This window comes from Galendromus occidentalis, unplaced genomic scaffold (genome assembly GCF_000255335.2).
Source record: "Galendromus occidentalis unplaced genomic scaffold, Mocc_1.1 scf7180000077437, whole genome shotgun sequence".
Taxonomy (NCBI): Eukaryota; Metazoa; Arthropoda; class Arachnida; order Mesostigmata; family Phytoseiidae; genus Galendromus; species Galendromus occidentalis.
This window is the reverse complement of record NW_003805425.1, coordinates 257802-401408: the sequence shown is the minus strand read 5'-3', so window position 1 is coordinate 401408 and position 143607 is coordinate 257802. Positions and strand designations below refer to the sequence as shown.

Sequence of the window (143607 nt, the reverse complement as noted above, 5' to 3'; positions counted from 1 at the left end):
CCTCAAGTCGGATTGAAGATCGGAAACGCATTCTCCGAAGGCTTGTGCGTGTATTCTCCAAACAAAACGCAGAGCCGCAATTCAATCGACCCCGAAAAGTTATAGCGGAGCCCACAGTAGCGTTCGAGGGATTAGACGGCAGAGCAGAGGGGAAGACTTGGAACAAATGCGTGAGTTGCGTACGAACCTCGCGAGAATGAGATGGATGCTATGCCCATCACGAGAGTCTTCCGATCGACGTCGACCTCATAATCGGCATGGAGTCGCACGTATGGCCCACACGTCGGCGGCCTTAGGCACTCTCCTCTCCCTTTCACTATGGTACTCTCATTCCATGGCCGTCTTCTGCCGCCGCACCGCAGGCCGACCGGATGAGTCTTCTGACAAATGGCACCGTACAAACAAGCAGAAACGATGTTGATACTCAGAGCCCCGAAAGAGAAATATGAGACCAGTGGATTTGCGGAGCTAGAAACTGGTCACATGCATGCAAAGCATGCGAGAAGCGACAAAAAAGGCCCATTCCATCCTCGGAGGGGCTCTGACGGCTCGGTCGCTGTAGCTGCTGGCCTGGTAATCATGTAGAGGCTCCCTGCGGCACTCGTTCACGGATAGGGCTTTCGCAGGAGTACACACCGCGATTCGTCGAAACACCTAGGACCCACGAAGGGTACGAGACCGGGAAAGAAAACTTCTCAAGTCTTATTAGCGCGAGCGGAAGCTTGGAGCTGGAGAAGCGACGGAGCACTATCGTCGTTCTTGTACGATGCATCTCGAAGAGTTTCTACACCATGTGTTCTCTAGCAATTACCGTTAAGTGTCGAGCGCTGGGCTCGGAACGTTCAGTTTGTGTCGCATTCGAGTGCATGTTGTGCAAGTACAAAGTAGTTCGTTCTTCCGTACGGCCACAGATTCCTCCCGGAAGACCCTCCGAAGTATCGCCACACGCCGATAAAATGATAATCCCAGAGGAAGAGCTGGGGAATCGAGGTTAGCCTCGAGGGCGAACTCTGAGAAGGAGAGAATTATTGACCGGATTGATCCGTGGCTCGGTTCTCTTCTTAAGGGAGTTCATTCATGACTGTCTGCTATCTATCCGCTCAAATCCGGCTGAACGCCCGAGTTCCTCATCGGTCCGACACCCATGGGCTTCCGATGTCAATCAGGAGTCCGGTCAGTGAGGATTGCCGATGAGGAAAGCGAAACCTACGAGTGCCAACGAAAAATAAATACATGAGAGGTTTTAGTGGGTAGTGTCTGCGAGGACGAGCCCCGCAGTACTCAACCGTGAGTCTGCGTAAACGCATTTTCCCTCTCCAAAAAAAAAGAAAAATAAATAATTTTCAAATATTTCGGGTCGAGTCGTATGCGGGGAAATCTCACAACTCGGGAGCGGATCACGCAGCCTTCGCCCCTCTCGTGGACCTGAAGTCGCACCGATTGGGCCCTGTCGGCTAGGGATCCCAACCGGATGTCCGGGATCATTTGGTCACAGCTGATCTGGTGAGCGCGCCTCGGAAGGGACGTCAAAGGAGCAAATCATGATCGGTATCCCACAGAAAATGAAGGTGGATGTATATAGAGCACAGACGTCGCAGTCGTCGTGGTCTATGGTCTACGCGATGGCGAAAGCTCTAAAATTTTCCGTGAGGATGTCGGTAAACCGTTCTCGGAAGCTAGTCCCGATATATGTCTATGGAACAACTTTCTAATGCTCGCATTGTTGCGTACACTGATCGCGAATGCGTTTTGAAATTTGGATAGATCGGGGTCGAAGATCGATACCGGTCATTTGATGAGGCGCAAAGGACACCGGCCGCAAGGGGCCTGCATTATCGGTGCAACCCATCACCTCCGTTTTCCTCTCCCTGGAACCCTCCCATCTCGGTGCCGAACGCACATGCACGGATGAACCACTCCGTAGTGAGGAGCTCAGCAGTCGGCGACGTCATTGCATCGGAGGAGCCCACTTGGAACTTTACAATGTATTTTATTATTGGGCAGCAGCCATATAAGAAGGTCACAGCGACCGAGCACGGTTCCCGATGATCTAGCGTCGGTATCAACGAGCGGGCCGAGGCAGGACTCACTTGGCTGCTGGTAGCCGGCAAACAAACGATCTGGCGAATGCGATTCTGTGGGTGAAATCAACAATTGCGTCACCAGTGAGCGAGTTGGTGCAACTGATACATGATAGCGCGAAAGGAAAGGTCAAACGTGCCGGCGAGTCCCTTTGCGTTGGGGGTTCCCTGCAGAAATTGCGAATACGAATCCCGGCAAGACTTATCCGTTACCTGTCTCGAGCACGGAGGGCTCAGCGCTGTTGGGCTTGAACTCGTCTGTGAAGTTAAGACGAGACGTGATCAGGACTTATATTTATCTGGTGAGAGAATAACTATTGCTCTGGCCTGATGAAAGCTAGTGTACCTACATACTCCATATGAAGTGCCGTCCTCGACGCATGCCGAGTGAGAGCTGGTCTTCCATCTGTGGCATCTGTGGCACGGTAATGGCCCCACTATCGCCTCCGATCTAGAGGGCCGCGTACGCCTCGAGTCCTTGCCGGGAAAATATATACTTTCTGACGGTCACCACATGCCGAGAGATTCCCGGGATATCGATCCCACTTCGTAAAACCTCACTCACTTCTTAGCCCATCCACGAATAAGTCTGGGTGAATCAATAATTTTTCATTTTGTAAATACCTCCTCCGAACCTTGATACCGTGATCCGGATTCTTCTCTCAGCCCCCGTGGAGCTCGCGCGTATCTTCAATAATGAACTCTTTGACCTATTCCGGATAGCGAATTAGCGAGAGCCTGGCGAGGAGTTCAGCTGTCCCTCTGACACGACGACGATCCCTCCGCGATGTTTCTCCTGTTCCCCGTCGTTCGAGGATGTCTCTATGGTCATGTCGGGCGAAGGCCCTCGGACGCAACCTCGAGATGCTTTAATCCCTGACTTTATTCATCAACGAGGTATCGGGCTGTCGACAGAACAACCGGGATGCGTCACGAGAGGGCCCTCAGCGACATGAGATTCTCGCGTGGCGTTACGATTGAGCCGTCGATCTCTTGCCTTGTGAGCTCGGGACCCTCGCTAAGAGTCGACATCCTGCCCTGCAGACGAAAAGGAATAAATCCAAAAGGAGGGAGAGGATTGAGAATCCGGCGAAGGTCACGCGAATCGAGGACTTCCGGGCTACTCAGCATCCGCTGCACTCTGAATTTAGGCGGATCCTGATCAAGGGAAGCCTTACTCTGGCTTGGAGACCTTCCAAGGAATTCAAGGTCGGCGAGTAGCTCCCTCGCTCTAATTGGATCATGCTCGCTTGCTCGCGCTGTTCTTTGAGTGAATCGCTTTAGAATGGGTTCCGTAGAGCCCGACTCGGAACAAATCAAGTTGTTCCGCGTCGTAAAGTGCAATCCGCTTTACATAGAAGAGTATTTCGAAGGGTCGCGGGCTGCGCCTCAGCGTTCTGATTTATTTTTACGCCGACATTGTGCGGGGCTTACGACCTCTGAAGATGTCAGAACTTGATCTTGGACTGGTAAGCCGAGCTGGGTGGAGCCCTCCTCGAGTCCAGCCGCGTCTCGAACGTCAACAAGTATTTTATTCTCGGGCTAGAAACAATAATTCTGCTGAATCTATTTTCGAAAGTCCGCCCATTCGCTCGAGAATCGAAGCGCAGTGTATTTATATCGTCTTTGGATGCAAGACGCCACGCGGACGAGTTTACAGGGATTCTCCACGGCGGCTTTTCCCTTCCAGGGAGTTCTCCCCCGTCCTCGAGCGGTGGCGACTCCTCAAGCCTCATCTGCGTTGCTCGGACGGTCGAAATGGTGATTTGGAACTGGACGCGCTCGTTCATCGCCGAAATCCTTCTCCGCATATACTCTCTCTGTCGCCTACGTACGGAGTGGGTCCGGCAGAAAGAATTCCGGAAGGCGTCGTGGCAAAGCCAATCGTGCTTCGGAAAACTTGGCAGTTCCGATCCATTCTGCATGGATCTTGAAGGTCACAGTTTCGAGACACTTTGCACTCTCCTCTCTCCAAGTTCCATCTCAGACGTTGGGACCCGGGACCCGCTCCGACTTGGTCGCAGGTCATTTCCGACAACTGAAGAAGTAGAGATGGCTGCGGCGCGTCCTCATTGCCGATGAGAGGTTTGAAGGAAAGCTCCGGCAATGAGCAGAAATTGTGATCCATTGGTTCTCAGCATCTACATTCTGATCAGATATCGATGAAAGGACATGAGACTCTCATTTTCCGATACCGATCCTCGCGAGTGGGATTTGCCCCGCTGAGCCTTCCGAACGCCTGCATCGGGCGAACGACATCGATATTGATGTGTTAGGGACTGTTGATGTATCCTGTCGACCTCCAGGGTATGTTCCGCGAGGTGTCCGGTCATATGATTCATACACCGTGCGTGACTAGACCCCTCCCAGATTGAGAGTTCGTAATACTAATAAGGTATAGGAGCGGGTGGCCATGTTGGAAATAAGCTCCATGCAAGGACCCAATCTAGCCTCCCCCCAGAAGAGTCCTGTGGACGCCACTGCCTACAACCAGATCAAAACCTCAAACCCAGATGAGGTTGAGTGACCGTTGAAAATACCAGGGAGCATCTAACTCGGTTTACCTTTCGTCCTGGGTCAATGTTCTGTATCGAAGAGCCTTTTTTGTCCCGCGAAGCTCTGAGTCGCACATCAGTTTCTGCTAATCACGGTCGCCATCCTTTCATCCATACCCGAAGTCTCCCACACTGTTTCACGAGCAATTACTACATCATTCTTTGTTTTGGTCCGACGGACGGTCAATCACCTTCTTGCATGATTGCCGATCGACGTTCCCGTCCATGACGCCGCCGACCGATGAGCACGAAGCTGGTGTTGTCTGTCGTTCTCGGACGGTAACGCCGCATTGCCTTAACTCAGGTTTCTGCTACCGCTGCATTTCATCCTAGGAGAACGTGCAAGGGTTTCGAAATGTGGCAAGGAGGCGAGTACTTCTCGCCCGAAGGAAGCATTGATTCGCTACAATCTGACGGTACGAAAGCTCAGAGTCTTTGTCACCCGAGAGCAATCGGAGCGCGGCTCGCGGAGGACCGCAAAGCGCCGGAGTGCTTCTCCAGGACGCGAACGTGAATCGGATTCCATCGTTAGAAGATAGAACGTGGCCGCTTGCATCAAACTGTATCTTTTCTGTTGTATCGCATCCGTTGCCGACCTGCCTTCAGCAACGAGCGCAGGAGGGGAGGCTGACATCTTCACCATCGCATGTGCGTAGACATGAACCCGGGATTCGTATCCGATTCCATGAACAGCAAATGTCTACTTTTCGCTGGGGAAATCGAGAGGTCCCAGGAGCCCTCACTGAGAATCAGGTAGGGATTTCATTTGGATTTTGTTTCATGAACATCCATCCATTCATTCAAATTAAAATAATTGGTGTTCTTTTCTACGAAAGATGAGAGAAACCCGACATTTGGTCCTGACCCGGTCCGACCGGAGCCTCTGGGGCTCTGCCACCCACATCCTCTGCGGATCGAGGCAAGGATTGAAATCACCAATTCGGTCCTGTCGGAATCGGGGAAGCTGCTCATGGATTTGTAGGATGGAGTTGCTTCCAGGAAGCCCTCATCGGAAGTCGGTGGTGATTTCCATGAAATGAGAGTATTATTTGGCTGTGGTGTTCGGAACGCCCCATAAGAGACCCCTTCTGCCGTTCGAGCCGGCTTCCCGAAATTCTCAATAAGGCAGCCGCATGTGTTGTCGAATCGACCATCGCTTCGAATGAGCGTGAGCTGATACGCTCTCATTTCCCAGGCATTTGGATATTTTATTGAGCTCCAGCTCTGTCGACGACTGCATTATTTCGAAAAAGAAGTCATCGATCACGTATCGCAATCCGGATCGCGTATCGTCCAACGCGTCTCTCGCTCCTGACGAACCTGTCCGTGAGCTTTCCCTCTCATAGTGGAATCTCGCTATTTATTCCGCCTTGCGGCTCCCGAGTGGCAACCACGACGCTTTATGGCCCTCTGTAATGATGGCGATAATGGAAAGGGAGAATCCACCCCCGAATAATCCACAAAACCGCAAGAATCAGCGAGGAGAGGGCGGTGGAGAACGCTGACGATAGAGCGGAGCCGCGTCTTTCGACGCAGAGGTATCAAATTGGTAGAGACGTATGGCTGAATCGAATCTCCTCGAGCTCCAGAACGGTTCACGTATTTTTAGAGGCGAATCAATGGATCAATCAAGAATGTTTCGGGACAGTGGGGTCCCGGAGTCGAGACCGATGTCTGAGGCAGCAGTGGCCTACCACTACGGATGAAGTCTCAATGCTTTTGAAAAACTCTTCGGAAGAGCGATTTATTTTTAGTTTCTAGACTCTTTCAGACTTCGAGTCGTCTGCGTCATTTGCGCAAATAGCGTTCGGCTTTATGATCCGTTCACTGAGAGCTCTGCTACATCCGCCCATCGATTCGGCTTAAATGGGAGCGAATGAAGCAGACAACAAAGGAACGATCTCAGAGAGTTCCTGATATTTCCAAAACTAGGCCACAGACCGGGTCGGGAAAGCTCCCGTCGATCTACTCCGATCGAGTCGGAGCTTGACTCGAGTTCTGCCGCGTTAACTGGATCGAACGGACGATGGACTTTCCCTCGAATTTATTCCATAAGGTTTGCGTCCCCGCCCTGTCGGCTTTTCCGTATCCCCGATCCGGGAATCTCGACTATCGATTCCGAAATTCAAGCGGTCCCTGGGGTCATCGCCTCGGAAGTTCAGCTCTAATGAGTTCAAATCCGATACGGATGGGTGGAGTTTCAGCGCCAAGAACGCGCGGTGGAGCCGTGGGGACGGAATGGGAAGCCCGCCGAGGCGCTTACGGGACTGTGGTGGCTTAGTTCGATCTGATACAATCTACGAGCTCAGCCGGTAGACATGTCTGTCTCATACACACCCGCTCAGTGGACAGTAGCGGATATTATTGGACGAGCCACTATCGTGTGATGACGTTGTTTATCGAGCGCTAGCTGTATATAACAATGTCAAGGTCGTCATGCTCGTCGAGTTGTCCTCGACGCGCCAACGGATCTTGGGTCTCGGCAGTCCGAATCGGGAGCCGGGTCGGTGTCATCTCGGCTCTGATAGAGAGCTGGAATCGGGTCGAAAGGGACAAGGACGAAGAACGGCGCTGTGTACGTATTCTCATCACGTATTCAGGTGCACTTTCGCGGAGCTAGGGAGTTCCAGTCTCGAAACAGGATGGATACGCCAGGAACGTTTTCTGAACGTTTTCTGATTATATTCCTCTCGAGCAACAGTCCGCGAGGGACCCGAGTTTTCCCGTACTCAGGAAAAGGGTCGAACTTTCGCCGAAGTCGATGGCCGCAGCATCGATCTGCTCGTGGACGATCCCGGCCTGTCGACCGAAAGATCTCCCGCGGAACGCTCCCGGTTGAATCTCTGAATCATGACCGTAGAGCAGGTCGCAAGGAATTAACTCAATTCTGTTCGAGAGAAGCCGAACAGATAGAACTAGTTTCACCATCTAGGGAGACCGAGCATCTGATGGGATCCCGGTGGAACGGGCTTGGATTGAGAACTCATCGAGAAAATGGCATGGGACTGCAATTATTTGTTCCTCACAAAGACGGTGTAGATGAGAAATTTCCATGGAGCGCCTCCTTCAAGCCCTGTGCCAATTAATTACTACTTTGGAAACTCGACGGTAGCGACCGGAACCGAGTATCACAACAATGACCCGGGGACGAGGAGAACTGAAGGAACAGAGCGATCCGCTGCCTAGGCCTAGAGAGCTCTGTTTGTCGTGTCTGTCCCCGCGTCCCTCGCACACACTGACCTCGATTCGGAACGATTCGAAAAACAAGGACATGGACGACTTTTCTTGGTTCATGCTCTAGGAATCGACGTGAGTGCGGAGCTACCCGAGAGCTTCACATCTGCTGCCTCACAATTGTTGACTTGATGTTGATCGAGCGTTCGGGTCGATGGAGCTCGATCATTAAGGGAAAACCATCGAAGTGGATACGTATAAGAATTGAAAGCTCCGAGTCACTGAATCAACTCATGAGCCGCACGATATCGAAAGACGGTCAGGGAGTCCGTCCGAACAGTGAGCCCGCGATGCGTTCTCGGGCTGCAGCTCCGATGTCCTTGGCGAGCAGACGGCGCGTCGCTTCACCCCAAGGATTTGCAGAACGATCGTTCCTCGATAATCTATGACTTTTCAATCAGCACAACTCGACGCCACTCGCACTTGGTGCCAACGCAGGCGAGATGAGTTCGTGGCCTCGTTCGCAGCACCCTTGCCTAAAACGGCAGAAGAGTCATGCGTCAGTGCATAAAACACGACCGGGAACTAATTGGAGTCGTCTTCGACCCAAGCGAATACCAAATCGTACTCGTATGAAAATATAACTGTGCCGCGCAAGAGGAAGGATATCCTTTTCGGGGCAGTTCCAGGAAGAAAGTCATCGTCATGATTCCGTATGTCGGAATCTCGAGCTTGGGTGGGCGATGCAAGGGATCACCGAGGCATTGAGAGGGAGCTCCCGGAGCGATCGCGAGATGGAATCGAAAGTTTCCACAGCTCCTGAATCCCTTCCTCCTTTCACTGAAGCTTCGCACCGTTGCGCCTTTCGATCATTCCTCCACCTGGCGCAATTGTTCCCCATAACATCAAGAATCCAGACCAGTGCCGCTGCTGCTGCTGCCGCCGCCGCCGCCGCTGCAGTTGCTGAGCGAAGCTCGAGGAGAAAAACAGAAATCGGCTTCGGAAACGATCGTTTCCTAAGTGATATGTCTACTGCGATTTGCATATGCAAATCTATCAGCTCCAAACTCACTAGACCGCAAGCAGAAGACCGAGAGAATCGAGATAGAGAAAAACTCCGGGATATTAGAAGGAAAAAATGGCTATAATGACCCGTCGTAGACATCGCGCTCCGCTCGGCCGTATTCTTCCTCCGAACACACCCCTTTGTTCCGGGAACGCCTCGTTCGATCCCATCGATCCAGGACGATAGCGGACATCGTGTCCGGAAGAAGAGGGAAAAAATCAACACCCCGGCCCTGAGACTACCGATGGATGCTCCCCCAGGGAGTTCCGTCATCTACTTTCCAGAACCCCAGGCACAACGCCCGGCGACTCGAAGATGATATCGTGAACTCAGCACAGACTTCTTCCGATGAAGCTGAACCTAAAGGTTGCGCCGGCCTTGAGGTGAACCTGGGACGGGCGCAGATAAACGCCGAACGATGGCGGATGTATGGGCCGGCTAGTAGTCTCCGCCGTCTCAGAGAGGGGGGGGGCTGCTAGCTTGATAATAAGCTGATGTCGTTGATGTTGGAAGTTGTGGCGGTCGTGCTGATGGTGTTCGTCGTCGCGACGATCAATGCGGTGGCCGGCGGTGGTAGCGGCAGCGGTAAGAGCGGCAGCAGCGGCGGCAACATCAGCAGCAGTAGCGGCCGTGGTGGCGGCAGCGATGGCGGCGGCAGCAGCAGCGGCGGCACAGAGAGCGCCTCATAGAGAATTCAGCTCTCTGCGGTGTTTGTGCTGCGAGTGTGTCTGTCGAGCTGTGCCGAGTTGAGTTGAGCTTTAGTCGGCTGTGCGAAGGGCCGAACCCTCCACCCGCCTCCCTCGCGCTCCTGAAGGGACCGCGTGGCTGGCAGAGAGCCTGCGGATTCTAACATTGCGGGTCGGAGGGCTCAGAGGTGTCCTCTGAGGAAAGCCGAGCCGATTCAGTTCACAGGCCAGTTTCAGCCAGACAACACGGCCCTACTCCATTCTGGTTCTATTCCGAGTTGATCCGGAACAGCCGCGAGCCGTTGGGCTCGGCTCAGGCTGTGAAAACGGCCGAGGAGCTCGCTCCGGGCCAGAGACGTCAACTGTTAGTTGTTGTTGTCGCACACGAATGAGCACCGATCGTAGCTGACGCCAGCTACCGAAGGATACAATAAGTCGCGCTCGGTGAACATCAAACTGTGTCTTTCGTCCTCCGCCCGGATCTACCTCAGGCTCGGTAAGTAGGGATCAAAGTATCCTGTCAGTATGACTCAGTCGGTCACTACTCGGAGAAGTCCGCACAAGGCCATCGGTGGATATCGATCTTGTTTCTAGCGAATGTTCAGATTGACTTCGTAGCGAAGGGAATTCGATTCACTCGGATTGGCTCTCAGAGTCCATGTCGGGTCGGATGTAAGCTTTTTCGGGCATTGAGAGCCTCCATTCTACGTCCTGGTCGTAGAGGTCGCTGCTCTAAGCCAATGCCGCGGGAAATAGCTCCGGAACGGAATAGTCGTTGAAAATTCCCTCCCACCCATTCACGCGATGGGCGCCGCGAGACGGCTTATAGCGATTACCATGAAGCTGCGTCAGAGAGTGACATACGTATGGCGGCAGGCTCGACGTCTATCGAAGGACATCTAGGATGTCCATCTTTCCTCTTTTTTTCGGTGAATTCGCACGTCGTCGGTCGTCATGAAACACGGAGCCTCTCCCTCTCTCTCTCTCTTGATTCATCCCAATATGTTCTTCCTGAACAGCTCGACGGATAACCTTCAGGGAACGGCACAGCAAATATCTCGAAAAAGGCTCTCGTTGAATGACATAGAATCTCCTTTGTGTCTGGGCTCAAGGTCTTGAAGTTCTCCGTTCGAGCGATTGACGGCAGAACTTCCCGCTTATCGCTCTCAAGCAGGAAATTATGGCCGTAGTTGAATTTCAAAAGCCTCAAGGGGTACTCGAGTTTGCTGACACATCTCAACAGCACCGTCGACGGAGCTCCAGACGCGAAACCGATCCTCCTCGACAGCTCATTCAGATTATCTTGTGAGGAAATTCGATTCGCGCACAAATCGCTACTCAACGATAACTACAAGTTTTGTGATTCTACGACGTCTTCCGAAAGTTGCGTCTGCAGCTCATCGATGCGAATCGAAATTCCGATGGAGTATCCTGGCTCCGAAGTGGAACCTGGCTTCGAACCGAGGCAGACGTTCTACCGAGGAGTTTCGACACGCCTGTCGGTCTCTCGATATCAATTCCTTCCTCACGCGGAGCATCGTGTGAAATACGTCCCCGGGGCTAGCATGCCGAGCTAAGCGCTAAGCTTCTTGAGGGTCTTCCCTGCATGCTCCTCGGCCCACTCAAATACAAATATGTTTACTCCCTCGCATCGGTAGAGAATCACGGGAGGTTCATCTGCTGATCATTTCGGATTGAACGACGACGTAGAGCCCCCGGAGCTGTTTTCCAAGATAGAATCCCAACGGGACCATTCCGTCTGAGCCGATAGGGACTTCGGCGTCGTGCTCGGAAGCGCTGCAGGCGCGATTCTCTACATTCAAAGCAAACCTAACATTCTACTGATTGATATCTCTATCTGTCCTGTGAGACTTGTCGCGGTGAGAGCCTCGGGGAAAGAAAGTTTTTTCCTCGATCACGCCAGCGGGCTCGGTATCCTGACGGGTTTTGGGCGATAGCTCTCTTTGATGCTCCGCTTGTTACCATGTTAAGTCGTGTGAAAAGTAATCTTTTGCTTGATCTCACAAGCAATCCCACATGCTATACCGGCTCACTTTCTCCTCGCTATTTCCGTTCGCTTGTCGTCTCCTGTCTTTGCTCAAGAACCCCGCCGTAGCCCTTCGATCAACTGACCGGAGACTTTCGGAGTACGGGTCGGGGGTCAATGTTGAATTCTCTCTCCCTCCGATGAAACCTTCGATGCAGATTAAAAGGACGAGCAAACGCGCCACATGCCAGGGACCTCCTACCTGCAAACCAGTCAATCGAGCGAGGTGTAAAACCGCTGAGGCAGGAGGTCGAAGGCATACATACATAGCTAACAAAGCACTCTCCTGACCAGCAGAATCGGCGATTACTCACCACTTCGCACAAAATATGCGAATGCGCACCAGAGGCGGAACCATAGGCAGAGAGCTTCACTCATTTCGCCAGGCTCGCTCATGCTCGTGATTTCTTCCAGTGCTGAAGCTCGGGTTCACGGAAATTATCTTTGAGTTTCTGTTCAAGAGTCCAGATACCTTCTGTCTCCCCCTTCCCCCTTCTTCAGCTCCCACGGGGAATGGGGGAGGGGAGGCATCTTGCCCTCGTTTCTCGCTCGAATGGAGATCGCAGGCTTGTCCACGTGTCGTTCTTCTCTGCCCTGACGAAGCCTCCTATCGGGATCGGTGAAGTGAGTGTCTGTGTGCGTTCATACGTACCAAGTGTAAATGAGTGCTTTGGCATCTAAGATCTTCTGAGAACGAGGAGTGCTCCGTCACCGGCTAATGAGGTTTTCCACTGCTTTGACGAATGGTTTTGTCCCCTTTCATCAACGTAGTAGGAACTTCGCGCCTGCTGGAGGGGGCAGCACTCGCATGAGCCGTCGTTGTGTCGATGCAAGGCACATGACGTCCTTCTTTACACGCGAGTCGACGGCATCTATAGCGTCTTAGGGAAGATGCATTCGCTCGAGATGCTGTGCCGAACCGTCGCAGCCGCTACTGGAGGAATGAGAGCGAACGACCGACCGACTGACTGACTGACTGACTGACTGACTGACTGACTGACTGACTGTGGAACGAACAGACAGACGAACGGACGGATCGGTCGAACGACCGACCGACCGGCCAGCCAGCCAGCCAGCCAGCGAGGCAATGGAGAGTCAGACGTCGTCGAACGTTGTTCACAGAGACAGACGGCTGTGTCATCAGACTAGTCAGTGTGTCGCAAGGTTAATCGGTGTCTTCATGATAGTTCGGACAGTGCTTGTAACATAGAGGAGACGTCGCGCTCGGAGTGCTGCGAAAAAAGAATCCGAAAGGTCATCACAGTATTTTCTGCCGCGCTGTGCGTCAAATGTGCGGGAAGTGCTACGATTCCGACCGGTCCTTCCCCCAGGATCGACTCGCAGTGTATCCGTCGGCAGTGTTCGGACTGCGACGTTGCTGCTCGCAGAGTCTTGCGCGGAGGATCCAGGGGCGAGCTGGTCGGCTCGGGGGTTACGTATATTCGTCCCGTCAAGTCTGCCGTCATCAATCATTCCCATGTCAGCCAGTCATTCAGTGAGTCGGTCTTGCGTTACCCGACGTGTCGTGCCAAATTTCATGGTTGCACTCCGTGCGAAAAATGATTCCCGGTTTATCTGCGGTGTTCCGCATGAAATGTTTTCTTGGGGTCTATCTGTGTCCCCGATGCCCGAATCAATGTGACATTTGGCTCTCTGGCATGTTGCGATCCGACGCAGTTGTTCCCATATGTGTGTCATCTCGATAGGAAATTACTTATCCGGAGAAATACGGAACACGGTTCCAGAAGCCGTCAAAATCTGCGAGAAACAATTCCCATTAGCTCGACTGATTGCGTCCCGACGCAATGACACCATAAAAACGGTTCCGGCGGATGATGAATTTTCCGACGAGTCGTCGAACAAATTTAAAAGGCTCTCAGGTCACGTGTCGCGTTCCGTGACTGTCTGATCACAGGAGCTCCGCTGTCTGAGTTTCAGCCGCGAATGCAGCGGTCCTCGGTCGGCTTTGACGCCACAAGCGGTCTTGATTCATTTTTCGATTTCTCTTTGTTTGACTCTGCGTGCGTTTCCGGGCCGGCCGTGCCGCGGGATCCCCCGGAACGAGTTTGACTCGACCTCGCTCGTCCCCTGCCTGATTATGAATCATTGACGCCGGGATGAAAGTGCAACAGAATTTGCTTGACAATCAAAACAGACCGATGATAATTTGCGATCGGCCCCAGAGCAGCAAGCTGATTGAGCGGGAGTCGAACCTTTCCCTACCGATGCGAAATCTGCCTTGGGGAAAAATCTACGGTCGGTTCAGAACGGTTTAGAGCCTAAGCGCAATATTGATCTTGAGCAGCTTATCCCTGGACCGAGGGAAAGTTTGAATATTTGATATCCGCTTGACACTAGACGAGGGCGCTCGAGTGGTCAGGGTGAAGGCTATCTCGCATCTCGGAGTGGAAGCGTGAAGATGCGCTTCCAAAAACTCGTGCACTCACTTGACAGAAGACAAGCTCAGAAAAACAAGACGTGGGGCTAGCGAGTAGTATCAAACGAAGCGCGAAAGTGTATTAAATAAGCTCGCGGATGAACGTCAGAGAGGGCGCGCAAGAGCGAGCAAGCATGTACCCGCTCGAAGTCTAAAACTTAATGAGCATCGAGCCTAGCAACCTGACGGTATTCCTAAAACTCCCACGAAAACTCACAAGCCGAATCGGTTTAATTGGACCTTCGGGGGCCCTGAAGCACAGCGGCAATCAGAGTCAGGAAAACTACACATGGTAGACAAGTCGGCTTGACAATCGTCGAACAAAGAGAAACTGCGATTTTTGGGGAACTCAGCCTCCGGGATCCTTGTACCGGACGGAATCGGCTTGCCCGAGTCGTTGTATTCGCAAATCGGGCGAAGGTCCTCATTGAGGAGATTGGAGACGTCTTTTGAGCTGTTCCCGATCGCCTTTGACTCCGCGGTAACAATCGCTCACTTTCGGAGACTCTGATCTCCGTACTGCCAATTTTTGTCTCTCGCTGCTGCTGTTGCCATCCTAAGCCCCCTTTGGCGCTCTCTGTGACCTTCTGCCTTGGCTGCTCCGTCGTTCTGTCTCCCAGACGGCAGACTCTTACGACTCGACTTCGGAGATTGCTTCCATATCCACTGTGCATTGTCAACTGTTCAATCATTCGACTTCTCTTTTCTCTCCGTGCTCCGGCTCATCTTCGGCCTTTCGAGTTCCAAACAGTCGATTTCGGAACTCAGGACTACGAGGTCATTTCAACACCGCGGCCGAACGGGCAATTGCCGGCACTTCTCTCTTCCTTGTTTCGTCTATTTTTATTCTGATCCTGCAAGAGTGTAAGAAGCTTGCCTCAGCCTTACCGAGAAAGTGGGTCAAGCATTTGCAAAACCTTCGATAGCCTAAGAAATGAGCGTCCGCTGATCCGCTTAGCCATGAATTAGTTTGTTAGCTCGTCCGCAGAGGGATACCTCTGTTAGGCCGCCGAATACACGGCGGTGTAAGGCGAACTCGCCCTTCTGAATTCGCGATATCCCGTCGAAAACAACGTCTTCAGCGTCCTCGCGTCGGCACGCATTCCAGGGTTGAGCCCTTCCCCGCAATGGAGGACTGAATCTCCTTTAAAACACTCGATGGGGACGTGGGGAGAAGGTTGGGACCATTTCAGGACGGACCCCTTCATAACGTATCAGTTCCTCTGGGATGAAAAGCAGGCAATCCGAGAATAAGGTGGGTTTGCCCCTCTCGCAAGCAGTGAAACAACATTGTCGACGATTGCCTGACGACGATCGCCCTTTCCAAAGTTCGCTGCCAATCGCACGTGAGGGACACTACGAGTCACGCACAGTGTTCCTCTCTGTGTTGTTTTCATCGACTTGCATCTCAACGTTCGATTCGAAATCGTTCGACGACTTCGTCTCATCCGCTGGAGACCTTCTGGTTTTGTGGGTAGTTCTTATTGCCCCCCAACACTGCGATTACGGGGTGAAGAGGAGGATTATTTCGGTGTTTTTGAAACGTGAGTTAAATGTATGCGTGCATACGAATTCCCTCAAACTCGTCGTTTGTCCGATATTTGCTCCCGTGCCTGACGTCGACGAGCTGGTGGGCCATGAACGAAGTGAGTGGAGAGTCCCTGCTATGAACCGCGTTCAGCTGAGTTACGCTTCAAACATACACGAACTGGGTCGCGGGCCCTCGCGAAAACACATGAGAGCTCTCAACTTCGAACTCAAGTTTATACCCCGGAGAATTGAGGGGGGAATCGCTCCTCACATTCGCGCATCATTGGTCTACGCAGGCTTCGGTCTCCTAGGATACTTCCAGACTCGTTTCATCTGTACATCAGAGCCCGCGAGGCGAAAACATGTCTGTGTTCTTTTGCTACGTGTCTAATCGATATGTAGATCGTTCCGCGGAGCGCAAGCGAGAAACGCGACTCCGGGGCTTATATGTATTCAGCAAGCTGCTCCGCTCGATGCATATTTCGCGACAGAAAAAGACTGCTCCCTTCCTTCTGATTCTACATAGTGTCGACACATTCGCGTCGACGCCTCGAATTCGCGCAGTAATAAATCTCCGAGCGTGCACCCGAGTACTCATCAGACGAGGACTTCTCGGATCTCCTTATTCTAAAAGCTTGTGGGCTAATCGATAATCGGTCTGGGAATACTTCGCAATAATTGTAGCCGGAATTTTCGCTGCCCTGTTCCTCCGAAGATGCAGAATTCGCGATTCCGCAAGATTCCGATTTCTGCTTGAGTATCGTGCGGGTCGTGTTTCTCTCCGGGAACTAGATGTTATTTTTTCCGCTCTCTCGATTCCAATTCCCGGTCGTCAACTAGTAGTTCTGGTGAGCAGAAAAACGAACAAGATCGCGCCTGTTGCTCGGCTCATAGCTTCCACGTAGGCGTGAACAAATAGATTTTCCCATCTCCGAGATTCCCCCCGCATCGCGCCACTGATATGGGAAATGTCCCTCCCGGAGAGAAAGTCTCTCCCGTTTTGCTCAAGGTCATGGAGGACGACGTTGTAATAACAGCGAGTCTTAGAGCCACGTTAGGTATATAAAACAGAAGATCGGTGCGGATCCTCCAAGGTCCCTGAGCGAGCAAATCAGCAATTCCACTTTGTTCCGCTGATTGGCGCTCTCCAGGAAGTTCCGTTCATGAAAATTAGTCTCGTGCGTCAGTCAACTCGCTTTATGAGAGTGGTTTATGCGGCGCGATCGGACTGGAGCTGGAGGTTTTCATTGCTCGAGCCACTTCATTCAACTGCGGGCGTCGGTTCACGCATTGGCTGCTGTTGGTGATGACCGAAATGACAGCGACGACTACGTCGAGGAGAAAGACGACGACACCACCACCACCTCCCTCGCAGAATCACGCGAGGCGTACCGCTGACATTCCCCGTAGGCGTGTCCAGCTGCGTTAGGATGCAATAGACGATCGAGCATGGCAGGCGGAGGGTGGGTTGGACGGACCGACGGACGGGCGGCGTTTCCTCAAAGGTGGTGCATCACGTTCATCATCACCCTGGAAATCCCTTCGTACTCCGGGCCTAGGATCGGGTGCTCGTGACTCGTAAACAGGAACGCTGTGTTGGTGTCGGTCATTCCAAGCACTATCATTCCTCGAGTCGGTTTCCCCCCGGGTTATGAGTTGAGTGGTAATTTTTGTCTCAGCCCGAGCCGTCGCAAAACCCGGCTGTATGAGCCTAAAATGTGCTTGTCGTCTGTGTGCGTCGCATCCGGCTGTGTATGTGAGCGGGCAGCCAGCGGAAACGGTCCGCTAGCACTACATACATCCAGCGGCTTATCTCAGCTGCCAGCTTCCGGATAACAACATGATGCTGCTCCCCATGGCGCCGCTGGCCTTGTTGTTGCAAACTAGGACGGACCAGCTTCTGTGCTCGGAGTTAACCCGTGTGTTTCGACTTGGAGTCCACGTATTTCGTGAAACTGTGAAGCTATATCCGCTATGTGGCCATTCCGTCGGAGTGCGCGCAGCTTCTTCCACGAATGGCCGTCGAGAGCCTCCCGACGTCGACGACGTCATCGAGACATGATAGCCAGTCGCGGCGGATCGAAGGGGAGAAGCCAAAAAGAGAAACTAGGTGGAGTCTGTCTAGCTGTAATGGCAGTCAGCGGGCCCGCCAGGAAGTCAGCGAACCCATCCGTGAGGCTCGAGCGAAAAGCTTCGAAAAGGTCATCGACAAGCTTTACTTTCCACCCTTGGAGTGGCTGCGGTAGAATTCGCTCCAGGAGCCTCTCTTGCCGGAGAGACGCGATCTGCTTATTCATCTACAGCCCCCGTGGCGAGTCCACCTCACGAGGTTTCGAGGTGCGATCCCGCCCCGCTGTTCCGTAGACTTCTCCCAAACGTAGACTTCGAGGGGACGCGTTTCCTGAACTCCTCCGGAGTACGTGTGCGACTCTGCGTGAAACTCGGGATGGGTTCTCGGCTTTGGGGTCAGAGCTGCTCTGAACTGGGAACGATCGCGGTTTCCCGCCGGAGTATTCGTGCTCGGGGAACGTAGATTTTCCATCGGGTCGGACGAGGAAGCTCTTATTTCACGTCGATTTCTACGACTCGATGTACTTTCGCTTCGATGCACTTGTGTTCACCTTTGGGCCGCCAGCAGGCTGATTGTAAATCGTTGAGTGCCGTCCACACTCCCATCGGTCAGTCGGTCGTCGGTCTGTCAGTCAGTCAGACCGCTCTTCCGCCTCTGCCGAGTTTGCCGCCCATTCCGGCCGGGAATAATCCCTCGTCCCCTGACGCGGAATGCTTTGTCTAGCCGTCAGGGCTTGAAGAGTCGTACGTTTGTATGGCCCGGTGGAACTTGAACGGGCTAGGCATGGAATTTTCTTCCGGATCGGGTTCACTCATATCGGAATCTCCGAAATTAGATTCCTGCACCGCTCTCAGAGCCCTGGAATGAATCACTGGAGCGTCAGCGGTGCGGTTTTCCATTGAAAATATTGATCGTGTCTGGCTTTCGCGAGGTAAATCAGTCGGGTTGACATTCAAGCTGAATTCGTCGAGAGGTCGTTTCCCTAGAACAATACGACCCGAATCCACGATATCAACCCGCGCTGAGGTTACCCGGGCGTCGCGGAGTACACGGAAATTCCAAATCCAGAAGCCAGGGGAAGAAAGGATAAACATCGAGATTCGAGGATACCCCATTCCATCGGGAAAAGTGGTCTTCTCTTGAAGCGCTTGACTCAGATGTTAGGCCGAACCCCAGGAAAGCGTGGTACTCGAGGACACGGAGCTCTTTCGACTGCAGTTCTCAAGAAATGAAAGTCAACGCTACGGTTTCGAACAGCGGAAGCCAAGTATTCGGGTTTAATGACTTCAAGCCGACCTAGAAGCTCCGACTTGCTGCAGTTGACCCTAGCTCATGATACGGTCGAGCGAACAATCGGGGTCAGAAGCCATTTGAGTCGACCTTGAGATTTCCGTTCCTGGGAGACTTCCGCGGAGTTTCAGCTCCAAGAGCCCTCGTCCAAGGTATCTGACACCAAATCCACGTCCGGGCTCCTTCGAGGCGGTTTTCCACCCAGTGGAACCGGGAAGATGGACATCGGCTTTCCGAGTGTGATATTCCGACTCTTGTACTCCGAATTTTTCGATCTCTGATACAGTGATTTCTGACCCGTCGATTCGGACTGCTGCTCCAGTTAGCAAGCTATACCTGATCCAATTATCCGAAGAATACTGATTTCAGATTCGTCATTAAAGGCTTAAGCCATAAATCGCACTTTACAGGTGGTGATCTGACAGGGCAGCTGCCATCATACGATCAAAATGAGCACACGAGGGCGTCCTGTGGATTTCCGTTCGGAGTGCATTCTGACACCGAGTTCCAAGAGGCGCGAATCTAATCGCAAGCTCAGCGTTCTATCGCGTCTTTCGATGTTGCAGTCAAAGCGGCAGGTGGCCAAAGCGGTCGTCTGCTTGGGTCTTGCATTTCTGATGCTGTACATAATGCAGGTGAGTGCTGAAGTCTGAAGGAATATCACATCCATATGGAATCGTCTCTTCCCCACAACATGAGGTCACGTTCTCCGTGCGACCGTTCTCCCTTACGTCGGTTCGTCCGTCCGACTTGGACTTGACGACGCAGTCCCATCTGGAGATGATAATCAAATTGTATCGCAACTCCCTCGCTCACGTTTTCATTGAAGACATTCTTTTTCTTCTATCGTATCGGCGGGAAATTGAAAGCCGCGGAGCTGATGATTGGCTACAATCGCCGCGATCTGAGACTGATCGAACGCTCGGCGTTTTCCCTTATCGGTCTTCATTTGAATCTCCTCTAACTTTCAATCGTGAGGAGCGCGGTTCTTCCGGGAGTATAACCTACGTTTCATAGACTCCCCTGTGACGCGTCTCCTGGCGTGGAATCAGGGCAATCAGGAGCATCGTGGCTCGCGTCGTCTGGCCTTGCTTCTGGGGTTAAGAAGAAGCGCCTCTCTTTGGAATGATGCATTCCAAAGCGGCGCAAGAGCAGCATATCTCCCCTCTCCAGCATCTCAGTCCCAGGTGGCAGCAAATGCGGGTTACGTGACCATGTCTGCTGGTTCCGGGGACGAAGCCTCCACTCCGATTCCTTGATGGAAGACGTCCTGTCGAAATCGACTAGGCCGAGATTCGTTTCTCTGTTTCCCTCCCTGCTCCGACCTCTTCCCCTCTCCCGAGGAATCGATATTTCCATCCTGATCCTCGAGCTCGATATATGTACATAATATATACCCGTCTAGACGTCCACCATACGGACGCCGGCTGAAGACACACTGAAAAACGTATTTGTCCTCTCGATTTTGCAGGTGACAATCTCGTTCCTGAAGCATTCAAGCGGACTGGGAGCAGCAGTTTTCCTTAGCACGGTGATCGCTTCGTTAGTATTCCTGCCAGCGGATCCCTTCTATCCAGCGTTCAAATACGGCTGGCGTCTCTTCACCGGCATGATGATTTTCTGCATTCTATGCAATATCTATGCTCTCTTGTTCATCCATGACGTGGACACGTACACAAAGGAGATCCATAGACTGTTCCCTCAGAGCAAGCAGATCGTCAACTCGCGAACCGAGTACGGCGTCGACTGCGACCCACTGACGTGGCAGAAAATCTACGCCCATTTGGACATTTTCGCCGTCGCTCACTTGGTAGGATGCGCGTTCAAAGCGGTCATATTCCGTCAGTACGAAATTCTCTGGATCTACAGCATCATCTGGGAGATCACCGAGTACTGTTTCGTACATCTCTTGCCAAACTTCGCCGAATGCTGGTGGGACCGCGTGCTGCTCGACGTGCTCATATGCAACGGACTCGGCTATTACATCGGAATCCAGTTCTGCAAGATGAACGGCATCCAGATGTACGACTGGCATTCGCGAGAGGTCACCAACAAAATCCGAAGCGTCCTTGGCCTGAGCGTCGAGGACGGTCACGGCTCTCCTCCGGCAACGATCAAGCAGCCGCAGGTCGTCGGCTCCACGCCGCCTCCGCCGATGGGCGCGACGACTTCAATACAGCCCGAGTCGAAAGCATCGCGGATATCGTCCGACGGTCGACTGTCGTTATTTTCGGCGATATCATTGGGTTTCTTCGTGGGCCAAACGTCGGAACTCAATACGTTTCTGTACAAACATTACTTCGGCATACCCCCGCACACTCATCTCATGGCGGCCCGGACGACGTTCAGCGCAGTTCTGCCGATCCCGTTCATTGCCAACCTATACGCCATGACACAGAACGCCCAACAGCCATTCACGTTACACTCGAAACTCGTGCTGCTGATCACATTTACCGACACGTTGTTCTCGGCTAAATTCGGCATGTTCACCTTCGCCTACCTCGATCTATCGATGGTGGCACTGTGGATCGTTTCGATTGTTTGTTTGAGTTACGTCTGCATAGCGGCCAGGAGTGTCCGCGCCGTAGTCGTCACGTGTCTACCGGCGGGATCGGGTCAGCCGGCCGGCTCGCCGCCGGTCCCCTCGACGACCTCGCACTGTGAAGATCCGGCCCGTTTCCGGCCTTGCCTCACTTGAGCTCGATCAATGAGTTCGCTACTCATAATGCTTAGGAGTGAATGAGAGAGCCGGACAGACGAATCGAGGCGCTCGCCGGACGGAATTCAGACGTCGACGAACATCGACGGAGACGGGTTGCGAGAGCGGTGAGCCGAGTTTCTCCCGCAGGTCAGACGCTCGCTCGGGCATCGACCGGGATTTTCGTCGTCGCGTCGGCACTCCTCAGCAGGCGGGAGAGTTCTCCCTATAAAAATTCGTCGATGAGGAGCTCAGGCGGCCGGACAGACGGACGAACGGAGGACTAGTTCGTAGATTCGCTCGAGAAGCGGTTCGGTAGATAGCGCAATAGTGAGAGAAATTCGGGGAAGATGAAAAGCGAAAGAGTTCGGAGCGTGGAAAAGGAAGGGAAACCGGAAGAGTCATCCCGCCATCGAGAGAAAATGATCCTTTCCATCGAATGCAATTTTATCAACTCCTTTTGGTGCATATAAAACTGTACATAGAATCTGTCGCCTCAATATCAACAACCCTACCGAAGTACCAACGCCTGCAACAACAAACCAAAAGAACCAAGCCAATAGGAAAGCTGACAAAGTCGCCACATGCAATCACTCAACTCACTCACACATCTTGACAGATCGGCGGAGGGCATCAACGCGACGGTCTCCCCCGAAATGAGCTATTTTTCTCCCTAGTTCTTCGGACATTTGCCGACTTCTACTGTTATTTATCTCAATGGAAATGAAATGAATATAGATTACTTACGGTGAACGAGAACTGTCCCAATACGATATTCAGCGTCGCTTCAAACGACGGCTTCCTTGACGAGGATCGATCAATGGCGCCCACGGCCGAAAACTTCATCGACCGACGGATCGTTCTCGAAGGTTCCGTCATCAATTAGAATCTGAGAGAGCTTTGTCCCGATGTTGCCCATAGCGGGGTCTGATGTACATTTTGCGTCGAATTTTCCCACTCTTCCCCTCTTTAACTTAATCTCAGTTGGTTTTTCTGCCTCGGGTCCCTCGCTTCTCGACTCGACCGGATGCTCCGTTCGGGACTCATAGAATTCTATCCGGATCGGACTCCCTGTGTATATAATAGCGCTGGGAAATGTCTAAACCATCGGTAGAATCTCTCGCAATCTTCGAGCTCTTGACAGTCAGATGTCCCTGATGTATTGAAGAAAAATTCGAGAGCTACCGACGATAGTGAGTTTCACTGGCGGGATCCAGAACCCTAAGGGAATTGAGAAATCGATGAGGCTTTGCACTCGATGCATCCCTGATAAGGAAGGCCTGCAATTATTCTAGTCGGAGACAAAGTTTATCCACTTGTGATCAGTATATGCCGCGATTATTTGGTCAATGGGAAATGCATAGAGAGCGGCGCTATCATCAGCTAGGGTAAGGAGAAAGACGAAACCATCGTCGAGTCTGACTCCTCCAGCAGACATCCAACGGGGAACAAATAAATTGGGATTTTCAAGAACTGAAAGAGCTTGTCTTCAATATGTCTCGGTCGCATGGCGCGTGCTGTACCTTCCCCCAGGTTGTGGACGTGGAGCTCAATAAAGGTGAATTCAATTTGTGCAGAATGACTCGCTGGCGGAGGGATGGGGGAAGTATTCAACGTCCCAGGCTCCAGAAGTCTCGGATGGACTGTGCGGAAGTCTCGAGTGAACCACGCGGGGATTCCGAATCGGAGCTGATTTTTGTAATCCGCGATATTGCGTCGTGGAAGACCGTTAGCTCGAAGCGAATTTTCTAGACATTATATTTCATTCCGAAGGCAACCTCAGTCTGCCGTAGTCATCAAAGGCTCCGACGGGTCCCGAGTCGTGGGTGATATATGGAACCATTATCGAATCGGGTTTCGGGCATATCGGGTGAGTGTCGCAGCAAGAGGTCGTCATACTTCATCTTTCGGGTGACATGATTGATTCGCCTTCAATAATTGAAAAAAATAACCTCTTCGAGAGGCATACGCCGCCCCGACTCATAAAAATATCCCTCGCCTGGCTTTTCGAGCCCCGACCCACTTCCTGAGAGTAGATGTTTCCATCGTCCGAAAAACGATTTCCAGCATTCGCCATGATGTAGCTCACAGTCAGCGCCCTCCGTGTCGCAAAACCCTGGGCGACCGTACAGCTCGGTCGCCCGAATTTTTCGTCGAGATCAGGACCGAGTCTTCTCTAGATTGCACTTCTCGCAACACTGCATTCGGAAGAGGGATTCCATATGGAGAAGATTGGCGTTGTTGGCGGGGATGGGACCTATTGCGTAGTGGCCTTAAGTGTCCTCGTCGATTCGATTTCCGAATAGAGCTCATGCAGCAAGGAAAGAGGAGAGAAAAGAAACATCATCCGACGTCGGATCCCGTCCGGATGAGCGAGAGGCTGTCAGCCTTCGGCTCGCTCGGTCCAAGTTGTCGCAAGTCAGCGCCTTGATAGAGGATCACATTTGTCATAGGTGTCCATCTCTACGGGGTGTATGAAGGTCATCTGCAACTCTCTGCCGTCGGTCCGCCAGCTAGAGCTCTGTTGGACTATGATCCGGTGGCATTTTTCAAAAGACGAGCCCATGGAAGAACAATGGCTTCGATCGCACACAGAGACCTCTGTGAAAATCGAAACGTCGACGAACGGGTTAATAGAGAAGTCTGAATGCACACTTAACAGGCGTGAAAGCGTCGAACCCTTTCAAATCAGGTCGGTTTCACGCTCTCTCGCTGACCCCGACGGCCGACATGAATCAACAACGAGCAAGCCACATCTTTAGAAGTCTTCCGATGACTTCTCGCTGCGTCGATGATGAGCCGATCGAGTGGTCCGTTGAGACTTTGACTCGATTGAGGTGGAAGAGAATCCCTCATTAAACTATCTATGTATCACCTGACACAATACTGTCTGAGTCGAATGATTAGCTCGGGACCCGCTCGCTGGGCTAGAGCGTGTGTACTCGCTGATGACTGTCTGTGTGGAGGCGGACGGACGGGAGGACGAGTTAGAAGGTGTTTGGTGGGTGCTACGAGTCGTCCGCGTCGCCTAGGAGGACAACCCTTGCTCAGCCAGAAGTTTTGTTTGTCGCTAGCGACAAAGACGGAGAAAAAAACTATGACTAGATACCATCTGCCTGGTTTTGTAAGCGATCTGAATGCTTCTTCCGTTCTATTGAAACCAAAAGATAGACATAGCCTTGGGCGTTGGGACATCGGTGGGACGTCAGACGGCGATTGAACGACAGCCGGGAACTCGTCCTTCTACCAGACTGTGCGCCTCACTGTTTTGATTGGATATGCCGAACGGGCGGGTCAATACCGTGGGTTCGATTAGGTTCTAGGCTCGGGCTTCCGAAATCTTGACGAGAGGAACAATGAATTGCCGTGTTGCCGGACGCGGACGTCGATTAGTCAAAAAGCGGTATCATCTACCTCGAGAATTTGACAAGCATCCCTCCTCTCGGAAGACACATCATGCTTTTCAGGAATCAGGAATCGTGCGTCGCCGGCACCCGGACTTGGAATTAGATGGAAATCGGCAAGAGAAATATCAGTGGAACAGTACAGGAATAGATTGGTGGATAGGAGATGCAAAAGTGAAAAAATTAACGATACTTGACGGTTGAAAGACCACTTTATAACGATAGCAGCTCTAGGTTCACAACGACGAAATATATTAAAAGGAGATGCATCCTGCATTCGCAGAATAGATGTCGACGTTTGTGAGGTGTTTCAAAGGACACCTACTCCCTTTTTTCGCCATGGCTCACTTATTTTCTCATGAGGAGCATCAACGGGAATAGGTACTAGTTCGATAAATTACAGTGCGACGTCAAAAGTATGGTCTGGCTCTAGTTGGTGAGCTCCGTTTATCTGTTTTCTACTTGGGAACACGATGAGTACATGTATGTACATCTTCTCCGCTGCTCGTACCTCTGCACATCATCTTCCGGACGTCTGGTAGATGGTCGCTCCGCTCGTTTTATCACTTGTTCACTCACTCTTGGCGTATGCACTTCATTCTCCTGGCGAAACGTCACAACGAACTCAATCCGCTCGTGATGCAACCGTCCCGAATATCAAAACCGTGCCACGCGTACCAGTGTGGGCAGCTAGAGCTGAATAATTGTCAGGCGCCCGTTGGTCGAACACGAATTCCGGCGGAACGTAGATGGGCAGGTCAGGGTGACAACCGTTCAGGACACATTCTCGACATCCGAGAGCAGCTGAGCCAGAGCTTGAATGTAACTCTGAGCTATTTGTAAAGTTTCGTACTTGGAAAGCTTCCGGTCGCTCACCGACGGCACGACTTCGCGGAGTTTATCGAAAGCAACATTCAGCTTGTGCATTCTCCGACGTTCTCGGGCGTTCGCAGCCATCCTCCCGTATTGAGTCATCGGAGACTTCTTCTTCTTCTTGCGTTTCTTTCGTCCGCCGATCTCCGGGACCGTGTGCTCGTCCGACCAGGACAGATCCATCCGTCGGCTCAGGATGTCTTGGAGTTGGAGGTCTTTGAGGGGCGAAAGTCGGTCGTCGTCCACGAAATCCCCGCAGTTTTCAAAGTCATCGGAACTCTCGTCGTCGTCGTCATCATCGATGCTGTCCATGAAGTCCAGTCGCGAAGGAGTCAACGACTTCTTCGGCGTCGACGTCAAGGCTTCAAAGTCCTCCATGGTGAGACGATTCCGTTGCAGGCGAAATGTCTATTGCGATGCTGAGCGGGACTGTCCGAAGCGTTCGGCCCGACCGACGTCCACGTCTCGCCGGGTCTGACGTTGAACTCGAGGCGGATTCGACGGCGACGCCGAAAATCAGAAACGGGCGGTCAAATGGGCCGGCGGGCGGGCTGATGATGAGTTGACGCTCCACGGTCGTTGGTCAGGCGTTCTGCTCCTCGAACTTAAGAAGTTTGCATTGTAGGCGAGTCGACGTCGGAATGAAGAAAATCTCGCCAGAAGATCCAGTAGAACAAGAAGGTGGACCTGGTCAGAACCAATAGAAACGTCCGCCTCCGCAGTGCCGCCTTCCTCCGTAGGTGAGAGAGTCACGCTTCATGACGGTGACAACGGCACGTCATGTGGTCAACGGGGGAGTCTTCACCGGCAAAAGGATAGTTCGGATTTTCTTTGCTTGCTCCGCTGTCTCGTACTGGCTGTGAACCGAAGCGCGTGGCTCGTTGAAGATCATCGCCATCTCCGCTGCTGCTGCCGCCGTCGTCGCCAACAACGTCTGTTCACTAATTTTGGGCCCCAGCATTAGTGGGGGAGTTGTTGCGCTCGCCTCGCTCAGGCCTTAAGCGCAGTCCACGACCTTTTTTGATTAGCGCACTCATGTGCATGGCTACGTGTGCATGCAAACACATACCTACGTACGCATTTGCGTTGCTGGTTATCTCGTAGAATTTGACTGAACAAACTGACACTTCCATAGAAATAAAAGCTTTTCAGAATGGAAGAATTCTGTCGCCTGTCTGGAAGATTGGAGCGGGGCGGGATGACGTTTCATCCTCGCACAAGGAGCTCGTTCGAACCATGAGGGGAAAAGTGGTTCATGGTGAGGAGAATTGGCTCTGGACCATTCTCGTTAGCCTCGCATATCTGAGGCACTCACGAGTCATGATCTAGCCGTGACGTTATGGCATAAGTCCTCCAAATTGTCCGCGCGCGCCTAATATTCCTCCAAGTGATCTGGACTACACTGGATTGGACGGTCGAGTCCGACGACGTCGAACTGCTGTTGTCTCTTCTTCTAGTATCTGGAGAGAGTGTGTAAGGAAAGACAAAAAAAAACGTAAGGCCAACGAGCAGCCTAGTCACGTGGAGCACACGCGCGCGCGCGCGTATTCAACAGATGGCACTGTACGATGACAGGTGTATAGCGTTTGAAAGGACGTGCATCCCTGGTCCTGCACAGAAAGCTAACAGCTTTCGGGTTTCGGACTTCAGCGTCGATTGATGAAAACTCGGGAGACGTAAAACTTACGAATCTCTCCGTACAAAGATCGCTGTGCTGTCTCCGAACTGAAGTTCTTTCCACAAGATCGACCCCCTTCGGGGGAACTCCATGTTTCCGTAATTATTCCGCATGGTCTATTTCGAAACCTGAAAAGGGACTTCGGCTCTCCATCTTCAGCTTCGCTTCCGCGAGCGACTTCCTAACGACTCAAAGTTCTAAAACGGAGGGCGCCGGATGTCTCCCTGGGATTTGAGGAGCTACCTAGGGTCCGCCGAGATTCCGTCATTCGACCTTGCCCCTGAAGAGTTGGGAAATCGTATCCCCACATAGAAGAATCATCCCTGGAGCTTAAGCTCCGGCGCGCTTACTCCTGCTGTCGCCGAGGTTAAGAAGTCGGACTGGCGATGGCGTAGATGTCGCGTGGCTTCGGAAGCCATCTGTCGACGTAAAACACAAAACAGGTGACTAGCTCACCGACTGTACTTCCCGTCGTTGGCTCGGCAGCAGTCTACTGCTCGGTTTCAGACTCACCGGCCTCTCAGGCCGTCGAATGAGCTCAGAATCTCCCTAGGTTCTATTTGTCTAAACGTACGTCGTAGCTCTCTTTGGTCCTCATTTGTGTCTATGAGCCGGAGCTTCAACGGTCGGAAGCGTTCTACCGCTGGATGAACTTCAGGATATTCTCAGACTTGGGAGCAAATTCGAACGAGACCCGGGTCGACGAGACCGTGGAAGGGAAGGGCTGAGGGGGATGCAGCGAGAAAAGTGATCAACTGCGGGCCTAACACGGTACTGCAGAGCGGAACAGACAGATGCCTATCTGACGCTTCTCTGTCGACGATGATCGGTTGATGAGCATCGGATGCACAACATATGAGCAATTCATGAGAGCAGCGTCATTCGATACGATGCACTCGATGGTACGCTTCAGCTCAGATAGAATCTCGTCGAGGGCTCCATCGGATGCGAAGCCTTTCACGAAAATCACTCAATCGACCAAGAAGACGCTCCTCGAGAAGAATAGGAAGACTTCGATCGGAACAGATTATCCAAGGACGAGCCGCCACCGCCGCCGCCGCGCCGCCGTCAGCTGCGGGCTGTTCGCTAGCAGTTGAGCATCACTGACGCCAATGTTCGGAGAGAAGAGGAAGAAAAAGACGAACACTGCCACGCTCAATAGAAGTATCGTTTCTTACTTCCGATTCGGCTCATTGAAGAGCAACTTTGAAATCTCATTCATGTCGGCCGCGGCTGCCGCCAAACCACCACCGTCGTCTTCCCACACTTTCGAATTCACATGCATGGACAACAAACACACAGGAACACATTGACATCGTACTCAGCTCTTTCTTTTTTGAGTGCCGCCGCCGGTCATCCTATCCGGTCGGACTCTTGTCCGTCGGACCCGAAGTTACCTCAAGAAAACCACCGACAGGAACTCAAAAACTCGATACTGGAGGTCCGTCCGAATTCGCGTGAAACAGAATTCCGCGTGGTGCGGTCTGCACACATAGGACTCCCGCGCTATTAGTCTGTTGGCCAGCGAGCTAGCATGTCTCGCATAAACTAAAAACTTGGAATGCTCAAACCAGTCGAAACGAGAAAGAATCTGTGGCGCTTAACAGAGCGAGTCCACCGGTGGACCGGGGTCAATTCGCTGCTAGACTCGATCTTCTGGAATCCTTCTCTCATACTCGATTCACGAGTTTTTCACCTTATTCTCCCCTCCGTTCATCTATCATTCCCCTTGATTGCCGTGTGGGATGATATCCGAGTTCGCTAGGCAGTCGAATCTGACCCACGTGCTCGATATTAAGTGATCGAGATCATAATTATACCGACTCCTTTTCGTGGACCCGAGAGACGTCTCGATGTGCACAATCGACGAGACCGCAATGGAGGTTGGCAGGCTGCTCATTGAATGCATTTCACAAAAATCTTCCTGATATAAAAAAACGTCTCTCAACTGCAGCTCAGCAAGCGCCAGCAAATCATTTTTCGTCCACGTTCAGAGTCGGCTCCGGTCTCGCCGGGAAGGCACAACACAATGGACCGCGGAGCGAGTGTGCGCTCGCCACAAAGGTCTTTTCGAGGAAGAAGTCCGAATGTCGAACCGGTGAATTAGACGGAATCGCCACCCCAGTCTTATGTAAACGTTCCGATTTCGGTCACAGGACACCGGGCGCTGGTGCGGATCGTGTCCAGGATGTAGGCTGCCGAAAAATCGAGCGCGAGTCAACGGTCAAGGAAAAAACTGGGCTGTCTCGAGCAACGGATTGAAGAATCCGCCACCGCCGATTATTATTGTCCCATTATCGCACGTCATTTTTCATCTTTGGGACCTGTTTCTGTTTGACCGAATAGGTTGTAACAGGAGCGAGCTACCTGTTTTTACGAAGACAGAGCGGCCCATGCGACGATGACGAAGGTCCGCGAGCCCTGGTCAGAACGTGGGTCGGCGAAAATCGCGCGTAGCGGATTCTCCGCTATGCAACAACCATTAAGTGCAATTTCAGTTTTTACTCAAACTTCACTTATTAGACGACGAACGAACTTGTACGTCAAGATTTGCTTGAATAGAATCTGACAATTATTAATGGTTCTCGGCCAAGGGGCTACGCAAACCTAGCGAGTCTAGCGTCTCGCTTCTCGGCCCGGGTCGGCTCGGGCTCCGAGACGTTTTTCCGGTCGGCGAGGTGCTGCTGTCCCACTGCTGTCTGGACGGGGTGGCTACCGGGTGTTCTGAAGGGTGCATTAAATAAATTGGTCTCGAGTCTACGACCAGTAGATTCCTAATGAAGTTAAGAGTGTTTGTATCGAACACACCTGACTCACTTTCACTCGCTCGCTCGATCGTTTGCTCACATATCTCGCATGATCCCAAGTTCAATTAATGCATGACTCGCGCCGATGCGCCGTTGTCGAGCACTCGCATAACTCCGTTCCGTAATCGAACAAGGGCGGCTCTTCCGAGAATTCCCTTTCGTGGCGAACTTTGACAAATGTTAGATGACTGCGAACCTCGATTCCTAATCCTGCGACATGGGCGCCAGTATTCCCGTTCCCTAAGTATTCGTTGAGATTCGGTCAGAAAACTTCGCCCACAGGGTGCTCAGAGCCGACTCATTAGAGGATAGAGATCACAGGCTAGGGAGGGGATCCCGAAGGGACCTGAAGAAAAAAAAACATTCTCCCCTCATTTTCTGCCTGATTCTGCGAGAGCCGCTTCTGGTGAGTCGTACGGCGACGACGAGAACGCTGCCCAGCTCCCGCAGCTGAGAGAGTCATCGACCAAGAACTGTGACCGGAATCGTTGAAGCTGACGATAACACCGCCGGAGTTTTAATAGATTTCTTCGAGCTAACGATGTCTAACGTTTTGCCAACGCTACCCTCGTCGGTAGCTTTCGGACGGGTCGCTCCGTACACCATAAAGTCCATCCGGCGTGAAGGAGTCGTCGGTTTCCGTTTTCTGCTCGTTCGTAACCAGCCATTAGATCGGTCGCCGTCATCGGGTCCCGGTCGGCGCCGTGCCGTAAGTGAGATACATGCAAACACGAACGCACAGAAATTTTCAGACAGTGGGGAAAAAATCAATGTCGAAGAGGACAACAAGAACAGCCGCCGCGATGACGACGATGACCGCCGCAGACAACATGGATGAGGCTGGCGTGGGAGTTGACACGAATAGGAAGTTGCCGTCAAGTTTTCGACCTTAGTGCCAAGTCCCGTGGGAGACCAACCCGCAGACCCTCAATGATATGCCGAAGGAGAGCCGGTGGAGGCCCGTGCCGAGGACATAGGTCCATAGATTTTCCTCTTCGTACTTTTATCAACAGCTGATTCCCGATATCTAAAGCTATCATTCAGACCGCCACCGTTCTGGAGGGGGCTTGGGTTGTTTGTGGGCTCACTGAGGATAATCCTCAAGATCGGATTAGGTATTCTTACGCGGTTCCCTGGAGGATGGAAATCCCCACAGGGAAGTACCCAAATCTTGAGATGAGACTCGAGAGCTGCCATTTTTTGTCTTGCCGTTCGTCAAACCGCGTTGAGGATAAAATGGTTTTCAGGCCTTCAAATCTCTACGTTCTCGTGTTCGGAGAGCTCGGGCTGGAGGATCCGGTCGGGGAGACCGAGTTGTTGAGCATCGGGAGGAATGTTCGGACGTTTTCGAAACTTTTAAACTTATATCCAACTCCCGAATTCAATCGGGCGTTGTCCCCGTGTCAATGATCCCAAATTGTTCACAGGCCATAGGGAAAGCGTACAAAGTGCCTCTACCGTGGAAACTGAAACGTATGTGCGTGCTCACTAATGGTCGTCAGAGCGTCACACGGTAGCCCGACACGGGCGTTTAGAGTTCGGCCGGTGTATCTGTCTGTGGCTTGCCTTCTCGCTCGTCTCTCCCTGTTGGCTGCTCGCTACCGGCATAATTTGGACAATTGTTTTTCGATATGTTGGGCGTATCTCTTTGTCTCAGGTCACCTCAGTGCGGCCGCTCACTCGCTCCAGCGCTCGCTTGCGGGGAAGCTCTCACACCGAGCCGGTCACTCGTTCTCACTCATTCGGCCAATGGCTCGAAAGAACAGACACATCGTAGGTTTCCGTGACAGAATGCGTCGGCTCCTTCAAAGCCACCTTCTTGCTCTCTCTCGTTCTGTTTCAACCACAATTATTGGATTGAACGAAAAAGCGCCGGCTGGTCGAATTTCTACGCGATTATTCATGTAGAAACAGACGCAGTGGATGCACTTCACCCGGCACACAGAAGCATTTTCGGGAAACGCGTCTGAGCACATTAGGGTGCACATACATATGTACTATGTACTTAGGCACCTCCGTCTCAAACCACTGATTCGGAGCTGAGCCTGGTCTTGAGCAGGAATGGGAGCTTGCTACGAAAACCCAATATCGTGACCCTGTGCCGGGGCTGGGGAACTGAGGACAGTCTTTCAATTGAGTCAAATAATTGAGGAACCTCGAAATTATCTTGGAGTACAATCCAAATGCGCAGAATTCCGCTCGAAACATCTCGAAACCGTCTGGGAAGTTATCCAGTACAGCTCTCAGGAGCGCCTCAGCATCGACGTCAAGAAGGGTACTTCGCTGTCTGGTGCGCCTCTTCGTCCATGATGGGGGTGGACACAAAGTCCGTGTACGTTTATCGGATATGCGTTCAGACTCTCGTTTCTCTCCCGAGGGTTTCCTCTTTTTCTTCGGTCTGGTTTCTCTCACCCACTCAATTCGGTACTCTCGCTGACTAGCCCACTGACTGCGTTCACGAACGCTTCTTCTCGGAAAACCGTCCAAAGCCTAGGCCACTCAGTTTGGTGAAGCGGAGAGACTACCTCAAAGCTCAAGCAGCACGAACCATGCGGAATGTTCTTTCCCATCTTTAGGGTCGGGCCCATAGAGACTGACGTAACCGCAACAATGGCCGTGATGCAAGCGTCACATATCCATCGAGGAGTATTTTCGAGCATGCATTGAGGTCTAAAAAAAAATCTCGTTTCAAACTCTGATCCTTGATAATGAGCTATGTAGGTTACAGACCCGGTTTCCGACGATTTTCGAGCCATCGGATCATTGAAGCATCGGGATTCGAGATGTGGACCCGTCATATCGGGTGGAATGATGTACCGCTCGGACCTGAATTTTAGATTCCCCGGACCAAGGCGTACTTCCAACGGGTGATTGGAATTTTCGAGCGACATGCAGACTCTTGACTGCATTCATTTCTGGACGTACCCCTCGGAACGCGATTTCCTGAATGGATATGTTGTTCTGCTAAGCGGAGGCTCCAAGAATTCATACGAAGACTTCTACGTGCGCAGAGTAGGAGTTCCGAGCGTCCGGAACGCGGACGTGCCGATGAGTGCTCAGTGGTGCTCTCTATCGCGCAAGAACAGCCGTGCTGGGGCATTTGTTTTCCCGACAGGTACGTTGGATTCGTTCGAATCGAAGCTTCGGTCGAAACCTCTCTTTACTTCCCCTACGGACACGAGAGAGCTACCGCGAGTAATCGAGAGCCTCGTCCTGCGGCGGTGTACCTGATCAGCGACATCTTCGTCAGTGAGCTTTTCTACATTCCGTCCAAGTTCAACTTCGGGCTCGAAGGGTTTCGAGAAAATTCACTGCAAGACAAGTCTGCACCGCTTCTTGAACGATCAACACCGAGGCTGTACCTGCAAATGAGCTCTTTCGCATATAGAGAGTCGCTTCGACAGGGGGGTACGTGAATGAACAATCAATTGATCAAAGGTTAAGCTTGCGCTCCTGTTCGACGGTTGGGGAGATGCGTCGCGAGCTTTACTGAGAGGAAAGCTTGCAAGTTAGATGAGTCGTATAACTCTCGCAGAACAGAGAAAGTTCCTAAAAATGTGGATCCGGAGAAATGAATGTTCCCGTTTTAATGAAATTCCTTTTGCCCCGGGCCCCTGGAACGCTGAACAAGACAATGACAAAGCCTCGCCCGTACCCGAGCGCTTGTGAGTTTTTCTGCTCCCTGCCGGCCAGTGTCATACGAAGACAAGAGAAACAGGGACAGGATCCTCGGATACTTCTGAGAATGACCTCGGACTCGCTTCTCAAGGCGAGATCCCTCTACTCCCTCTAGATGTCAATGAATCCCATGTCCCAGAAATATATGCAAATGGCAATGACAGCCTGTAGGAGAATCGGTCAGAGGTTGAGCGCTCTGAGAACTAAACTCAAGCCAGGTTCAATCGAAAATTACAGGCGAATCTTGCGCTCTCGAATCCATGAGTCGTGTCCTTCGCTGAAGTCCTGCTCGAGAATCCGGGACATAGGCAGGAGTCTGAGGTCATGGCTCATAGGTGTGGCACGAGTATCTTCTATCCATGAGCGCATGGTCACCTCATTGAAGCCGTGGATCTGCAGCAAAGGGAACGAATTGTGAACCTCTCGCTCGAGGACGTCACGGCTCACAATCAAGCGAGGTATCCACGGTGTCTCGGTAGCGGATGCTCGTAGTAATGAGCGGATTCTTAGATAGCACCCGAAGCCGAGCGACTTTCAACAAGACTTCAGTAATTAGGTTCGACGGGACGTCGGCGAGCGAGACGCGTCTTCAGGAATCGAAGTACGTCCATAGATCATAACTTGTTGCTTTTGGATAGAGGGCAGTCATTTTGACGTTTCTATTCTCAAATGGAATCCGAGCACTGACAGCAACTACTGGGTAGTTTTTCGCTTTCGTTTTGGGTTAAAGGTGAATGTTCGGCTGATGAAACTCGAATCTGAGCGTGAATGATATCGTTCGTTCGGAGAATTACAAACACGGGAAATATGAGAAAACAAATCACAAGACGAAGGGCTGAATTTGTTTCTCGTCATGGATGGGAGCGCCTGGCAAGGAATTCATTTTGAAGGGATGCGCGGACGAGAATTTCCTTTGTTCCGTATGGTGATGGGTCACTATGTCCTCAATATCCAGCCTTGCTCCGTGGACTATGTTCAAGGCCGACGCAGGAATCGCGGCTCGATCATCGTCTGTTCCTGGAGAGTCGAGTCGAGAAATCAAGCGCGATTTTTGGGAAAACCGCATTCCGCGATCTTCTTTCAGTCTCATGCGTGGCTTTCGGGGCAGTGGTGGCATCGAGGAAGGAGACCGAAGAAAGACTGCGGAGCTCTGCTAGGCTGAATTCTCGCCCTCTCACAGGTGGTCCGAGGGCAGTATTTACATAATAATTAAGCGAGCGGGTGACGCACACGAGGAACAAGCAGTCCCGGAGCCGTGAGTTAAATAAATTAGTTCATTTACAAACAAACCCACGGTCTCACTCGCATTCGCGTACGCAAACATGCACAAACGTTGGGACCACCGGGTCGGCATCACGCACTGAACCCCAGGCTGGGATCCGTCAGCGAAAAAATGATTGACGACGCTACCCCTTGGCGGACGGAAGAATATCGAGACCTCAGAGGATCGCGTGCCGCATCCAGACCGGACGGAGCAGCCACGGAACGGATTCTTTATGTGAAATAGGGAAAACTCATCGTTGAGATCCAATTCCGAGCCGAGAATCCTCAAGCTCTCCTACCGAGCACATATTTCCTGGAGACCAATGTTCGGTATGCGGTTCGCGAGCACAGCATAATTGGGATGAGGTGCGCACATCTCTGAATTCTGAACGTTAAACTTCTCGCTAACTCCCTGAGATTCCGTTTGAGATCAGGATGAGAGAAGTACGAATACTACAAGCCCACCTCGTTCCCGTGCCACGTTTGAGACATCCGGCAGAAGCTGGGAATGGGTTTTCGAGAGCTCTCTTCAAAATCGTTAGACGGCATTATAGTCACGATCGGAAACTCTCTTCTAAAGAGCAGCTCCAACGGAGTTTTGGTCGCGAGTGCTGACTTCCAAGACGTCAGACGCGGACCGTAGCTCATGGACATCTGAGGGGGAATCTAGCTGTCAGAGGCGGAATCCCCCGAAACTGGAAGGTTTGTTTTCCGTGAACATTGAAGCTCGTGAACCGGCAGCTTTTTGCTGTATTGGATGAGATGCTTTCGGCTCCCCAAAGTGAGATGATCAGCCCAGATAGGAACCACATGTCGGCTAGTGCTTTTTCTCGCGTTGAATCCGGATCGAAGGGGAAATTCGAGAAACGCCGAGCAAAATCGATGAGATGATGGGAGAATGCAGAAGAAAATGACAATCGGGGTAAATATGCGACCGCTTGATTTAGAGCTAGGTAGTATCTAATATCATAAAAGAGCCATCGTGGCCGTCGTTCGCGGACGAAGACGTGATCAATTCCCTTAAGGAGTCCATCTAATTGCCGCCCAAATTGTTCGGGAGGTGACGGGAAGGAGGCAGCCGGCGAAAATCAAGAAATTATTCTGTTGTCAATCGAATCTTGGCGACTGCCGGCCCGAGCGGCTTATACGAATGCTTGAATTCAACGATCTCCATGAAGAGCATGTCCAATGCTCGATCAAATTTCTGAGAGCGATTGACGTCGGCCTGGATGATTCTCGTCAATTCTCCTCTGTTTGGAAAGATAAAGACATCAAGCGAAGCCTCAGAAACACTGCAAGCTGCTCTTCTGTGGAATTGGAGGAGCGATTTGTCACCCAACGCGACATCGGAAGGTGCCCGGGAAGGACCGATCTATGGAAAGTCGGCCAGACACCCGGATTTCCAATCAAAGATTGCCAACGGCATATCACGACTCATTCTCCTCGATCGCATTAAAATGATCATTTAGATGCGTCCTGGGTCTCCTCGATTCGATGATCAAGCCCCGGACCATGGCAGGTCTATCCAAAGTCTTGCTATCCCCCTCCCCTCAAAAATAATACATTGTCAGATGAGCTTTGTTTCTCGCGTGAATTTTACGGAGGCAAGAACACGAGTCGATTTTCCGTGATTTCTTGCCAGGCAGGTGATGTTATCGATTCGCGAGCTACTCAAGAAATAAATCCGATGAGCAGCTCCACGGTCGCGTGCTCGCTGTTAGAATGCCTCGAGAGGAGAAATATCTGGTGTTGAGACAAAAACGTTTCGGTTTAGCCGAGCTTCGAACGGTTCCCGCGGCTCCTCCAGAAGTTGTTTTGTTATCGGTGATTTACCCCTCCAACGGTCGTCGGCTCGCCTACCTGCCGGCCTTGTTCAATCGTAGGAAACTTTCCCCCCGGCTTCCCCAATCGAATTGATCATACCCTCCATGCTTGAGATTCGTTCCCCGATCGTTTCATCGAAAGCTTTCGCTCACCTCTGAAATCTAAACTCTGACCGTACATGTTCGTGGATATATTCAAGTCTCGTCCTTGGTTGCTTCTCTCGATCATCCGGTATGTCTGTCCGAAGCGATCCAGTTCGAAAAGCGTGAAATTCGCGCGCACGACCTCACATCTTGCATGACACCCTGCGTCAAACGGATCTGACGTATCGAGAGCGGCTAGACTTCAAATGGTCGAATATCGGTGAGGCTGTATGTTACGTGGATGTGACCATTATGCGCTTCGGCTTCAACTTTGAAAGAAAATCCAGATCACACGGATGGCATCTCTATATGAGCAGGTCGAGCAGGAGAAATGAAAATGCGAGCTCGGAGTTTCCCCGAGCCTTCGGAAAGTCGATGCGAAGAGCATATTTGGAGATTCGGTGCCCAGTTAAGTTAGCGGGCGAAATCATGTGGCCTTCCTTTGAGGATCCCGAACTAATTGGGTCACGTGATGGGTTCTGCTCGGATTGATTTTAGATCAACGTGACGAATTTTTGAGGGCTGCGTTGCGAGTTACGAGGTGTTTTTAGATTCTGAATGGTGTCTAGTTATCAGGGACACGACAAGCTGCGGAATCAAATGGGATGCTTTGATCGTTGTTTGGACGGATCTATCGAGCCGACGGACCTCGTAAGTTCTGGTTACCCGCGACAAGAATACGACTCGTTGGACCACCGGGATCCCGCGCTGTCGATTCGGCTCGAATTTTCTGATCTGCGCGAAGATTTCCTCAAGTTGTGAAGACGTGCCGCCGCCTGCTCGATCGTCACTCACTCAACCAGCTACTCAGCCAGTTCGTTGGTCGTTCGGCCGGTCGGTCGGCCGATCATCCGTCTGACTGTCACAAGTGATTGGCTATTAAGACACCTTCCTCTCTATCGCGAATCCTTCTTTTATCTGCTCTCTATTTCGAGGCTCGCGCTGAATCCTTTATTAAATGCTGGGACTCAAACAGCTAAAAGTCCAATAAATCGAGCGGCTGTCGGTCGTTCGAATTGCCTGAACGTTTTGGGCATTCGGTGCGGAGCGACGCGAACCGAGTCGCAAGCTTGTCCGACGTATCAATAAAATTGAGTCAGCGCTGGAAAGTTCGATCCGATTAAATAATTATCGAGACCATAATTCGCGATTCGTGCCGCCGGCGATAATGGGTGCGCCAATCGATCGATTGTCTCCAGTAAGGATCCAGTGTCGTCGCTTGGGAGCCGGCTTTCGCTTCTAATTTCGCAGAAAAGAAATCATCGATCACACAATTTTCGGTGGTCGATGATTTCAGCGGGGCTCTTGTGGCACTGGAGGAGCCTCATTTCAGAAAACATCGGTTCCAGGATTCCTCGTCAAGGCGCCATGCTGAAGTGATCAGCTCTGGATAACTTCATTCGCCTCGTACCGCGAGAAGAACACGAGCATCTTTAGAACGACTCCGAAAGACACGACAGTTTCGACAGGCGAAACATCATCCCAAGGGAGGCGAATAATATGAAGATCCTGGAGAGCCGGGCGGATACATGGAGTAAGCGAGACATGGAGTCAAACCAATCGCCGCCCTGAAAACCAGAACTCTGAATTCATGTCACATGGTGATGGGATCACTGAGGAGAGTGATGGGCTATACTAGCACTACGTCAATGATTCTAGAATGACGCATATGAAGAACGTGGATCCATCTGGACAAAGGCTGCTTCGGAGTGTGGTAAGCTCAGTAGCCCTCAGTAGTCCTCTCTTCGCATAACTCATTCGCGAGAAAGCTCGGCAATTTCGAATTGATTCTGAAACGATATGTATAGATGGAAAAATTCTCGACTTCAAGTTGATTTAGACTTTTGAATCTACGCTACTGGGGAGGAGTATCCTCAATAACTCTGATTCTGGGAGAGCGTCTTGATGTATCATCATCCGGGTAACATAAGTCCTGTTAGCGCCCTCAGCGGCACTTATGGAACCGACTTTTGAGTAGTTACGACCTCAGCCACCAGAGGTCGCGACTGGCGATGCTCTACGTCTAACAGCATATGGTCGTATGATATGAAGGACCACACGATAATCTGCATTCACACATTGATGACAGCGATCACCGGATACACTGCGAGCAGCCGCTGCAATGTTGATGAAGGTCTCAACACCAGTCACTGGAACCCCGATGTCCGTCTGAGCGGATCCTCGAATGGTGTGAACATCAGTCTCCTCGCCGGAGCTGCTGTCCCCATATTCCGCCCCAGGAGAAGCCCAGGTTTCTAGATTTCCGATCGCTCCACGGAATCGATCCCTGAAGATCTGGGACCTCAATAACGCGGATCACGGGAAGATAATTCTTCCAAAATCGAAAAGCATTCGCAGATTCTGCATAAATTCTTCTCAATTTTCGAATCTTGATGTCGTTCTTCAATGCGCGTGTGCCACCGAGATACGCAGTGGTGATGGGGTTTCGGAAATCGGCATTGGGTCTGGGAATCCCGCTAGAGCATCCGGCTGGATCAGATGCGGACACCGTCCAATCAATCTCGACGTTCGGTCATATATTCTGAGTTCTCGGTTTTGGTCACACAATCGAAAGTCTACGGAAGCATCATACCTCCAATCGTAGACGGCTCCAATCGAAGAATATCTGTCGGTCGTCGAGTATCATCGCGCCGACAACAGGTTCAAAAGGAGGCTTATTCAAGTCTGGCGATCAACACCTCATTCTTAACAAGCGTGCCTACCGCCCACAAAGCCGGCGGAGGTGGTGGAGCTTCGATGATTTTTTTTATTACACAATACCTCACACAAAACCCCCAGCAGCATCAACAGCACATACCGGCGGCTACCGCGTCAACGACGACGGTAACAACAACAAGTAGTCAGTATCTAGAGAGCATGAGGATCGTTGAACGGAGCCGCACAGAAGAAGCCGCATCGGGGTGGTCTGAGGGGTAAATAACGTCTTTGAATCTTCAACGACTCCGGCGTCGCCATCTCTACCCTGTCGACTTCATCGCCATTGAGTTTTCACTTTCGAAACGTTCACACATCTCTGGATCGAGTGACTTTAATGATGCATTCATCCGAGCCCCTGACCTGTCCGCAGGTTTATATATACGGTACTTCAATCCGAAACATGCTCTGATTGAAAATAATGGGTCAGATCGACGAGAAATTCCACTGTGACCAGGAGTCGCATGAAGACGGTCCTTGCGGGTTCCCCATTTTGGGACTTCGGAGTCCTTGGCAGAACTCGTGAAATTCCGCTCCCTCGAAGTGAGGAGAGCCGAGGGCCCGAACAGAGGACCGGTTTCCAGTGCTTACCCGCTGAACCTGATGGAGTTGAGATGCACGAGGCGTAATCGAGACGTGAATGGACCGTGTGCACGTTTATCGACTCGAGCCGGAGTCAGTCGAACGTGCCTCGTTCTGGGGCTAACGATGATTCGCTTGCTCCCGTAAAGATCAACAAGTGATGTTTCCGAATACAGGAAGGAGCTCGATGTCCTCACACTCGCAAAATCTCGCATAATTTCGCGCGAAGCGTCCCGAACAATAGATCTTTAGGGATGAAGGGCCCGGACCCCGCGCGGAGCCTTCCCCGGGTCACACTTCTCATGACCGTTCAGCCTAGGCCCGGGGGAAGAAAGGGGGGGGGGAGACACACGAGACAGCTTTGTGTGGGTCTTCTCCGGCTGTTCCTCAAAGCTTCCCGATACTTTATGCGAAGCCGACTAGTTCGCGCTTGGCCCTAGAGACGGAGGAGCAAATGTACCGTATTCAGGGGAGGTTCCGGCGCAATTTCTCTACGAAAACTCATCGCATCTGTCAGCTCTGTCTCTTCTCGGGGAGGGAATTTCTCCCGCTGAATCTAGAAGACCTTCGCTATGGATCAAGCGGTGGAGCTTTTCCGGGGATCCACGGGACGCCCGACTTTCGCAATCGACGGTACTCCGACTCCTAATCTTTCCTTCTGAAGGTTCATCCTGAGAGGGAGCTCATTTTAGTCAAATCGTTAGACACGCGCCGAACCCGTCGTACCTGAGCATCCGAGTCCGATCCGCTCCGGGACAGAACGACAGAAAACATGAATGACGATCTCACTCAGAGGAATCCGAGCTTCGCTTCAGAAACTGCCCGGAAACTGCATGCGCCTGATCCCGTGGTATTCGATCGTCGAAGTCCCGACGGAGTCGATTCGAGTGAAGGACAGTGGACCGCGGAGCGATTGGAACCATATGTTGTGGCTGCTCCGGTGGCAGCCGTTGCTTTGAATTATCTCGCTTCCAGACAAGCAACGGATGAGAAAGAGACCGATAGGGTGAGTCGGTGAGAGAGTTGCGAGACGGCGACCGCTAGAATAGCACGAAGCACGCGCCAACACTGTGAGCTCGCCGGTTTCATAAAAACAGCGATTATGCTGCTGCTTCGTCCGGCGACGGGAACAACAGCAGCGACCGCGGTAGTAGCAGCAGCCGGGAAGAACAACGGCTGGGTCATCAACGAGTTCATGATCATGAATGGTTTCAAGGCCATATGGCTGATGGATCCAAACCCTGCGCCGCGCCGTCGTACAGCCAGCCAGTCGTCCCGGTATCCCTTCGGCCACGAGGCGGGCCTAAAGCGAGATGGAGAACAGCTTTGGAGCCGCGGAGTGCATTTCGAGACGTCCGAAGAAATCATCACAAATTCCCGTCTATAAGAATACAATCGCTTCTCTGGGAAGCCTCGTTCTCCGGGGGTTCACTCAAAATTTTATCATTCAATTCTCGGGCCTGAAGACTCATGAGTGTCTCTTTCGATCTGTGCGGTCCACCGCAGTCGTCAGGGGAAAATACAGTGTATCCCGAACCGAGATTCGCCTCTTCTTCTCGATTGTTACGTCGGCGTTTTACTTTTCTCCTCTGCCTACCGTTCACTCGATCGAAAGTGGGCGATTGGCGGTGGTAGACGAGCAACCGAAGAGCTTCTCGTATCCGCATGAGTGCGTCGCTGCCGCGCGCGCGCCCACCCGTCTGCTAGGCAGTCAGTCAGTAAAACCGACGGCGGACCGTAGCCGACGCCAGAAGACACGCGACTGGCGCGTACCAGCAGCACCGTACGCGGCATACATCGAAAAACGTCAGTCGCAGTGACGTCATCGTTGTTTTTTTCCGACCGACGACACCGCGTACGCACCTGACGGCTTGTCATTGGCCTGTCGGTCCACCGAACAGTTCGCCGAGACATGGCCTCACTATATTCCGCAGCGAGACGGAATCCTCCGAGATGAACTTCTTGAACTTTCAATCGAACTCCCCTCTGGTCCACCGTCCATCCAGAAGAGTCGCTTTCACTGCTCCTGGATTCGACCAATAGTGTGGTTTGCAATCTAGGAGGTGGTTAGCCGCTCGGTGGATTCGCCCTCGTCGGACTGCGAACAAAAGACGCAGCTCCTCCGTCACGTCGTTTGCGAGGGAGCTTCGTTCGGTCGGTTCCGAAACCGCTCCTCTAGTCCGGTGTTCTTTGTTCTCCTGAGCGACCTGTTCGATTGGCTCCTTTGAGCCAAGCTGTTAGGTGGTGAGCCAGCTCATCAACGGACCAAGCTCCAAACTAACCGCGAAAGAGTATCCGTTTCGTCAGTTGTCCCAAGCCTCAAGCTACACGTACGCCCGGGGGAAATTCCGATCCGAAAGGCGATTCCTATGAGAAACCGAACCGACAGAACAACTAAATAGCGAGGGTCTGTACCTGAGCCGGCCCGAACAGACCCTGCGAGACGGGAGAGCGCGAGGCACAAAACAACAAGCCGCTTTCGGGACTTTACCGTCGAGTCAGCATTGCTTGGAAGAGTCCCGAAAATTGAGCTCCGGATCAAGCGGCAAAGGGGAACATTCCAATGAGTCTGTTGCCTCCATTTCTTTCCGTGGGAATCTGTTCCCGGCCTTCGGGTGTTTCCCCGATTCGGACTACCTCCAGCGAATATGCCTCTAGGCTGCATTGGAAATAGTAAGAACATACGCAGGCGTATGCTAATCATTGCCTGATGGCGAGCCCGAGCACATCGGTGAGCTTCCGCGGAGAACGTTCGGGATTTCCGTCCCCCTCTCGATCATGCCTACTTTCTCGAGAATTTCCTCCTCCGGAAATACGTGTCGTCTCCTCCTCGAGGTCTACGCTCCTCGGGTTCTCGAGTCATTTACAAAGTTCTCGACGATCAACCGCTCCCGCTGTGTGCCCCCGGGAAAATAAATAACCGTTTCCATCTTCGGGGAAGTTGGGATGCGGGGGACAAGTCGTTCCGAATCATTTTTTTCTCGATGGCACTCAGCGTTCATGCATGAGATACTGCTCTAAGCACGAGACTGTCGAGACCTGTCGTATTGACGCACGGTTCCGATAGCTCGACATAGTTCAGCAATTCTCTGATGGGTAGCCTAGGAGGTGATTAGGGTACACCTGCGTATGTTCTGACTACTACTTCCACAGGAGTAAACCGGGGTGGGTACCCTCTAGGCCAACAAGCGGAGCTTGCGTTCCGAGTACATGCTCCCACCAATCCATCGAGCGCTGACGATTTATGTACATCTGTATGTAGGTAGGTACTGCGTGGAATACCGGGACTCGAGCTGTTGTTGGCGAGTAAGTGTGCAGACAGTGCAGTGAATCCTCACTCTAAAGGAAGCTTATTCGTTCGTCGTGTAATTGGAGGCTCTTCAAATGATCGCTGTCATGTTCATTTCAGGCACGCGCTCCGGTCCGGGCGTTGGGGAGGGGTTTCGTCGTCGATGGTGAGGGTCGGAGCTCGAGTACCACATGGCCTGGCTGGTTGGTTGGCTGGCTGGCTGCACATCACACACATGACTTCAGTCCAACGTCGAACGCCGAGCGTCACAGAGAGCTCCGAGCGAGCGAACGGCTACGACAACGACGACGACGACTATTCGCTAGCGGTCTACGGCGACCGCGGGCTCCGATGATTTCAGGCATGGATTTGAAGCCGCAGTTCGAATGCCAAGTGTTCTTCGATTATTCCGAACAGTTCCAAACGACGGACGTTGCAGCATCCGAGTTCAATACGGCTGGCACCACCTGTTACGATTTTCGAGATTTGCCATCGTCACCAATAAGTGAGTCCACCGATCCGAACACCTCCCCGGGGGCCAGCAGCCCCATCAAGAAGAAGCAGATGCTCGTGATGAAAAATTTCCAACCTGGATCGGCACCCGTTGTCAAGAAGAGAAGGTTGGCAGCTAACGCCCGCGAACGTCGACGCATGCACGGACTCAACGTGGCCTTCGATCGACTTCGGGAGGTCGTTCCGGGCATCAGCTCAGACAGGAAACTTTCGAAGTACGAGACCCTGCAGATGGCCCAGAGTTACATCAACGCTCTGTCGGAACTCCTCCACTGAGACCAGACTGTCGACTTCTACGATGTGCCTGGGAATTTCTGATGTCTCCCGATGACTATCAATCTTGAAACGCTGTGATCATGAGAACCGTAAATGATAATTGTGTACATAAATATTTTCAATAAATGTTTTCCGCATGCATTTGAACATTCCTTGAGGCTCCTCTCCCAATTATTTTGATTTTCCTCGCTCAATCCTCCCGACTCCCGTCACTATCACTGCCATGCCTTCGGATGGCGTCGATCTCTCACTTTCTCCTTCTCTCCCCGAATCTCCAGCCTTGATAAAGTCGTGATCAAGAGCGTTCGATAACGAAAACGGCTCTGAGAATAGTATTCAAGTGGATGTTATTGAGTCGGCTCTTGTGAGAATAGCGTCTCTGTCAGATCCAGCGAAGCTTGATGGGTATCTCGCCCGCCTTACGTGTTAGAATACGAGAGCCATGCGTGCATGTAAGCGTAATGAAAGTTCGTAATTGTTGCTCAACTCAAGCATCCAGTTGCGGTGTGTAAAGCGAGCCGTCGTTCAGCAATATGACGAGACATCACTACCAAAATGCAATAATATAAGCGAGCAGACGCACTCATTCTGACACGGTGTGAATTTTTTCCGACGGAAGTACGAATGAAACAAAATTAATTCAAGCGTGCCACGAGCGACGCCGTGCATCCGCTTGATGGACTCCGAATTAGACAAATGAAGGCGCTACGGTCGAAGAGCGAAGTCGTCCCAGATTGCATTCATGTTCGAAGCTGATCCCTCCAAGAGAAATTATCTTTTCGCGAGATATTGTCAAGCTCTGGTCCATTTGATAATGAAACTTCGTTCAACGATGCAGCTCAATTCTCTGGTTTCCAAAGGAACAGTTAGTACATCCAGCTCGAACACCAAGAGGACCTTAAGCTTCGACAACTAACAGCGGCGGCCGCTACCGACGATGTGAGGGCACGCGATGCTGAATTGTATGAATTGCGAGCTCTGCGTCGTTCGCAATGCAGCATATCAAGTGAGTCACGCCGCGAGTAACGCGAGACAGCACCTCCGACGAAAAGATCGCTATGAACCCTCTTGTCTCATGCGGATCAGTATGCGTATCCATGGTGCATACCTACGTATCTTTGTGCGGCCGGTTCGGAGCAGCTATGCCTAGTTGTTGTCGTCTGCTTCCTCGTCGTTTGCCGAGAGGTTATCGTCGCCGTAGCTGCCGACGACTGTTGTCGAGCAGATAACGATGAAAAATGCAGTTCTCTCTACGTTTGCGTGGAACGTATGTTTGTACGCTTTATACAATCTTAGTGTAGACTCGCTGGCCGCATTCTGTCTGACCAACCAAGCAGCGAGTCAGCCCTCCACCCATGTCGTCAGGCTGACCTCGAATCAAGGTCCGCGGAGAAGACCCCGCGTTCGAAGATGAAGATTCGTCAAACCTTTCCACATTGGGGAATCTCATTGATACATTTGGTCTTCGGAGGAATAATTATCGGGGAACAAATGGGAGAGCGGACTCTCTACCGACCTGGCGGAGGAACGGAATTCTCTCAGCCGGATACGTTGAGAGCTGGGACCTGGTCAAATGGTTATCTCATCTGCGATTCATGGCGCTATCCTCGTCGACGGACTCGACGGAAAAAATTTAAGCGGGGAATGTAATTGCTGTTATCCCGTTGCCACCATTCGATAGAATCGGACGCCGTATCCGCAATGGGTGATATATGTCTTAGAATTTTCGCTTTGCGTACCGAGGAGCTTGGCGGTGCAGGATTTCTGTCGAACACTCTATACCATCGGAGAAGGAGCGAAAACAGCAGAGTATATCTCTTTTTGGAGGATCATATTTCAAGCGCATATCAAGTTCGATGGCCTCGAAGAAGAACTCGAAGCTGCATCGCCCATTCCTGAGCGAGACAATTGGGTGCTTTTGGGAGTGAGTGACGTAGAGCTCCGACGGCGGAGCCGGACGCCACGCCGCCCCGTAATTCCACGAGAAGAACTGGCAATTCAGGAGTTGCTGGCACGGACACTCGGATGGCGCAGGAGAAATATAGATAACCGAATACGCCGAAGCGTACCGAAGTCCAGATTCAGTAACTCGATACGCTGAAGCTGTGTTTATAGCGAGTAGATGTTCTCGCAGTAGACCGGCGCAGCAAAAAGCTGGGAAAGCATTGTTTTCGTATTTTTTCCCCTGCTAGTCCCAGTTCCCCGCAGGCGAATCTTGAGGAACTTCCAAGACGGAACATGTTCTCATTTTTCGTAATCAGCGAGACGTGCCATGACAGTGAAAAGTTTCTCTCCATTGTTTTTCCGAGTTGTTGCTTCTGCTCCTACAGACTGCCCGCCACGGTTGGCTCTCGCCTCAGTGTTTTCGCCCGTTGTCTCCCGCAAACTCGGTTACTAGTGTCCCGGCATCATAATGACACAATGGCGATGGAACAAGTTGCGGTGTCGCCGCCAGTGATAAACATGGGTTGTTGTGCGGTCGCTCGAGCGACCGGTTCCCACACGGAAGTCGAGACGTTGTTTCTCCTCTCGAGGAAGGAGCACGGCGGGAGCTGAACCACCTATTTGCTCGCTATCTTATATTCGTGCCGTGGTCGCGCCTTGATTTCTGGTCGAGTCGTCGAGGACGGAGACGACCCTCCCTTTTTTGCACAGCAACCACAGGCGACACGGCCCGAAACGGCCGCGTCTAATGCAGTGTTCGCATGTCATCGCCTCCGAGCGGCGGATTGACGGACTCGGAGAGCGGAGGCTCGATTGTGCGGCCGTACATCGTAGAGAGTGGTGATCGCCGCCGTAGAATAGAGAGACATGCCGCTGTCGCGTCAGCGGTCAGGTAGTGAGCTGCTCGTTTGCTCACGCATGGATGACGAGAAAGACAGAGAAGCGGACCGAGCTCAAAGCGATCGAGAAAGGAGGAAGAACACGTCCCCGGATCGATCGGTCTACGGCGCACTTCCCTTCGGCTCCATCTTGCTCACTTGCATTTCTGACTGACAATGACTCCTCTAACGAGATTACTCTTTACTGGAGGAGTGATGCGAGAAGACGCATCAGCGGCGCGGTTTGAAGGCGCTCGGGGCGTTTTGAGGACAAGCTCCGACTACTGAGCGCTGAGTTCACTTTTCGCGCTCCCGAGCAGCGTCTCCGCCCTGTTTTCCAGATGCTCTATCGAATAGCAGCTCGCCTGCTCGCCTCGCCGTTGTGAGTGATTGACTTACCGGGAAGATATCTGCTAGTGCTGCTTTTAAAGCTCTGTCATCCATTCTTGTCCCTCGACATCAGCACCCGATCTGGCAGGTTCTCCTGCCTCTCCTGGTCGGTACTGTGATGTTATCGATTCAGGAGGATCACCGGATACGTTCTTTGACAGAACGTTCGGAGAGAAAAAAACTGATCCAGGCGCCTCCGGCCATGGCATCACCGAGCGCACTGAAGTAGCATTCGGCACAGTCCGAGTTTGTTTTGATCTCCCGGGAAGATCACAGGGAACGTCGGAACTCTCTCGGCGCTGACCGTTCTGGGAAGGAGAATCAACGATCGGACGCTCGAGGAATATGCGGCAAGGATTGTTCTGACGCAAAATGACGCGATGAGACGTTTCGTAGCCTCTTTGGGAGCTCCGGGAAAGCCAGGCTGGTCGTTTGGGGTTGTTGCCATAGATGATGTCCTATCCAGGCCTGGCGGCGAAGCCACCGCGGAGAGTTGATCCCATCTCTCTGAGTTTCTCAGGCCGCTGAATAGTGAACTCCAGAGTCTATCTGGCTCCGTAGTCGGGCACGATGACAGAGTCGAAGAAACAAGGCTTCGTTCGTGCGTTCGTCGCTTGGACTGTCAACGTCTTTGAAGCTCCGGACCTGGGGCCAATAACAATGTCATCAGAACGAGCAGCCTTCGGCGGCGGCAGCGAGAGAAAGTTGTGATGTTCGGTGTGCACTCTTCCCTGAATGTAGTCGCTCGTTCGCTCGGTTGATCCATCCCGCCTCCTTTTGCTTGTTGTTATCATTGTTGTATTGTGTCATTCTGTGGTTAGATGTTCACTTGTGTTGCTCATGAGCACAGCATCCAGTGCAGGTAGGTACTATGTACAAGAAGTACCGGCCACTGCACAAAAGGCCGTGTGACTACTAGATTTGTTGTGGCTGAGTGAGCGATCGACCAACACACTCACTCACTGACTCAGTTCAAGACGGAATAGGGAAGAGAATCGAATGGATTTAGAAGGGTCCGAAAATGAGATGTCGACGACTGATGTCACGTTGGCCACGCCCTTCGGCAGATCTTAACAGTCGCACAATGAGCATATCCGAAAATAGCTCAAAGGAGAATCGAATCGCTATGTCTGATCTGAGCAGGAATACGAATGGTCTTCGAGCTGCTCAAATGACGAACTCCATCGGAATCGGGTCCGGAAGTGGGCCGAAAAGCATCATGTAAGAAGAACTCATCACTTCAGTGTCTCCAAACTTAGAGACAGAGGTTCTCCACACTCCTCATATATAGTTGAATGAAGTGGTGTGGGAAATACTAATAGCTCATACATATGATCTAATGGATATTTTCGGGACTTCGATATTATTTGCCATTCAAGCGGAAATGAGGGAATGGTTTTCCCTGGAATAGTCTTTCATAATCCTCCCTCGCGAAGCCTCTCGCGAGGAGACATGTGAATGGGCACATTGTGTGAAAGGCCCAGGACAGGAGCCGCAGTCCTATCGGCACGGCTCTGGAAAACGAGTCGACGGATCCGCGCAGAGAATTGTTGGCGTCAGAAATGCGCGATCCCGACACGTTGAGATCACCGCCAACCTCGGTGGACGAGGCCGAGAGAGAATGGTTCAGAGCTCGTGGAGAGAGTGAATTGAAACCATTCAAAGAGCTTAGTGCGGACGGCAGTGGCGGTGCATTGAGGATCGGTAGAATGGGTGGAGTTGGAGGCGTTTTCAACATTTCAACACATTTGACTGACAGCTCTCGGGGAGCATCGGCGCCAGCGTAGCAGTTACAGTGCTGACAGCGCCATCAACTTCAATGCGTCCTCCGGACTTCATGCTTCTTTACACTCACCGATGGTCACTTGTCCGTTGAACCGTATTCCGTCGTCCATTCCCTCTGAGTAGGTACTCCAGAGTGGAACTCCCGGCTTCTGGTACCGGAAATATCCAAGACTGTGAGGATGGCGACGCCATCGGTAGTAGATTTCCTTAACAGCAAACAAGGATCGACGACGGATTTCTCGATCGAAAGATTCGATAGAGGAATATTCGTCACTCGATGTTGATGAAAATATCCTCGACTTAATGCTCCAGTTGATGACCTCTATCGGGATCGATCCATCATGAACGATCATGGAGAAGACAGGCAGGAGGCAGGACGAATGTGGAGTGTGAAAAAGTGTTCAAAGAGCCAATCGAGCTGGCTCAACAGCGAAAATTCGATTCAGATGATGTTGAGGATGCGATTCCATCGACGGATCATATGCCTGGATCCGGCGGGCTCTCAGATCAGTCATCTCCACCCGATGTGCCTCTCTATCCGTGAGCGAATGCCAAACCGGCACAAACCTGAATCGGCCCTTCTACTGTCAAGAATCTTTTCTCTGATCTTTTCTCCGGGGACGTCGCACGAATTCGCTCCTAGGACAGCCCACCAAGGGCCAAAACCGGTCCTGACCTAGAGCTCCGTGCTGGCAGCGAAGAGCGGCCGAATCAGAGATCGAGTGCCTCATCGACTATTTCCTGGGCGCTGGTCAGGATGACTGAGCTGATGTTGTGGGGAGGCAAGAAGAAGGAATCATTTTTCAAGGAATGTCATCTTTATAATGTGGACCGACTTCTGATCATCGGGTGGAAGAGAAAAAACCAAGTTTCCATCCTCGAGCATTCGCAGGAGGTGGGAACGGATTTTCGAGCTCAACAGGAACGCCCTCTCCGTCGATCCATCCATCAGCCACCCGCTCGTCCAGAATCGCCGTACGGATTGATCTCTACCGAGAATCGCTCGGTGTCCCAGGATCGCGCTGCTGCCTCGGCGGCTCAGGTTTCAAGCTAAGGCTATCGTAGACGACGCCAGACCTTATAAGTCCAACGCAGTCCTCTCGGAGGTGAAATTTCAGACGATGCCGGGGTCAGGAGTCAGGACCCGTGAGCCCGCGATGGCTGTGGCCCAGCTAGTCGATAATCTTTGCAAGGCAGTTCGCCGGTGCTTCGGGAATGCAGTTCGCGCCCGCTCGTTCCAGCTTCGATTGACGGCAAGATATCAATTCTCGGTCTGATTCAGGACCTCAAGTGGCGTGTTCAAGAGGCCCCGCCGTGATATACGAACGCTTGGCGAACTGCTCAACTCACTCCAATACGTCTCTCCTCGTAATTCTGGAGGGGGAGTCGGATCCTGGGTACGTCATCTCGGACTACTTCTTGAAAGTTGCTCCTTCCTCTATCGACGGAACCGCCAGGGAATGATTGCCAAGCTAGCCTTCCGGGTGAGTAGATTGTGAGGGAATTGCGCGAAACCGCATAATCGAGATTGGGTTCGCGGGGGATCCGATCGCTGAATCACTGCGGGAACGAACAGGCACACACGAACGGAAAATGCACAGCATTCCGCGCTCGCATTGCCTACCACGAAAAAGGTCGGCTTTACCTCGCTCTCCACGACTTATCAAGCCTCGCAGCAGCTCGGCGGAGGCGATGCCGCCGTCACCGAAGCGACAGGCATTTCAGTGAGCAACTCCGAAAGCAGAGATTCAACCTCCGTTCGCGAGTTCAGGCTCGGAGCCCACACATTCCGCAAACAAACGGACGGATGGAAGCGGGGAAGTTATTCGGAACTCTTACGATGCCTACGAAGCCTCGCGCCCATAGTCATATGCTGAAGCGTTTGGTCGGTGGAACTGTCTGTGGGACTGGGCTCGACAGAGATCTGCACTGCGCCGCAATTTCGATCCCGAATGTGGTTCCGCTTCCGAAGCCCGGTGCACGATGAGGATTGTGAGAAATAAGCGTAAGACGATTCGGATTGCCCTTTCTCGAGGTCCCGAGAAATCTTCGAGAGTGATGCTTCCCAGTGGATTCCCGGGCGAAGGCAGGCGAACAACCTGCCCGTTTGGGCGAAGCAGTTTCGGAAGCTCGAGAGAGGGTTGCTCTGACAAGGACATAGACAAAGACGACGCTGAGCGCACCAGCTTCCGTTCCGTCCTTCGAACTGCTATCCGGTCATAAGGGGGAGAACGAATTTCCCGCCTCCGGCCAAACTTCCGTTCCTCATGTTTCAGGGGAGGAAACTCCTGAAAAATCGGAGATCATCTGCAAGGAGCAGTGGAGAAGAGAAAAGGAAGTGTCGTCGTCCTAAGACTCGCCGAGACTGCGTAGTCCTCACTCCGAAATCGAGCGGGGCTCAATCTCGGGTCCCTCACCAGGCCTCTTGTCATTAGGCGCGGGGAGTAGTACAGGCCACGAGAGGAATATCGCCACTCACTAGCTGGGAGGCGGCGCCGGCGGAGCTCGCATTCTGAATCTCCTCTCCTTAGATGTTTCTCCCGCACGGTCAAATCTTCCACAGCGTGGACGGCGATGCCTCAATCTCGGTGGAAATTTCGGGAGGACGCAGTCGAGCATGTTGGAGCAATAAACCAAATCTCAATATCGGGTACCTTCCCTGTATCCGAAGGTTGAGCTCATTCGCAGAGAGTTCAGAATCGATAGGTCCGAAAATGGCTCACTTCGCCCAGGGAGGAAGCCGAGCCCCGAACTCGCCATCGGACTTGAAGGTTGGATCAACCCTGTCAACAGACAGGATGGAGGCAATGGAGTCATCGAGTCTGATCGAGCTCACATATCGATCCGCGCTGTTTTTTTTTAAACTCATTCTGTTTTTCTAATAAATGTTCACTTTGCCGGAACGTCGCCGTCGTGAATCGGAAGCTCTCAGCGGAGGAAGGGGCCGCCTTTCACAGGAGACTACCGTCTGAAATCGATGGTGCGTCACCCGAAACAACACCATCACGTGAGAGAAGAAGTGGGAAAAGAGCGCGGAGACTGGGAATATCACCCAAAAAAGTATAGCTCACGATAGAGGAGGTGAACGCGATCGCGAACGCTCCAAACTCACACTTCCAGCGTACTCTATGGCGTTCATTGATAGGAAGCTCGAACAAATTGAAATGTGAATGCTCGGCATTGAACATTCGTGACTCGACGCGTTTTCAATGAGCGCCACTGTAGCGCTCCAGCGGAAGCAATGAGCCACCTGAAGCGGAGCCGATGGAGTTCGGTCTAACATTTTTGCTTGCGTGCTGTGCCTTTGATCGCGCGCTCTCTCGCAATTAGAGGAACACGTTCATCTCGGTCGAAACGACAAGTTGTTATTAAAAGTTGAACTCGACTCCTCTCAGACGTCGCTCTTTCGGCTGGAGCCGCTGCAATGTCCGTCATTGGTGGGTGGTTTGGTCGGTTGGTTGGCTGGTTGGCTGGTTTGACGGTCGGTCACTCATTCGATCGGCCAATCTGCAATGATTCTGCTCAACGAGCAGAGCACTAATTAAGGCAAAATGGAGCGTGACTACCATCCTCAGAGTTCAGGATTGGATACCGTCCCTGGCTATTCCTCTCGTTCTTGACGCCGCAGCCCGCAACAAACGGTTCTCTCGAGCTCGACGGCTCGATAGGCTCTGAGGCTCGAGTCCGGAGTGCTCATCTTGGGGCTCGACGAAGGGCCCAAATCGGCAGTACCTTGGGCTGCATGTCTCGTCGCTAGATGGTCGGACGCAAAAGCTGCCCCTCGACGAAGCGATTCGACTCCCGGATAGTTTTGATTGTGCTCTCGGCTTCGGATGTTATATGGAGCTGGTCCGAGATCTTAATAGCGGAATTGTACCAACGAATGCTGGGACTGACTCCTCGTTTCTACCCATAGGGAGCTCTCACCCGTTCGGGGAGCTCTCACGTGTACTCCGACGTATCTGGAAGGCTGAGCTTAGACCGGAGCGCTCCGAAAAAGCCACGATGCTCGTTGAACTCGACCCCGGCAGTGCCCTCCGCTGGGAGATCTGCCTTGTGTGTCGAGTTATTCAAATCAGAACTCGATGGTAGGCAGCCAATTAGGAGTTCACGTTGGCGGTTCGTCAGCAAGTTTGACGGAGAGCTGAGATCCGTCACCTACTCTCTGACTTTCAGCCAATTCCATCGGTGCTGCGTAACTTCGATCTCCGAGGCGCTTCCGCAGCACTAAAAAGGAAGGCTTTCTCCCGAAGATAGGAAATCAGTTTCTTAGGCGGAAAGTTTGTTCTAGGAGACTTCCCCATGGATATCCTGGAGTCGCTCTCGTCGGAGGGGTCCTTCACGTAACAGGAAAATGTCATAGCGAGGCAGAGAATCCTATTTTTCGATTCTATGCGATTCAAGCTGACAAATAGCAGAAATCCAACGCAGCAGCGACTAATATTTGCTCTTCCCGAAAAGTGACGCTATCGAGACAGGAATAGCTGTTCATGAGGGGGACACCATCGTAACAAAAGCGGCAGGTGGAAGCGTCGGTGACCGAAGAACGGTGACAGGGAAGTAGGTACCTCGTCGGAATTAACGGTGTTCGTAGGCCGTGAAGGGACGCGTGCCGACTCGAGGGCAGATGCATCCGTCGACCCGGCAGATGAATTCATTGTCCGTTACTGATTTACTTATGATGCGACCACCTAAGCCAAGCAACGCCAACTTCGTCTGTATACAGAATTCAAGCAATCCAGCGACCGACCGCCGAAATTTTCGCCATTCCACAGCCGGACTGTATAGGAGACCTAGGAAGCGACCAAGAGGCTTCCGTGGCTGACTGTCGAAGGTCGCAATCTGACTCCTCCGAGTACTCGGCTAACGGCCGGTCTAACGGAACGCCCAGAAGGCACGTCGGCGTCGGCCTGATTTCTCGTCGGGTGCCATTCGTGCAGAATTCGAGTGTCGACTCTCTCTCCGGCATGGATTCACCCACATCAGTTTGGGGGTGGGGAAACCAATCGGAGGGATGGAGTTTCCGATTCATCCTCCAGATTCCGAACTGACCCGACGGATTGCGAATATGCAACAATGATGATCCGTTTTAGATCCAGGGTTCCGCTGCCTGGAGTTCCAGAGTCGCAGCTCTACGCTTGAGAGAGTATTGGCCGGAGATTTTCCTTCCACCCTTGGAGCATAATCTGCGGATATTTGAAACCGTATATCTCGAAGACGATAGAACTCCAGATACGCTTTCGTCGCGTCGTTTCTGTTCCAGAGGGCAGCTCTTCAATTTAAGGGCACAGCAGTCGTTCGAGCGAGTTCGAGAGACACAGGATGCTGGAACGGAGTGGGGGCTAGCGGCTAGCATGCGTTCTTGTTTCTACTTGATTAGCCAGCATCGAGATCAGAGAGCGGGGAGCAGCTGACTCACTCAGTTGACCTCACATCCCGGAAGGAAGTCTGTGGGAAGAATCGAGGTTACCTCACATTGCTCCGCAGGTATTGCCCAAGTAAGGTCCGCACCCCGGCTCATCCGTGGACAATCAGCGGAGTATCGAGAGCGATTAGAAAGCACGTCCCGGTTGGGAGCGCTGAACACAGCGCCTTATTTACCGACCTCCGCAATTCAGTGGACTCCGTCGGCCCAGGGCTGGTAACCTCGGCAGGCACAAACCCGTCAACAAATCGGGAGCTGACTGTCGCTCGAGCGGGCAGCTATTATGCTCACGTCGATGCTCTTGACGCTTTCAAGTGACTTCAGCTTCGTTCTTGCCGACAAAGTCAATCGGTGCCAGACATTGAGATCTCGAGGAGCGTTTTGGAATACGCGACATCGGTGATTAGGCCCCCATATTGGGAAACATACATGTCTCCCGTGTATCTAGATGCATACGTTTCTAGCGATGTTTCTTATCGAGGTGAGCTTCCGATCGCTCTCCGGAGACGAGTTCTTCCGGCAGACCAATTATCTTACGTGGAGAAATTTTTCGGATGATTCCCCGGTCGGAGTTGATCATAGCCGTTACTCTCCTCCACGTGGCAGATGCGGAGCGTGCGATTGAATACGGAGCATTGGGATAGATCCAGCAGTCTGACCTCGTGGTTCTGTTGGAAGGTCAAGATGAGGAATAACTCCGATGATGATGGAGATGGAACTCGTCCCTCCTAGGCTGAGCTTAATCAAATGAGCAGCTCATGTCAACAACTCGGTCGGTTCGTCGGTCGAATGGTAGGATGGCCTTGACGTCTCAGTCAGACGTCTTCGAACAAGACGGAGTCCTCCGATCGCGAGCAATGAATTAACCTGAAATCTCTTTCGTTCGGAATCCTCGACGTTTCTGTATTGTCCTGCGCCCGATTTATTTCTATTCTCGGATTGAAGTTCAGTACCACACGTCAACATCTGACCACCGGTGAATCGAAACTTCCTCAGGCTCCGAGTAGCTCTAAACTCAGGGTCACATATTCCTCTCATTCTCATCATTCTTGTTCCCCAGACGATCTTCTCTGCGATGAATTCCCCCCTTCCATCATGTGCATTGTGTGGAAACAGGATCCGTACGTGTCGCCGTCAAAGGGAGGACGTGGTGTTGGCGTGAACTTCGGCTTTATATCCAAAAGCAGCTTCCTCGTTTTCGCTTGGTGTTTCCGTCGTTTCCCACTGAGTTACGAGAGTTCCCTCCTCTCGGTTGAATGTGCAGTACACGGCTACAACGATGTCGGCAGCACTTCGGTTCCCTCGGTTGAAGTCGTGCTTGAGTAGAGTCTGAAAGTGACAATTTCTCGGCGCTCTATCCGAAACAGTGAACAAGGTGCGAGGAACTGCACGCCATCCTGAGATCAACGCGGTCGCTTAACTCCGTCGTACTTTTCTCCGGATCTCATCACCGAATACCGACGATCCCAACATTCGTGGGACCGACGGTTCTAACCAACAAGTATCGATACTTCCCGGAAGAGCTAAAAAAACACCTCACATCATGGGAAACAAGCTTGGACAAGGCCCACACTTGACTGAACAATTGTGATCGTTGAATTGTCGGATGTGAGCCGTCGCCTAAAAGAATTCGTTTTCCATTGTCGCTGACCATTGGGCCACGAGCTCCGCGAGCCGTAACAATGCACCAATCCCTCTACGTGGTTCGTTTCGGTCAGATTGAAAGTTTTCACGAACAGGAGGAGAAGGAGGCTCGAGACAAGCTCCGTGAGGTCCGCAGCAAGCCGCCGGGGGACTGCTCGTGATCGATAACCGGGCAGGAACGCTTTTTCCAGTAATTTTCGAAGTTTCACCATGCTCTTGAACCCAAACTGACGTACTTGTTTCCGCCATCGTCCGAATATTTTTCAAGCAGTCGACAGCAAACTTGGAGTAGGCGGTCTAAGGAGAGAGAAATCCGACGGACAATTTAAGCGTGGTCGATGACAAGAGAGATCCGCCACGGTGAGGTGTGAATACTCAGAAATTGCTTGCTGTACGAAATTCAGGAAACTCCGACGGAGACATTCTCATTTGGAGATCTCGCTGATATTGGGCGGTCTGGCCCACGATGAGCGGCGATGGATGTTATCGAACAGTGTGCACGAATTAATTTTCTCACCTTCGAGAACCCGAACCCCTCGTCGAAAAGGTGTGAACCTGGGGTCGAGAGGTCAATGAGGTGAAGACGGATCCTTGCGTAATGAGAACACCCTGATAACGTGCGAGTTCAACGTGCATTAAATACGCTAATGAAGAGTTCCTGCGCGCTTAGTCTAAGAAGTCCGATTCATCACCTCGCCGGTTGGCGGAATGGTGGTGACACATCCCGACGCAGTATCATTCTGATTTATTCTGTATAAGCCCACGGCATTTCTGAGAGGAGGGGAAGGCTTTCGCGCAGTCTCTAGTGAAGAGAAATATCCTGGATAGTATCTGCGGTCAGAGGAATATCCCGGATAGTATCCGCGAAGGCGTAATTTGTAGTCGGTGGCTCTCTTGGATACTTTTTGAAACTACCGGGACAGCAATGAACAAATTCGGGGCATTCAGAGATTCCGAACAAGACTGATAATACGATGATAGAGCCACATGCCGAGTTTCCTTCGTGAAATTTCTAACGAGCATATTTCTGCGCGGAACCGGAGCTTCAGTAAGTCAGAACTTTAGGTCTTCTAGTCTGTTTCCGAGACAGCACGTGCATTTCCATGTCTTACGCTCCACAAATCAGTCCTTTCCTTCTTTGCCGAATAACGTCGGCCTGGATGCCGCAGCCCGGATGTTGAGCCCGCCGTGATATTCCGATGAGAATTTCTCGAATCGTCAACCAAGCCTCAAGAGGAGAGAAATCGGAACTCTTTGACCGAGAGTTTCCATGTTTCTGTACGAGCTTCAAGATGCGGTTCGGGATCTCGAGGTGCCGACAGGGGTCAGAGGTTTTCTAGGGCGGGAATCGCTCCGTCAAAAGTGATGTGATGATGACCGATAGCTTTTTCTAATCGACGTCTCCAGGACCACCGCGTGTCGGCCGCGCATCGGGAATTTTCCTCCCCGACAGTGGTTTTTCAACCCGCTGTGAAGCATCGTCTCGGCCTTCTGGAGCATGATCCCAGAGCTTGAAGAAATCAGAGCTACTCGCGAGTTCCCTTGGACGAGGGAACGCGCCTAGCGTCCCCTCCTCACTTGGCTGAAAGTTCCCGAAGGAAGAGGTGCTTTGTTTTCATAACTTGTCTCGTATTCGGAAAGAGGCCGCCAGAATTTCATGTTCATTTCTTACGAAGCGCGTATCGGGAACTTCAAGAAACGAAGAAACTCTGTATCGTCATATTCTCGGGCGGTATTCTAGAAACTTTGGGAGAAATCACGATCGAGAGAGGGATGATCCACCAAATTCCCTCACTGGAGAGATTGCTGGAACTTCACTCCGATTCGGCTTTGGGGCGGACACGCGGCATGGCCTCAGACCTGAGAGAAAACCGTAGAGGCCAAGATAACGGCACGTGCGGCCACAGTGGGCGGAGTGAACTTGGGGTGGGGATGGGATTCAAAAACGACGACGACGATGAGCACCACGGCGATTGTAACACAACGACGGCCGCCGCAGCAGCAACGGCGACCGCGGGGAGGGCACCGGTGGCGTTCCACAGCATCTGGCAGGCGGCACTGATCAAGTCTGCGCACATTAAAAAACAAGAGAAGTCCTCCGAGTCACCGCGCTGAGCATGACACGAAACAGTTTAACACAGTACTGGCTAGTGAGATAGAGTTCCATCAAATGGGAACGATGGATCGCAGTATCCGTCCGTCACCGATGATCACCCTATCAGGGATCTCTTTTCCCGGAATAGCACTAATTATCACGCTTATCTTTCCATTAATGCCGTGAGGTCTGAACTGATTACGAGGGAAGGTTTCGTAGAGAGCCGGCTGCTCTGCGTCGTCAGCCTGCACATTCACTCTGAAAAGTCCCGAGAAGACAATGAGCACTCGAGATTTCAAATAGATCGAAAGAAACACACATTTATTATCGGTAAGGATATCGTTGACAATCTTGTAGTGTCAATGATAAAATCAGTCGATCGATCGGTAACCGTTGACAATGATCGCGGTATCATCGTTCATAGTAGCATGTTATTTATTGAGATTAATAATGGTAATAGTATTAGTGGTATTCATAGTATTCCAATCATCAATATCGAGACTTACATCTCCATACCAACTCCATAGAAAACAACAGTTTGATTCGATGATAATATCGAGCCTTGAGGGTGAGGGCATCGAGTCCGATAAGTTCTATTCTCGCACAAAGATCGATCTCCCCTTTCGTTCCAGCTCTTACTAGGCAACGTTGATATAAGAGTAGTTTTGGAGACTTATCTAGTTCATTTCATAAGTATGTGTTGTAGTTATGTATCCACCATTTTTCGAGGTGATCACCTGAATTGAGGAGTATCAGCCCGGTGTTCTAATGTGACGTTCGGCGCAAGAGCTCAACAAGCGGAACCGAGGAATCGTATCTACACACGCAATCAAACTCTCACTTCAAATGAGCAATCGAAGCTACGCGCACGCGAAATTCCCCACGAAAAGTCGCCGCAGGTTATGTCCAGGAAAGTGACGTCGTAGACTTGACTTGAGTGCCCCTACAAGTTCAGACTCCTCCCGAGGCTCGCAGACCTTCTCCTAAGACGAAGATCGCCTCGGAAATCTAAGCCTCGAGGTGTTGAATCGAGACGGATGGGACGAGTCGCGGAGAATCTGCGGATCTTTCTCGCAGTCCCACCTTACGCTCTCGCTCATACGCTTCAGTGGCTCTCCCCTAGGTGGCGTCGCGGATTCAGAAAACAACGAAAATCGCCTAACGGCAGATTCTGCTGTATCGATGATGTCTCTGCCTGGAAGAATGGTATCTGCCTTTCGCTCTCGCAGAACGCGTTGACTGATCGACAGCTCTCGAACGGAACGTAGAGCGATGGGAGGGGACTCGCGATTCTTGGCACTCCTTCTGACCTCTCGCTCAGAATACCATATCGACTACCATGCTGACAATGAAGTTTTCGGAAAATGAGACGCTTCCTTTCGGCGTTTAACCCGACCGAAGACATGAGTTCGGTGAAGTCCATTCTCGCGCATGAATCGAGGGCAGGTGGAAGCAGCGCGTATGATGAGCGGGGCATCTTCGAGGGCTCAATGAAATGATCCCGCAACACTCCTGTCAAGCCGTAGAGTCTACCTAATATGAAACAAACATCAGCATAACTTCAAAACATTGCCACGAAAGCCTCCCTTGTGGTTCGTTGCTTTACTGGCGAAGCCGCAGAAAACCAGGAATCATCGCGGAGCAAACAGCAGTGTCTGTTTCGCCCTCAGGCGGTTCCTTGGTGCTCACCGCGTACGCGAGTTGCCGTACGCTGGGGAACGCTGGCTACTCTCTCCTCACAAGACGACGCCTAAACGGAAGCTTCAACCAAGTCTCACCCCGATCAGTACGAGAAAGGCAGTGCTTTAAATGTTGATTCGGTACTCCGTCCTCTGCTCATCCTAAAATGTCATTTCGACTAAATTCGACATCTCCCTATTGATCTCTCGGGGTAACTGTGAGTTATCCTTTCTCTTCTATGTAGGGCGCATGCATGTTGTGTGTTGTGGGTACTGTTCCGAAACTCTCCCCGAACATTAGAGGATATGCAGGATTGTGAGAATGAAGATTTCGTGGTCTGGCTACCCCAAGCATCATCATCGGTCATTCGTAATATCAATAATCATCATCATCGTAAGGTAACAATCGTCAGTGGAGAGCCCCCTGATATTCTTTGAATGAACCGCATAATACTAAGCCTCGGACTCCGAATCTGCATGACGCATCAAACCCAACAACCTTGTGAGAGATGGTTGATTCTCCAATTTCCCGCCAGGATTTCCGCTATCAGTTTTCCCGTTTAGTTCCAGAGGTATCAAGTCAAGACGATAGGCTCTGAATCCGCCGGGATTTTCTCCGCACGTATTCTCCCGGCAGCTCCGAAGATGTCTTTGCAGTCTGAGCCGTTTGCAGAATTTCAAGCGAGCCGTCGCACGGCGTCCATTAGCCAGTCTTTCATTTTTCCGTCAGGTAATGTCACAGAGGCGAAGGAGCCAATTTAATACCCTGCGAGGGCAGCCAGGTTCGGCGGGCGCTGATGGAACAGAGCTCCCTCTCGTCTTTAGCGAATCGTGGACTCTCGAGCCATTCCTTCAAGTCGAACTCTTGGACTGCTCTATCTCGGTCGTCGTTGCCGCCAGAAAGAATACACGATTGATGAAGCCGAATACGAAGGGGTTGAAGTCTGTTGTGAGTTCGTCGTCTATACATCATATATCACACTGCGCTTAATCGAGGCTGTTAGTTCCATTTTGATGAAACTGCTGACAGCAAGCTCCAAATTTTTGACTAATCGTCAAAGAACCCATCAGAACTATAACTCAACGATCATCGTCCAACAAGAATCGGTGTCACCCTAAAGCAAAAGTCTCTTGCGGGAGCAAAATTTGGCTTTACGCATGCATCGTGGCAGCTCACCTCTGCTCACAACGAAGGGTCCCTCAGTGCTTGTTGTGGGTCTCATCACCCGGGATGTTGAGGTATATCTCGAAGCTCACCTAAATCGAGCCGAATGGACTACGGTCCATCTAAAGGTCGCCTGCGTTTTGCTTCAAGAGGCACAAAACGCTTTTCTGTCTGAGTCGCACGATCATTTACCGTGCACGAAGCACGCGCATTCCTCCGCTCCAGGAGCTTGGAGCTCCTCTATCCGGAGGCATGGCTACTCCCGCCAAGAGCTAACCGACGAGCAGAACCGAAGGAACGAGTCAGCTCTGATTGCTTAGGGCCGAGTCCCTCGCCCTTCCTTGGGTTCGGATTCGGTTCCAGAGCGTGGCTCACTGCAGCCGAACCCTGCTGAACTTTGGAGAAATGTAGCACGAATTCTCCGTTTCTCAATGCCTGTTTGTTTGTCTATCTGACTTCATGTTTGTTGTTGTTGTTGTATTCGTTGTCGAGTCCGGCGTCGAGCTCCTCCGCTCCGGAAGCTAACTGAATGAAACAAGAAATGTTTGTATGTAATGTAAGGAGTAAGTCTCGTGAAGTCGTGTGATCCGTACGGATGCTATTATCTCGTATGTACACAAAATGTTTGGCTGTCTGCACCCGTAGAAAGCCTAGAATCAGTTCCTTTCGATATCACAAAGTGGGCCAGTGGAGCTTGACCCGCTGAATTCAAGCTCTACGTGACGGGGAATGTAGCCCGGATTTTTCGTGCTGCAGGCGCTGTCATCTTCGTAGGAAATCAACCACCCAACGGGATACTCAGTCTGAATGCTAAATAGTTGGAGTCGCAAGGACACGAGCCCGCTAGAGCCTCTCGATTGAACAATTAATTCTCTCCTTTTCAATTGTTCGTTCCTCCCGGGGGAAAGAATTATAAGAGGATCGGGAAGGATTCAAGCGATGCTAGGTATGTCCGTAAGTCGCGTCTATGCTCACAACCGCGATCTTCAAGGTCCCTTCAGGGCCTCCCACGGATGAGACTCATAGAAATACATTGCCCTTAGTCTGGGTCTCAACTCCGCCCAGGAGTCGCGACATCGCCAAGACGTCGCTCTCGACCCTCCTGTTTCGGCGTCGGTAAGCTGGTTCTCGAATCACCCTTTTCCTTGACTGGGAGACTTCGCCTATGTGGTACAAGAGATACGCGACGCTAACCAATGCGGCTGTTTCCGGTTACGCGGGATCATGAACCGCCCTCTTCTTACGCAGTCGGTCAGCGGCTGCTCGTTGGATGACGCAAACCAATTTGTGAGAAGTTCATCGTCCACGAACGTTCCTCGAGGAAATTCGTTTGAGACTCGACCTATTCGCAGCGACGCGTCACGATTTCACTCGATCTCTTATCGGAGCATCCGAAGTCGAATGTGGCACTCTCATCGACTTCAGTTCCGACTTGAGTAGAGAACAGAGTCCGGTACAACGGCCAATCGCAGACAGGTATCCATCCTGCCGCTAAGCGAATCGTCTGAGAATCCCTCCAAAATTTTAGATAGGCTCGCTCCAGAAACTTCCTTCTCTTGTCAGTCTCGTCATTCCAATCGGTAGATCCCTTTTCGGCGGTGAGAACTTGGTGAAATTCCCTTTGAGTTATCCCAAAAGTTGTGAAGTCTCCACCTGATTCTCCTAACCCCGAGATCCTCCGGGCTAGGAGTCATTCGATGAGGTCCGAACGCTCACATGATACTGTGAGCCCTAGATCCACGTGTTCGTCAACCTGAGCGCTTCTTTACTCTCGTCCCCTGCCAGTTTTTTGTCGGAACGACATGAATGGATGCCCTCACATCCTCCATCCGGGGTGAGTTTTTGTACAAGTTTGCTGTTCATGTATGCCATCGCCGCGTTCGTCAAGCGCTTGAGACGTGATCCCGTGTCTCGCTTCCTCGTCTACGAGTACACCGGTGTTACTGTCTATGTAATCTTCACCCCCTTCCGTTTGGCGACTGGTCATCCCGAACCCGCCTATTTCATTTTGCTTTCCCCTCGTTGGCGTTGTGGGTTGACCAAGACACATCTACATAATCAGTGTAAAACGCTGTAGCGCTGGAGTCATTCGATAACCCTCATAAGGCCGCAGCGTTTCTGCACCTTTTTTGGGCGAATAGTGACCCGAGAGGACCATCCTTAAGTTCCTCTCGACTGCAATAGAGAATGGAGAGAAAATAAAAACACTCGGAGCTGCCTCCACGGGGTTCAGCGGCTCTCAGCTCTAGACCTGTGTAATTCTCGCAAAGGAGTAGGAACTATCGTGCTTTTGAATTTCGAGCTTGATCTCGACTAAATCCTACTTCGAAGTCTTCCCGGGTGGGATCAACATTGGTTTGTATGCACTGCATTCCTGCCGTCCACTCAAATTGTTCGTTCCTTTTCAGATATCATCTGTCGACGCATTCGCAAATGTAGTACAGAAATTCGCGTCATATTCATTGGTTCTCCTGATCGAGACAGTGAGTATATGAACAGTAGCTATCGGGAGTTTCTTCCCGGCTTCCTAACAGTGGGAGCATTCGTTTGTGTGAACTTCGTCTCTGGTTCGCCATCTACGCGGAGTTTGTTCTACACTACACCTGCACCCAAGCGGCGTGTTCGACGGGGGGAGTTTCCTGGAATGTTCTTACACCTTCCCTTCAACTCCGATCTCCTATCTCTGAACTAGCAGCTCTCAGCTGATAGGGGGCTAAGCATCGCTTTCAGGCTCCTCTTAACTTCCTGAGAGGCCATACGGCTGGTTGAGGTTAATTCAATTTTCGAAATTCGGATATGTTCGAATCATCCCAGGGATTCCGCAAGGTATTCGGATTCTTCGCTAATCGATGGAGCGTCTGGCATATTCCTCGGTAATTAGTTCCGATCTAAAGTAGGTCACCGGGTATATGGATTCGGCAAGTCTGTCATCAATAAGTCTATACCGTTCGACCGTTTTTGAGACTTATCAGTGAGAGATGTGAGACAAGTGTTCGGTGTAAATACGCGTGGTGTATTTTCTGAATATATTTGTTCCAGACAAACCGTCCTCGACTGAAGTCGTTCGGACGGTACACTAACCTTTTTCCTAAGGCTTCGTTTCCCGGAATGTTTCGTGGGAGACCAAATCGTGAGCAGCAGGTGTGGAGGTTCAAGTGGAGATAGAGGATTACGGGTCAGGTCAGACAGTCCCCGACCCTCAGAGCAGGGCAGCTCGTGTCGAGCCCGCTAAATTCATTGAGGTTCTCCGCAAGGATGGCCTCTTTCTCTGCTCGGGAATTTCTTTAGCTTTCTATTCTAAGAAAATTTCCGGACCATCATTCCGATTCTCTCTGAATAGAGCCCGATATATTCGCAATTTCCGCCTCTTGGCATCGAACTCGGCGATTTCCTCGAAATTGAATGATCGTCGTGTTTTACAGACACTCATCATTCCCATTCGAATCTGTCTCTAGCATTCATCCCAGAATTGTCCTCACTGATTGCCTTTGTTCCGGCTTGTGAATCGGCTCGGTTTCCACTCGCTCTCAGGATTTTCCTGAGATCAAGCTCAATTTGTCTCCAATCCTATTCTCGCATCAACTACCCTTGCTTCCGCGCTCCCTCGCACGGTCTTGCTCGCATTCTCTCTCTTTTTGAGACCTCTTCGTATATCTGTAAAGATCAACTCTTATTCTTCGGACCTCCTCCGAACTTTCTCCCTCTCTCTCACATTCCACGCCTGCTGATCCCATTCTCTCTGTTCTACTCATCGCTAGTCTCTTCTACGATTTGTATGAATATTTTTCTCCGATCAATGAATCATAGAAAATCTCTTCCCATGGCCTCCTCCACTCCTGACTCGCTCACTGTCCGCTCGAGCGACAATCTCCGATTTAAGTACTGACTGAATGTATGTGCTGCGGATCTGGCTATTGGGTAACTGTCCGTGGTTGAGTTCGCTGTGCATGGCTTCCGACTTTTTTCCCCTAGCTTATTTCCATTACTTCGTAATTCAATACGATCATCTCATCAAATAGAAGCTTCAAGCTTATTTCTCTGAATATTCTCCCACAAATGTCAAACTTATTTCATTTCGTTTCGGCGTAACACTGTTCTTTTCCTTTTCTGAGAAGTCGACTCCCTTGCTTGTATAGTAGTCGTTTAATCTGGTGTCCATCCTCCCGTTGTCAGTTGGGATAATCCCCTTCTCTCCTAGTCAATATCTCGTTTGGTTTGATTCGATGAGTGTAGGCATTGTCAATCGAGGTCGTTTCCAGAACGAATCAGGTCTTCAATTGATCGCAGAAGATTTTGTCTTCCGAGCACCCGTGTGGGTCTCCGAGGACGGGGCCTAAGTGAAGCCAGCCCGACGAGAATTAAGACTCTGAACCGAATTTCCCCCGTTAATCAACGCTTAAACAGGGATTCAGCCACCCAACTCGCTTGCCTTCGACGATGTTCCGGAACTCACTCATTCATCAGAGAGACTGATCGTTTTTTTTTTGCAAATTCAGGCTCCAATTTCAGCTAGAACATCTCGGGCAAATGGTTCCCCCCAGCGTGTCTTGTCGCCAGATGTAGATTCGCGCATCCTCCCGTTGCCGTCCGAGTTTCACAACGAATTCTCAAAATATAGGGTATTTCTGTTCTTGTTCATCTCAGCTCGCGCTTATCCGCTCGTCCAGAACAATGTCAACATTCTTCGCGGAGCCCAGTGCATGAGGCCGTCCGAAGGACTACCTCTTGCTGGATAAGCTCTCCTCCTGCTAAGCGCTCCGACAGACGCTCTCGACTGCATAAACTGCGAAAATACAAGACGTCATGACAATTCATGACCGTCAGTGATCAGACGTCCGCGACCGGAACTCCCCGAATTCCTCATTACGCTGCTTCGTCTTCATATTGGTTGATGTCTTCGTGGCAAACTTCCATGTAGTTGGGGTCTCGAAGAACTCCTTTGATCATGTCCTTTAGCATATTGTACCTGAAATTCAATTCAAGGTCAGACTATACTCCGCAGAGTTGTATACATAGATAATTCGAAGCACCCATACAACGATGAACTTCGATGACATTCCACCATCAGGCATTCCGGAACATCGGATCATGGAAGCGAGGAAGCTCAGCACGGCACTCGGGTCGCCCATACCTTGGGATGAAAGGGTACACCTTGGAGTCCTGGTACGATAGCCGTAGCTGATGTACGACTGCCTTCAAGGCAGAATATCGTTTGAGCAGACGGTATAGATCGTTGATCGTCTGCGTGTTTTCATCCTCGATCTCTTTGACAGTGATGGCTGTAACGGTCGGTAAACCCAGTCAGTCAGGGAGCTGTTTGTTGTGTCGTGTCATTAATCGCCGCATTCTTATCTCTGTAATATGGCCGTCAAGACTGTTTCTGACACGGGAAGCCGAGCTGAACAAAATCACACACAAAGCACAGGCTCGCTTATTTGTGATTCTCGATCGACTTCCTGCCGAGTATGTTTCCTGTACGACGTCTACCGCAGCCCGGTCGCTCAGGATATCGGATTTGGGAACAAAAACCTCGTAGAGTACGCAGTGCTCGGAAGCCGCAATCATCCGATCGACTGTAATGAGGCTATTCGAGACCCCGACCCAGGGGTAAATGGAAGAACATCAGGATGTCCGACTGGATAACTAACCAGCGACTTACCATCGAGTCTTTGCTTCCGCTCTTTGGCGAGGCTTTCTTCTTCCTGTGTGTTTCTCGGAGGTTGTCCGTCGACCGTTCTCGATTCACCCGCTTTTTCGAGACAAGTGCATGTCCTCAAAACGTAATTGGTGACCTGTTCCTGTTTGTCTTGCTTCGGAACGTCGAGCAGTAACCAGTACTGCGTGTCCAGGTTGATCACGTCTTTCACCATTGTTTTGAACATGCCGTATCTGGAATGATGGATTGTCAATTCGCAATGTGCTCTCCCCTCGCAAGCACGACCGATCGCGCGACTCGCGCTCATCGAAATCCCCATTCAACTGACGGATTATGTCACGGTGCTCTACCGGATTACTCTTCCGAGTTCCAACACTTCGATTATCGAGAGCCAGCTGAATGATCGCTTCCTACGGCCAGGGGCCTGCTCAGGCGAGAGCCCTCTCGCGCGTAGAATTACGACACCCGCTCTACCCTCGACTTGAGGGGGAAGGGAGTTCCTCCCCCATTGTACGGGTCGATAATTCTTGAGGAATGCCCCCCTGACCCTTCGTCTCGGCTCCGAGAGCTACGGAGGAACGAAGCGGGCACGAAAAAAATCGGCTACGTACCTTCTGACGACATTTTTTTCCGCTTTGGACATCTCATACTTCTCGTGTAACGTCGTAAGCGCGTTGCGAACTGTGTAGTACGACTTCGTTATACGAGTGTTCATATAGAACAGTCTCTGGGAGAGTTGGGTGGCGCTCTCGCGGGTGTGGTCTGCGGAAGGAAATAACGTTACCGGTGCGAGCGGCGAACGAGCAAACAGAAATTCATCTAGATCGAGACCGGATATCTTGGCTATCGTGGAAGAGATGCCCGCCATGTCTCTTCATCTTGAGTGATTCTCCCGGACGCCATCCGGATGGTCCTCCACGAACTCGCAAGACGCCGATAGCGCGCGAATCTCTAGATCGGGAGCCCTCAGGATACCCGTTCCCAGAATCGAGATGAATGGCCATTCATGTACTCACCAAACTCGACCTCCGAAACGAATTTTTTGACACTTGTGGTGAACTTGCCGACTAGATTAGACCCTGCAAGTGAAGAAAGGAAAACGATTAGATTTTGGAATTGAGAAGAACATCGATTGCTGACCTGTTTCGAGGGTCACGCGTCACGCTGATCTCCGACCTAACACTACACCGATTCCATCCTCCCTAGGTGAGTATCATTTCATTTTATCGCGATGGAGTCCCCATCGAGGAGTCGACCGGCACCAACATTTGCGAAAGAGACCATTATAGTTCCCTTCTGATTCTTCCGGATAGAGCTTGTGAGTGAGGCTCGATGTCCTTGAAGACGTATGAAGGAGGAGGGGAAACGAGAAAGAAAAAACGAGAAGAACAAGGGATTGAGAGCAAAGGCTGATTCGTCCTTGGCTGTTTTAGAGATTCTCCCACGGTGTGCGGAACGACATGACTCTGAAGGAGGGAATCTCTGGTAATTCGGACCAGGGATGAACTTGTCTGATGATTCGAAGCGGAGGAAAGCCGAACGACTTCGACGACCGAATGTCATTACCCAGATCAAAGCTGATCGCTTCAGCTCATACGCTGAGGAGAACCCGAAAGCCCCTTTGCTCGCGAGTTCTGCGTCGATCCCGTCTCGATTCACTTTCGAAAAAAATAAGATCGGGATAGACTCCACGAATGTATCACAGTCGAGCTGAATTATTGTGGGAAACGACGGGATGATAGAGCGCATTCCTTCGGAGAATCGAGTTCCTGATCGTATCGCGTTGTCAGTCTACAAACAGAAATGCTGCTCTTGGTCTCTCTGGGTGCTCCGCCACCTTGCAGGATACAGGATACCCGGTGTCTCCTACGCCCCCCAATCCTCTCGTGGAGGGCGGCATCATTCAACTAATACGCATCATGTCCGTGCGGGACTCGACGCCGCCGGTAATTTGACGGGTTCGATGATGAGATCGACTGTAGCCTTCGCTGCGTTCGGAGGAATCAATAATCTATGCAGCCCAAGATTTCGGCGACAAGACAAGATACCTGACGAAGGTTTCCTGATCTCATTATGCGTCTTCCGAGAGAGAGGGAAGGCTCGAACTCAAAATATTTGGGGCCGAGGACCGAGTGAGAGAGACCCTCGGATCTTGTTTCATCAGCGAGTAGATTCGACTACACCGGGTAGCTTACATCTCATTGTGAGAGCCCATCTAATAATCATAACGTCTAATTTTCGCATACCATTTCATCAACCAATCCATCGGAGAAGCGAACGCATCGTTTGCTCCATCAATCTAAGCGAACGTATCGTTTGCTCCATCAATCCCAGCGCCGCAATCTCCTTCGACGAATCTGGAGCCCAGATCATTTGCCCCCTCAGAATCAAGTCCCTCGTCGGGCGACATTTTCCAGGTGGTGCGGAGTCTTTGAGTCGGTAGGCTGCGTCAGTCGACTTCCAGCCAAAGACTTTCACGAGCTCAAGTTCCGTCGGCGATAGCCCGCGGCATACTTTGCGAGACGGAAAAATAAGATAGGGAGTCTTGCAATGAAGAAGAGGTGGAGTATCGAGGACAGGATTCGGAATCCGAGCACTCGACAGCGGGGAAATAATACGCTGCGCTGCAAAATACGAAACGAATGTCGAGATCGGGGAACGTGTGTTTTAGGAGCATGTGAGAAAGCATGCAAGGCGCAGAACAACACGTGCCCAACAATTTGGAACTTCTCGTGGCGTCCCTGACGCTGGTCTCGCTTTTTCCGAGCGGCAACCCCTGGGAGTTTCGAGAATGTTGGGCTGGGGAAGCGGTTTCGGGGTTCTGAGACTTCTCGGGGTGTCGACTTTTATGTGCGCGTCGTCGTTCCGCGTCTGGGTAGTCAGACGGTGATCCTTTCTCAGTCAAAGCGCACAATTTCGCTTCCCATGAGAGAAGGTTCTGAGGGAAAAAGAACGGCTCGAGGCCTTTCTTTCTTCCGCACGCCACGACCGTCAACGCCGCGTTTGCGTTCCGCAAGCTCTGTAAGGGAGCACGATTCAGTCATAAATGCTGCGCCATATCCCGGGAACAAGTCTCCCTCTTCAGAAAACTCCAACAAACAGACCCTCCCTCCCCTTCGGGCCTGATGTTCTCGTCATCACGATTGTCTCCTTGGCGAAGAGCTGGAACCATGCTTTTGCATGGCTGCAAATCAGGGTCACGGAGCGCGGCTGGCGGCTCGCTCCGTGCCCTCTCGACGGAGGCCACCGCTCGCAAGAGGAACCACCTGAATGTTCCTGTCGGGAGCTTCTTCCCACCTAGGCATCGTTCGCTGCGACCGATCGGACCAGCTTGTCCGAGAATGAGGCCGGCCGTTCGATCGTCAAGGCTGATTCGGTGACCGCAATTCCGTTGGGACAGACTGAGCGGCGCGGCGCATGCAGGTGTAGAGATCTTGTGGGACGTGCGCGTGCATCGACTGTCTCGCAGGTCTAGGCTCATTCCAGGGATGCTCCTTCCCTCAAGAAAGAGAGACGAGTCCGTTTGATTCTGCTCACGCTCTCTCGGAGATCATTCTTGCCCTGATGCTCACCAGAATGCCAGACGGAATGTACCAAAAACAAGCCATACGACCGATTTCCTCAGAAAACGGGAGTCGAGAGTTGGCTGTCGGAAGGTCCAAATTGAGCGCCGAAGTCCTCCCAGGCAGCGACGCTCGTATCTTTGTAGGCATGCCTAAGAGCCGCCAGAGGTTCACGAGCAGTAAGCATCAAATGTCGATTCCTTCGGAGCTTCCGCGAGGGTTCATAATCGATGGCGTACGTGAAGTCATTGGAAACGATCCCTGTGCCGGATTCACTCTTGGTACTGGGGTCCATTGTTTTTGCAAAGGTTTCATGCTTCAAGACCCGAGGTGATCATCGGCTCCAGGAGTCGGGTCGCAGCGAAGAGAAAAACTCGGAGAAGTCGACAAGACTCGCTTTCGAGCGGAATATATGAGAACACGATGTCTTTGTCGAGATGTCGCACTGGTTGTAAGTCTGCTCGCTCGTACGCTCGCTGCTTGTTTTCCAAAGCTCCAGAAGCTTTCAAAGAGAGGCAACGTACACTGTGTAGGGGATTCAAGCTCTTCACTCGAGCGTGGAATGTTTGCCACTCATGCGCTCGACTTATACGGCCACCGACTCACATATTCGTCCTGTTCTACGATCAAGCTGATTTGGTGAATTTCTCCCTTGGCTCATATGCGGCAAGAAAGGAAAAGGGAGTGTTCCTCTCATGACACGTTCAGCGTGCCGTCGAATTCGCTTTCACGAGATGGAGGAAGGCGGCCCCGATCGTCTACCGCATTATGGGGATGATGGACTACTAGAGCAGTTCCAGGATGTCATGATCCTTTCGATTGATCGGAGTCTGGATTCGTCGTGGTTCGGCAAGCGATTCAGCAATCGCTCGATGGCTCACCTCGATTCACCGTTTTTGTGATCATATCTCCTGTCGAGCGCTGTTCGTTCTCCATAAGGGCCTTCTCTCATCAATCCTCAGGAATAGCTGATGAGCTATTCGATTATCTCATTGAGTAGTCTTCGCACAAACAGGACACCAGAACAGGTCACGAGTCCAGGACCGGGGCTTCAGAGCTACATGGGGAAACCTCTCCTCTTCGCCCCCCCCCCCAGAGCTCTTCGTTCGCTTCAAGTTTCCGGGGTCTGATTCGAGGAATCGTTTCCTGCCCTGAGTGTCTCTGGCCAGGGTGTCATCAGGGCTCGGTCAGCGAAGCTTTGTGGGCCACGGCCTGAGAATATTCCGCATTCGCCCTGCGGGTGTGAGGAAAGACCAATGGCTTTTCGCAGAATACGGACTACCCTCGCGCTCACTTCCCGTAAGAAGGAGCCGGCTGCCGAGTTTTGACCTGCGACACCCCGCCCGGGACTACGTCGATGGAAGTTTGCATGGGATGTGTAGACCACAAAGACCGCTCGGCTACCCTCGGGTCGATGTCGCTGCTATTGTTACCACATGCTCAAGCGAGAGAAACTTCACTCGTGAATTCCGGATCGTCTCCGCTATGAGTGGTGTTGAAACAAGGGGTAAATGAGCTCCCCAGTTACCTTAGTCAGTGGAGTCGATCTTCGCCTCGACTCCCGAATCCTCTTTCACCCCTCATATTGGACATATATGCGATTATAGCATCGAGTCATCGAAGGACTCCGTTGAAGATAGATCGACCGCTGTCGACCGGACGGCGATGATATAAGGTCAAACACGGCGGCAAGCATACCCCCATGAATCCGAACAGAGGAGCGTCTCCTCGTCGTGCAGGGTCTCTTCGCTGCACTTCGTTCGAGTGCTGAGGCATTGCTCTTCAAATGGTGCACTGACGTCGTTACGAGTCTCGCTTGGGTTTGCTTCCTCCGCACTGAGGAATCCATAGAATGAGCTCCGTGTACATTGTAGCTGACCCCATTCCTCGCACTTGCGCCTTTTGTCCCCGGTGCGGCGCGGTCCGCAGTCTCCGACCTTTCTGGCCGTCGGGTGATGTTCTATTTCTCGTCGAGCGCCTCTGTTTCTCAGATTCCCGCTCGAGACTTCACTAATTTCTACCCGAGAATAATCGAAATACATCGTGCATTGATATGCGGAACTCTGCAATCTCTACTTTCGAATGCAAAATATACAGATCGCACGATTCGGTGAGACCGACTCTCTAATGTGCCGGTGCGTCATTCACGCGGCTGGATATATTAAGTATTTAGATACCCGTGAATTAGTTAGGGGCCCTAGATACTGTGTGTGTCGATTACGGTGGCCTTGGCGACAATGCGAGGCAATTCTACAAAGTGCCACAGCCGTTGAGCCGTCGAGTCGGTCTATCTGTAGGAGGGTTCGTGTTCAGGAATGGAAGCACGAAGAGGAGAGCGCGGAAATAATTGTAGCCGAAGGAATACGTTTCGCGATGCTTGCGTCCTCCCTCCCCCTGTGACAAGTCACAAGGTTCTTCGTGTTGTTGCGGAGGGGAATCTCTATTTCTCGAGTCCTAGCCTTGTTTATTGCAATCGGGAATTATGCTTGGTGCTTGGGGGTAGCTCTCACAATTAGTTCACATGTCACTGGTAAGATGCATAGGGTAATTCAGCTCCAGTCCCCATTGAGGGAAGCAGAGACAGTGGATGGGTCAGATGAATGCTCAGAAAGGCGACACATAACGTCAGGGTCGCACACGATCGTTGTCACCACACGTGGAAGTTTTTATAAGGGTAGTTCCTAAGATTTCTTTCCGTCGGAGCTATCCCGAGCGTCTCCAGGCCCTCGAGTGATCCGGAACTGTGTGTGATACAGATTGGTATTGAAGAGTATACATTCTTGCGATATATTCTCGGCATGAGATTATATCCGGATTCTGCTTGTCGTGCTGCTAGTGACATTGGAATCCTCGAGCTCAGCGGCAGTTTAGGACTGCCCGATGTGCAAGAATTGAACAAGCAGGACGGGGAGATGAGGTTCGCGGAAAGGCAGGATTCCGAGCTGCTCGTACAACCCTGCTGTCGATGATCTATGTACCTAATGCCCTATCGATGATGCGTGGAGAACAGTTTTGGATTGTCTCCTTTAATGTAGTTGTATTTCGGCCGGCAGATCCATTAGCTAGGATGCCACAGTGCAGGTGTGATTTGGAGAGAGCGTTATGAACACGGATTGCACCACTCTCAGTGGCTACCCTGCTCAGTTTAGACATATTGAATCGAAAATCATATGGGTACATTTTTTGCATTGTGGAGCACTCCTTTCGCGTTTGACCATCTGTGCGCTTCAGTGTGGAGTCCCTGAATAGTGTCCCTATCAGCTTGAAATCGACAGGAACGACGTATTATCAGAGCGGATCCTCAAATCCGGAATCTTGTACAGGGCACCGATCGATCGAATTCGGAGCGGCAGCGGACAATCGGGCGCTGGGTCACACGCTCCACTCGGACGACTCCTGAGGCGGGCTTGGGGAGAAAATTATGAACTTCTGGTACGCACCAGAGACAGTGCTCTCGAATTTGAATAGCCAAGTCTCCGGGATTATTCAGTGAGTCACTAATCGTGCTTCGATCTAATGAGAGACCGCACAGGATCGGTCGCCGCTCGCGGCTATCGAGGTCGTGTACCGAACGGAAAATCATTCAGGCGATAAATAAGAGAGCGACCGAGCTCGCCTTTTTACGGACCTGGTGCAAGCTTTGACGCAGCCGTATATTCAGGCGTCACTCCTGAGACCGAATCCCGAGATGCAGGGAGCTCAAGTGCGAAAATCACTCATTAGGATAGGAGCGGAAGCTCCACCGAGAAGTTGGGCCGAATAAACTTCGTCCAGAAATCCGACCTAGCCGGGAGCCCGCGATTACGGCGTTCGTGCAACACGTTATTCGCCGACGTGACTGTATCCCGTGAACGATTCCGGTCCTCCATGACCGGCTGCTCGGCGTCGCTTTCCCTAGTTTCAGTAATTTCAGCATCCGTCCTCGTCGCTAGGTCATCACCACCGCCAACGATCCAACATTTGAACGGAGACCGAGCGATCTCCATCATGCAACAAACGAGCAGTAGGTACCCACGAGAGTTCGAATTAGATATTGATGTCAACATCAACAGCCGAACGGCTCGAGTCAAGGACGATCTGCGCTCAAGGACGTCCCGAAAAGACAAACTTTTGCTTGCTCTCCCTCGAGTCTAACTCTCGAACGCTTATCCGAACGCTTACACTCAGCTTCCTCCGCCGCCGCGACCTTTCCGGAGAGAACTCACTCATTTGCTCTCGGGTCACTCCACCAGAAGACTTCAGTCTCTTCCCCAATGGTGTTCCTCGCCTTGTTCTTTTGCCTTGGTTGCTCCATTGCCAATTTTAGTGAGCCATAGGAAACGAGGAATTGATGAGCGTGATGAGCCTCCCTTGACGCGCCGTATTCCTCCTATTTTCTGCTCCGCACCTTCCCGACACTGTGAGAGCAGAGGAGACAACACCATTGACGTTTCCAATCTCGCGGGATTCCCTCACTCGAACCAAGCGTTTGATCCAGACCCCGGCAGCACTCGACGATGTCGGGTCGCCAGGAGGCTCGCTGATCGAATACCGACGCCGCAGGTCCGGGGATATTTCGTGCGCCCCTGCGGGATGAGGCGAGAAGTCGAAACAGTCTTTGCATTACAGATGCTCGCGCATTTCAGCGTCACTTATGCGTACTGCGTGGAAGCAACATTGTCGAGGGACCATAACAGAACATCTGCCGATGACATCACTGCAAATGCGTGAAGACTCATTCTGTATGTCTGAGAACCAGCGGGAGATCTGGAGGTCGCGCCGATCAGGTCTAGATGTTGCGTAAGAGGCTCATGGTGTGAATCCCATGGGTCCTACCCCGGTTACCCGCTCATCCTTCCGCCGGAAATCGATGCGCCGATTATAGTAGTCGTCTCCCCGAATATCCGCCCGCCGACGGCAGTTGCGCAGCATTTCCGCGGCGTGTCTCTGATGCCGTTCGAGCTGTTCTAGCGAAATATCTCCCGTGCTATCCGTACTGAGGATCCGGATCGGTGGAGCTCCAGAATTCAATGCGTCATCTGTGACTCCGAAATTGTACGAAGGCACTGATTCTCGATTCACGAACGGGATCGAGAGAGGGGAAAACGACAGCTTGTGCCCTCGTCCGTCGCGACGATTCCACGACTATTTTTTCACGACGACGCAATGCCAATGAGGCCGCTGAGGTTGGCCTTCCCATTGCGGAATACGAGTGGGCATCGAGAGAGTGTTATGCTATCGCGATAGACTCATTCGAGTACTTTGACTAGACGGATCATTCCACCACGAACTCGGCAGCCTCTAGCAGATGCCGCCATACCAGCGGGCGCATATCAGGGAACACGATGATCAGGGAGTCAAGGGATCACTATCGCAAGCATCTGAGTCTGTGCTTGGGAACGTATCGTGTTGCGCCCCAGAGGCGAGAGCTCGGTTTCCCATGAAGGTCGGCCGAGATATATCCAGCGAAGATGGAACAGCGTTCTGACCGATTATCTATAACTTTGTATCCACTGGTCGTCGCCTTAGTTCTCATGCCACGTTCCTGCCATCGAACGGCGCAGCTTTCATCATCATCGGCTTACGTTTGCAAGAAGAAGACAAAGCACGCTTCCGATATCAGCCTCGGCCAGCAAGGAAAAGATGTGGAAGCGTTGCTGGGAAAACAGCCGGAGAGAACGAGAGCGGTCATCAAATATTTATCTGAGACGCGAGGCATGATCCGTATCAGAGATCCACCCGAAAAAGAGATGGCTGTCTTTCCGTGCATGGTTACCGATCGGTCGTCTCATAGTCCCTTCCTTCGGTGTTGATCTGCTGATTACCGAGTCCCTGGAGCTTGAAGTTGTGATGATGTCATGTCAGTAGGCCCCTCCGCCGGTCGGTTCGTCCGACGGACAACGAAACAGTGAATCAGTCAGTCGGTCCTGGGAAAGCTTTCCGATATTCCGACCGTGACTCCGGTGGCGGACGTCCAGGCCGACCCGCGAGGAACGCTAGTCGCCCACGGCAGGATGATGGGGACGGAACCGACGACGACCGAGATGATGTTTGTCCCAGGAAATGTCTTACTTCCTTCCGAATGCATCGTGCTGCTCCGAGCACGGACCCGCCGACTAACGCGTGTTCGCACATACGATAGCGGTTCAGCTGGAGGTAACGCGAGGAACTCTGAGTCGACCGACGGCTCGCAGGTGGGACTAAATTGCATGAAGGATATGGTGCGAGGAGTTCGGAGAATTTTTCACCTTCTAGAAGATTTCAGTAAAGTGGAGTCTTGAACTTTACTCATAGAGATATCCTCCGGATACCAAGACTCTCGCCAGCCGTGTAGAAAATTGACGACAGCATATACATATGGCCGGTCTTGACCTGTTTCGGTTCGCTCACTAGCTCGGGCCTGTTCAGTCTTGACAGCAAAAGCAGAACAGTCGGTGGCAACAACATCAACGGTGGCCCATTCGAGGTCACATACAGAGAAGGGGGTCCTCAGCGGTGCCGGGTTCATGCAGCCAGAAGGAAAAAAAAAGCGGGAAAAAGAACCCCTGAGATTCGGATAGCGTGGCGCAGACACTCGGCGCCGACTAGTAGGAATGCACTGAGGCCACGCGCCGAGAGAGCGCGGAAGGGAAAAAACATTGAGACAAAAAAACCGAGCCTTCACGTTCAGGCAGCGGGCATTTTTACAGCTGGAAAGTTCTCCCCGAGTCCTCGGCTAACCCTTCGGGAACAGAGCTTTCCACTGTCGTTGATAGCACAGCCGAGGCGCGATCAATTCTAATTCGCCAGATCTGCAGGCATCCACGTATTTCAAGTCGTGATGGAGCTCCGCAGGGAGGCCACCAGATTAAGTGCGTGTGATACGGTTTGTCTCGTCGCTTCCCAAACCTCCGAAGATGCGTTACGAGCAGACCCCCGCTCCCCATCCTTCTGAGTCCCGGAATGTGCGATGTGAGTCTGGAATTTCCTTTCCCTCGGACCTCGGTCCCACCGCGTGTCTCGTTCAAAACATTCTGTAGACTTTGCAAGCCCGATAGATTGGAGCCCGATAGATTCAGGCCGTGGCATGTGATTATTCGGTCGGCGACCGAGAGTCCCAACGCCGAATCGCTCGAGGGTTCCTCATCTCCCTGTCCCCAGCACAGTTTGTAGCGAAACCCGGACATTATCCAAGAGCTCCTCACGATACCCGCGGAGGCTGTTCTCCCTTGTCCAGCAATGAAAAGAAAATTGCGGAGACTCGCGTCGGGAAATAGGAACGGGGCTCCAGAACAAAGGCGCTATACGGCCTTGGACGAAGCCGCAGCGGCGATGAGGACCCTCGGCGCAATGATTCTGCAGTCTTGGTCACGGGGAGACAGGATGGCCCAGCACCAGGTATGGGCGTTTCCTCAAAAGGGAGGGGGATGAGCTCCTCCAGAGCTTCCCTCGGAATTTCTATCGATAGACCGGAATTCCCAGGTTTTGAAATAGTCCCACTCGAAGCTATCGGGGAAATCTTGCTCCGACTCGGAGTTGGATCGGATCTGGAGTTGAAAGGTCGTAATCAACACATACGAGCGCAGTAATCTGTTTTTGCGTAGTCGAAAGCTAGGAGAGGTGAGTCAACGTCACGGTGAAGCCACCCGCCGGACCTTCGAATGAGCGAGACGGAATTCGGTCTCGAGTCCTGCGGAAGACAGTGGATTCAGTATATTCCACAAATAGAAGGAGGAACCGTTGTCGGTCGTGCAGTATCAACATTGCGTTTGACGTGGGCCGCCTATTGTTGGGAACTACTTGACCGAATGAAGCAATCCACAACCCGGCTGTCCAGAACAAGCAACTTTTCGAGCCTGGCGAACGTCAAGTAATCTCGACAGGAACAACTTTCGGAGCCAGCGCTTGTTGTGGAACAAACATTTCTCAGAAGCAGGGCTCCATATCACAACACATCTTGCAGCATCGTATCAGGACGCCGTTCGATGGATGTTGGGATTCGTATGAGGGGAATTTGGAGACCAAATGTATTTCTATCAGAACAAGGGGCTTTCGATCGCCGATTCTCTCTGATCGGAACAAATTCGCCAGTCCAGCGCGGACATCGATTCCGATGCCGAGTTCGAGTTCCATAAAAAATGTGTTTCCGTCCTACATGCATTCGAGATATGCATCGTAACGGGTCCGTTCAGGATTTTCGATCGGAACCGCGCATCATTCCGTGCCAAAGAGGAATAGGGGATGACTCCAAGTCGGGAGTAGCTCAACAGTTCCCTGTTTCTCTGTGGTCTGATTCTTCTCCTGGCACTAGACTCGCTGCGTCGATTGTCGGCTTCTATCTGCGAGCGAAAATGAGCGATTAATTCATGTGTGCTCGTTCTGCACGAGAGACACGAATGAAGATGGCCTGGCTGATTACCTCCCGCCGACAGTGCGCGGTGTTACACGTTGAGAGCTTCTTCTGAGCAGGTCGTGACTCGCTTATGCTGACTTATTTTCCTGACGTCTTCCTGACTGCTCGTCACAAACATTCACAGGTGACGTGGTCAGCCCGCCAAGGAGTCGGCCCCAGACAAGCCTGATCCGACCAGCAAGCTCAATCAAGGAACGCAGACGGGAGGTCATCATGTGAAAAGATGGCATCGAGTCCGAGAACATCCGTCCAATCATCCATATCCTATCAGAACCTCGGCGATCCGAGAGTCAGAGATCCCATTCAAGGTCGGGGCGAATTCTCGTGCCACCTATCGGAGAGAACCGTACGAGGAGTGCCGTACCGCGAACGGGGAACTTTGGTTCTCAGTCCTTCATCCTTCAGGCGTTTTTCTTGCTTAAGCTTCGTCCCTCGTGCCACATGTCTCTCCTGTTGCTGTAGGTGTTGCGACCATGGCAGGAGAATTGGTCGCGGCGAAGCACGTAATTGCTGATTCGGTTACTGAGTAGGCGACTCCGTTCGCTTAGGAAGCGTTGCCGCAGAACGGAAATCAAATTACTGCCTCTTCGGCTGAGGAAATGGAACAAAAACCACCAAGAGGCCAACGTGAGACACAGCGACAACGACGGTCGGGCGCAGCATCTAGGAACGGATCCCGCCGAGGTCAATCTGTGTTATGACCATTGCTCAGCGGGTCAGTCAATGATCGGAAAAGATCCAGAGGAAATGACCTCGAGGATCGCTACGTGACAGAGCCACTAGTTTCCTCGGGAGGTCACTCGGAGAGTCGAGTCCTTACCACCGAGTAAGTCGAGAATACAGACTCGAGACGACCTGCTCGCCTGGGAGTCGTTCTCTCAATCAATCAATCAATTTCATTTGGCGGGATTCAAGGAAGAACTAGACCGATCATTAGATCTCTCCGACCGCAATCGCCGACTTTGTTTCAATTGGTTCTCTTTCTCCTCTCGGTCCGACCTTTCGCTTGAACTGAATCCTAGACGAGAAACTCTCATCTGACCTTGAACCCCGTCCCGCTCCTAATCAAGGACGACTCCTACAGTAGAGGTGGCGACTTGCCTCGGACCGTTTGTGGGCATTTAGGCGGATGTCGCGGTCTCTGTGCCAGCGCCACGATCTCCAGTTATGGGATCGGCTGGGGAATCAGGATGAAGGGCTTCTTCTCCTTCCCCCACTAGGTGATCGCTCTTGGAATCGAAACTCTGAGGAAATCGCAAGTCGGTCGCGCCGAGCCAAATACCAATGATTGCTAAAGCTCCTCTTCCTCCGGAGGAATCGCTTCCCTTCCGACTAATGGATCAGACCTTCAAATGACTGCATCGCTCCTCTCGGCTCGACACGACATGCAGTCTCATGCTGATAACGCGTCGAATATCCTGACGACGGAGAGGGAAGTCAAGGGTAACGCTTCGTACGTCCATACGTCCCGACCACAGATAGCGGATGTCAGAAACGTCAGGCGTGCTGCAATTCTGCCTCGGATTCGTCTCCCGGGACATGTGAGAGGGGGAGGAATCGCCTTCCGCGAATGCTGTCGTCCAGCAGATCAATGCTCCTCGTCGCGGATCTCATGTCAGCGGTCAAATCAGATTTTCCCCTTTCCGAACATTCTGGTCTGCGTGACGAAGACAGTGTGTCGAGATCCTGAATATTCGATGCTTTTGACAGAAGGATGGCGGGCTGCGGAGGCACAGTAAGGTATATGGTCGAACCCTCGGACAGCAAGCTCGGTGATGTCGTTTCGAATCGCCGTTTTATCTCGTCAAAGAAGATCATGACTTCTTGCAATCGCAATTCGAGAAACAGTTCACACCGAATCGGAAATCTCCTGCGATAGAACTCGTCCGCATGGCGTGACCACAAGCTTGCGTGAAGGACAAAGAGGCCGCGGCCCCAGTGTACCGACCGGGTCCGTCCCCACCGCTCCGTGTGTGTCCTCTGGCAGTTCTCACGCGCAGCGGCGACGGTAGTGGTGTATCCCACGAGATGACTCCTCTTGCAGTCATTCATCAAACATTATAAGAGAAGTGGACACGCGAGCTCCGTGTTTCGCTGCCGAGTATACCGCTGAAGAATGTGGAAAATGTGGCCTCGAGTCGGTGTCCTCCACGTGAAGTCATTTTCAATCTTCAAGTGCAGACTACCGCCATCCAACGGACCCGAGTGAATTCGCAAGCCACGATTGAGAATTCTGCCATAAGATGAGCACACGCTCACAATATCCCGCTCGTTCATCCGGTAGACGTTGGAACAGGCGCCAGTGTTGCTCCGCTAACATCAACTCGTATAGTTGGAACAATTAATGTATCTAGCGCCTCGGCTCGAGAGATTGATGACTGCGAGCTGTCCCAGACGCTACGATGGGCGCCGCACCGGCGCGTATTACGGAAACACTGGAGTTCCGTCGCGCCGCGTCGTTGAATCTTCATTAAGCCCGGAATCATGTTGAACTCAGCAGATAGTCCGCCTCACGAAGCGTCTGATGTCTCAACGCTGTCTCGTTATTTTTCGCGCGCGCGTTTGCTCTTCTACTTTCACTGCTGCTCTCTCCTTCGACGCTAATTCACACAGCGCGGCTGTAAGACTGCTGAGATCTCATGAACTTCCGAAGCCCGAATTCCGGTGCGGAAAAGCGAGCCATTTAACGCTTACGAAAGTGGAGCTTATGCACGATTCAGCTATTTTATCGGCTACTAGCGTACTCGGCCGCGCTGCACTGCGGCTAAAGAACGATATCCGTCCTCACCTTGCCAGAATATGATCGGATATGGCAAAAGCCTCGTACGAACGATGCGCCTCGGATATTCGCTGGAGATTGCCAGCTCTCCGACGAAGAATTGTATCACGCGAGTTGGAATCTTCGCCCACGATAACAATAGCAACCTCGTCGATCGTTGGTGCGTTATACCGTCGTTCGGGCTGTCCGGAGGGTGTTTTATCCGCCCTGATAACGATAGCATAGTCAACTAACAGCATGTACTCTGATGCTGTTTTGAATAGACGAATGAGCTCGTTATGCTGCTCGAAGAATTCTTGTAATGATATAACGATGTCTCGGTCAGCACGGTTGTCGATCGCGTACCGTTGATCAACATGCTCATCGCGATCGCACATGGAGTGAAGTTGCAGGAATCAGTGATCGGTATTCGTAATCGGCAAGAGGGATATAGCCATATGATGGATTTGCCCGTTGGCATGACCGTCTGAGATGATCTCTTTGGCCCCGAACAATGTCGTCTGGGAACACGAATTATATTGACGGATGCATGACATAAACTGTTTCGAGTCACTCGGGATCCCCAATGTCAGGGTCGCTCACAGAATTTCTCGCGTAGCATGCTCTCCTATTCGCTAACCTCACTCGATGGGCAGCTTGACTTTAAGCGAAGCGAGAGCTAGCTGTCCGAATACGGTCGGCCTCCAGTCTCAAATCTCGTTCGTTGGACGTTTTGTTCGCTCGAGCCTGATCATTGCGTAATCGATCAGCTTCGGTCCTCGATTTCCTCTGCGCGTCACTTTCTAAGAATCGTGATGCCTTTCGTTTCACTGCTTGTCGCTTCCCACGTCCTATCGACGGTCTTTTGGGAGGCATAGTGATCACCGCCACGGAAAAACACCCCTATCTCCCCAAAATTTTTCAACGGCGGAAACAGGGCAATCCAGTGGCAGGATACGTGAATATACGCACGGAGGAGTTTCTCAACTTTCATGGAAGATCGCAGAGAACATCCTCATACCGTAAATCCTCCAATAGCAGCCCCCTTCCAATGGAAGCCCCTCTCTAATAGAGGCCCCCTGCCGGAGCTTTTGAGAAAATAAAAGCCCCCCTCCAATGGAAGCCTCTCTCCAATAGAGGCTCCCCTCCAATAGGAGCACCTCTCTACTAGGAGACCTCGGACTGCCGAAGTCGGCTGGGGAAAAGCTGACGTGATAGAATCCGGACTGCGGCGCCCAATGATTTCCACCAAGACGCTCTTCCCCAGAAATCTATCATCACTTTTTCGGAGCACGATTTCTTTTGGAACATTGAGAGCCCCCTCCAATAGTAGCCCCTTTCCAATAGGAGCCCCTCGCCGGAGGTATTTGAAAAAATACCTAGAAGCCCGAGTCACTACTGGACGATTTACGGTATATGTTTTGTCCCGTCTGCCCCAGATTTGAAGACTGCTTACCCGATAGCGAAGCAGTCCATGAGGAACATCCAGACACGAATAGAAATGTATATATAGAGATTATTATTCGGTTTTATATATAGACGGGTTCGACGGGCCAGTTTGAGCATTCCTCCCGAAGCCGATCATGATTTCCCCTGGGCATCATCGGATACCCCTAAGAATGATCACTGACCCAATTTCAGGCAAGTCTGACCTCGATTCCTCCCATTCCTCCTGAGGATTCACTCACTTTGGAACTCTGGACTTTGCTGTCGACAGTTCGTCTCCTGAAAAATTCCGGCGGTTTTCCTAATGTGTGCGGCAGATCTCGTCCTCCAAGTAGGAGAATTCTCCTCATCAGTCCTCTGCCAGCTACTCCATTTTTTCTCACGGATGCACCGATATTTCAAAGAGATGTGTGATACGGCCGCGACTCGGAACTCGGGGAAAGAAAAGCCCGAGCTCCATCCCGAGCACTGCGGTGCTCTGGTACGCCACTGTTGGTAATTTTTTTCCTTGGGAAGAGTTTTCCGCGATAGACCCAATCTTCCGGACTCCCGAGTCCAATCTGCCAGGGTGCGGTGTTCCGGTCGCCACGAAACCCCGGAGTCCGGAAGCTCTTATTGAACGCTAGCCGAGTCGATCATTCGAAGTTTCAATTGTATTCAACTGCGCTGAAGCCCGACCTCAGCGCGACTTCGAAACCAAAAACCACGCTACCCGACGATCTTAAGAAGGAATCCAAGATATATATGGAGAAAGGCTCAAGGATCGGCTATGCAGGGGGTAGATCTCCATGTGATGACAATAGTGGTGTATCCCACGAGGTGACTCCTCTTGCAACCATTCATCGAACAGTATAAGGGGAGCGGCCACGCGAGCTCCGCGTTCCGCTCCCGAGTGTACCGCTTGACATCGAATCATCCCAATGGAGCGTGAGGAGTCCTTATTTCCGGGGCTCATCTGGATCTGCCGCTATACTGAGCGAAGGCTCCAAATATCATATGATGCTTCCTCGGACGCGCACCGGAGGCTTCCGTACTCCACAGGCGAATAATTCCTGTTCGCGAACCGGGATCCTTGGACCGAGAGAAACGCATACAGAACCATCATACGATCCGATGAATGGGGATCGGGGGGAATCCGGCTGAATCTCCTCGCAATGCAATACGTCTGTCTGCGGTTTGGGCTGCCTCTTGCGAAAGTGGGCTCGAGAAGAATAGGAATACGCATCTCGATTCTGACTCGAGAGACTGGAAATCAAGCGACGCTTTCGGACCGATGATTGATCATCATCAGGAAATCCTCAGATGATCCCCGGGAGTCTTCGCATACAAAAAAAAATAATACGATATCAGAGATCCCTTTGTCCTCCAGAGTGATTCCGCAGCCGGTCCCGGAAGTAAACTTCGAGCTCCGCAATCTGCATTCTGACGTTTGCGCTGATGCGTTCACTCTTTACTCGCGAACTTCGTCATTAGAATTCACGATAATCCCCTGGCTGAAGTCCTCTCCGAAGTCTCGAGATCAGCGGATCCTCTCCCAAACAGAATCCCTCAATTCCTCGGAGGACATCCACTCCGACGAATCGTTCCTCCCCGAGTCCGAAACCCTGCTGGAGCCGCTGCGGCGATGCGCTGACAACGATCTTGCCGCGGACTCCTGAAGCGGGAGAGTCCGGTGATCCCTGTCGATGCGGATATCGATCGCCTGGTATGCATCCTATCCTTGATTCATTCATCCTATCATATCTCGGTTCATCCACCGATACACTCCGCTGACGGGGTAACAGCAAACGACACAAACTTGGTCAGAGGTCGTTAGCTGTTCACCGACGCTCAACGCGTTCGTTGGTTCAGTCATCCGATCCCGGACCCGTTGGCCCACTCAACGCAGGACCTTCATCGAGTGTCAGAGCACGAGCCGAGCAGAACCGCGAACGGAGAAGGAAAATTCTGCATTGTGTCGACGAACGGTGCCGCGCCGGACGCGGGACATCATGTTTGCGGGCAGGCTGGACACCGAACGACAGACGCTTATTCGCCAGGGAGAACGACAGCTCAACCCGGTGGTACAACGAATAGCGAGCGAAGTTTAGCTCTTTATAGGAATATTGGCGAGACGTCCGTCAACGTCAACCTTATCATCGGAATATTGAAAAGTTTCTAAGATAATTATTTTCCGCTCTCCAACTGGATGATCGAAGTTTCGGAGAACTTTATCCTATCATCCTCTTCCGTCCTTCGATGATTAGATGGAAAATCCCAGGCAGCATCCCGAAGGTTCACTTTCCACCCCTTTTTCCCGCCGGCTACACGAGAAATTGAAATTCGGGGTGCGTGTGCGGTGCCCCAGGGAGGAAAGATATGCGACTTTTCTCCCTAGCATGGACCTATGCTGGTCTAGCATCCGCGAAATGTGTCTCCCTTCGCGGTCGTGGGTAATCTGGCAAGACGTCTAGACGCGAAACCGAATTTGCCGCAGAACTCCTGTTTGTGACTCGACGCAGACGGAGAGAAGATTCCTAGAATTTTGTCCCGTCGAAGCTCTGCAGATGTGACAACTCGTTCAGAAACTCAATCCCGGAAGGGAGAAAAACGCCGACCTGCGCCCACTGGATTCGGAAAGAGACCAGAACGAAAGCTGCGCACGGCTACCTTATCACATCACACTAAGTCAACAATCCGGAATTGCGAAAGGACGAGTGAAGAAAGAAGCGCTAGACGGGAGCTGTCAATATCACTTGACGCGAAACCGCGATTGCGCTTGCAGCGATCCATGTCCGTTGCGCGGCGAAAAAACTTCTGCAGCTTGCGATGCGGATATCCGTTGAGCGAGAAGTGGCTGTTTGTCTGAATGACGACGTTTGTCGGCGTCGATTGCATGAAGTATGCATCCGTCTTCAGAACAATGTTCGGAGTGCCCGTGCCCTTCTCGGGAACGGGCTGTCAAACAAGGCGGCGACGAGGAACTCTGGCCGTGAAAGCGAACGTTTTGACATCGTACGAGAGTTCATTTGGCCTACGAGCTGCAGGCGCGTTCAAGCATTACAATGCGTTCGTTCGTCCGTCCGCAAACCTATTTCACCGCGCCCCCAACCGCCCGTCCGTTCATTCCTGCCTGCCCCTCGCCCTATGTGAGATCTGGCTCGGCATACCCTCGCCCTGTCCCGGACGAACGTCAGCCCTCGAGCAGACAGGAAGGTGGTAGCTCGGCAGGCCAACCAGAGTTTTTTGGTTTGCTAGTCACGTCTATTCAAGAGAGGAGAAGACGGAGACTCTGAATATGAGTGTTCAACATCCAGCCTCTCGACCTCGAGTCGACCTTCCATCAATTTTCTCCCACTTCTGCTGCGTTTTCCAGCCTCTGTGCTTCTTTTCTCACTCAGTCAGTCGGTGGGTATCCTCGAACAGATGCTCCATGCTGGCTGTCATTCCGAGCGAGTCGCGTCGCCTCTGTGCGACTTGAACATCCCTCCACCGACAACGACGCCGAGTTCATGCGGAATCACCGACTCTTCAACGGTGTCCTCGGATCAGGGGAGAGCTTCAGGGGAAGAACCGCAGGTGTGGGTTCCGCTCTCGCATGCTTTCGAAGCGGGAGATCCATCCACCCGCCTCCAAGAACAAGCATTCGGATCCGACGAAATTGATGTGTATTGATGCTCGACTTCGGGTAACCATAGAGAGGTCGAGCCCAGGATGTGTCACGCGCACCGTGTCCGGGGTACGGGGTTTAACACGTTCACGCAACGAGAATTGCCGGCGAGTCTGAGAAGAGGAGACACGCGAATGAAGACCGTGTCCCCAGGAACGAAGCGGATGCCCCAGCTCTTCACCCTCTCTGAGAGGTCCGCTGTGTAGGTACTACCCGACCGGGCGCCGTTCCCGCTCGTCGCGGAAGGGCCGGCAATCGCGTCGGCATCGTCAGCGACAACAAGTGAACACGAGGCAGTCGAGAGGAGAATGAAGCCAGGCGACAAGCAATCGAAGAGAGGTTCGGATGCGCACCGATCGAGGCGGAAACTCTCAAGAAAATGAAGGAACGGAAATCTCCGAGGACGAGAGAGGCGCGAAAACCGAGAAGCCTAGGGATGCTTGAGCAGAGCAGGCGCAAGATGAGGCAGGAGGCAGAGGACGCTGCTGCCTAGGATTTATCATCAATCTAATTAAGGAAGAGCCAGCGGATTTCGAACGAAGCAACGCACCGCCGCGCCGCCGCCGCCGCCGCCGTCCCGTAGCAGCGGGGCAGCTCTGCTGTTTGACAAAATGAAATGGAACGAAATTAGCATAAAATATCGGAGCCATCTGTGTCTAAGTCTCCCACCCGACTATCGAACAAACTAAGAGAGTACCTAAATTCGTTTTCATCTGGCTCATTTGACTAAGAACTTGCTCCGAGAATGCGGCGGAGCTCAAAACTTCGTCCACTAATAGCCTTTAATAACGTTTTACATCATTTCCAAAGCTCGCCCTCGGAGATCCTACCGGAGTATTCTGGAGTCTCGCACTGACCATGTATGTGGGGTAGCGGGTCGGACTCCTCCAAATGCTGCAGTCTTTTACTTACCTGGGAAGGAAGCAAGAGGAAAGTTAGTAATTGTTGAAGGTCACAGAACAAAGAAATGACATTCTGCCAGGAGGAGGATTGAGCGGAAAGAGCTCCGAGCCCGTATCAGCGGGAACTGATGGGAAGCTCTTGGTTGTCACTGTTGCTTGTCTTGTGCGCTCGAATTCTCCGACGTATTCCGAACTCGGACGGTATCCCGATCCATCTCGACGCGACAACTGAAAACTGCCTCGCGCGAGAAGAGCGAGCACTAGGCAAGGGATCAAAAAACGGGAGATCTTCCGAGAGCGGGGAGTTCTTGTTCCGATTCATGACTATATAATTAGAAGATCCTGTATATTTTCGCTCGACCGCCCAGTTGAGTCATTCCGACCACCGAAGCCGCTCGAAGTCTCCCGATTGAGGTCCGTGAAAAACTCGGCACTCCTGAGCGCTGCTGCAGGAGCATTCGCTACCGAACCCCGGGGATCAGCACGAAAAACTGAGAGAAATTATAAACGCTCGGGAATATTAAAGACACCATCAAGAATTATGCGTGAGATTCCGGGAGACTAGCTACCTCATCGGCAGCGTGCGGGGCCGCCGCGAGCAAAAGGTGGGAGCTCTCGACGAGTGCGACGAACCAGAGGCGGCAATCCTTTCCCTGTCAGGTCGCAGTTTTGACCTCTGGGCGGGATCCTCCACCGTTTCAGAGCTCGTCTCATTCGACCATTGCTGTCTGTGAGACCGACCGACGGACCGGGTTACAGGCCTCCTGTCGAGCGGGCGGGAGGCACGTCGTTACCACATAGAAGTTCAGCCGCGTCGTCACTTTTGTAGGGCAGCTCTGAAGCTCCTAACGAAAAAGTTTCGTCATGAGTTAGAATCAATTCCCTCACAGCGGCGACGTTCGGCCACTGTTTATGCTCCCGGAGGGAATCGTAACCCTGTTGTAACTGTATGAATGTGTCCCAGAGGATTCCACCGGCAAAACTTTTCAGCGAGCCCGATGGCGGAAGTAAAGCCTACAATGGGTTTCGCGCGATGCCCTTCAACTATTGCTTGCCCGGTTTCGGACGCGGGAGCCAGGTACTTGAGGGATTGACAGCACAGTTTTGATCAGCCGGCTTTGTCTTGTCAGATGCTACCCACGTCACGATACGGTGGAGGCCGGAAGACGCTACCGTCGAATCGAGGTGTCAAACGTTGAAGGCGTTCCATTCGTTTTTTTACACCGATCGATGAGCTCTGGTCCGTCAAAATCATGGGACTGCTTCAGTGAGCGAGCGCACAGTATCACGTTCAGCTTCACACCTCGGAGCGCTTTGACGCTGATTCGCTCAAGTTCACGGAACCTTGGACAGCCGACTATGTAGACGAGCATGAAGACGAAGGACCGCGATAAAAACGGCCGCTCGACATCATGAATTCGCTACATTGACTGGGGGAGGCATGGAATTTATCAGGCTCCGCAATCGCGAAACGTCCGAGATCCAGCCCGGGGGACGGAAACCTCCAAGCGCGATTGATCGTAGTCTCAGGAGAACGTGGTATATCCTCGGAACTCTTTATATTACCGCTTGCGATATTTCGATGAACACTTGCTTCCGGCTCCGACGCGATCAGTTTCTGGTAGGCACAGCTCGGGCCCAATAATTCATCTCGGCTCACACCCATGTTCATCTGTCGAGGTCCTGATCCGTGACGCCCCCGCGAAGCGGTTGAAACATCACATCTTCTTGACTCCGGACGTGACATGGCCCCTCAGTGAGCAGATTCGTATGCGATCGGGTACACCGAGTGAGCGGAAGAATTCGCTTCCATGGTCACAGGAGGATGTTTTTATCTCGATAAGTTTCATCGGCGAAATGAGTTCGTAAAAACTCCGAGAGGACCAGCGAATCAGAATGTCGAATGCTCCCCGTGGATTGTTTCGAGAAGACTCGCGAATGGGTCAGCAGACCAGGACATCAAAATCCCCGGATCCCTCTGTGAGGCTCCCGGAAGTATCGAATCCGCTAATATGTTATCAGCACGAACGAATCGGACATGGGGAGCCGAAGACGCGCGCGATCTCCCTATTTAATTCTCTTAGGACTTCTCACATCATTTTCGATCCGGAAAGTCCATGTGAATGCGCGAGGGCGTCCCTTTTCAATTTCAAGACCGAGCTCGAGTGGTGTCGTTCCACTCATGCTCGGACAAATTGAGTAGCAACTCTTCTAATTGCAGCCGAATCAGCCATTCCGACTGTGTCAACGTGTTCGTAAACACCGCCTAGGCTTTCACGGATGGTCGCCGCCGTCGTCCGTGTGTGTTGTTCCCGTTTTGCAGCGTTGTCCGTCAAGCCGTAGAAACAACCTTCCTGTGCACAGACCATTGTGTCTATGTAGCAGGAGGAGGCACAGCAAGGCGAGTACGACGCATCGGTCGGTCGGTGCGCTCGCAAACCGACAGGGTTCGCTCGCCGTCTAGTTGCTGATGAGATTTAGGGGTTCCGAACGTGCTCCCCGCGAAACCCTAAGTAGATATTGTCCTCCATGGAGCGCCGTTCTATTCGAGATCTTGATGCGGATGTTGTAGTTGCCGTTCTTTGTCCCAGGGGAGGCCAGAATGGAACGAGATCTCAGACGACCGCGACTCGTCTGATCCGTCTCTGATGCATCTCTGTCGAACCAACTGTCGAGATCTATCAGGTGTTGTTTGTCAATTCTTCCGCCAAAAGTGTCTCTCAAGCCCATGATACGCGAACCGGTCGGACGGCCTGCGTAGGAAGCTGGCAGATATCGCGCGACCTCATATGAATTCACCCGGAGTGCAATGAGAGAGTGACCCACAAAGCGGCACAACCGCCCAATGACGGTGGCAGTTTCGGGATGAATAAAACATCTCGGCTGTGCATCTTTCTCTCGGTCAGCCTTAACTCGATGGTCGAAGTATAGAGACGGAGCCGAGCTCGGAGAACTCGACGAAATAAGACGACCCTCCGAGAGAAAACGGCTATCGCTGTCTGTTGCGTTCGAATTCAGCGTGATGGAGCTGTGTTACATCCCGAGGCGAGATAAGAATTCTCAGGGAGAAAAACGCCGAATGGAGAAAATAACGCGAAGAGATACGGACTTGCTGCTCGTGGGAACGACGACGGCCGCCACCGCGCTGAGGTATTTGGCCCGCCCCAGCATTTTGCGACGGAACCGCCTGAATACGAGCGTAGACGGTGTGATGAGGCCCTCAGGCTGTGTTCCTCCGTCCCGTCCTCTCTCCGCATCTCCGCGTCCCGCGACCACTCCACCTGTTCGTCGCGAATCGCAAGCGAATTCGAACTCGCTTTCCGGGTCAGAGATCTCACGTGTGGCCCATGATCTCAGTAGCATTAGCGACATTTTTCTGGTTTTTCTAGCTCTTACTTCGAACTCCGCGGCTCGGAGGACAATTCACCGCTCCGTGGGGGGGAAAAGTTTGCATCGATGCGGAAAATCACGTCACGCAATGTTAATGAGTCGAACAGGACTCGGTCTCGCAAGCATCGTCGAAGATCTGCGAGAGCTCCATCAATAATAGAAGAATAATAATTCTTCGAGAAACTTCCACTGCGTGGCAAACCACTCCCTCGGCAACGTTATCTCGCGGCCTGCGGACAGCCCCGCTGATAACCCTCGCGGTGGAATCTTTCGCCCTGGGAATCCATGAAACCGTCAGCATCGTCGGGCAGCATTCTCACCGAGTCGGTTAGATCGAGTTCTCCCCTTTCTCCGACCTCCGGTGATCATCATCTCCTGCGAGCAGAGTCCGCCAACCAAATTTGAATGACTCCTAGATGAGGCTGAGATACTTAATTGTTCTGTGTCTCAATGAAGCAGAGAGCCCGTAGAGAACGACGCCTCTCATTGTGGACATGCCTCTAGACAGCACGCAATTCGAGAGCACCATAAGCTCTCTGCCAGCTTGCATTCGCAGATCCGTGTTTCCAGACCCACCTAAAACCGAGTCATTCGGAGGCCGCGCGCCGAAACGACCATTCGGAACAAGGCTTGGATCGCCGTCGTTCCGTACTGCTTCCATGCGATGGATCTGCGCTCTGGGGGGAAGTGGGGGAGGAGGGGAGCCACGGGAGGAAAAACAAGAGAGTACACGAAAGACAACAAGCATTCTATTTCTTACCAGGTCTTTTGAGGTCTTCCCGCGCTCGCAAACGGACGGGCTCTGAAGTCTCCGACCGTCCATTCAGCATGCGGAAACTGAGCCCGCAAAGCACAAGAAGAATGATCCCTGGCTTTATGCCCGCGGGCTCTAATCTTGGTCATTTGCTCGAGACATTCGCTGGACTCCGTAGAACTCACTACCATATGTTTCTGTTTCTCCAGACTGCGCCACCAGAGCTGGATGATCCGGTCAACCAACAATTTCCGTGTCGTTCTCGGTCTGCGCATATCAATTTGCATGTAGATGTTCTACACGCGCGTCTGTTTGATTGTCTCACCCATTTAGACTGGGACGAGCCTCTTCCCTATCATTAGGTGTATCCCGGCAAACTCCCATTCGACCATGCCTACCAGGCGTCGCTCCGGACGCGCACGCCGCTCTCATGAACCAATTATATTCCGGGGTCTTCCGCGTCACCGAGATTCCATTCGGTCGCTCAGTCATCCGCACTGACCTTTTCGGGGTCTGACTCGCTCGCTTCCGCGAAACTTACCACCGCCACAGATCAAGCTCACAGGCTAAGCATTTCTTCCGCTAATCTGGCGATTTTCATACGAAATGAGAGAACTATGGCTGAGGTGTAATAACATCACAGGGCATTAGTTTCATGCTCGGTCTTGAATAGAAATGCGACTCTACCGCCATGCCCCCATCATCCGGGAATTTCTCCTCTTTCGCAGCCGGATGTAAAAGTCGGATATTAGATGTCATGAAAGAGTCATGGAGTCTCAATGTGAGCTCTACCTTATTAGTTTCTTCGTGGGACCGGTGCAAATGAATCGGGTCGCCCTCCGATGGCAAGTTGTAGACGAATGTCAACCCACGAGTCGTTCAGTAGATCTTCATCTGAACTCAGAGGCTGTATGCTCAAGCTGGGCTTGCGAATGATTCGGCATGAAGTTATAGTACCTAATTCCCGTCTGCGACTCGTGTCCCCCCCGCTCTTTTAGCGTGAGGTCCCGTGAGGTCCTGAGCGTGGCGACACGCTCGAAGTTCGGAGCTCAGGAAAGAGTACCGCACCGTTCGGGTCGAGCAGATGACACTGTGTGCATTACGTGATCAAACACCACTAAGATCTATAGTTATGCATGGTCGCCTTCGCGCTCTCTAGATGATTGAACGCGCCTCTTTTATGATGATCAAACCGTCTCCATTTGGGAAATCGGCCTCATTGGACCGCATTGGCATTTTTATTTTCCGCCGGCAGCTCGGATTAGGGGCACTCGCATCGGAAAGTCATTTGGTCATCGGTTCTGATGTCTGATTTATCTCACTTCCCGTCATCGTCGAGGTCGAAATGTGAGTCTGGAGGGAGACTCTCGCTCGATGCTCCTCTTACTGGGGGTTTTGCTCGCTGGAAGTACCACATAAATGATGCGTGGCTTCCGCGGGAACCTGCGTGAAGGAGAAGATACAATCGTCGGATAATTTGGACGGTCATTAGCCATGGGAAGGAAACCGCTTCCATCACACACTGATATCGTTACCGCTTCCTCCTTCGACTGAAGTCTGTTGCTGTCATCAGGGATTTACTCGGAAGGAGCCGCCGCGTCATAACTGACTGAGGCTCCCCGAGTGATAGCCGATCATCCGGGGGGCGATTCAAACTTCGTCAGTGCAATTATTCGATCTCAAGGGGCTTCCGAATCGTCGACGACCAAGGCATCTCGAAACTACTGCCTACATCTTGAATAAAAACTTACTTGATCTTGCAGCGAACGTTGTTATTCCAGCTCTGGAATGTCCGCTTTTTTTCGTCATCCGTAGAACCTCTCCCCATCGCTTTCCTCCAGCTTCATCGTGGAGCATTTTATTCAGTATTCTTCTTCGAATTTCTTTTCGCTCGGTCTCTTCAAACGTCTCCAGAGGTCAGAGTTAAATCGTGTGGAAGTGTCTCCACGCTGTCCTCCTTTATTCCCGTTCCTCGAAGCCACTCCTTTCTGTTGTACTCCAGTTCAGCCAAGGGAGGTCAGCAGAGATGATGGCCTTCCGAGACCGTTTGGGGAGAGGAATGCTAATGTCTCGTGTAGTTTGGTCATTGTTCCCGATGCTGTAGCTCCTTCTAGTGAATCCAACAATACGGTTTCCTTTCTCGGCGGAAAGCGGGAGAGAGAAAATACCGTCTTTGCTGGAGCGTTCGACAACGGGGCGACCACTCAATGACTGCCAAGAGCATACGAGTAAGCCGTGGCTTACTACGTATTTTACGGCAGATGTCTTTTGCTACTTTTACCGGACTCACTTGCGAGCGGGCGAGCGACTTAGACACTGCCGCGCAGTTGCCAGCGCACGTCTGGCCGGAATTAGTACCAGACTAGGGCATAGACTCAAGGACAGACACTCCCGACTCTCGATACGTCGAATCTATCGGATACGCGAATCTTTCGTTTTCACGTCGCGAAATATGAGCCGACGGAGCTGCGGTCACGCGACAGCGTGACGATGTCGCGATGATCCGAGGGAGAGTCGAGATAGGGAATACGGCGAGCTAACTGATGATCGGGCAACCTCTGTATGCCAAGACCGATCGGAGACGGGAGCGAGGTTACGCGGACGCAGCGTGGACTCACAAGGCGCCTTTCCCGTCAGATTGCTTCCGACCTCCAACCTCCAGGCTGTGCGAAATGTACTTTGGAAGGATCATTCCGAGCTCGGTTTCCGCTTCATTCTCTGTCCATTGGCTTGGTCCAAAGGTTCTGGGCTTTGATAGGATCTACCGCATTGGTATCGAGGCGGAAGAGCTAGTTTCCTAGCAGCTACGCCTCCTTCCGGCTGCGAGGTACTTATTTAGCGGAAGATTGACGAACGTGCCACCGACTCAACTTCGTGAGCAATTTCGCTCCTGCTCCCCGGTTTCAACTCGGCTCATCCTCTTCCCGAAAATATTCCGCTCGCGATCCTCCCACGAGAGTCTCGACGTCCGGTACTACACGGTCGATCGGTGCCGTCTCCCCAAAGTTAATAATTGAACTGATTGGACCATCAACATATTAATTCAATTAGGTCATATTGTTCCCCTTTCATACGTTCATTCTTAGCCTCCGTCTTGTTTCGAGGTTGCGCGGATTTCAGTCAGCGGCACCATGTTTCTGATCACTTCACCGTTGGCCCCCTCGAGACTCACTACGCATACGTGCCACATGGATCCGGTGCAGTTGTGATACGTATAAATCATCCGAGACGTGTCCCACAAATTCGAGAAGGCATTCGGGTATTCCAGTGAATGCTCAAGGACACTTCACGGAGTCACTTGACAACCTAGGTTAAGGGAACCATTTGCTACTCAACCTCGGAAGAAGCCACGGCCGATTTCGCACGTTCATCGCGGGATGATGGACATTGAGCCGGATACCGATGCCTGGGAAGACGGAATCAGGTTCGTAGGCTAGTTCACCCTCTCCCATGGGGAAAGTTCATGGCACAAGCTCGTGCTGATAACGATTGCCAGGTTCCGATTACTGCAGAGGGGAACTGAAACTTTGGAGCCTACCTCGACGCACTGCTCTGGATTAGAACCGAAAAGTTGAACGGGAAGAAAAGCTTGCTGAGAGAACAGGGCTAGAAGGCTCTCAAGCGTGTTTGGCCCGCGTGCCTTTCCTTCAGGGCCTGCAGATACAAATCACGTCAGCCGCGCAACCAATGGAGCGGCACCGGCTTCCGCCTGTGTTGCTGTGGCTACTGACGAACGGTTTGTCGGTTGTTCAGTTGGGAGACTCAACTCCAGTCTCGGCTCTATAGGAACGAGGCTTATCGGTATTCGTTAGTTCAACGAACAATAGGTCGAGTCTTCGAGGAGAGCACGTCGAACGGAGTCCGAGCCGGAGCTCATCGCTAACATTCTTTGGATATCGTTCCATGTTGCATGCAGAGACGATTGAGGGTCCCTCGAGACGATGCTGTTGCCCAGGCTCGAACACGTCGCCAGGGTTACAGTTGAGTTCTCGCTCGTCATTCCCGCGCCGGACTGTGAAGTGTTCTTCTTGCCTGCGGCCCCTGTAGACGGATATCTGCCCGGTGCGCGCCTCGGAAACTCCGGCCCTCGGCGGAGCTCAGCGCCGCTCCCCAGAGTCTGTCGCTCAAAACTCCACGACAAATATTTGCGGAGGAGTCAAACAAGCAAATATCCACCGAAAAGTCATCTGAGTGGGTTGACAGGTCCCTAGTCGGGGAGTCGGTATGCTTCCAAAGTATCGGATTCGATGCAAGTCGCCATCCGCGATACGATTGAAGAGCTGGTCAGCAACGACATCAGCTCCATAAAAGTGCTCTTCGTCTGGGGGGAGAGTACTGGCACAGATCACGATGAGGGTCATCCGTCGGAATAGAAGATGATCCGACTCTCTCATTGCTCATAGGAGACACTCGTTGACACGGAGTAATGAGCACATGCACAACCATTGGCGGGACTCGAGGCGCTGGGCATGCTCAGGAGGAGCCGGAATATCTGGAGGATCGCTGGCAGTCACTTAGAGAGCCACAATCATGAAATCTAATCAGCATATGCCGGATTCTATACGCGAGATTGGATGACGTCAAGGTATCCTGTGACAACCAGGTCATTCTCTTCACTATTCGCGACAACCGCCGAGTCAGAGAGGAGAATGATTATGCGTGCGCAGCCACGAACTAATCAGCGATCCGCAAGGAGCACGCCCGAAAGACAAGTGGTACGCTTGACGGGTTATCATTGAGTTATGTTCCCAAGGAGCATAGGTGCGACGCTAAGTACAGCAAAGGATGCTCGACACGAAGGCCCCCCAAGACATTGACCGGATGAACGATCAATCAGCGACTCTGAGGAGATGATCATTCCACTAATTGCCATGCATGCTTTCTAAGTACCTATGTTTATGTACGACATCCGATCATGTGCCCGGGTACCTCCTCAGAATACAAGATTACGAGCTGCTCCATGCAAGTTTCGAAGTGATACGAGAAATTCCAAGTGAAAGAAAGGCTCGTGGAGGCACAAAATTTTCCTAATTTGATGATTGTCAAAGGGCAGGCCACTCGGACGACGCCAAAGCCATGGGGAGTCTTGACGCGCCCCCTTGATATCCCTATGGATTCCTCGTCCGCCAAGCACAGTGGAGATTTTCCAAGTTCTTGCCGGAAGACTAGAGCCATGGAATTGAAGGTTCGCGATGGATCAAAAATGAATCCGCCATGAGTTTGACAAAGCAAGAGTAATGAGCGGATCTCTGTGATACCAAGCACACACTGAAAAATCTACTCCACTTAGCTCCCGCTCGAGGCTTGAAGCAATCTCGGCCACCATCCGCGCCATGCAGATGAAAGTATACCCTGATCAGTCTAATGCGTTCGTTGCGCCAACCCCAACAGTCAGGATCATCATCCTGGTCGAGATCTGGCTCATGTGTGGACTTGAAGCCAGGATCGGCGAGCAGAGTCAGCCGTCCAGTCGCTCTGTGGGGCGCGATCCACAGACATGACTCGCTTTGATTGGGGATATTTTTCAGTGGGAGCGGTGTCCGAAAGGAAGCTTTCGAAACGCCGCTCGATTAGCTCGAGATGGAACTTGGGGCGGGACCCACTAGGAAACCCTCAAATGATGGACCAAGGAGCTCATTTCAAGAAATATTTCAGGAGCCTTGTGAAGGTCTGATAAGTTTCTATCTTGAGGTCTTATCGCGAACGGAAGGAGCTCTGGAGCTCGGAAACCTTCTCTTGACTTCGGTCGCTGCAGGAGAATCTCTTTAGGATGAGCAACAACAACAACGGGAGCAGCGCAAGAATTCATCGAGGGGAGTCCGGGAGGGAGCTCGTAGATAAAATCAATTGAAGTGTTTCGTATCTCTCTCCCAAGAGATTTCAGCGCACTCGCTCGAATTGGCGAAAGAACTCTTCACCTGGTGCTCTACCGACTTTCTTCCGCGATCTCCTGCATCCCTTTGCTCCATTCTGCTGCTCTCGAAAAGATTCTGCCGAACCTCTCCGCTGTTCGACTTCCTCTCACTCCTATTGGCTCCCTCTGCCCTATCTGGAGTTCGGCTGATTCTTTCTGCTTTCTCGACCGTAATTCCCCCTACCTTCTGTGATCTTTTGATGCTTGCTGCCGTTTTCGTCCAAATCATCCTGTTCCTCCGTGGTCGGCCCTTCGCGATGTTTTCTCCCGACTTTCTCCTTCTTGGTACTCCTCCATGCCTTCTGCCCATCCGTGATTGTGAGTCGCTCCCCCTCCTACTCGTCGTTTTTCCCTGCTTTATCGTTCAAGAAGAATCTCATTTGCAAAATCTGCCGACATCAGGATGCAGTTTCCATTGGAACGGTCTTCCTGCTTGCTTAGAGTCAAGCCAAAGGTTGTTGAAACCACAGCACAGGAAACAGGAGCCACACCGTAAGTGGTTTTCTATGAGCTTCTCCCTCTCCTCTGCCGTTCCCCCGGAGTGTCAACGTGGCTGAAAGCTGTCGCGCCTTCGCCCTGCTCCCTTCTCCAGCCTCGGAGGATTTGCGGGAACAAGGGGGCGTGTGTCGAACAAACAACTTCTGTAGCGGGCGCGTTTTGCATGGAGTTTTCAATTCTTGTCGCGGTTTTCTGATCATTCTTGGGATTCCCGCCTCGAGGGAGACCACCCCAGCTGGGAATCAGCGGCTTCCGACGACGCAGCGCTCCAACCGGTTGCATTCCTTTCAACGATATGTTATGTCCATCCTGTGCGTTGGTCCCTTCGTCTGCCTATGCATTCGAGTAACTTTTGACATAGCAGCGAGATCGACAGGTAGAACCCTCGACACTCTAGGCAGCCCTCGCTCTCGCTCGAAGAGCTTGTTATCCTACGATCGTTTGTCGTGGTTCCTCGCGGCAGAGCGATTCAGTCACCGCTCAGGGCGAGTCCGACTGCTATCATCATTTTTCTTCCTTCTAAACATCCGCGAAGCGAGGTCTGAACTTCTCGTCCGTCGACTGCTCCCGCACCAACCGGAATTGCGAGACAAATGAACTTGTACCTCCCTGTCAGAATCGGAACACGATTCGGAGCCGGCATCGATTGCTTTGCCGTTATTGGCAGATGTGCGGGATCTGTTTCTGATTGGCTGGCACTCGTGTCATTAGGGGACATCGGCAGAAGTCGCACCGATCGTGACTGTCTCCTTGGCGATTCAGGATTCTAATCAAACCTGAAGCTGTTTAGCTTGGTCGTCCTTGATCTTATGGGGCATACCATCAGCGGAACTTCGAGCTCGAGACCCGACGCCGCTACGCAATTATTTTACCATTCTCATTGAGCATGCAGTTTTCCTCCTCGCAATATACGATCGGAATATTTCCTTCTGAGTGGGGGCCAGGTAGGCCTCTTGGTGGTCGTCCCTCCCGGGAACAGGTGCTTCCGAATGGAGATTCCTCGAGTATCCCCAATTTCCCTACGTCCCTCAGTGCCAAACGAGGGATCTTATATGCCATCTTCGATTCTCCAGGATCTTGCAGATTCTCCACCGACGAGCCTTGATTTACCCCCACCTCCCTACCCCAATTCTGCTTTTAGATCTCGAATAGCTCGCGGCCCAGAATCCTTTCCCTGTTTTTGAGCCCTCCGCTGTTTGCTACGTTGCGGCACCGGCGTCCATCTCAGTAGGTCGTCGATTTAGTTCAGGGCGCCCGCTTGATATTTTTCAGAGTTCCAAAATTATTGCTGAATCGATCAATTACGCATTAAACCTGAGAAAGAAGACCAAGGCATGTTGGTAGTTTTTCTAGCGCGGTAATGAACATTTCTTCTGAGGAAAACTTCAGAATGGGAGGGGCTGGAAAGTTTCAGGAATTGATCCCAAGTCCCGAGGTAGCTATTGAAGAGAAACAGCGGAAACTTGGTGAAGGTCGAGTGCTTCGATTCCGGCTCGCTAAGACGGATTGTTCGAGCCGAGATTCCGAGAAATGAAAATGAGATGGCATTTGTCGACCGCGCCCCCGGGAGTCTCATGGTTTCAGAGCGACTCTCACAGAGAGATTAGCTTTGGAGTCGATGAGGTTTAAGTCGGTGAGGGATCCAGCTCGGATCGGCTCTGTGGCTTATTGACTCGTGAAGCTAATTTGCTTCCTGGATGATGTGTTCTCATCGAAGCCTTTGATGATGGTCCGCGAAGTCGTCGAGGATTCCTCGCCTTGATATCAGAGGACGCGAACGATGTCTCCCTCAGGGAGATTAATGGCTCGTTCTGACGAAGCCCGACTTGAGATTCGATGAGAATAATATTTTCTCGCGCGGCGCCCGTTTAGTGTGACAACAGCGCGAGGCGCCGGCGCCGGTCGCCATGGGGAATACCGGAGCAAGCACCGAAGAAGGTGAGAATTCTACCCCTTACCCTTCTCCGTGATTCCCTAGATACTTCGAGGTTCGTCAAGGCAATGCTTTGCGAATGTCAGTCATCCTCTCGATGCTAGGAATTTCGATACATCGTGCAGCCACCGACTCCTTTCGTTCGGGGAGCTTTCACCTGGGAATCGCCTCCTCGCAAAAATATTTTTTAGCATCGGGCTCTTCGGACCGCTACATAGTCCGATCTTTGTCATATCCGGGAGTATCCGCTCAAATCGGAGACGTGGGGAATTGGGGCTCTAAATTCTATCATCTTCCGTGTCTCATGCCCGCTGTTGCTTCCGCGTCCCAATGAGCTCATTCACTGCTTTCCACGAGGAGCTGCGAGCTCTCCCTCTCCCACTCCAGAGTCTCTGCTCGGATGACACCTCTGAGCGTCACTCTTCCGATCTGGTCATCTTTCCTCCCTTCCGACCCCCTTTTAGTAGGGGTGAACATGCTGATCGACAGCTCTTTTCCGCTGACCTTCCCTTCAGATACATCCCTGGGAGGTAAGCGAGCACGATATCGGGACTCGAATCGTTCCGCGCACGCACTTAAGGAACACGCTGGAACCATGAGAGGATGGATGGATCGTTCGTTCATCTCGGCTCGCTCGATGGATCCTTAAAAGAGAGACAGGCTCACCCGTCTAGCCTATCCCATTCCTCCTATTGTTGACGATGCCTCGAATTTTAACGCTCGCGAAGATGAGCGGGCCGATCAAACTTCACTCAGCCCACTCGTGTTCGTCAACAAGTCGTTCTTCGGAATCGCGTTGAATCCTGTGAAGTGAGTCTTTCATTTGTGCCCTCTTGTTCGCAACAAGTTGCTAGGCTGGACCCGCGCCAAGCTCGCGGCGTATGAGGAGTGACTGCAAACGAGACCCGGAGTCACACAGAGAGGCCAGCACATTTCGTCGAACGGCTTCGCGCGATGGGACTGTGGTCTGCAAATTAGGTATTCCGATCTAATTTCGCATATTGCAACAAAAGTCCTCCGAGACGAAAACTGGTTCTGCAAGGGACTGCGCTTGGCATGTGCGTCGGAACGCTGGTATGGCAACGCGTGTCTGGATCGCTCCGTTTCGCGGAGAGCTCGGAGTAATGCGAAAAGCTCTTGCCTCGTAAATGAATCCCACTACCCCGTTCAAATGGACCTTGCGCTCGCGTCGAGCTCTCGAGCTCGAACGATTCCCGAAATTCGTTCGAAGGGGAGTGAGAGTTCGATTCGGGCATTGACTCTCGGTCCTTGTGACTCTCGTTGGGGGCGAGGGAGAAATTGCGCTTCACTGCGCTTCTAAGAGTTCTCGAAATGTGGTTGTTGGTTGCTGTTCCAAGGGTCATCCGAACAAGTTCCCTTGAATCGGAGCTCATGCCGCTGCCGAGTAGATTTCTCTCTTCGAAAAGGGATCTCGAAGGTTCATGCGACGAAATTGATGTTCATCCCAAGTCATCAGAACGCGCATACGAATTTCCGCGAATTCACGACCAACGAATCATATGATCTCGTGTCCAGGCGCGGGCTCGAGCACGAGGCATGAGCGAGCAGGGTCACCGAGAGAGATGGAGGCCAATCAGCCGACGGACCGAGCAAGAATGAGAGCGGAGTTTGAAAAGGGAAGAACGCTCCCAGCCTTTTCGGCATCATTCGGCTTTATGGCACGGCTTTAGGACCGCAATTATTGTAATGACCAACTCGGCCAACTGGATGGCAACCCCGCCAGCCGACCAGACAGTCAATCAGTCAGTCGACCGTCGAAACCCGAGTCGCGCCGCCGGAATCCTCGCGCGCCATCGAGCAAGTGGAGAGTCGCTCATAAGGATTCTGGGTCCTCTGCGGCATGTTGCCCTCGTGCGACGATTTTTTCGCTTGCCGACACCCCAGGTCGCAGCTCGTCTGGAGAATGAATCGTTTATCCTCAAAAAACTCCGGAGACCGTTCTATCGCGAGGTTGAGGGGAACCCCCGGTAGACATTTGGTATCTTGGTACCCCTAGTGGTTTTGCAAAGTCACCTCGCTGAAGTATATCTGTGTGAAACCGCGACTAGTGAAAATGCTTCTACGAAATATATTCATCGAAATACGTACGCGGATTCATCAGTAAAGCTCGGGAGTCCGGGAAACGATCTCCGATATGGATTTCCCTGTTGGGATTACATACTCACTATGCTCCGAAAGAGTTGTTCTTGGAAAGTTGACTCCCAAAGAATTCTGCGATCGCCTTTCGCTGAAGTTCGGATCGCGAGAGAGACATCGCATCATCCTCGAAGTCGACTCAAGTGGAGTTCATGCGATGTTCGTGCTAATTGGCTCAGGCCATGCTCAATTAGTGAGCTTCATCAGAAGAATCCAGACGGAAAGACCGAGTAAGTTGTGAGATCCATCCTCTCCACTGTTGCAGAATTAGCTGCGGGTATTGCAGCTTTTACCGCTCGCATCGGCTTGCTATAATTTCCCTCGGGGTCTGTTCTCGCTTACAAGTAGGGAAAAAGTGCAACGTGGCGAGAGGAGTTCAGGCTCGCGGGGTTAAACCCTAAGTCGGGAGCTTTCGCGACCTTCCAAAACACGTAGATCCATGAGATGTTCCTCTTGGAGCCTCGTCAGTGGAGTTTTCGAGCTGCTCCTTCCTTCGGCGAGGATAGTTGGTGAACCGCGGGAGCTTTGAAGTGGGCTCCGACGAGGGAAACATTCGGGAGTGGTAATTACTCATCATGCGATAGACGTCAGGAACATCAAAGGCCAAAAATGTTTGCGAGGACGGCAGTCAAAGAGTCTTGGGCCCTTCTTCAGAGACGCAGGGCACTTCTTAAATGACGCCTACCCGCTCGGACTTTTGGATGCAGGATCCGAACTCTGAGCGCTCGCCTCCCGTCAGATCTGATTACCTCTCCGTTTGCAAGACTAACGCAGTTGATCCCTTGAGGAGCAAAGCCACATATCTCTGCACAAATTCTACGGGAATATTTCTAGAAATTCATCATATCGGAGAACCTTGGATCGAGATTGATCAATTCTGAATGTGAAAGCTATTATCTGCGATAGATCACTCCTCTCGCTTGCAAGCTCTCGCGTGACTCCATGAAGCATCGAATCGATCTCACAGAAAAATTCAAGGAGAGCTTGTGCTGGACCTGAGGGTCGAACTTTGGGACAGTCGGAAGCAGAAAGTGGAGATAGAATATATCAGCCTAAGGCTCATAAATGATAGCTGTCAGCGACTGCTGTTTCCATTTTCACGGGCTGCCTGTTTATCTGAATGCTTATGAGTAAGCCTCGCGGTCCATCTACTCATGTTAGCGAAGCAGAAAAATTGTGAAACATAAAAATTGCTCGTCGAGCGGTGGCAAGGAACGAGAAGCGCCACCTCCACCGCATCGGCGAACGTTGTGGAGCGCCGTCGATTCTGACCTAAGAATATAAAGAATGCATGGAAGGAAGAAGAATATCACCTAAGAGGAAGCTTCTCTGGAGACGATGGGGAGACAGCACAGTGAGCCCATGCGGAGGTTATCTACATTGTAGGCAGAGCCTTAGCCAGCGACGGCTGCTCGTATCGGCGCTGTTTTAAAGCGCGCAGCTGGTCATCGGAAACCCGATCGCCGCGAACGTCGTTGTTGTCCTTTGAAGTAAATTGCGATCTAAAGAGCACTTCGGCGACTCAGAGAACGCTTTCTGATACATTGCATCGGCGATCGACGTCGCTATCGCGGTCGATTTCCGTGCGCGTAAAAATCCAAGAAAAGGGGGAACGGTTATCTCCGAGTTCATTCGGTTGGAACCATGAATTCTCGTCGAATCAAGGATCGCTTGCCCCAATCAGCCCCTCAGAGAGCGCAACTCAGAGACTCAGAGCAAGGGAGCGATACGAGAGGTCCTCCCGCGATTCCGTCAGGAACCTTCTCGCGCATCCCGAAGGATGTGGTTGCCTATACAGTCCTTGTCGAGGATGGGGAATCATGGACGCCGGGGAGTCGACTCCTGTGATTGCAACTCCTCCAGGAACATGGCGAGATTCTCAGAGGCGCAAGCTTTTTCCCCAGGAATGAATCCCACTGTGGTGGGAAACTGTGCCGGTGGAACGCTGCACACAGAACTCTCCGACTCGTCTCACGCCGCGGCATGTCGCGTTTCATGGGATTCCACCTCGGCGACGTTCCCTCGAAGAATGAGACGTGACCCCCATCGAGCAACTCTTGGAATGCGAGGGTGGAGGTCCAACACAAGACAAATTAGTCCTTCTCGGGGGTAGGCACGCGGAAAGAGAGGCCGAGAGGATTCATCCATCGAGGACGAGGGGACCGTCTCGCGCACCAACTACTACATATGGAAATTCACCGCAGACGTCTCCTTGAGCGGCGACGGAAGTATCCGAGCCGCCCTGCTCTCATTGGGAGCTTGTCGAGCCCTGAGACGTTTATCCGAAGAGGACAGTGACACTAATCAAGGTATTTCGCCCTCAATTACCTCAGCCGCCGATCAAGTGAATGAGCTCCACCGTGATGGGGTACGGGCCGTGGCGGACAACGGGGCCTCTCCAGAGCAGCCAAGTGACGCTCCCTCGAATTGGCCGCCTCGATGCCCAAACACCGGCGGGTATGGATCCGGAGGGCACGTTGAATGGAAGGCCTACGCTAGTCCACGAAGCTCGCCTCGTCTTCTCCACTACAGATCGACCGGTGGGTATTCAGAATGTTGTCGTATTACCACTGTGCCTCGCTTCCCATTCATAGGTGCTGCATCGGGCGGTCGCCCTGTCGTCCATTCGGTCGGTTATCGGTATATTGGAAATCATGTCCGTATGGATCTCGACCAGAGGCGTCGACGCTCACGAGGAGATGAGGGAGGTGATGGATTCAAGCGAACCATAACGGAACGGCCTCCCTAGTCGTGGGTAAAAGCAAGTATATCCCAAGGGGGCAGAAAGTTATCGACGGACCTGAGCGGTACTCCCTCAACATATTCGATTAAAACATTTCGTGAAAAATCTTGCATCGATCATCCCATAAAAAATCCCCGGGGTGCCCGAGTCAGGGACTCGGGCGGTTTGTGGGCGTAGAACTACGTGAACACGGAACACGTGGTTCCGTGAGTTCGAAGATCTGCGAAAGATTTTCGATACTACCCTCCGGTCGACGAAGGGTATCACGAGATTTCCTCTGGCCGTTGTTCAAAAGACGCTTTTTTAGTTTGAGGAAAACGAGATCAAAGAACTCAACTGCGGGAACGGGATTCGGTCGGTAGCAACCTTCGAAGACTTCGGCTTTTCTAAACTCAGAAATGTTGACGAATGACATCAAAATCTTCTTATTACTCAACCGACAAACTTCAATCGGATATACGGTCCGATATCAGCACCGAGTGCGGCGTCGTTTTCCGCTTGGCAACGCGCGATTCGGACGGCAAGCGGTACGTGACCGAGTGCCACACTTCCTCGTGGAGGGTATAAGGATTAAAGAACATCGCGACTATGCGTATGAAAGGTACATTAGATTCCACGACCATGTCCGCCTAGGAGAAACGCTGCTACATGATCTGCTCTCTCGATGAGATCTCATATTGCCGATCTCAAGGAACAATCATTGCATGTCCGATGGAGGATTTTTCGAGTATCGCGAGGCCGCGCATCCGCATCTAGACGATGATGGGAATGAATTAGTTGAAGACTAATAAAATTAGGTTCTTAATGGAATGTCGAAACCTCAGAATGATCATGATTCGGCATTGTAAGGATGGCTTCCCTTATCCTCCTTTTCGAGACCATCACTGGGCGGCGGCACTCAAAAAAGAGAGCTCTTCATTCTGGAATGATTTGTCCCAACGCGATAGACACACGTTCATTCATTCGCAATGCTGCGACAGGACGACAGCACCGTCTAAAAAGTTTATCGTTGGGTGAACCACTCCCTCCCAATCGTCCGCTAAGCCGTACGGCCCGCCGTGGCTAGATTCTCTTAGCACCACGTTGCGTCCTGCCTGATAGGTGATTTCCTGAGGACCACTTCGGTTGAAGTGAACTACGACTTCTCGCCCTTGTTTGTTACGGGAATCTGCTTCGTATCGCTTGTCTTAACACTGTCAGTTTTCTTATTTCGGGATTATGGCTGACGATGTATTAAGCGCAACTCGTTCTTTTTTCTTCACGGAGTCCGGCATCCTTAGCTTGCTAGTCAGAAAGTTCTCCGCCAGTGTCCTTCCACAACCATCGACATCGACCAATGAGGAAAGGAAACGCACGATCGGAAATTGGAAATCGCAGATTGGAAATGAACGACGAGAGTCCATTCTCATAAGAGGAGATATGAAATGAAGAACGCGCGCACATCGTTTTCCGCTGTCATTATACAACCTCAACCGGAGGTGTTAGTTGTCTTCAACATCGTCGCAGGGTGGAGAATTGAGGAAAGTTTCAACGATTAATTTAGCAAAAACTGAGGCGATCCTGAAGATATAGATCCATCTCTAGCGGAGGAGAGATCCTCCGCCAAATATATGTTTAAAATCCGAAAAAGGGAATTTCTGGGTCCATCAATCGACATAGCGTTTCCAGAACAGTTGATTAGGACTAATCAAGGTATGCTGAGGGTTTCTTGCCCTCAGTTTTTTCAGCCTCCGAGTCTTCGTTCCGACGTTCTGCGAGAACGAGCCTACTTCTTGGCCTGTATTTTAAGAAATAATCACGATAAGGGGGAAATTGAGTAGCATGAACGGTGCCTCATTCTCAGCCGGACACATTCAGCCATCACCATTTTCATTGTCAAACGCTCTGTTTCAGAGAAATAAGCTCGATAAGTTTGTTACACAGGTAACTCGCATAGAAAAAATGCGTAAGCCTCTGGCAGACGACCCCAGCACATACGCATGCTATCTCCAAAATTCGAATTTTTTCGAGCTTTGGCCCCCCAATACTCCCCATTGAAAATGGTGCTCGTTACCGGGGGCTATAGCGTAGTTCTACGCTAAAAAATCCACCAGCCCCGGGTATCTTAGAATTTCAATCGCTGGGGGATCGGACGGCCGTCGTTCGTTTCCGGCGCCGAATACCGTCTAGCTCTCGATGCGGCTCCGTCGTACCTAAATCGTGTCGCAACACCGGTGAAGCTCCCGCATCACTCCGGGAGGTCATAACGTCCCGGAATTCGCGTCGCCCTCTCCCTTTTTCGATGGTGACCGCAAGAGCCAGCGGAAAGAAAGAGGAAAAGGGCAAAGCATATATGCCTCGCCTGCTTACTGGTATACGGAACCAGAGATCTGCAAGCTTCAGACGCTTTTTTCGGCTAAGTTGCTCGAGCTCGAGTGCCTGGGAAGCTTGCCACCTGCACGGATACTCTCGTAGACATGTTATCCATAGGGGGGAGTGAGCTCCAAAGTTGCTTTCGGGCAGCCCACAGTGCTAGATTTGATAATTGCAGCTATTCCTGCGAATCGACACAGAGACAACAGCTTCTAGAGTCTAGAGCAATATTGGAAGAGGAAGCGAGGGAGGATCAAGGGACAAGAGAAACATAAAAACGAGCCGGGCGGTTTCAAGAGCACAGGAGGATATGTTGTAATGATACTGACGGCGGCTTCCCTCGAGACAGGTTGCCTATCCTTGACCTCAGGCAAGTAGCTCTTTCATTTGGTTCATTCGTTCCTTCTCGCCCCACTGGGTTGTGCCCCTTTTCTTACTCTCGTTTCACGGAACGAGCCCTGGATGGGGCAAACGGGAAGGGCGGAAATACAATGGAAGAGATGACTTCGGAAAACAATGGGAAAATCCAGAGGCGAGAGAATACGATTGGGAACGAGAGAGCACCAACGGGCAATTGATCAAATCCACAGGCAGTTCGCTTAGTTGGTCTGGCTCCTTCGGCCGACGTATCTCATATCTCCAGAGTTTTTTTCGCTTCCCGCAGCTGTACAACTGACTTCGGAGAGGGGCGCGAGGGAACTCTCTGTTACAGTCTCGACCGTTACCCGAGCGCCAGGCAGATGGACCAGCTGAGGGCGGGGGCTCTGCTTCACCGAACAAGTAGCAAGCTGCGGACCTTGCAAGCTAGCTGGTCGGCCGGCCGGCCGACCAGATGTTCCGGTCCTATCTCATTGAGAGTCCAGATCAATTTCAGCATTCCAAACGCTGATACAAGACCACTCGTTCGGCTAGCCACTTGTTCGCGTCCGCTTGAACACCCGTAACATATGAGCGTCGTGTATGAGGAACACAATCGGGCATGTACTCGTCGCTGTTTCAAAGAGTTCTTCGAGGCGAGAACGAATAACTACACATAATCCAAAGCTCCCAGATCCTCCGCAGTTGACGGGAGCAAATGGAGCATTGAGACTCTCCCCGGCGGAGCTCGCCGACACGGAAGGTGAAAAGCGTTCAGGGATACGACCATATCTCGAGTTCTGCGGTCCCGCAGAAGACTTTTGAGGGTTGGCATCGGGGAAATTTCACGGTTGGAACCTTTAGGAACGCAGACGCAGCTCTCGGGGGCCCACGGAATTTCGGGTCTAAATCCTACGGACCTACGGACCTCCTCGATACCCCAAATCTTGATACGAACTTTGTCCCGCCTCTTTCCGCGACGACGGAGAGAATCGGAGCCGAGTGCAGCGACGCAAACAGCATGAGTTCGGCGAAGACTCGCGACTCGCGATTTTTCCGGGGGATAACTCGCTGGCGCGCACTCACGTCTGCGAAACCTAGAGGAGGATATCGGTTCCCGGGAAGAACAGGTCTTGAGTGCTCGTCGGGCAGCGTCCCTCTCCAGAGCGTCGCGTTTGATCCGCGTCGTCTGCTTCTACGATAACATGACCGAAGTAACGGAAAATTCATGAGACCAACCGCATCGGAAAACTTTCTCGCAGCTCTTTCCTTATGTTCCACGCTGAGAAGCCGTCTGAGCATGCGGAGGAGCATCTTCTGCCAAGCAGTCATGACTCTCCCGAGAAGGTCCAACAGACCGCCTGACCCAACGAAGACGATTATCAGCGTCGAGTTCGGCGAGGCAAGCGCGCGAATCGGATAAGAGCGATTTTTTCTGGCAGGCAGTCTGTCGCTCCAGCAGCTGTCAAATGGAATCAGGTGATCTCGGAAGCACGTTTTCCTCTCGAGATGGACTTTTTGAGTTGTCGGTCGAGTGTTCTCTGAAGAAGGGGAGGCTGCAAGGGGAAAGAACTTGGGAGTTCTCTCATTGGACTACTGAAGTCGTGGGCTAGAGGCATCTTAGCTCCCCAGTGTTTCAACAGATCGTTAAACGATCGTCATTCCCACACCGCGGGGATTTCCAGCCCGGAATCCGCATCGATTCCAGAAACGACTGCAATATCCCGCTGTCGGTAACGGCGGACATTCCCGTAAGCTGCCGTTCGACACTCGAAACTCGGCCCGAGTCAGCGACGGAAAGTGTTCGCCTAGAGCTCGAGACGGCGGAAAGTTTTTCGTCGGCGAGAGGTGCTCCACACTCGTTGCTTCCTCGCTGCAGAACTTCAGATGCGACGACTACAGGTACTTATCAAGAATTTTCGTGATGGATTCTGATCGAAATCCTTGAGACGACGCGGCACTAGCAGCGAGCGGCCTCATTCGTCGTTCTTTCGATAGCTGAGCTCATGTAGCCTTCCGAAAAGAGCGTGGGAATCCTCCGTCTTGCTCAAACACTGTTCGTAGCTCGATGGCTTCCTGGAAAATTCTCGAGGGCCGCAGGGAGGTGTATCCGGTTTTATCTCTGCCCCGTCGAGTCCCCCGTCCTCATCGGTCTCCGACGGCCCTCCTTGACGACGATCCTACTTGAAAGGATGGGAATCCCGATAATGATCTTCCTCGAGGCTCGGCGTCGCATCCCGCGTCGCTTGAGACTTGCATTAGGGAGGAGATTGCCTGAGATGCTCGTTCTCCTCCGTCCGGTTGTTAGGCCCCAATCGAGTATCAAAGAGCATTCAACTCTTTCGTTTCCTCGTGTATTCGGTCCGAAATTCCTTCACAAGAGTCGAGCAAGTCCAAGCTTCGGCGAAAATCATCTCCTGGGCCTTAACTCATGTCCTCAATACGTACAACGACTTTCAATGAGATCGGAGGGCTGACATTCCGGGGAAGCGGTGAATGAACGGACAACAATGATTCCGTGACAAATTGACGTTCACCGCAACGGGAAATAGGAAACGCTTCAGACAACCGAACGGGGAAAGTGCGGCCTAACCCTGCGCGAGATGACTTTGAATTCCGACCTCGCGAGCTCGCCGTCGGCTCGCCGGTACGGGCGCCTGTCGACCCGTTCCAAATATGATTACGTATCCCGGACGTTGTGGTCTGTATGTCGAGCTCGATTCCTAAGCTCTTACGGAACCTACGGAAAGGTTCCCTCTGAGGAAACCCTCGCGGTCCGCTCTTGGGGGAAGCAATCGCCGCTGCGAATGAGACGTCTGCACGATAACTCGATGAAATCCACTCGCTCCCCAATTTCCGGCCGGTTCCCCTCACCGGGCTCACTCGCTTGGACTTCCGAGGTCCAGGATTCATGGGCTAAACCATCGGTGGGTTCTGAGACGATTTGACGTCGTTCGCCCGGATCTCGGAACAGCTCGAAACTACAGCGGGGCCTGCTCGCAAAGATTCTCTTTTCTAATAACCGCATTTTGAAGCGGTAGCGCCGCTCATGCTAATGAACTCCCTCGATGGTTTTCTCTCTTTGCAATTCGATTCAGTGTTCATTGGAGCCGAAACTCCTTGTACTGGAACGGCCTCCTCTATCTGTTCGTTTTAATAAAGGAATCGATCTTGGGCCTCTCGCTCAAAGTGAGCCCACCAGGGTGCAGATTGTTTTCCTCTTGTGATGACCTTTAGGATTTCGTTCAGCTTCCGTGGAGTGAGTCGAATCTGACAAATTGAATCAATGTCCCATGAGGTCCGCCTACGGAACGCAGGTTCAGCGTCGTTTTTTCCGTGCAACGGCCCATTCACTCTCTCGGAGGTATTTCATCAATTCCGAGTTCCCGTCCGAGGCCCGCTGGACAACATCGTCTATCAAGGCGATTCCGCTGTTCATTTTTCGAACGATCTGTTCTATTGATCCTGGACCGACTTTGAGCCGGAGAGCAAACGCCATCCGAGACGGAGTGCGAAGGACGTTCGGTCACGTTTCCTTCCTCTACTGCTGTCTTCTTCTCGTTTTCGCGACGCAGTGCATCAAGTGCCTGTCGGTGTCACCAGTGGTTTAGTGACCGCATCGTCGCACTCAGCGCCGACTGCGTCGCATCATTATGATGGAGTGATTCCATGTCCCAGAAGCGAGCTCACGCCGTCCAGCGTTGGCATCCGATTCCAGAATATCCTTTCTGGGAACGTCCTCGGCACCGTTGTTGTTCTAATCGCTCAAGCATGTATCTCTCACCCGAGGATTTCAAAGTGTTGCTCTCGACACTCTCTCTTGAGAACAGCACTCATATCCTGCGGACCAAACGTATAATAACGTCACGGAATGGAGGCTGAGTGCTAGTAATAGAATATCCAAGTACATGCTCGACTATACCGAGCTCTCTAATTAACATGCTCTATGAGAGTGGTACTGCTCAGACGCCAACAACAAGAGCATTAGACTCGAACGTGTCGGCAGAATGATAAGCCCGATCCCACGAATTCAGACGTGCGAGCGCTCTTCGCATAAATGTGATGCGACTCTCGAATTCGTGGCGAGGACTGCTGGGCCCGGCCGAGTACAGCGTCGTCCCCGGGGAATGTGGCGACGAAGAATTTAATTTACATATCGAGCTGTCCGTAGGTCCCACAACTCAGGGAATTGGAAGAAGCTTCGATCGATGTTAATCGGGGGAGGGGGGAGCAGATCGCGATATCGAGGGACTCCTACATGTCGGGAGTAATTTCGGGAAGGTCCTGAAATCTTCACTCGGTACAGAGCTCGAGTCCGTCAACTGTCATATCCCTCGTAGAACATCTACATATATGCATTCTGTTTCCACCGCGAGGAAGTGCACGGGATTACTTTGAACAGATCGGGGTATTTGCATATATTTCACCGACAACTCGCGGTGGCGCTTCGAATTCCCGAAGCGGATCATTGATCTGCTTAAAGAGATCACAGAGCTGTTCGGTAACCTGGGATCCTGATCTCGTGAGGCTTCCAAACAACCCAAGCTCTCTTTCATCGCTGTAGAGCTTTTCCTGCTCTTTGTTGGCGATAGATAGTAAAAAAGTATATTGCTCCCACAGCTGTGGATATGAAAGCTCCAGCCGACTTTGCTGCGTGCTGACAGAGACTTAATCCCGCAGATTTTTCTCACTCACCTGGAAAAAAAAGATATCAGTTATGCCGAAGCCACGGCTCGTTGAGGGAGACAGGCTCCTCGTTTATTGGGAGCGACCGACGCCTTCGAGGAAAGTCTGGCTGGAATACATACATATATGATATGATATATAAATATGTACTTATGTATGTACGTCCGACGGAATTCGTTCCGAAATTCCATCGTTGTGGCAGGCGCATAACTCATTCAGGGGGAATTCGCATTCTGACGTGGGTTTCTGTCGTCTCATCGCTCCTCAAAACAACGGAGGGGTCTGGATTTACGAGGCAACAAATGCTCGTGTAATGCGTCTCGCTTGGAAGGCCTCCCGTCGTTTGTGCCCTGCCCTCAATGATCGATCGCGAAACATAGCAAGCAAAAAGCCACTGGCTCTCTTCGAGAGTTTCGGAATCGATGGAGACGACAGATTTTGCTTCGCTTGTTTCCTATTCCTTGTCGCACGTCGTCGTGGGGAATTCGAGCTCCTCCAAGAAAAGCCTCTCCGAACCGAGAGTTTCGTCACCGTGACAACACGGCGGACTCGATAGCTGCGGCTGACGGAACACAGTCTACGCTAGCGCTCGTCGTCACCGCAATCGACCTTTTGGAGGGAAAAACTTCACGGGTACACAGTAGGTGTATCAGAGCGACATCGTAATTGCACGGCGGCATTCCAGACTTCTATCCGTCCCGGAGACAAAGTTGACTTTGCTCCTCACCGAGGCCGTGCTCAAGGCAGGCTATCTCGCGATCACATTGTCGCCTACCAGCAGAAGAGCAAGCAACGGAGATGGTTGGCTGCCTACTGGCCAGGAGCAAGCAAGCACTTAAATTTGTCCCTCGAGGACCAATTCTTCCTTATCAGTTCGTGAAAGAGCCTGCGACGTTGTGTCTCCCAACAGCCCGTTAGGGAACCTGAACGGGAAACGTCTCAAAGACGCGAGGGATCTCGGCCCGCGCAGCATCCCCGCAAAAAAAACCTTATCGCGAGCATTGCCGCGCTCGGAGCAGATTGGATCCGATCGGCCCCGGATCCGAATCACGAATCCGCCGTTCGCGATCGTTTGGCAGCCCGAGAAGACACGAGGGCAAATTGTTGGTTCGGACCTTCTGGAGCCGAGCACAGAGAGGCGCTAAGCCGACCCCATTACTATTTCGGAGATCCGTTCTGCTGCCGATGACGAATGGAATTCCGTGCATAATTCTAAAAGGGACCGTACGCCCGCATATTAAATTCCCTGTTATGGTCTGAGGTCGTCCGACCCATATTTTCGAGGGAGCATTGGAAGGACGGAAGGGACGCTCGCACGCAGCTACGCATCGGATAAGGCTGTTCTGGATCGACGTGAGGGGTTCCTGAGAGAGATGGGCTACGGCGGCGGGCTCAGAGGACTCCGACTCGAACGATGCTCCGTCGCGGCGGCTTTCGTTCGTTCGAATGCAACGGGTGAAACCAGCATTAAAAGTTTCCGCAAGTGCCACGGGTCGCGTCGTCCGCGCACTTGGTCTCATCTGAAGACGCCGCTCGACTCATGCAGCGCTCGCCGCAGGAAGTAAGCTCCTAGAGGAACTCGAGACCAGTAGAAGACACTTTCTGCGAAGAAGGTGGTCATCATCAGAGCCTGTGGTGAGGCCCATCAAATGCACAGGCAGACCACAGTCCCGCTCGCAATCACTGCTCGGGGGAATTCGGTCCCGAATCATTTTTGTTGTTCTCGGAGAACGCACCGAGCCCAGGCGTCATTAGATTTTTTTGGTACTCCCGGACGCGCTCGTTCGATGGAATTATTCACCCAAGTGTATCGAAGCCATCATCGGGACGGGAATGGCTCGAGCAATGATACTCGGGCACTGGATGCGGCGATCTAGATTTCGCTGCTTGATGAGAAGCTCGACGGCCAGGCGGGAGCTGTTTCGAGCCTTTCGACTCGATGTCATGAGCGTCTCCTCCCGGGCTGGCTGGATATCTGACGTACGGAGACGATATCCATCGGAACTAGAGCCGACGGCCCTCCAAATGAAAACCTCACGAATACTGACAGAATGATGACGCGTGGTCAAGGCGAAGATATCGGATATGCTTCTCACAAACATTCAGTTTTGGACGATTCCAGAGGGAGCATCCTGAGAATCGTATTCGGGTGATATCATCCGGAGCTTTCCGGAGACCCGAATCCGTCCAACCCGGACGGGAGAGGGCAGAAGACGAAAAAAATACCCGGGTTTTCGGTTTCGGACATCGAGAAATCGACAAACGCCTTTATATGCTGGTGGTTCGCTGCAAATATCTCCCGGGGGCTCAGGAGGCCGTTCGAGGACGAAGGGACCTGGACTCACTGGCTGCGTGGAGATTCTGAGATGCCAGAGATGCCGGAACTTGTTGGCATCGCGTGAGTGGATCTCGTTGAGTCCGACTCTGCTTGATTCGAGACGATCCAGGCCAACGACAGGTTATTTGCAGCTGGACAAAATACTTGATGACACCATTGACCACCAGACGCGACGTTCCAACGCTGTCACCGACAATGACGACGATGACTTTGTGAGCTGCAGACATCATGCTTGGCTGCCGGTGTCTCCCCGCTCGTCGATCGATGCGCTCTCATCTTGGATGCGTCCTGATCAAGGGAACGCAGCTCGATTGCCTAACTGGACGCTTCTTTCCGCCATCTAGCGGGCGAGTCGGCGCTTAGGCTACTCTGTCGATTCGCCGGGCGGCCTTTATCGGTAAGAGCTTATCGACCGTGTAAGCATGCGTCCCTGCGTGTCTGAGCTTGCCCTGAGCGAGGAAGTCGACAATTATCCTCATGGAGCAGGGATTAGACTTCCCAGTGCGGGAATTCGGCGATCGAAAACCTTGTCCAGTCCAAGAGCGCCAGCGATTCGGCAGTGGAACTCCCCGCCGGAGACAGCGAGGCTGATTGAAATTACCCATCCATATTCAACGGAGACATTTTTCCATGGGTACTTCCCGGAGAACTTGGCGTCGAGGTTTGGGCGCTCTGTGGACCCCATGCTCTCGAGTCCTTCATCTAGCCCTCGAAGATTTCACGGAGGCGAATCGTTCGAACCCCTGCGATAAACTAGAGCGCCTCATTCATTCGTCATTCGAGACTGTGCTAATCGGAACTAATGCCTCGCAGAGGGTTCTACCGCGGGGGAAACCAATCGCGACGGGGCGGGCGTTCAGTCATTCTCTACTGTCGCCTCCTCTTGTCGGCTAGCATCGCCTATGAGTTCGAGATCTTGAACGCGCTCGTCTCTGTGGGCAAGCAAGAACACCAACTCGAGCATAACATATCGGAGAAAGCAGCCTTGATTTTCGAGAGCCACCGAAAAAACACGGCGAAACCATACCGGACATGTATTGTTACTGACTGGCTTCATCGATTCCGTCGCGACGACCAGCGCTGTGCACCATCGAGTCCTCCAACACGAAATATTTTGTGGTTTGGTCAACTTCGCCATCTGAGTTCTTCACCGAATTCGTAGTTATGTAGGCTCCACGCGTTCCGTCCTTGCGTAGAGCGCGCAGTCTCGAGCTCTTCGAATTGAACATGATAGCTCGGCAGATTGGCTTTGCGGTGTTCCCACGTCTCGCTCGCTGATGTACCCGTGTCGTTAGCGGGACGCTTCTCGGAGATAGTGAAGAACAAGGGGTCGTGACCTCCGAGATTCTTGCTGCTGGAAACCTCCCTCGAACGAATTCGTCGTCTCCGCATTGCGCTTCCGGAGCCGAAGACAATCAAGCTAATATCTTGCGGCGGAAATAAGACACCACGCGGTTGTTCGCGACGATTCGACCCGGGAGCAGCGATCTTGATGCGGGGACGACAGGAGGTGGCTTCGACGGCGTCGTTCCTGCATCTCTGCTCTGCTGGGCAAGTAACTCGGCGCGTTCGGTTCTGATGGAGCAGGGTGCGACTTAGCCACAACGTTTTCTATCAGGGGAAAAGAGCTGACGAGAGCCGACATTTCTATCTTCCAGGTGGTGAATAGACAGACAGATTCAGGATCCAATTTCAATGAATCGCTCTCCAACACGACCGAAGGCTTGTGACCGGAATTATTATCATGCAGGAGGAGGACATCCCGTCTGGCTTGTTGAACCCGCGGCCGGGAAAAGGGAAGATATAATTGCTGATGCTCCTACTTTTTTGTACTCTCGGGTGTGAGCGCGAGGCACAAAAGCAATCGGGATGTTTTCCTTGAGCGGCTCCCATCATCAACAATAGGAGCGGGATATTGCCTCGGCCTAATTCACAGCCTCTGTATGGCACTTTGTTGCTTATGTAATCGATCGGCCGACGGCTCGCAAACTTGATTCGATTCTTGATTGTTCTTTATTTATACTCGTTGTTACGACGATGCGCGATTGGTCTGGGCCCTTCGAGGCAATTTCCAGCGGCTAAATAAACGGACTTCGAGCTGTCAAATGCAGGACTGACATGTCGTCGGCTGACTCCTGAGTTTTGCCTGTCGTTAGGCGGCTTAGCTGCGAGTTCTTGGCGAAGCATCGAGGATGCTGGCTGAGGGAGTACTCGCGAGCCAGCATAGAGCGGAGGGTGGTGGATCAAGACGGAATTGGAGCAGTTCCCCCGCCTTGAGATGGTCTGAGGTTCGATCTCCTGGAGAACCAGACTGAGGATGACCTTGAGGCACTGCCCAGTGGTGGTTGTCACCAAGCTCGCAATGTTCGGAAACAAGAACATTTATGGGCACGCAGGCGTAGGTGATCATCATCAAGCCACTATTGCGGACACACTAAACAAAGCGGAGGAGAAGAATGACGAGATTTGTGGTCTCATAAATGCTGCGGCGGAGATTCCGTTCCTCCTTTGATAGACCCTCCCAGATAGAGCAAACCGCGAGCACCGAAGAACGTTCAGACAACAGCAAGAGAACTGCTAGTCATTATTTAGTTGCGGTAGATACGTTGCAGTAAAAGTGTGTCTGTGTCCAGCCGTTGTGCTTGAGAGGGCCAGCTAAGAAAGGACGAACGAAATATAGCTTCATAAAGATAGATGCCATAAAATTGAAGTCCTTTCTGTTCGTCGTGTCGACGCTGCTTTGTAGCGACCGTTCTGTGCCTCGGGGACGAGCCACCGAGCCTCGAAGAGCTTCGGAGCCAAAATGGGAGGGCCGAACTGAGTTCGGTGATCGTGAACAAGGGATCTCGCGTCTCAATTATTGTACCTAAGCCGGTGTTGAAGTCGCTTGGAGATCGGAGGCAGCAATAATTCTCCTCTTATTGAGATATCCTGCGAAAACTTTCTTTCTCGCCAAAGAGCTGACGTAGGGATGTTCGCTTGCCAAACCCTGACAATGACCGTTTCCGACACCGCGTCGGCGTCAGAAGGCTCTCGTCAGCCCGGTTGACGGACGCCGGCGGCGCGGCGTCGTCTGATTGCCTCTGCTGTACAAGCCCTGGAGTCTGAGCCTCGATGAATTTATCGAGATCGAGCTCGCCGAACGATTGAGCATTGAATTCCAGTGGAATGCAGGGCCGAGATCGCGTACCCCGGTTTTCGTTGAGCGACGCCAGAGCGCATCGTGAACGAAGACGACAAGGACGCAGCTCTTCTCCTTATTATTTGAAGTCAATAAGACGGTAAACGTCCGTTACGGAGACTGTGTCTGGAAACTCACGGATGGCTGACAAATGTACACGGCGACCGAGCGGTCTCTTCGATGAGAGTCCGCGGGATAGTTTGATGCGTTCGGGCATGAAGGTTGCCGATCATCTAGAATGCTGTTCGAACACTCGTACGATACAAAATAAATTCAGCTCGTTCCATAGCTAGCGAGGAGCGATGTAGATGCCCTGAGGACGTTTGATTCGGACAGCCTTCGGCGAGGTCGACCATCTAACCTTCCGACTCGTGAATGGGCCGCTATGCGCCGACCAAGGTCGTCCGGGCCACAGGGCACCGTGCTGCTCCGTGCTCGCACAGAGATCCTCCTGCATAGATCGCACCTGAGCCCTGCAGAGAACGAGGCGCGAAAATAGTCGCAAAAATTGGGCATCGACTGTAAGGGGTCTCGATATGATCCCAAGCGAAATAGCCATCCCCTACGATCGATGTATCTCCAGGGGGAACGAATACATTCCGACCGCCAGTGACGAGACCTCTATAGAAGTTCTCAAGAGTCAATCGAGTTTTTCCAGTAGTGAAGGAGCGAGGCTCGAAATTCTCTCCCGTCCAGATTGCGTATCATTCGGGAACTGCGAGCCGGCGTGGTTGCCTTCGAAGTATTTCGCCCGAGATTTATGAAGTTTTGTAAGAGCCCTGTGCGGCTCGGGCTTTCCGCTTCCTTTCGGAATGGAGTGTCCGCCTGGTTCCTCGGCTTGGTCTTGGGGCTGTCTACGGCCGCGAGCGATCGCCGTATTATGCTTAAGTGGTGTAGCTCCGCATGCTTGAGAGCCGTTCAATAATTCAGTGCCGGGGAGCATTGTTGATTCATATGGAGGGACACCTATCACGCGCCACCTGATATTGTTGAAATTCTAACAGCATTGCAAAAAACACTCTCTGAAAGTAAGCACACCGGCAGGGCCGGTACTGATCACGAAATAGGAATTCGCAGGGCATCTGTGTCGCCTAATGCCTGTAACCTCAACCTCTCCTGGGAGGATCGGTGCAATGTTCCGGCCTCCGTGAATTTTCTCCCATTTTCTGCACGCTTTCCGGCGTTCGGAACTCGAGAAAGAGCCTTCTCTCGAATGCAAAATTTTTGGGCGGTTGGACCCGACGCAGCAGCAGTCTCAGCCAGCTCATGATGATAAAAAGGGAAAAATTGCTCCGGGCAGGGATTCTTGATTCCCCAAGCTCCGTCTCGAGGGTTGAATAATTAACGGAACTGATTCGCTCGCTGTCGCTCACATTGTTCATCCGAATCACATCGAATAATGTAACATCGGATTTCCCAAAACGTATTTTCATCATCATTGTGGTTTATGGTGAACCTCGCAGAGCATTCGAGCTCATAGACATCGCTTCTGTCGATGCGAAGCTCCTTTGGATTGACTCTCCGACTTGGCTTCAATCGACTCGAGTTCGAACAGGTGTTGGGCCTGATGGGGAAATATGTATTCCATCGGCCATCCTCGCGCGGCGACTCTTCGCCGGCTTTCAGAGCTTCTATCAGGTTTCTTTTTCCCGCTTCCTTTCTTCTACCAACGCAAATATTAGCCCCCAAAGAATACCAGTCCGGTCTCAAAGGCGGTATTGGTGGGATGTAATTGAGCGTTTTACCAATAGTTCAATGCTATCTCGGTGATCGATAGATGCTGCCGATTCAATACAGCGAATGTGCGGCATAAGAACGACAACGGCCTGGACGGAGCCGACGTCGACAGCGCCAAACTGTCGGCCGGAAGTCGAACATGTTCCTCTTCTATCGTGCTCGACGCTCCGTCTCTATGGTCCAGCCCCGATCGAATCCCCTCCCGGCACTCCCGTATCCCATCCTCCGACCGAGATCCCCCGCATCCACATGGCGTCTGATAGAGTTCTCCGTGCGATTCTCCAGCTTTCGCTTCCATACCACTGTATGTTATGTATCGTATAGTAAGTCGTATATTCAGAGCCTCTTGTGCACTGGAACGTGGATATGAGGAGCTTCCCTTGAACGTGGGAATTACGAGCTTCTCTCGAACGTGGAATCGGGGTCAGTCTTGTTTTTTAGTCCGCGGGGGTAATTCTTTCCCCTCGCGGACCATCCGTCAATTGAAATTATTCCAGAAATCTTGGGTCCATATTCTAGGATTCATTCTCCTTTGTCTCGAGATTAGTCTGAGTTCGAGGTTCGAGCTTGTCAGCGCCGCCGTCGAGTCGCCGCGGGGCGGCGAGCTTCCGACCGCAATTGCATCGTCCGTCTCGCCCCGAAAAAAATATAACTCCAGCTATTCTTCTCCGTTCTCGAGCTTTCTTTCCCTCTCGCGAAGTCCTAGAAGGGGGGCGTTCTGACTCCTAGACACTTGGTGGTGCGGATGGCGAGTTTCATCAGATGCTAAATCCTGCCTGTGCTCCTCGACATCGACTAAGAGGAGTGATCCGCATCTTACTCTAGCGAATTATAATAATCGGTGGTCCGCGGGCCACCATTCGCCGACTCCTGAATAACATTCCGAGGACCTCCAATAACGTCCCTGCAGGTGAACCGGAAGTCGGGAATCCTTTTCGACTAATACCATTTCCATTCGGAGGACAGAAATCAGTCCAAAGAACATCGATATAACTCAGTCGACCTGGAGGGTCCTTTTTGACCGTTGTGGATCGGCACGCCGAAGAGCAGCCCTGCTAAGCCATCCGAACCAGTCATCGTCGCAACATTCAAGCATCCCGAATTCGCGACCTTGATGGGTTCCTGTATTCGAGAGCGATCTTCGGCTCAGACAGCATTATCTGCAACCTTGCTGACGGAAACCAATTTCTAGCGCAAACCCAGGCTCGACGATGTCCTCGGATCCCTCCTCCACCCGATCTCGGTCCTTGTGCGTGTTCTCCTGTTCCGACGCCAAGAGCCATTATTCCATTATTTTCCGTCTTCGGTTGATTCGACGGCACTTCCGTCTTCCCGAGTCTCGGGCACGACTTCAAAGCAAAAATCCTCTCGTCGGATGCTTGACACGAATCTCGGAGCGGGGCGACTTTCTCGAGGCAATTAGACTGGCCGATTCGATGAAGCTCTTCTTGCTTACCCCTCTGGCAGTGACCACTTGACTTCTCTTGAAGTCTCGTGCCTCGCAATCACGAGTCCGCTAGACGCGCTGCGACCTCCGGGCCTAAACATCCGCGGCCGCGGATCGTCGACAGTCGATACGTGTCTTGTCCTCTCATGTTCAAGGCGAAGCTTCCGACTTCCCGACTCGATCAGAGCATTCCATCTCTTTTGGGACACCACTTTTTCCGACTGCTCCCTCTCTGCCGGTCGGAGAAAGACGCGAATCAGAGGAAAGGTCTTATTAGCAGACGTCTATGATGGACTAGACATCTGAGCTTGGATGTCGGGTCGGAAGCGGGAAGCCAGAGAAGAAACCCGAACTTTTAAGCCTCAGTCGGTCCGAGACTTGCCTGGATCTGAGCGAAACAATCTCTTCGCAAAGGTGCAATTTAAATGCAAATCTATTCGGGTAGCACCTGTTCGACGGAGACTCCATACGTCCATGCGTTTCTCCGCACGTCGATGTCTAAGAATCTGCATAGATTGGAGGCGAGACGCATCGCTTTCGTAGGGGCAATATTTAGGAAGTTCATCGAGTCGTCAACCATTCTCGAGCACTACTCTACTTTCAAACATCTCAAGGTCAAAACCAAGCCAGGAAAGTGGATCGTATTTGCCTCTCTTTTCGGCTCTTACAGCGAGAGCATCGCTTGCCCCTAGACTGCTGGGGCGGGGTTTGGAGTGGGGGAACTCTTTAGGTCTCCTGATTCGAGGGACCAAGGGAGCCTCCGCTGCAGAAAGCTTGGAGATTGGCGCCGCGGAGACACCATTACTAACCGGAATCCCATAAATCAATTTGTTCAACATGGAATCGGGCTGCTCATTCTCTCATTTGCCTCGATCAAGACTCAAGAGCATCGTCTGAGCGAATACCCCGTTTCCACGAAAGAGATTTACAGCACTGCGCTCGGAGGAACGTCTCTGACCGCTCGGATTTTTATGAACGGCCTAACGAATGGTAGCTGTCGCTACCATCAAGAACAGTTCGATTATTTTTTGAGCCGACACAGCTCCACAATCTACTCTCAGCCGAATCGATAAATCTTGATAAAAGCTCTGTAACAACAAACCTAGTTGACTCGCTTTCTTGCAACTCTATTGCGGTCTGTATCCGTGATCGTCTTTTTGTGCATCGTAGTCGAGCTTTTTGCTTACGAGGCTGGCACCTTCTTTCCGCCTCCAGGTGATCCCGAAACGACATTGTGCCGAGCCTATGGGTAGAACTAATTTCGCAATCCGCAGCGAAAAAATGCGGGATCCGCAGGGAGTGGCTATTCCCCCAAACCGCGCCTTAGGATTATCCTGTTCGCGCCAAGCTTTCAGGAAAACGTTGAGCGAGCACTTCTCAGATGCGGAAGGTGAGTATTTGTTGGTTTCCGCGAAGTCCATCCATCGCGAGAGCTCCTGATGCTTTGGCTGACTGAGTAACCCATTGATTGGGCGGCGGAGCCTCGCGCAAGAGCTCGAGGGAGGTGCTCGTGAGCAAAAATTGTTCGCACGAGTGCAAAAACTTAACAACGTCTTTCTCCGGAGTGTTCCTCTCACCCTCCCGCTCTAGTCTATCCTCAATCGTTTCTGCTCTCCATCGTTTGTTCCCCCGTGGTCGTTCCCGGTTGCACCGACCGGTCGTCGGGAAAGTTGGAACCGAGCATGTGTTGCGTTCTCCCGAACGGAAGCAAAACCAAAGCCGCAGACCTGATTCAGAGTCTCGCCTTGCTGCCTTCGGACCAAGGAGCTGAGGACCTGTGGAAAACATTCTTCGACTTCCAGTCAACCTTCGTGCAATCAAGTGATGGAGCCTGCTCTCGAGTTTTTCTGAGAGGTTCTCGGGTTTCTAAAGCTCCTCTGTGCGATCTCGGACGAGCTTGAATCTCATTGATAGCGAGTCGTGAACAGGGCGCCTTCCGACTTATTCGACTCTCGATCTGTTATTTAATCAGAGTCAGACTAACGAGAGCCCTGTGAGCAAGTTTCGTAACAAAAATAAATATATGTACGTATGTTTTTCGTCACGTTATCCGACATTGCGTAAGGGATCCTCGTGACGCAACACAGCTTTTTTTTGAGGCCTCGGTGTCGCTCGGGGGAGAGGAGGGGCATCACACTGCGAATTAACCACCAAATTAAAAATATTGATTCTCCCCAATCAGGATCCAGGTGGAAGCAATCTTCGGAGAGAGAAGGAGCGTGCGTGCGTGCCAAATGTGTGAACAGGCGACGCAACGGCTCGAGTTCGATGCTCTGCCGGCCGGGCCCACCGCGACAGAAGTCTGCGTCCGGGATCTTCCCTATGAAGAGGAACGATCTCAGGAGAGACATTAGATTCATAAATCAATCGATCGCATAATCGATCGATTTGCTACCGTTCGTAATCGGATGGACGACGATTCATTAGAGCACGGACAGTCAAAACTTTCAATTTAGACCGCGACTTCATAACAAACCTGCTCGAACATTTAGTCTCGATTCCATGCGTCTCGAAGCTCGCTCGCTGACTGAGTCATTCAGCTCGTGTGCCGATGCAGAGGCTCGGATCTACGTAGGACATTTTTGCCTTCAACGTCAATTAGCGTTCCACTGAATCCGAGGCGTTCGCTGCGATAGATCCAGGATGGGACCGACCCGTGCAACACCCTGCGGACATCGGTCGCGTTCCATGCTTTGCTGTAGTGACTCTGATCTTGTCCGGATAAAATTGAGCCGCAGACCCGGCTGGCAACGGGATCCTCGGTCCCTCTCGTCGAAGATCCGCGCCTGACCACGCCTCCCAGAGCTTCGATGAGGACCCCGAATGCTTGGGCCAATCGTCTGTCACACCGTGCGGCCTCAGCTTCTCCGCGGTCGAGTTTCGATGTAATCGCATGCTGTTGCGCCGCTCCAATTTACGAGGTCACGAGGGGTTATGTTGAACATGATTTGTACGTGACATTGTTTGGTTCCGCTCCGTCTCGATGAGGATTAGATTCGTACGTACTCATCGCTCGAGTTCGGTAACGTGAGGGTTTGCGCTCTAGGGGCTTCGCGTGTCAGACGGCAATGCCTCCGAGGAGCAGTTCACAAGAGTAACAGGAGAGGCGAGGAACATGGACGAAATCTTCGGTGCGCCTCGCGGCTCGGGTTTCGACTAACGAGCCGCTTATAAGCATCGCCGGTAGGCTGGTGTCACGGCGATCACCGTGCTCTGCCTGCTTCTGAGGTGAGGGTACGCAATGGAAGAGTTGAAAGAAGGTCATTCCTCGGCTACGGTCGCAAGCACGCCGTACTTCCCGATGAATCGGCAAACTCGTCTCATTACGGCGGAGTACGTCTCAAAGTACGTCAATACCTCGGCTTCGCATGCGGATTGAGCTTGGGCTCTAGCTAGCGAGCCTTCTTTTGAGACCAGACGTCGGGGTTCGAGTCGTGTAGTCACGGAGCAGACCTTCCTCAGGGAACTTGACGCAAGCATCACAGTTGCGGAGAGGCGCTCATATTTTCAGGACGAAAGCTGTATCTGTGTTTCCGGAGTACGCCTCCCCCCCCCTCGTCCTCGAAACTCCCCCGCTGGATCCTCTGCAGCGGCTCTTACCGCGACCCTAGTGGAACCTGTACGTCTCCCGCCTGTTTTGTTTTCCATGCTTTCAACCTGTCTTGTTCCTGAATTTTTTCGCCTCCTTGGTGGGAACTTGGGAATCCACTCTGTCTCTGTTAGCAGGTGCGTCAGCCAACAAGCTCGGATCTCTTTGAAATTCCGTCCAGATGTTGACTGCTCTCTCGGGGAGGAATACTGGAGCGAGATTGGATTCAGCGCGATTTTCTAGATTCGGGAAGAAGACTTCGATTCGGCGAATGTAGGACAAGTGCGCCCTCCTTCTCGAAACGAGACCAAACGCTCCGCAAAGTGAAGCTCCATATACTGCCATGGACTCATTCATACCGAAGAATCGTAGAGAACGGACTTTCTCTCCTATCCATCTGAAATTGGATATCCGGCGCGAGCAAGACTTGCGAATTGGAACGAAGTCGGCGACCACTCGGTCTGATGGGTCATCGCCGATTGAGATCAAGGGTGGACCGAGGGATCGCGTACATTCACAGAAGCTTCCAAGCCAGACGGGAGTTCGGTTGAGTGCGCCATTGAATGCGATCTGAGCGTGAGACTTGCGTTGAGCACCCGACGGAGGTATGAGCATTCGGTGAGTGTTTCGAGGACGTCCATGAAGTACGAAGGGACAAGTCCTTGGAGGGGCCAGTTTGAGGCGCTTACGGGCCCTTTTGAAACTTCCTGACATTTTTCATCCTGATTCGACTTCTTTAGCTGCTCTTCTCGCCGTACCAGCCGCAACAAAACGTTTCCTCAAACGAGATCTGTGGAGAGGAAAGTTTCGAGCGAAAGCTCAGTGTGGTACATTTGTCGGCGATGCAAAGTGCTCCCCCGAGGAGCTAAAAGGTGAAATGTAAGCAACAATGACACCTAGCCCCTGAAGACTTGAAATCTTTTTCTTCGCGTTTCTGCCATCGCACGTCGCTGCAGATGACGTGTGAGCCTGTCTACCTATCTGCGTACTGAGTAGACAGTCTGCCTCCTATTCGCAACGTGGTCCTATTCAACGCGGTATCGCGGCCGATATTCCGCCGCAGAGGTGGACTCAATTGCATCAGCTCGTAGTCTGAGAATCCGCTTCCGCTTTTCGGCATTGAGTTGCTTGTGTGGATTGAAATGAGCTCTGAAAGACCGACCTATCCGGCGAGATGTAAGTTGGTGAGAGACGATCAAGGCCATCGGCTCCACCCTTAATCGCTTGAGTTCAAGCGAGAAGTGCCACCGTGAGAGCGTGATCTAAGCTACTACAGACGAAATGAGCGGTTTGCAATAAAGGATAGTCGGGAAGCCCAAAGCTCGCTCCTGTCTCGAATCGGGAAATGTATCTGGACCACATCTCCTAATCCTCAGCCGATCGTCTGCTAAGCGCCCGTAGAGCGTTCTCTCCGTCTACCCCAGGGGTACCCCGACAATGCTTGTGAACCCACTCCAGTAAATTGCTTCGCATTAGCCCCGGCCGACGTCCCGACGAAAGTCGAAGTGAGTCCGAATAAGGAAGTGAGCCACTGGCTCCGCAATAGGAGATGGTAGGCCAGTTCGATTCCTCGGTTGCTCTATTCGGGAGCTAGCGTCCCGGAGCATTCCGCTTAAGTTGACGCAGCGTCCGGTAATTGCTTTGATGAATTCCCGTATCCTCGAATGCGGAGATCTCTTAATTACCGAAGTCATTGAGTCTAACTCGAACATGTTTGAGCATCCTGTTGCTAGAGATCAACAAGGGGTCAAGCAACACTCCTTTTACGCTGAATTGCTCCTTCGCTAGTCAAGATTCGTCAGGATCTCGAGAGCCGGCGTAGTGAGCCGAGCCGTGGATCCGAGGCCGTGTTTGTTCACTGAACGCTCGCCCGAGAGCGGGCTGAGGCCGCCGGCCGGTCAAGGAATAAAACGGCGCGTCGTCAACTGGTGGGAGCGTATCGCGGAGCCGCGTTGATCCCGCCGAAGATCTCTGGCTCTGATGTAGCAACCGGAGCGAATTTCCGATTTCCACGGACGAAATCATTACTAACAGGAATAATTCCTCGGGCCGAATAAGCTTCGGTGTCCAAGTGACCAGCGGAGACTCTTGCCGGGGGAAACAGAGGCAGGAGCGGGCGCGTTTCGGAGGCGCGTTCGTCTCGACTAATGTATCAGCTGCAGAGCTTTGTTTGTGCGCGATCATCTGCATCAATTAGAAATACTCTGCTTTAATGTAACCGCAGCTCTCGTATGAATTATAGGTGACTTACTTAGTTCCGCAAATGACTCCCCTGCGGCCGAATCGCTGGAAATCGCCGAGAGATGCTCGACTCCGATGCAGAGCTCGGAGGCGAAGGGCGTTTGCGAGGCTCGTTAGGGAGATGTTGCTGAGCGGACGTAACGACCAGGGCAGTGCTTACTAATTCTCGGTGTATTACTAAGCGATCGGTTACAGCCGGCGACAAATATTGATGACGGGCAAACGTCGCTGCGAAGTATCCGGGGACGAATCGGGAAGATCCGCCAAGGCGCTTTGAGAACCTGCATGCCCAATCATCGTAGAAGAAAAAAACATTATCCGCGTCCGCGCAAGCGGAAAAGCCAGGTCAGGAGCATCGAAGACAACGGGATGCGTCCCGCCTCGGTGAAGATTCGTAGCGAACGTAATGCTGTCTGAGGAAATGAATGCCTTCTCCGATTCCGTTCCCGTGCCCCAGTCGCTGGAACTCTTTCTCACGGTTCCGGCTCGATCATTTTCTCGGCGGACTGGAAGTCTCAATCTTGCTGCACCCACGTTAGCTGTTCGCGGAATGGAAGAACTTCCCATTTTCCTCGCAGGGAGCCGCTGGACCTGCCTCGACCGTCGGAGCCTGGAGAAGCTGATCAATAATCGATGAGCAGAATGATATCAATCTGCAAGCTTGCGATCGCTCTCCCGTACTCGAGAACTGACGACGAGATTTTCGAAAATTTTAGGCAACGAAAATATCAACAGCTTTGGAGGCGAGCATCCAGGAGAATTCCCGGGGGGAGCGACGGAAACGGTGTGCGACTCGAATAGTCGAATGATGACGTCGGCAAGTGATTTCAGAGGCGAAATAATCCGTCGCGCCCGGGAAACCTCATGAACGGTCGATAGGAGCAAATCTAAGTCCCGCAGAAGCTTCATCACCAACGCGTTACTAGGATCTCCTCGTCGCTCAGCCTCTCGTATCTGCGATTTAGCAAAGACCGCTCAGGGTAGCGTTCCGTCTGAGAACACTCAATAGAATGGCCAACAGGATCAATGGGAGAGCTTCCTCCAGACGTTCTTTCCGCCAATGAATGGCGGGCTGTGTTTCCGATGAGAAACTCTATCGCTCAATGGAGCTCCGCGGTGTCGCATCCAACGTCGGTTTCTCACGACCACCCCCCCCCCCCGCCCCTGCACACGCATCATAGCAGTAAGGAGGATTCGTCCATGGAACGTAAAGGAGGGAAAGGGGAGAAGAGCCACGGATTCGTGGACGTTCGAAGTGGGGAACAGTCTGCGGAAATAAAACCGGTTCACAGCTGCGGGTCGCCGGTGCACTCGACTACGAAATTGGATCGGTAACATGTCCTCTCCCTGTCCTGCTCCTCCTCGCTACTCGCTATCAGTCCCCCGCTTGATTCCTCAGTCTCACTGTACATATTCCATTTCAGAGGAGCCGACGATCGCGGATCCTCCTCCGTCAGAACATACATAGAGCTATCCGATGAATGAGCGCCAGCAGAGCCGCAAAAATGAAACAGATTCAAGTGGGTGTTCTTTTCAAGGCACAACAGTGAGCGGTGTGTTCGATGAGGTGATAGTGAATTAGGAAGGACGAGAGCTTCATAATTCTGAATTTTTGGATGCGGGCTCCTCTAACATCCCCCCTCGCTTCCTTCTCCTTCCCTTCGGTGGGGTTTTCGTTCACTCTCGGCCCGCTGCTAGAAAAAAAAGGACAGCGGAGGAGCCTGCTTGAACACAACCGCTGTTACCATTGTTCTCCAGAAACTTTCACTGTGGACGCTTCTCCTCGTTCATCTCGCCCATAGCTCCCACCAGCCGCTCTATTCACTCTGGAGTGAAGACCTGGAGGCGAGGCGAAGGAACTCGATGTAGGAACCAGGCACACGCAGAGTCGCGAGGAGGGAGGGCTGGCGGGATGGGGCGATGTTGGAAAGACACATAAAAAATATTCAGAGGAATGTTCGTCCGCCGACGTAAACGCTGTCTACTGCTCCACTCCGCTTGACGTCTGAACGAATGTTGATATTGCATTTCTTATGCGGTGCGTACATGTTCCCCCGATGCCCTCTGGCTCCGGAGCTGTCTGGCTGGGAATCTCTCTCGACTGATAGACGAAGGATTCCAGACCTCTGTGAAGTCGGTCCCTCGACTCCAGGCAGAATCCAGAGTCCTCTGGGAACTGGAAGTCAACTCGACGCCGCCGATTTGTACTTGGCGTCGCAAGTTCCTCTGGAATTCCAACTATACTAGCTCTGGCAACACCACGCTCTGAATTCGCAAGCCGCTTGCCGTCGGATCGAGGGAGTAGAATTTCCTCGATGGTAAGGAAGTCCTCCGAGAGAAAACCCTGATACAGGGGCGCGAGCGAATCCGCAGACGACATCATTATCCCTCTACGGAGCTCCTCCATTTTCCATAATCACGGAGTCGTTCCTCAGCGGTGCTTCAGGAATATCACGCGCCGCGAGAAAAAGTGTCGCGGACAATATAATAGAATTCATTAATGTCTTCCAGCCCCTTTTCCCGGTCGCTCTTGCGGCGGCCGTCTCCCTGAGCTCACCCTGATTTCGTCTGACGGGATTGCTTCCCCCTTCTCTCGTTATTCAGATGTTAATCAGAGTGATTGATGATATCCTTTGATTGAAAGTCAGGAGGGGGAAAAGTCCTGAGACTCCTCGAGAAAAGGATTCCAACAACACAGAGCAGGAAAAAGTGGAAAATATGTAATCAGAGAGGTCATACATCCCCTCCAAGCCATTCAAGGACCCACCACTGAATTTCTGTCCCACAGCTCGAATCCTATCAAAGCAGTCCGGGCATGCAAGCTTTGGGACCGAGCGAATCTATTGAACGTCATTGCGGTAGGCCGGGACACTTCAGCACTAAGCCGGAACGATATCCGAGATATCGATGATAAGTTTTGGAATTCAACTCTCCGTATCGGAGCCAACGCGCCTCCTTTCGCTTGCCGAGCGTATCTCTGGCGAGGGAGTCGGTTGCAAAATATTCAATCAAGCTTGCTATGTGCAGCGTCATGATTGTATCCGGAGGCGGTGAGAGACACGTAGATTCCGGAGATCGAATCGCGTGTCCTCCATCCACCCGCTCACTCGTTCACATCTCCCCCTTCCCCCCACGATTCCCTCGAACACTTCACTGATGCTCCGGAGTTCCTAGGCGGCATTTTGATTGTTCGATGATTTCGTCTGCAGTCGATAGCTCAATGTGAATCAAACAGTTCAAAGGGCTCTATTCTCCGAAGAGGGCAGGACGTAAGCTCTCTCCACTGGACCGTTCCCTGGAGCAATCGCTGTGGCTAATTGTGTTCAGTCACTGGCACACAAACCTGACCGGACTGCTCCGGCTATTAACGGCAGCCATACATGCGTGCCCCACGGAATCGATACAAGCCAGTACGCCGTGAGAACGGAATGGGAATCTACGGAAATTTCGAGATTCATCCGTGTGCGTGTGATTCTACTTGCTTCTGCTCGAGCGCTTCACCCGTGAAATGCGGAGAATGTTCCGACAGAGATAAAAGTTTTAACGTCCGAAAACGCACCCGGCGACCTCTCGGGGATCCCTGACGATTATTATCGGTCGGCAATCAGAGCTCGGCACTCGAGTCTGCCATGTAGCCGTGTTTGCAGCGTGGTCAGCTGAGTCAATCGATGTACATATTATATGGTTCCAATATGTCTACCCGGATTGCATCTTACTCCTACGCAGTTCGCCGGGAAGGACACGTATCCCCACAATGCAGAGGACGTCCCCTGTCAAAGCGGAGGTCACAGCTATCGGACGAGGGAACAGCCTGTCGACAATTCGAGCCAACGCGATCGGAGTACCCTTCCATGTGTGGATCGCTAGAGAAAAACCATCGAACCACCAAAGAACGCTCGTCGAAGACGATACCTCCACGTCGAGATGGTCCCACATGGCAATGCGGAGGGAATATACCGGGTCTGGGATTTCGGAGCTAAGTGTGATTCCACTGAGAATCGACCCCCGCCGAGCCCACCACAGACTGACGTCCTCAGAACCGATTCTGGAGAATCGCCTGGCGTTCGGGGCGCCCCGGCGTTGGCGGGTAGCCGGTAACAAATATCTACGTGCAAGTCGAGATAGATCGTCCCGAAATTCGAGACCGTAATGTATGTATGTATATCGTTTCGCTGAATCGTATCGATGGCATTGGCCCCGAAAGAGTAGTCACCGGGCGGACATGGAGACAAGTCGCCGCAAATTGGAAAGCGTTTCCTTTATCAAGCAAGTATTGTGTTCCCTCTCCGACGGGACCGAATCCGGCAAACATTAGGAGATTGTCTCGCACACTCCTAATGAAACACAATGGGAGATGTAGAAACGAATCGGATGATCGAGCACGTAATTTACTTGAAGCGATCCCTGATCCACTACCAGGTAGCCGTTGATTGACGAAGCGGATAGCTCGCTATAGCATGTTGGACTCGGTGTTTCGACCATCCGGGAATGCTCTCTACATTCAGTCCGGGATATCAAAACTCAGCCGAAAAGAGGACCAAGATACGCCGTTCCGACACGCAAAGAGAGGCTCCAGCCCGCGCTTCGGAGATTAATATCGAATGCGCCGTGAAGAAATAGCGATCCGCTCAGGCTCTGAAAACGTTAAATAACAGTCCCCAGGGCAGGGACCAATCAGGCTCTGTTTACTTTTCACCACTACATCCTCTGCCGGAGTACGCGTTCCGACGTGATGGCCTCAGCCGCACAGAGGATTCCATCCACAACTGGCGCGAAAAAAACGAAGTTCGCGAGCAGGGTCAGCTCCTCGTCAAAGCTATCGTCTCCGACTGCGGTCGGGGTCGTGCGGTGTTCATTCTCTCAAGCGTAGAATTAGCTCATGAGGTGACGAGCGATCGACCCATAAACGTTGTTGGACGGATGAAAACACCGAAACACGGTTGTAGCTATAAATCTCGATGCGAGCCGGATAATGAAATCAACCGATCCCACAGATCCTCCTCCATGGCCATCCTTCCTTCTGTCAAGATTCTTCAAGACCGTGAGCGTGGGATCCGCAACGAGCAAGAATTCGTTCCTGTCTTTTCTCTGGGAGTCGAGTTCGCCATCGCTCCAGAGTCCACACCGAGATATAATCCTTACAGAGAAGCCCCTCGCCATCGGGTGGAAGTTGTTTCAGCCAACTAGGCAGCGTAGGTAATTCAGGTCTCTGATTGACCAGTCGACGCGGTCTGTGCTTCCCAACAAATAAAACTCCGGAGGGAGGGAAGTCGTTTCGAGCACAAGTTCTCGTTTTACTCGTTTGGTCTCTTCTCTCCCTCTTTTTACGCTCGGTTCCTGTCGGCCAGAATGCCGGACCGGCTGCTGTTTGGCAAGAGCAGGAGCAGTGAATGCTTTTTCCGAGGTTGGATCGGGAAGAGGCGTCGCGAGCACGCTACCAGCGGCCGGAAAAAAGGACCTAAATTGAATTTCTCGTTTGGAAAAGTAGTCATTTTTCACGGAACATGGCTCGCCACTGCCACCTCTGTAGTTTGGCCGTAGATAAAGAACGACCGAAAGAATCGGGAAGACTCGGTGTATGGGATTTCTGCCTGCGTCGGGAGTTTCTTTGAAAAACATCATTGCGCTTCTACTCCTCCTTGTCGACAACGTTACGGAGCTCTGGCTTCTCCGACCTCAGGAGGCTGCCCCCGCCTGACAGCATCAATGCCGCTACCGCGTCCTATCTTCTCCAATCCCTGAGTCCGGTGGGACGTGATTGAAGATTTGCCACGCAATCCGTCCTGCCAAGGTCACGCGGAGGGGAGCCGAACTCGATGATTTGCAGGAAACGAATGAAACATTTGGACATTCGGGTTTCCTGATCGAAGGGCCGTCTCGCAGCGGACCGCTCGTACAAATGGCCCTTATCTCTGTGCTCTTCCGATCCCAGTGCCGAGCACTTGACGTTGGTGAAGCCAGAGCTCGTCGCGATTTTCCACGATTGAATAAAGTCTACTCCTCCGATTTTTCCTCGCTGCGCTATGTGGCATGGATCCTCTCCCCCCAATCGGCTTTGGTACAAAAGATTAATTCTGTACCCTATAATTCTCTTTTTATGATTTCGTTGCCCCTCGTTCCCCGTCTGTGAGCGTTTCGAGTACTCGAGTCGCGATGGTAGGAGAGGCCTTCCCTCTCCTAGGCCCCCTGAGGAAAAAGCAAAGTTCGAGAGTGCAACAATTCCACTTCGCTAGGCTCAGAGCAATCAGAAAAGCTTCAATTTTTGGTCCATGCCCCGTTATTAGAAAAAACTTTTCATCGTATATCTCGACCGTCCCAGCTCTCGCGTCCGGCTCTGAGCAAAGCTTCGGGACGATTCGTTCAAAAACGCGGCGGAGAGAGATGTCATTCACCGTATTTACGTAGTGGCTATTCTACTTGAATGAGGTTCGTAGTCTCGCGAGAATTACCCGAGGGGCACAGTCGCGGCAGCGGCGCCCAGGAGGACCCTCTCAGGATTAGTGTAATAGGCGGTCGGCGAGTCTGTGGTCGAAGTCCGAGTTAGGACCCTCTGTTGAGGCACAAGGAAAGTGAAAAATCTCTCCTTTGCAACAGAACAATTTCCATCCGTCACCATGCGAATTTCTGTATAATGGGGAAATCCCCGTTGGACTCGAATCAGGATTTAGAGCGTTCCTCCTCCGCTCCCTCAATGCGATCCCTCAACAGCGTTAAATTTTCGTAATGGATGTGGGGTATACAAAAACGGAGCATGAATTGAACTGACGCTCTCTTGTCGACCCAGACGGCCATCAGTCCCGGCACGACGGGGAGACGGAACGTTAGGGCTCCATATAAAAGCTCCCTACTCCATCGTGGCGTCCACCTTCTCTGTGAGACTTGCGTGAATGGCCTGTTTGCGGTAGCCGTTACTTTCGGGGACCGAACGGAGGGACTTTTCGTAAACGTCGGCGAACATCGTCGATTACATCGATCTCATTCACCGGGTCATTTCGCTCCTCAGAGGAGTTTTCCCAGCGGAGTCGAAGACCGACCACGCCATATATGTAATTCTATCGAGATCTGAACCCGATGTGGAAACCATGCATTTGTTCACTCGTAGAGAATTCATGTGATGCGAGCCCGATTCGGTGACCCCTTCTTCAGATCGTGTTCGAAGCCGCTTCCCGAACTCGAACGGAAGCGCTGGTCCATCGCTGTCTGACTGCATCCACAGGTGGTACGTAAGCCGAGCGAGAGGAGTCGAGTCACGCCCGAGCGTGGAAAAGAATTAAATTGTTGCATTCTATTCATATGAAGTTCCGATGTTGCGAGAGTGCAAAAACTCGTCCGATGACAATAGACTCCAGTTTCCAGACCAGCACGTGGGACAGGAAAGAGCTGTGGAAAGAGTTCCGAAGCGGAGGGTACACCGACCTTGTGAAGGTCTCCCCGGGAAAGAGAACAGACTCGCTAGCTCGGCCGCAAAAACTTGAAGAACAATGCGTACTGTGGAGCCCAAGGTCATTTATTTCTCTCACATCTCGACCGATGCCGTTGAACAATTCGTGCATCCAGGCCGAGCTCTAGGCTATGGAAGAGCAAGGAGGATCATCGCATGGAAATGGCTGAAGTCTGACCTGCTCTCCTTCAGCTACCCGAAACTCATAGTCGAGGCTTGACCGGGTCGGACCGCATGTCGACGGAGAACATTCTTCGCGCAGCAAAACTAATTGATGAACTCTACGATACTGTTATTATGTCTGACCATGTAGAAAGAAAGCTTTCTAATATTCATCTTGGAGACGATGGATGGAACGTGTTCGGCTACCACTAATGTGATGGAAGATTTTATTGCGTCGGCAGCCGGAGTGCCCACCCGAGCCGTCGACCGACCGATCGCATTCATACGCGGACCTCGGTCGGATGGTCGCTCGCCCGACCGCTCGCTGGTCCGTACACAGCCGAGGAACCACGCGCTCCATCCACCACCGCGATGCATAACTCCGCCAGCACCGAATCCTTCCAAAGGGTTTTCTCGATTGAAAGTTCGCCGAAAAATCGATACTCGCTCCTATCGTCAACGCCGTCGGAAATAACAAACGGATCGCTGCTCCGTTCTGCTGCATGCTGTATTTCTCATCGTCGATTGAACAAAATCTCGGTCAGGCAGAACGCAACGTTCGCCCGAAACCTATCGGACGTTAAACGGGGATCCATCCGGGGAATTGAGCTCTAGAGCGACGCGACCGGCGAGAGTTCTCTCCAGGCAGAGACTAACTATCGACGGTCAGGAGCGGAGTAGAATCGACTTGGTAAGTGAAGCTGGATATACTCTCTCGACTGTCCCGCTCAAAGCTCATTTTCGGTTGGGGCGAAGACTCGCCTTTATGCGCCGGTGCTTTTGATGAGGCGAGTGGAGGTGCCAAAGGAGCGAAAAGCTCTGAGGATTCCCCGTAACTCTGATTACTTCATCGCCGAATCTTGTCATCACCAAATTCGTGATGCCCGGAATGCCGGAGCCGCCGTAGCGAGAAATTCAATCCAATCAGCATCTGCTGCAGGACGACACGAGTAGACGCGAGACACGAAGTGCACGATGGCAGACGGAGCTGGCATGGAGTTCCCAATTCCAAAAACCACGCTCGTTCTTTCAAATGCTCCGCTCATCCTTTCGACGTCGGCGGGCTCAACGAGTTTCTGTCGCGAATCCGAGGCCGCGTCCCGTCGCTCGTGCTCATCTCAGTCCGTTTCCACAGGAGGGGAAAAACTGATTCCGCTGTTGCATTTACCCGCGCGGATTGTGTGAGGCATCTTGTTGTTCGCTCGTTCTCTCAGCTTTTTGCGTCGGTGTCCGCCCGCCTGCTCAGACGGACTCGCCGCTAAACTCAATTATCCGTCCGGGTGAAGAAGGTTCTCGTTCGGTTCCTTCGGGAATGGAATTGTGTGTGCGGATGCGGTTCAGGAGAGGGTGCGCTTGAGCCGGATGGCCGAGCGAGGTCGCCGGGCTCGGTCAGGGCGCACCAGCTCGACCCTAACTCGCGGTTGTCAGATCCACTCCAGGAAAAATGGGTCCGAGGAATAAATGCGAGCCACGCCTGGCCAAAAGCCAAATTTCGGTGGGGTCGCAATGCGAAGGTTTGAGGAACCACTTGTTGGTTCACCGAGTGGGTGACGGAACACCCGACAGCTCCATTCAAGTGCCACTCATTCGCCATAGCAGACAATATGCCCTCCGAAAGCTTTGGGGAGCGAAAATTCTCGCATTCCGCGAGGCATTCTCGGGGACTTCTTCGGAATTAATCCTAGAGAGCGGATGAATCAAAATAATTCGCATCGATTCAGAAACATCGAGATTCTAGTCGGCTGGTTCTAGTCAGATCAGATCATTTGGATCATTTGGGATGGATGTTGCCACTCCTGCGGTCCGAAACACCCCTGAAACTCTCATCATAGAGTTCGATCGTGTCCCACTTCCGCTCGAGAGCATCGTGCGCAGCTCGTGTTGTCCGAATCATACCACAAACTCTCCAAAAGCGCGAAGTATTCGCCGTTGTTTGTTTCGCCGGCGTCGTGTCCTGCTTTCGAGGCAGACTTTCTAGTATCCTTGTTTCTGTCGCTTGTCCCATCTCGTTTATCTCTCCCTTGTGGCGACGTTCTCTTTATCATCATTCCGCTCTCGAGACCTCCGTCGCCGCCGACTCATGATGTATGGATCGATAGAGAGCCCGGAGATGCGGAAAATGCAGCGGAGATGACCATACCATTTCCCTGTGGCTTCATATCCCGAATTTGCATTAAATCCGCCTGCGCTAAATTAGGTGCTCACTTGACTGAGAAAATTATTCTTGAAACTCCTTCGGACTCCAAGGGGATCATCGTCGGATAATTTTCAAGGCACGCGCCGCTCATCCGAACAGACTCGACTTATCGGAGGAAGAGGGAAATGTCTGACAGCTTCTGGAGACAGTGAGCGACGTTCATGGACTAGGGGGAGCTCGAAAGAAACGAAAAGCCTGTCCCCGCTGTGGGATTTTTTGTTGAATACTCTCGGTCATTCAAGGGCGTGTCAAGTCTGAGAATCTCTCGGGGCGAATCGGGCGAATACCGTCCTGTTATTGGAAGCCTCCCGGAAAGATCGAGCGTCCTCGCCGTGAAGTTTTCGTTTTTTGTGCGCCAGGAAATGGCGCCAATTGACGGAGACACGGCGATTTAATTCTTCGCGAACGCGACCGTCTAGGAGATGCCGTTTATCGGAAATTCTCGTAGCAGGTCTTGAAAGCTCTGAACCGCGGAGTGACTGGGTAAGACGTCCCTGAAACCTTTGCGAAGCGCTCAGATCAGAAGATTAGCAAGAGATTCTGGTTCTCCATCAGGGGCCGGAGCGCAGGAACGAAGAATTTTGCGACACGGCGCAGGTCTCCCAACAATGGTCCCCCATGAGGCGTCATGAGGGAGCTCCTGGAGCTTAAGATTCCCGGAGTTTATGCGGCTACCGAAAGAAAAGAAAGTCTCCACTCCGCAAATACGAAGCCGGCGGCTCCGCTCACCCGCGATCCTGACTGATTCCCGCGGATGGCGGGAGCACGCAGCCGCATCCGCACGGAGGTAACAATAGACTGAAGCCGGAACGGCCTGAGGAGGTCATGGGAGCTATCACGAGGCTCGTGAGTATAACGCGACAGCCTGAAGGAAAGCAATCAAGAAACTATAAACTGGCGCAACGCGGTGATTACCGAGGCATAAGATATTTCGCTGATGGCATTAATGCCATCCGTTGTTTATAATTCACACTATGTTGTCACTTTCCATCGAAGGATCTCCCGGGTTTTTCCGTCGATGGCGTTCCCACTCCCTCTGAAGGCCGTCGGCGATCTCTCCCAGAAGCAGCTGCCACCAGCTGCTGCGAGGAACCATACGGCCATACGGGAAGCGCATAGACAGAGTATCGTCGTTTGCTTAATCCCGGGCAGCGTTAAGGGAGCACGATTCTTCTAATCGCCAAACACACTTGCGGACAATACCGCTTGCGTCCTTACCGGGGAATTCTTCCAACTATCCGCGACCATCAGTTTTCTCCGGACAGAGAGGCGAGTATCGACCAAATGGAGCGGGAACTCAGGCGACGCTGACTACTTGTACGGAAGCGGGGACGAAAAGGAGGAGGAGGAGGGACGAGTTTCCTCTCGCAGACGGAACGGTCATATATTTTGGAGAGTGCATTCAGAAGTCGAAACCCCGAGTGTTTGGAAGTTGGTGACTCTTCGAAAGCCCCCAATCTAAATCCCTGATCAAAGCTCAGTCACATTGAAGATATCTCGGAAAGAGAATCGCAGTCAGAGACGCCATTCGGAGACGAGAACGTGGCGTATATGTATGTATTCATCTCATAACATGCAAATCACATTATGAGCAGCTCCGGGGACCCTTGCGGGAGCTACAACCACAACGGCCGCGGCAACTTCACCAGAACACAGCGGACAGAGTCATCACAACCTTTCTCTTCAGAGCCGACGAGTGTCCTCCAGCAACAGTTGGCCGAGCACACAGCCGAACTTCGGGAAACTAGTTTCATTCGAGCGATGAACTCGCGTCCCGGGGCACTTTCCGTCGCTGACGATGCCGTGGAAGTTTGCACTGAACCTCGGAGAGATTACGCTGTCGAGACTGAACGACATCGTCATATTCAAGGAATTTCCGGAATTACGGGCTGGAGAATCACTGACTCGCCGAACGAAGTAGGGAGCGGCTCTAATCAAGGAGTCGCGAAATCATTCGGACAGCTCTGGATAGCGTCCGATTAGAATGGGTAGGGCTGGTTCGGGGTGGTTTGTGGAAAATTCCAATCTGAAGCAATCAAGTAGAGCTTCGACGCTTATTCATGTCATCCAATCCTGGCCACCGACGCCGCGAGATCACGTCCCCTCTGCGGTATCCGGGGCGATTCGGGAGCTTCATAAAGGAATCACAAAGAGAATGGAGTACTCACTTGATTCAGTGCGCTGTTGTCCTGGTCTGCCCCCACGCTCGACTTTAGGCGGCATCTTGAAGCGTTGGTGTTCGCGAGATGCGGCAGCTTTGGCAAGACGAGTTAAGTATGGTACGGCTCCGTCCCGTTTTTTTCTTTGCTGTTGCTGATGGTTTTTCTGTGTCTAACTCACTCTGCACCTCAACGCGCTCTCTAAGCTTAGCAATCGTCGAATTGAGCGTTCACTTCGAAGATTTGTCACACCGTCGCTCCTCCGAATCCGAGACGTGGCTCGATGCAAGCTGCGACAACAACGACGACGACTTGTTTCATTTGTTCTTAGGCTTCTTAGTCAGCTTTCGGTCGGGCGTAGGGTCCCGTCGCGTTTTTTTCGTTTCCTCTGCGCCGGTCGTCTGAACCGGCAAACTCACTGTCGAAGGCAAGAGGCGGGTGGATGCGAGCTCAAGTGGCCTATTTGTCTCTCATGTGCGATTCGAGTTTTGCGCTCTTTGTCAACTCATTCCTTTCGCTTGACAATGCGCTCAATCTAAGTGGATTTGGCAGTTGTGTCCGGAAATGGCTTCTCGCACAGTGCGCGTATCCGTCGTCGTTGTCGCCGCCACTTGCGTCGCCGAATCGAGAGTGACACAAGTTTTCGGGATTATTTCCGATTTTCGAATTTTAGAAAAAATCCCTTCGATTCGCACTGCTGGTGATTCTCCTGCTGCCCACGCTATGTGCTTGCTTGCGCTGTTGTCCGACCTTCCGTTGCCAATGCTAAAAAGTGCTGCTGCAGCGTATAGCGTAGCGCGTCTCCTCCTGACGATACTACGACCGCTTGGAGGTCACGCAAAAGTGTTCAACCGAATTATGGTGACGCACAATTTCAAACGCGGCACATCATCGCAACGATCGAGTAGCGATCACATTTGAAGCTGTCCTACAATGATTGTAAGCGCTCCAAAAACGGTATCAATTCACGGTACGTCGAGCACAGTCGGGGTCCACCACAAGACTGGGGAGTTCTTTCCTGACGATCGCTCGCTTGCCTGCCTTCCTTCTTCCTTCCTTCAATGTGACTCGGGCCCTCTCTTATGCCTCTCCGCTATTTCGTTCGTACCCATGACAACGTTTTACCCCTTGCTAGTCCGCCGGCTCGGCCAACCGACCGGCCGACAGCCAGCCTGTACGTACGACCGCCGTCCTCGTTCGTCCGATCTCGCCAGACAAGCGAGTGGGAGGACGGTTTGTTCAGCGAGTGGCAAAGCGCGCGGTCGAGTTCGCGAACCCGCCAGGCGTTGTTTGACGCTCAAAGCTATTACTTCGAGCTCGGGAGCTCTGCCGTTACAATATGCCATGCGCCAAGACATCCCCCGCTTTGCTACCACCTGCATGTTGAATGTTGTTTGACTCCGTCATCCCGAAGTCGACACGTGACCCTTCGAACAGGAGAGCACCATTAGGACGCTTGGAAAGTTTGCAGCAAAGCAACAGCTACGATTCGTCGAAATATTATTCCCCGTGCTCGGGCATCGTTGGGCGCGAGTATTCGGTCGTAATCGTCGACATGATGAAGCATGTTCATTGATCCGCTGCTACTGAGACCGAGCTCCAGCCACGAGATATACCGGAAATCCGAGCGGCCCGGGCGTATAATGCAAATATGCTGCGAAATGCTTCCCGAGTTTTGGAACAGTGTTCGAAGACAGGCGGCAAGCTCCCAAGTCCCTTGTGTCATTCCTGCGGGTATGCCACAGAACCATACAAGGACGGACTGATTGCGAGATGCCATTGGCGTTTCCTGCCGCCAAAACTCAGTCAGCCCCGAAGACGCACGATCCTCGAGCAGGCCAGAGGCGCCGGCACCATGCTCCGCGACACCGCCTACGGTGCGCGTCTCCGGTCGTCGTTTGTCTGACAATTGAGGGAGAGTCACTCTCGGTCGTCGCCTCCTACGGAATCATTTACCCGGGGCTGCTGGAGATCCTGTGTCCAATTGTGAAGTCTCGGATCTCTCGAATACGGATCGTTACCCAAAGTGCGAACTCCAGCCAGAACAGACCAAGGAGTGGGAGTACAACCCTGAACTCCAGGTGTTGTTTGAATGAAAAAAGCTCTTAAATCTTTCTCGAACGATACCTGGAATGTTCCGCTGAACTTCGGAAATTGACCGCTGATATATCTACCGCGGGATACCGTAGATCTCACCGAACTACGAGAAATGGTTTACACCGGTCGTCGCGGACTGGGAGCTCAGTTTGCCGACTTGGTGGATAATTGGAGGTGAACTAGAGAATCAAAGATCGATATTCCCGAGGACAAGAAGTTCTTGCGGTGCATGACGTAAAGGGCGGCGAAGCTCGATGAGCTGGGTTTTTCTTAGATTCCCTCGATCCCGCATTATGCCGCTGTATTTTCTTAGGGTGAATGCCGGTATCGAACATCACCGGCCGGACCGCTTTTGCTAATCGACCCATCCTCGAACGAACATGCTTCCAATCAATGCCCGCAAAGTTCCGGGGTCAGGAGCTCGGCGCATAAGGTCTCTGATCGACGTCAGATCGAGTCGATCGGTAGAGGGGAGAACCTTAACAGAACCAAGTTGAACTTCTCGTGCGGCCCTCGAATGTATTCTGAGTCATCATAACGATCGAGAGGATGGCGAATCGCGCTACTTGGGACTTGTTCGAGTCGCCCGTGAGCAGGGCGTTTTTGACCTGGAAGCGCTTCCGCTCGCAGCGATCACTCGGAAGTTTGGGAAGGCGGTCCGTAACAAAAGTCGAAGCCTTCTCGGCCGGATACCTCTGAGCCGTAACGGGGAATGTCATTAGTAGACATCATATGAACATGGTCCCGACCTTTCAAAGGAGAATCCGATTCCGACTCTCGACCTCCTCATCGGCCCAGGGTTCAGGAGGCTTGCTGTCACACGGGCAGCACCCGACTGGGTGGGTGCTTAGGCTCCGAATCTGAGAGTATGATCATTAGGGAAAACCTCTTCATGAAGAGGAGAATTCCTACAATGTGAACATCATGGGATCGCATCCGTTCAATAATTCATTTGGAGGAATCTCGCGGGGAACGACCTCCGCAAATCATCCCAGACCGCATCACAGGGTGGACTACCGTTTCCTCCTCTCGCTCGGCAAGCCTCCGGAATGCACAGACGTCGACGAACTTCTTTGGGAGATGGGACTCGATACTCGAGCATTGGAATGACCAGCTGGCACGTTTCAAAAGCCAGCGGCCGGTTGTAAATCCCATGGTTTGCGCGCAAAGATCTTCCGAGTTCTGTCAGCTATACCGTCCAGGGTTACAAAGCGTTCCTCCCGTCCCGACCGAGTTCGACGACAGGACAAACGCCTGGGTTCTTTCCGAGTGATCTGGTCACGTTCAGCGGCACGACCGCAGCTATGAAAACCTTGCTCGAAGATAAATCTCTCACGACTTGTGGAGCTCGACACCCGTCCACTCGAACTTGGTGGCTTGACGATCGCCGTCAACTTGCTCGAATCCGTTCTTCATTCCGGCGGAAACGAATTCTGTGACTCGGAGAAAGGCAGATCGACAGCGTGGGCAGAGTCTCCGCTCCGATCGAGGACTGCACGGCTCGGAAGCATGAATACTGAACGAGTCGAACAAAGCGAACTCTGGCAATGGAGAAATTGAACGAGGCGACCTCATCATCGGCGGGCATCGATTTTCACTCGCTCCGTACGAAGCAGAAATTAGACGGCGGACATTGGCGTACCATCTTGTCAGTTACAAGCAGCCTGAATGAAACAGCTTGTTCGAGCGAGTCCCTAGCTATCGACCTCATCCGATCGCGAAGAATCGCGAATCATAGTCAGGAGTTTCGAAATCTCCGCGAGAAAGGTCACGTCAATCGAAAACAATTTCGAATCCCAGAGGATGGGAATTTACCGAGAAAGCGAACGATCGCATGTGCATGAAGGGACTTGCGCATGTACCCTCGATGCTGGACAGGTCACATCGCACCACTCCCTGTGGTCGGCACGGCCAGCTATGCGTCACCGGCTTCTCTGATCGCTTCCTCGCCGATCAAATTTCAGATGCATGGCTTCGGGTGCTACCAAGGTCGGGGCCTCGAGGAGCTTTGGACTGCGTAGAGTCCCGAAGTTTTGATCCATGACCAAGCGAGCACGCGAGAGCATTAGCTGCAAGCCGATTCAGGAACTTTGGAGAATGACGTGCTTCAATAACCTCAGTGGCGGTGGAGGACACTGTGAAGAACAACTTCCCGAGGAAGCATGGCTCGCCGCCCCAAACCGGCCCATTCGAGGCACTCGGTA

The 143607-nt window shown here is 52.1% G+C and overlaps 4 protein-coding genes across 4 annotated transcripts; 2 read left to right on the top strand and 2 right to left on the bottom strand.

Annotated features, from left to right (window-relative positions):
* The first annotated feature begins 19386 nt into the window (after positions 1–19386).
* On the top strand, positions 19387–21635 carry LOC100898983 (phosphatidylserine synthase 1-like). The gene is made up of 2 exons (XM_003743024.2): positions 19387–19572; positions 20409–21635. Exons 1-2 carry the CDS (start codon positions 19387–19389, stop codon positions 21633–21635), a joined length of 1413 nt encoding a protein of 470 aa, XP_003743072.2.
* Positions 21636–25813: 4178 nt separating this feature from the next.
* LOC100898837 (protein atonal-like) lies at positions 25814–26290 on the bottom strand. Its single transcript, XM_003743023.1, has one exon. The coding sequence runs from the start codon at positions 26288–26290 to the stop codon at positions 25814–25816; it is 477 nt and encodes a 158-aa protein (XP_003743071.1).
* A 17964-nt stretch (positions 26291–44254) lies between these two features.
* Positions 44255–44680, top strand: LOC100898693 (basic helix-loop-helix transcription factor amos-like). The gene has a single exon (XM_003743022.1). The coding sequence runs from the start codon at positions 44255–44257 to the stop codon at positions 44678–44680; it is 426 nt and encodes a 141-aa protein (XP_003743070.1).
* Positions 44681–66548: 21868 nt separating this feature from the next.
* LOC100898552 (uncharacterized) lies at positions 66549–139370 on the bottom strand. The gene is made up of 6 exons (XM_003743021.1): positions 139316–139370; positions 68358–68420; positions 67953–68103; positions 67345–67574; positions 66817–66964; positions 66549–66651 (listed from the first exon to the last, which is right to left on the bottom strand). The coding sequence occupies exons 1-6, from the start codon at positions 139368–139370 to the stop codon at positions 66549–66551; spliced, it is 750 nt and encodes a 249-aa protein (XP_003743069.1).
* Positions 139371–143607: the final 4237 nt, after the last annotated feature.

Bases quoted from the DNA above. Each gene is read 5' to 3' on its own strand.
- LOC100898983 (XM_003743024.2), top strand. From the start codon at position 19,387: ATGAGCACACGAGGGCGTCCTGTGGATTTCCGTTCGGAGTGCATTCTG. The intron at 19,573-20,408 runs GTGAGTGCTGAA...TCGATTTTGCAG, and splicing joins TGATGCTGTACATAATGCAG to GTGACAATCTCGTTCCTGAA.
- LOC100898837 (XM_003743023.1), bottom strand. From the start codon at position 26,290: ATGGAGGACTTTGAAGCCTTGACGTCGACGCCGAAGAAGTCGTTGACT.
- LOC100898693 (XM_003743022.1), top strand. From the start codon at position 44,255: ATGGATTTGAAGCCGCAGTTCGAATGCCAAGTGTTCTTCGATTATTCC.
- LOC100898552 (XM_003743021.1), bottom strand. From the start codon at position 139,370: ATGCCGCCTAAAGTCGAGCGTGGGGGCAGACCAGGACAACAGCGCACT. The intron at 68,104-68,357 runs GTGAGTACATGA...TTCCTTCCGCAG, and splicing joins CGTTTCGGAGGTCGAGTTTG to ACCACACCCGCGAGAGCGCC. The intron at 66,965-67,344 runs GTAAGTCGCTGG...CGACCGTTACAG, and splicing joins GCGGAAGCAAAGACTCGATG to CCATCACTGTCAAAGAGATC.